Source organism: Amblyomma maculatum, chromosome 1, assembly GCF_055883805.1.
Source record: "Amblyomma maculatum isolate TAMU_Amacu chromosome 1, ASM5588380v1, whole genome shotgun sequence".
NCBI lineage: Eukaryota > Metazoa > Arthropoda > Arachnida > Ixodida > Ixodidae > Amblyomma > Amblyomma maculatum.
The window spans coordinates 419702208-419814981 of NC_139344.1; the positions used below are offsets into that span (position 1 = coordinate 419702208).

At 45.6% G+C, this 112774-nt stretch overlaps 1 protein-coding gene across 1 annotated transcript; it reads right to left on the minus strand.

Moving 5' to 3' along the window:
- Nucleotides 1–10436: 10436 nt before the first annotated feature.
- Nucleotides 10437–71790, minus strand: LOC146209221 (sodium-coupled monocarboxylate transporter 2-like). The gene is made up of 16 exons (XM_084579818.1): nucleotides 71452–71790; nucleotides 70916–70984; nucleotides 69248–69299; nucleotides 66212–66279; nucleotides 57031–57111; nucleotides 54419–54492; nucleotides 50460–50600; nucleotides 46500–46629; nucleotides 42275–42363; nucleotides 30441–30550; nucleotides 30295–30362; nucleotides 25553–25639; nucleotides 21122–21288; nucleotides 16726–16823; nucleotides 13873–13994; nucleotides 10437–10475 (listed from the first exon to the last, which is right to left on the minus strand). The coding sequence occupies exons 1-16, from the start codon at nucleotides 71788–71790 to the stop codon at nucleotides 10437–10439; spliced, it is 1734 nt and encodes a 577-aa protein (XP_084435944.1).
- Nucleotides 71791–112774: the final 40984 nt, after the last annotated feature.

Genomic DNA, 112774 nt, shown 5'->3' on the forward strand with positions numbered 1-112774 from the left:
GCCAGTCAATAGCAGGATAGTTAAAATCTCCTCCTAATGTTGGGATGCAGTTCGGGAATTTATTAAAGATACACTCAACGGCCCAGCGAAAAGAATCAGTAAAACTGGGCCCACAGTCTGGCGGCCGATAGCAAGCACCGATTACGTAAGTAATACCACTAAACAGTAAAGTCACAAACAGTAGTACAAAGGACCTGTGAAGAGAAAACAGAGACGGCTGATAGTCGCTTCTTACCGCGATCATGACGCCACCTCCACGCGAAGTGAGTCTATCTTTACGAAATATTGATAAGCGGCTCAGTATACAATAGTTAACTATTTGGTACGTCTCCTGTCAGCCAGGTTTCCGTTCCTAGGACAATATCAGCTGCACATGTGTGCATCATTGTTTTTGTCGAGTCAAGTTTGGGAAGTAGGCTACGGAAATTGACCAAAAGGATGCATACATTGAGTGCAGATTTTGTCTGTTTTCATTTAGACTTGATTGTCACATCAACGAGCTGTTATCATACGTAGAAACAAGCGCAGAAACAAGTATAACTTGGCCAGTTGCAACGCCGTAATGTCATAAATTGCTACGAAAGTTAGTCTTATTGAAGTAAACAGCCTAGCGCTCATTTTCAGTTTTGTTACTTTTGGCGAAGTCTCGCAGATTTTACGCGCCAGCTTAACTTGCGGGGAATAATCTTCCTCCAGCCATACTTTGGCCGACCCATGCTTCAACTTCAACTTATGGGGACTGCGCAGGACTTTAGTGTTTGGCTTAAAGTTTAAAAATTTTATTATATTTGGTCGGTGGGTGTCAGCTTGTCATTTGTACGCGTTCAATTTCGCCTTCTAGGTGAGGTGGGGGAACACTCGAGAAACTCGCTTTGTTTCCGTATAGACTTTTTTATCAAGTTCCGGTATACCTTTGACGACCCCGTTGTTCTGCCTCTTTTGATTGTTTAATTTATCAGCGACATTAGTCAGTTTACTCTGCGCTCGCGATAATTAGCACTTAACATATTCAACAGTACCGCTGTCAATGCAAACATCGTCAATAATGTTTGGTACAATAATGACACCTTTTTTATTACACCAACCCTGTCCCTCAAGCTATTAATGTCCTGCTTTGTTTAATCGAGTACTCTTTTGGTGCTGCTAAAGTACTCATCATTTTCAGTTTGGAATATTTGTTCATCAATTCCTGAACATGATCCATCTTCGGTGCAGGTTTGGCCTCAACATCGCCAGCACCGAGCAGAAGAACAGCATGCACATCAGTGCCAACATTGTTGAACGTTCCGGGAAAACACCACTTATGAAGTTACATTCTGCCCTGAAGCGCTTAGGTTGTTTTCGCATACGTCGTCGCAACGCGATAAAGGCGCCAATACGGGCCCTATAATTGCTTACTTTACTACCGGTAGCCTTACTCAACTACAGCAAGGCGAACCACATTGGGGTGGCACGTATAGTAGTTCAATTGAAGAAGATATTAGTGCAATATAACAGCAATGTGGTAAAAATGAGGTCTCTTATGTGGAAAACGCGAATGCCTGGTCATTGCGCAGTTTATGAAGTTACGTCCTGCACTGCGCCGAGATTGCCTTCGCATTCATCGTCGAAAAGGTATAAACGTGTCAACACGGACCCTATAATTGGTGACATTACTACCTATAGCGTTACTCATGTACAGAAAGGCGAACCACAATGGGGTTCAGCGTATAGACCTTCAATTAAGGAATATATTAGTGCTATATATGAGCACTGTGGTAAAAATGGGGTCCCTTAAGCGGAAAACGGCGATTGCCTTATCATTGTAAGCTTAGTTTTCTATTCATGATGAGTCATGCCTATTCATTGCAAACATTATCACCCACAGCTAAATAGTTCTACTAATTTCCAATCAGGGCGGTCATTTGAAATCATTGTTTTACATATTGGTAGTTTCGCAGTCATGATAGCCATGCCTATTCATTGTAGTCATCACCTCTCACTGCCAAGCCTTTTTACTATGTCCAATCAGTTGCGGTCATTACTACTCCTAGTTTGAGATATTGGTCAAAACGTCATTTTCAGTCATTATTAATCTTCATAATTAGTCATTAAAATATGTTTATAACCTTTATTCGTTACCTCTCCGCATCAATCGTTTTCCTTCTGAATCTCCCTTCTCACGCGTCCATTATTTGCGAGTGACACATCAGCCCACAGATTCGACACACAGATGCGACGCACAGATCACGTCCTGAGCTCCTGCGCAACCTTTTAGCGTTGGCGGCCTAGTACAGGTGTATTGTAAATAGGATTGCCATACTTACAGCACAGTATCGTTATTTTACAAATCATTGAGCACAACGCTTTTCATTTCAATATTGGTATCGCGTTGATTCAAATTTTTCAGCGAGAAGTACGCACGTGATACGCAAAAAGCCTAGCCATGACGCCGTTACAACAGTGGAATCTACTCTGCAGCCGAACTGTGGCACGTTGGACGTCAGAAACAGGCTTTGTCAGAAGCAGGAAAGCCTTGACCCCTTTGAGTGGCGTAATGCAGTGCTCAATGTCCGTGTCTGTCTGTCCGCAAGGGTCTGAATTACTTTGTACGGACACACACTGACTGGTGAGAAAGCCGCTATGTCCCACTTCATGAGAGATTTTGCTTACGATTCAGTCCACCCCGAAGGTTGGAGCCGCTGCGTAGAATTGAGAAACTTTTTGCGCCATGCATAAACTGAAGGAAAAAATATAAAGATGAAAATATTTCCTGTCTTCTAGTATTTCTCTATGTAAATTATTGACGAGCATATTCATACTAGACCACCCTCCGTTATCTCACAAAAACAATTCACAGGAATGGCATGAACTTACTGTCTCGTGAAGCAGGCACACTTCTCCATGGTGCAGGTTGATATATTAAGTTTTGTGACGAGGGCAAATTCGGAGTTTTTCTTTTTGACATTCAAACCAAAGTGATTTGGCTCGGATAATACTGTCGCAAACAAATAATCTTCTGTAAAGAAGATGACCTGGTACCAGCGCGCCGGCAAGAGACGCGAGCACTAGGTGATCAAGCCAGGACCTGCGAGCGGCCACCTTGACGTAGCCCTAGTAAGCGAGCTCGTCCCACACTAAAGCTGCTTATAATTTTGGTGCAGTGTGCGAGGACTGCTCCAGAAGCTACGCAGTCGTACCCTTGGTAACATGATGCCATCTAAGGCTGTCCAACCAACCGCTTCTTCGCCGCCACCCGCAACCTGCCCCTGCGCGCTTCGTCAACGGGACCCTGCCATTTCAGTGGCACGGACGACCATGATGTGGAGGACCGGCTGTCCTCCTCCGACCAGGAAAGCGCTCCGAACCGGGGGGGACCACAGCATGAAGCTGACAAGTGTAGTCTTCTACTTGACAAATGGTGCGAACCTCAGGTTCGAAAACCATGGATTGGACTTCGCAACCTGGTCCGCTTTCAAGACCGTCTTTATTGACATCTGGCATCCGGCCGTGGGAAAACTTCGCACTGAGCAGCGTCTTTGTTCTCGCTCTCAGCAGGTTAGTGAAAGCTTCACCAGTCATATCGAAAACGTCCTCGACCTTTGCAAGCGCGCCAGTACATCGATGACGAAGGCTGACCACATCAAGCATGTGCTCAAGGGCATTGAGGACGAGACTTTCACATGCTTTTGGCCAAGAGCCCCACCGCTGTAAGCGAGATCGTCAACCTGTGCCCGAGTTATGACGAGTTGCGCCGAGGGCGAGCCTTCTCTCGGTTGACCTCTGCACCGACTGGCACTCTCAACGTCCACGTGACAGCAGCAGTCAACAGTTCTCTCAAGATCCAGATTCAGCACTTTCTTCGTGAGGAGATCACTCGACAGCTGTCGCTGCTTCCCTCTGTTCTGAGTTTACCATCAAATCTGTCTCCGACATTTCAAAGCAAGATCCGGGAGCAAGTTCCCGAGGCCATGCCATCAGTTTGTCACCCGCCTCTCATTGCAGTGCCTCCCGTTGCTGTGCCAATGTTACAGCGCCTCCTGTTGCTGCGCATCCTGTCGCAGCGCCGCTTACGTAGGCTGAAATAGACCGACATCCACCGCCAGTGTTTTGACACAGCTTTCGTGATGCCAGACGGATTGTACGAATTCAGTGTCTTATCTTTCGGACTGTGTAATGCACCTGCCCCTTTCGAGCGCATCCTGGAAACCATATTGAGCGGCCTCAAGTGGCAATTCTGCTTGTGCTACTTGGACGACATTGTAGTTTTCTCGCCAAAGTTAACGATGCATCTCGCTCGATTGAAGCATGTGTTGGAATGCATAACTACAGCTGACCTACAACTAAATTTAAAAAATGTCCCTTTGCCGCATGCCAATTGTCAATTTCGGGCCATGTCGGTACTAAAGACGGTGTGCTCCCCGACCCAGCTAAACTTCGTTCTTTCACTGCGTTCTCGAAACCCTCCACGATGGAGGAACTCCGAAGTTTCATAGGCCTCTGCTCTTCTGACGCTTTATCCGCTATTTTCCTTCCATCGTCGCACCATTTACAACCCTCCTTCGTGGAAGCAACGGCCTCTCCGGCTGGTGTTCCGCATGTGACCAAGCTTTCAGACTCTCCGCTGACTGCTTACCTCACCGCTCTTATTGCGGCATTTCGACGCTGATACTTCCACTGAGATCCGCACTGATGCCAGCGGCAAAAGGTATGGCTACTATGCTAGTGCAATGTAAATCCGGGTGTGTTGACTACGCTTTTGCCTATGCGAGCTGCAACTTGACGAAGTCGGAGCTAAACTACTCAGTTAATGAGAAGCAGTGTCTAGCCACAGTTTCGGCGATAGTGAAATTCCGCGCTTAAGTGCACGGCCGACCCATCGAAGTCGTTACGGACCACCATTCCCTGTGCTGGCTGTCCTCCCTTAAAGATCCCACTGGCCGCCTCACTCGCTGGACCTTACGGCTGCAAGAATATAATATTCTCGTTGCGTATCGATCTGGAAGGAAGCATAACGACGCTGATGCATTGTCTCACTCCCCTCTACCCCTAAAAGTATTTGCAATTCCCCGTCGAGTGCAGTTCTTGTCATTGGCCAACATGGCAGTTGAGCAGCACAGAGATCGCTGGAGCGCTTCTCTTCTCACCTTTCTTTCGCACACTTCGCCCATTTCGACGCCTCATGCAATTCGCAGCCAGGATGCTCACTTCACAGTTCGCGATGGCCTCTTATATCACCGAAATTATCTTTCTTCTGGCCGCAAATGGCTGCTTGTCATTCCTCGACACTTACGATTAGAAACCTGCGCTTCATTTCACACTGACCCGCAAGCCACTCACGCTGGGTTATTCAAAACTTATACTTAGCTTCGCCTAAGTTAGCATTGGCGCGGAATGGGCCCCTACCTTTGCGAGTTCGTCCGCTCAAGCCTTTATTGTCAACGCCACAAGCTCGCCCATCGCCATTCACCGGCTGCAAGCAGCCTCTCTCCCATCCAGGCCTTCGACCGAGTAAGCATTGACCTCTACGGCTCGCTACATTGCAGCCAGAAACCGCTGGGTCATTGAAGTGTTAGGACATCTGACCCACTACGCCGAAACTGCCGCTATACCTGCTTGTACGTCGAACAATCTCATCACCACTCATCTTACACCACTTCTTCCTTCGTCACGGAGAGCCGCGGCAAATGTCGAGCGACCGTGGTCGTGTATTTTTATCTGAAGTGGCGTTGTCCCACCTGCAGCAATGTAACATCGCTCATCGCACTACTATGGCCTATCACAGCAGACCGAAAGATTCCACCAAACACTAGGCGAGATGTTATCAATGCACGTGGCTGTCGACTATTCCAACTGAGACACATTGCTACCCTTCATGAAAGAGCATTTAAAAATGGCACAAGGGGGGGGGGGGAGAACCTCAGGTCGCAGGTCGAGCAACGTTTCGACAAATCGACTTGTCTTCGTTGGCATTGTCAACGCCGCAAGCTCGACGCCTCGTGCAATTCGCCGCTCAGACGAAGACAAGTCCACTTGTCGAAACGTTTGCTCGACCTACGAACTGAGGCTTCCCGCCCCCCCCCCCCCCCCCTGTGCCATTTTTCAATGCTCTTTCAGAACATTGCGGGGTTCTCGCCAGTTTTCACCATATACTACTGGAAGTGAGGCATTTTCACCACTCGAAACCATACTTACTTACCCATTCAATTCTGAAGCCACCCCCATATCTGAAGCCTCTCGCTACGCTGAGAAGGACAGGAAACCCGCCCGTTCGTTCATGTCTTCCGACCAGGGCCGACAGAAAAATCGTTTTGGCGCTGCTCACGCCGCTGAGAGCTTTTTTCTGCAAGTCCGTGTTTGGCTACCTGGCCTCTCCTCCAAGCTGATGCTGAAATATCAAGAACCCTACTGCGTCCTTTAGCGTACCTAGCCCGTCAACTACATTGTTGAGGCCGCTAGGCCTTCTCCAGACCTTCGACGACATGGGCGTGAGACTGTCGGTGTCTCTTGGTTAAAACCCTACTACGATCCAGACGTTTTCTTGTTCCCTTATGTCGCCAGGATCGCTCCCTCTTTTCCTGGGGAGTGATTGCAAAGAAAATGGCCTAGCACTAGCGCGACGGCAAGAGACGCGAGCACCAGATGATCGAGCCAGGATTTGCAAGCGGCTGCCTTGACCTAGCCCTAGTAATCGAGCTCGCCCTACAATAAAGCTCGTTATACTTTCATTACTATCCTCCCGTTTATACTGTACCGATAAAAACAAATCGTCACTAACGTGCACTATAGATTTCCTAGATAATGCGAGGTAAGCGATGGATATGGACAGAAGTCCGTGTGTGGCGGCTGCAAATTTAATAATAATAATAATTATAATTATATTAATTGGTTCACAGGAAGGGAAAGGCACAGAATCTATCACACTTGCTATGTGGACACCTGAACCGCGCCGTAAGGGAAGGGATGAGGGTGGGAGTGAAAGTGGAAAGAGTGAAAGAGGAGCCGGTAGTGAACGGGAGTAATTTTAATGTTGCTTTCATTTTCACCAGGTAATTTAAATGTATGTTTTGGGTCTGTGACTGAACGATGACTTAGCGAGTCGCAGAGCAGAAGCTTCTGTGAGGCTCATGCGGGATCGAACCAATTCATCCCATGTCACATCAGTCAGAGCGTTGTACCGACAGAAAAGAGTGCCAAGGCGTAAGTGGAGATACTTATTTTGCAGTCTCTAGAAACCCCCGAGGCTGGGAAAAGTTTAATAGTAACTGCGAGAACGCATTGGTAATCAGATATAGCCTTTTTTGTTAAGGATTATCTTTCCTGGGCAGTCCTTGTTTTTTTATTTATCCGGTTCTTTGCTAAGCTCATTGCCTTCTGTTTATCGCATTTTTTTTTTGCGTAGTACAGAGGCAGCACGCTCCTTTACCGGCACAGGAGACAACAGGGAGCCCATGTTTGATCTCTACTTTCTAGTAATTACGCAATTGTTTTAGCAGAGATGTGATTTATTGGCTCCCATGCCGTGTGAACTCTTCGAGTGACTTTAGAACCACTTGTAAACTTTCGTGAACTCTCGATCCTTTAAGGGAAGGGTAAAATAAACCTGAAAAGAAACGTTGCACTAAAGTGGATGGTATTGCATAAAAAAGCAGAAAACGAAAGAATGTGCGTCAGGCACACAAAAACAAAATTTGTAAAAAAAGTCATCGTATGACTAATAACGTCCAGGTAAAGTTTGGCTCGCTTATTTGGGCTGGACATCATAGACTGGTCAGCTGATCCGAATTTAACCTAATCTTTTTCAGCAGGTAGCCCAACACTATGACGTTAATCCAGGGCACAGAGTGAGAGAGGGGCTGGTAAGTTTTCTCGACAAATTACATTTGATATTTAGGTTCACTGTCCAAGGCTCGACAGGTGGGAAAACCACTTGGTAAGAAACCAGGTGAGTATGGGTGATAGTGGCAGTGAACATGAGCACTGCGTCAGAGAATGCAAATATGCCTATTTTCCTATCGAATTTCTGACAACTTCGATTTGAGACGAATGTGCTGCGGATAAAAGTTTGAAATTTGGGATGGATGGCACATGAGGAACAAAAAAAGGAGTGCCTACGTTGCGTGACAAAAGGGTCATGTAGCTTTTTATATGAGGCCGCCACCGGTCGTTGAACGAAACGCCACTGATGTTAAAACGTGGTTATTCAGTGACGTTAACTCCGTGACACCCTGTCTGTATATTATTATAATAGGAGTTTGGTAAACTCTACTGCATCACGCGAAGACTCCTTTGCTGGACAGCTGTGGAGAAAGCTCGCATACTAGGTCCCCTTTGTCTCTTACCTGACACTCAAGCGCTTCGGCAGGGCATAGTACAAACCCAGAGTAGTCTGCGACGACAGGAGCTTCCACCAAAAGGTTGTCAGGATGCCATCTCGCTGTGCTACGGGAAACCGGTAAGTTCGCCTCGGTGCTTCATGTGACGTGGCACTTCCCTCTAACTCTGCCCTAGAACGGCGCTACTGCCTCTTGGTGGAAACTGTGCATTAAAAGAGTTTTACTCCTTCTCTTTCGCATCATGCGTAGATGAACTAAGTAGGTATTGTTGACAGGCTTGTTATGAGATAAATGAGTGAGCAGTAAGCAAGTTTTGTGCGCGGTTTCTCCGCAACACAACCGTCACACAATTATAGGATAATGACAGTATAAACACTGTTCTTTAAGCAGTTCTCATGAAAACATGTAGTTAACTGGCACAATAAGGCATGTGCAAAAAAACTATTGTGGCCTATCCAAGACACCCTGCGCACCTATACCTGACACTTCAATCCACAGGCAATTGGAGCGGAACGGTTAGGATTCAAAGTTGGTTTAGCGTAGGCAGGTGGCAAATTGTCAGATCCTTATTGCACACACTCAGTGGCAGGTGTTTAACCAGGTGGTGTGTTAGATATACTACTGCGCAACGGCAACAGAGCTGGCAACCTCACTCATGACAACGTAATTGTACGCCTAGCTTATGACAAACTCCTTTACTACTGACAATGCCGATAGAACGGTGTCCAGTGAGTGATAGTGAGATTGGTATTTTGCTAATGCTTCGTTCATGTCTCGACTGTTCATTCAGGCTTAACAACTTACTGAGCTGCTTTTGGGGATGGGACACGGAAATTTCAAGAGCGGACTATGTCTGTTAAAAGCGTCCCAAGTTGGTTTTGAACGTGCTTCCCCTGATGTTTCTAATTCCCCAAAAGCAATTTTGGGGATAAACCACCGAAATGTTGGAACTATCTTAATTTTAACGCATCAGTGAAGTCGTAACGATGGTAATGGGTGGTGATGAAAAAAGGAGGCAGGAGTCTGTTCGGGATGGAAATCAAAGGCTGTATACAAGTATTTAAATAACCTAATGAAAACTCAAAGAACGACCGGCCTAGCCCAATGGCTAAAGTTGAAGATAGGGACTCAGTGTCCCAATAACGCAGCAGCTTCGCGTACGCTGCACCAGCGATGCTCCAAGCTACCCATGTGCATTTTATTGATTTCACAATACTGCAGGCCAGAGTTGGCCCGAGCAGGTGGGGCATGGAAAACAAATCACAACACTACGGGAAATCATTTCATGTGAAACACAGCAAAAATGAATCTCAAAAGATTATGCAGCAAAGACAAATAGAAATGCATGCTGAAAAATTAAATATAGGATAGTCACTTCCTTTTCAGCGAAACAAAAATGATTTTAGTACCTGTTACACGTTAGGAGAGTAAAAAATCAATTCAGGGTGTACGTTTCATTTTGCTTTGTTTGAGGAAATAAATTGTGCTTAAATGCGTTTGTTTTAGCAAAAAGAGGCTGTAAGGTGTGCTCCCTACTATGGCGAGTGGTTAGATCTGTGGAGTGCCTGAGGAATGAAGGGGGAGAAATGTTAAGCTTACCTGCGATAGTTTTCTGCGCGTATGAAGTAACGGAATGTTATTGTATTTCATGAGCTGTCTTGGGGGAGTCAAACATCCTATATTTATAAAAGATGAAACTTACCGCCTTCCTTTCGATAAGCTCTAGTTGATAGATATCTTTCTTGGTGTGTGGGTCCCACATTTCAGAAGCATATTCAAGTTTGGAGCTGACAAAAGTTTTGTAAGCCAAAAGCTTAATATTGCTAGGAGTATGTTTTAATTTGCGCCTAAAAAAAACAAAGCTTTGAGAAAGCTTTTAGTCAAAGCTTTTAGGCTACATAAGCCTAGTCGGGGTTCCCCTGACTAACTCTTTTCATGGCCTATTAAGACCTTTAGAAATAAGCAAGTTGTAGCGGTCATTCCCTTATTCCCACGCCGGGCTGTGCTGGCCGTAGGAATGACGCCGTCATATTTTGGTTGACAAGCCGAGAAGAAAGGAGTGGCTTTATTGTGGCACTACATATATCGCTGTCTAACTGCCAGACGCTCATTGCTAGAAACTCAGCTGAGGACTTCGCTGAAGTAAGCATTCCTTTTGTCCTGTGAAGTCAGGAACAATTGCGCTCATGACGATGCAAAGAGAATAGAGAGCGGACAACCGCTCTTCCCATTTCGTTTTTGTCTGTCATACTTAAGTGCAATTTATCGCGAGTTTAAAATATATGCTTTAGAGGGCCAGGAAAAGCTATTAGCTAGAATTATATAACTCACGCACTAGCAATAGGGGCTCAATCAATCCTCTCTCTATGCAAACGAAAAAAAATGTTCAGCAGTTTCATTAGCTCTGAACATATTGGTGATCTAAAATGATGCTCCTCTTTTCCCCCCTCAGCTCAACCCACGCTGGCGCGCCAGAAGAAAAGAAGAAAACGAGCCGCGACAGTTCCCTACCGCAGCTTGTCCTGTTCGCCTAACTTGGGAGCGTCGAATGAGCGAGCCCGCCAGGCAACCACACTGACGTCAGTGGGGAGTGTTGTGCGCGGCGATTGGTCACCCATATTGGCTACGAGCGGTCACCAGGACCACTTTTTAAATATTACCTGCCAATTATCGTCTCCACGCAAACCTTTCACATCGGACTCGAATACTCTCAAAGACCACCTTCATGAGTTGCTCGCATTAGAGGTTCACCCCAAGTAGCATCGTAAGGACCCTTTATTACTACAAAACTCAGTTTCTATTCGCATTGGTCCTCTTGCCGGTCATTTTGTTCTCATTCAAAAAAAAAATATTTATGGAGATGTTTTCATGATCTCCGAAGCAGGTTTTTGTTGTGATCATTAACTAATAGTGTATAATTGGAGACCATTACGGTGGGCCTATCTCAATGGATGGCTTTGGTGCAGATGCACCGCCGATGCAAATAACTGTGCCTTGCACTGCTTAAACGGATTGGCGGAGCTCCCTTAGATCGTTAAGTTCTGCCACGCATCCTTGATGTCCATCCTGCAGAACAAGGTGAAAGAGTAAACAATAACGTTACAAGGATGCCCTTAAGCCTGCTTGCGTACTGAAATTAGAAAGCATTGAGAGTTCTAATTCTGCAGTTTCGTTACGAATTCTGCACTTCGGGGATCAGTACTTTGCTGTTCCTACAGTGAACTTCCGACACAGTAAAATTACGGTTGTTAAGGGACGAAATATTGGGGCTGGTCCGCCCAAATTTGGAAGTCACATTTAAGTTGGCCATACGTAAACTAGATTAGACGGCAATTTCGGTTATTTCGAATTAATTCAAATTTCAGCGCTCCGTGGAAGCCAAATTTTGAGGGCTGCCCACTTTAGTTTGCAAGTCGTTGTTGAATTGGGCCTACTCTAACTAGGGTATAGATTAATTTGGTGCAAATCTGGCGAGTTGGAATTTCGGGGTTTGAGGTCTCTAAATGTTGGACCTGGCACAGTTCAATTTGGAGCCAACGACAGAATTGGCCATGCTCGAATTACGTTAGACATCGGTTATGGTAAAATTCTGACTAGGTCAAAATTCGGGGGTGCGGCGCATTCTAATTTAGATGTCGCCACTGAATTGTCCATACTCCACTTAGATTATTCTGTTTTGGCCAAGTTGACACGAGGTTGAAAATTGGAGTGGGGGGCCCAGAAACCAAACTTTCGGGGTGGTCCATCCGAATGTAGAAGCCAGCACTGAATCGGCCATAGCCGAAATATGTTAGACATCAGTTCAAGCACAGTTCTGACGAGGTAAAATTTTTGGGGGCCTATCCAGATTTATAGGTCCCCATCGAGGTGGGCATAATCTAATTAGATTGTACAGCACACTTGGATTTGTTATATTTATTGCCCATGCAATACATGACCAGCAATACCTGCGGACACGCTCTAATAACAGTCTGTACACACACTCTGCCACACAGTCTCCCGACGCGCTCAGACCACACGACTACTGAGCCAAGAAAGGCGTTCGCCTTAAAAATAATACTTAGCATTATGCCGCTTTATATTAGCCCTTCACTGTGGTCCTTCTGTAGAGATGGGCAATAAGGCTGGATACAAGTTCTTCAGAAGTAATTTGGTATAATTGAATACATATTTTTCTCAGTGCTCAGGAAAATAAATTAGGATTTAAAAATAATCAGTCATTGGTGCAATTAACGTTGCATGTATGAAACCTTTCATATTGCAGATCACTGCATCTGTTATTCGGGAATCCTAAGCCTGGCGCACTGTCCTCCAACAAGATCTCTCTCCTCTATATAACTACATGTAGATCATGAGGAGAGAAGTAGTATGTGCTCCCTGTTGCTGGTTTTATCTTTGCAAAATATATCGTATTTTGCGCGCTCTCTCTGAGCAGGCCTTTTGCCGACTTGTTTTTGGATGTCCGATGAAGGTCATTACTTCCTTAAGTCGCAGAAATCGTCCCAAATGGCTTGTTTTTGCAATGTGAATGGCAGGTTGTTTGCGGCGTAAATTACTAAAGAGATGCTAATAAATAAAAAAAAAACCACTTTGGCATCTAAAGGTTATAGAGTTGTCCAGAAGCACCAGAGTGGTTATATCTTGAGAAGAGAGCAACTACAGGCTACTTTGTAAATGTTAGGCATATTCACGGCATCACTGCTGCAACAAACCAGGAAGCTTGCACCTTTCTCGAATTAATACACTAATTCTTTTAATGCGACAGTGTTAAGAGGTTCGTTGAACGGTTAACTCGCCGTGGTAGCAAATGGCGTCGTGTCTAAAAATTTAGGACGTTAGATTGGTCGTGAAGATCGCGACATCGCACAGAACTTGAAGTAACTACAAGGTGAAATAAATTCGTTTTAATTACGCAAAGTGCTTCAAACGTCATTATGACTTGTAAGAATTTAAATTAAGTTGTTTGGATTGAAGAAAACTGGGGTTCATAAATAGGAATTTAATTGGTCTCCTTGGGGAGCATCCAACAAAAATATAAAATACACAGTGCGAAGAAGTAAAAGAACGGCTTCATTGTCAGGCAAGTGATATGCGGACTGCCCTCGAGCCTCTCAAGCGGCTCATTATCGCTGTAGGGCCTTAGCACTAAGGAATTTATATAACGAATGAAAAGCAGCGCTATAGCATGCACTACTGTATCCATCATTCTTCAATAAGCAAGTGATCTCCTATAATCAAAATTAGCAACTGACGTATATGCCCTTGTTGAGCGAAATCTAAATGCAATAAAAACATGCCGCACGTTGTCTCCTATTTTTGTTGTTGGTACAAACAATGTCAGGCAGTGTTCCTTTGTAGTAAACTAGAAACATTATTCCGCCTGGTATGAGATTCTCATATATTTCTGTCTAATGATTTTGTCTTCGCACCTGGGCGTTTATATTGTTTATCGGTCTTTCCCAACGCCCTCCTCAAAATCGACATGGAGTTCCGTGCTACGGCCATACATTGCGCTACCCACCACTTGCATTTCTGCAAGCAGTCTCATCATACACACCTTCGACAGGGGTTCTTGGAGCTCATTGTTCGCATGATTGTTTCTGTGGCGGCTGGCCCTCATGTACTTCCGGACGAACGGACAAATGTACTTGGGATCCACTCGGTCAGTCTCGCTCCGCTCTGGAAACGAGAACATTTTTGGTTAGTGTGCGAGTAGTAATTCCTAACGTATTATACTTTTTCTACGCAACAGTATGGTTGCCTCGAGCACAACGCGATACTATAAAGTGTTATGTACTGCGTCAAATCCTTAGTTTAACTGAGGGGTAGCAAGACACGCGCTTTCAAACTTCGTTTGGCCTACTACTCCGGAATAGCGGCAGGTTTTCTCTCAAGTCAACACCATGCCTTCTTCTATTCTCTCCCCGACACGACAGATTACCACTGAAATGTTTACGTTCCTAAAGAGTGGCGAAGCGAAGCGAAAATTAATTACAGCGACTCACATGAACGCATAGAGATGTGGGCAAACATTGTGTTCAAGGTTAAATAAACACAATTTGCAGACACAGCTTTCACCGGCACTTTCGCTTGGCTGCCATATGTTTCAGTTGTTGAACGTGCTACCTTTTTCAGTTTTTTTTCTTGTTTCAGCGCGTGCCCATAATCAATTTTTGAATGTGCTGAGGCAGTGTAATTAGCGGATGCAGACAGCTAAAAAAATGCTGAAAACACGCTCTCAAGATCCTTCTGCGAAGCCTGAATAATTCTCAGTTACAGAGCTCGCAATAAAATTGTTTTTCGCCTAAATCTGCCGCGAAAGCTTTTCATGAAACGACGCTATTTTATAAAACGGACTCTCGACGCTTCAGGATCTCTGGAGGCAACATTGCTAGGCCTGCGCACGACTTAGCAGATGTGCTAGTCCTAAGTGATAGTAGATCGAAACAGGCGTATCTCTAGTTTTACTCTATTAGAATGTGACATGACAATAAGTTGAGAGCTGAGAAAGTCTGATCAGTGGATTCAGGATTCAGACTTCACCTGAACCCCTTTTATCAGAAATTTTGAGTTGAAGTGCGCGATTGAACTGTGAGACTAGAAGAAACAAAACTAAACATTCGGAAAAACGCCAATCACCCCCAAATTAAAAGACATAGAGGTTTGAACATCAAATTGCTATTTTTTTTCATGTTCGAAAGCAAAAGACGGAGAGACTAAGCGTCGCATAATATTGCTGGCAGATACATGCCAAAAGAGCCTGTTAACAGTCAACAAGAGTCATAGATCAATGAAATTCACTTCACTACATAAGCAACATGGAGACCTTAAGGTAGCTACAGATATAAAACCGTCGTAGGTTCAGTTTGGCTGAGAAAGCTAAAGATTTTAATGCGGCATCGAGTAGGATGAACGCCATAAAGGATGATTCCAGAAAACTCAACCACACGGGCTTCTTTAACGCGCACGAATGTACCAAATTACGAGTAAATAGACTCTGTCTTTTTGCCTGCATCAAAGCGCGGCCGTCTCTGCCCAGCACCGAACCGGCATCTTCGGGATAATAGGTCGCCCACCATACCCATTGAGCCATGACAGTGGTACGGACGTCTGTGATATTAGGCAAAAGGACGAGAGGCTTTTCGTATTACATTTCACCGTCTTTGGCGGCCCGCATAGGCTAAACCCTAATGTGAAGAGCGCGGTAACTGCTCAGTCCACAGGCTGCCCCTGTTCAATAGTAATATCCAAACCTAATAATATTATTAATTTGTTCACAGGAAGGGAAGGGCGCAGTATCTGTCACATTTGCCCTGTGGACACCTGAACAGTGCCGGAAGGGAAGGGTGGAAGGTGGGAATGAAAGTAGAAAGAGAAAAATAGCAGCCATAGTAGAGGGCTACGGAGTAATTTCGACCACCTGGGGATCTTTAACGTGGGCTGACATAGCACAGCACACGGACGCCACTTCGTTTCGCCTCCATCGAAACGCAACAGCCGCAGTCGGGTTCGAACCCGCGAACTCAGGCACAGTAGTCGGGCCTCTTACCACTAGCTGCACCACCCCGGCGAGGCATTATAACGTCGACTTTGAGAAAGAAATTTCAATGACAGTCAATTGGAGATAATATAAACAATCTATGCATATATCAGTGCCTACGAAATTGTTTCACGGCCCCTGCCTGGACGAAGGAGTTAAAAGGCTTATATATCCTAAACGCACATGTAGATATGGTTATATTAATCAAGAATATCCTTATCTTCTTGCCTACTTCAGGCCCTATACTACGTTTCATTGCATTATCAGTATATCTGCATAAGTTCGGCCCGACTGTGTCTTGCAGAAACGAACACTGCGAAAAGATGTACTACTGTCCTTTATAATCAACCACTACAAATACGGCCATATTCCTGAGATGAAAGCAGCTCAGCGTGCATGCACAATTAAACACTTCTGGGAGAAACAAAAGCGCAGAGAACTTCGACACAAAGCAGCTAGAAAGTAAAAGCACAAATAACCACAAAGGTAAGTTCACAAGAGCGAGATTTTTTATCATTGGTGTTTTGTTTCCTGTGTCTAGTTTCTAGCGCCGTTTTCCTCTTTAGAGAGGCGAGAAATGAAGAGAAACAAAGACGTCAGAAGCATGACTACCATCTTGACCGACTCCGGTTCACGCAATTACCCCCCCCCCCCCCCCCCAATCACACAGCCGTAGAACATAGTGATTTAAGTCTAAGGAAAGTAGAAAAAGTATAAAACAATTACTGCCTAGAACAAGGGAAAAAAATTTACTTTTTGCATACTAAGTACGACAATTAGCAGATTTCTGCAAAGTGCGATAATAATTTTAGCAACCGTCTCTTCAAGCCAGCGCTTGAGAGCAAATGGATCACTTCGTCACCATCTTACCGAAGATAAGGCAGACGGCCAGTGAGACCATCATGTGCACGAGGAAGCCAACCAAGACGAACCAGATGAAGGAGATGTGGTAGAATCTGTAGATTCCACTGCTCACAGAAGAGGAAAAGATGTCGGTTTCCTCAAGCACTCCAAATTCACAGATGTGTTTATCCCGACATTGCAAAGCATTCTTTTTCTCACATTCTAATTACATCAATAAAGTGTGTCGAATATAATAGTTCTTCTTGCCTTTTCTCTGCAGTGCGTGTTGATAAATCCACTGGATTTTGAAGTACTTAACCACGGCCGCTCAATGGAGGCGAACTTGGGTGCGGCCCGTCGCGTCGCCCAGAAGAGCCGTATTGCGCCTAGTTCTCATCGCCACCGCTGCGGCGCCACCGCTCCGGGACGAGTCCGGGCGGAGAGCTGCGCGCAGCGGCCGTGGCTGTGCTTTCTTTTCGACGTCCCCGTGGTCGGCGCTTGCTCAATTTAGGATTATGAGCGGCGTTTCACACAGTATGTGATGGTATGTGCAGGTTTGCTATTGATAAGGTGATATCGGCAAGTCATCATCACTATAGGCCTTTCCAAGTCATTCGTGGTCTTCCGTTTAAAACGAGAACGAGGCAGTCGTGTGCTTCGCTGAGTGCGCACCCATTTAGTTGCGTTTCAACCACTGTAATAACGTATTAGATATTGCAATCTTGAAATCGGGACATGGTTTGGGGCCATTTATTCAGCGTGCACTTTTCTGGAAACTTACAATTCAGGACGTAGCGTTCAACATTATTGTTCAGCCTGTTCCTCCGTTTTCACTGGAAATAATATTCAAGTGGGTACCACCACCAAAACATACTAGCTAACACAAACTGTTGCAAAAGAAACAACACAAGACAGCCCGTTCAACGACACGCCCGCAGGCTCAGGCAATTTTTTTCTCGTTTGATTATGAAGCCGCGTGATGCACAAAAGACACGCAAGCTTATTTTACATGCGAAGAACTTTTCTCGAAAAAGGTTTATGTGCAAGCGTGATTTTTTCCACTGTCTGATTGATGTTGCCTGTCCAGTTGGTCAACAGTGGTCGCATTAGTTTGGTTAGGTCCTTAGTGTGACGGCGGTCTTCTCTCTCGCAAATCAACTCCGGAAATTGCACAAAATAGGGAAGACGGGATGAAATTAACATGTTGCATAGCTTGCTGCTTCTTATGACCTGCGGGCACTTCATCACCTTGCTAACAAAGGTGCATGGGGATTTTCAGATACCTTAGTTGCCCATCATCAAGAATTTTCATAAGTCCAGGGTTTTGCAGGAATCACAAGGCACAAAGTTAATAAATGGATGGGGACTAATAAAATAAAATTATTGACACTCTAAAGTAAGCACTAGAAGTTATTTAAATTTTGGTAATATATAAATAATGAAAACACGAGCAGGCACTGAAAACAGAATAAATAAAAACGTTTCATGAGATTCTGTAAAACTATTCATACTTTCTCTTCAAATGCACGTGCAAGGTAACCAGCCAAGAATGCAATCGGTGCTAACTCTATGTCAGCTGCTGGTTCACACCACACATGAATGAATACAAGCTGACTCGAAAACTCTCTCGCAGCAGACGTGATATGGCAGTTGGCAAAGTACGACTTTCATAATCACGAATGCCAAGTTTTATAGCTGCCTATTGTTTATAGGTGCATTTGCAGACTGATGCTTGCAAGTTGCCAACCTGCGCAAAGCATGGCAAAATGTGTATACTCTCAGTCCATATATTTTTTTTTTCGCTAGTGGTACCTTCAGTTTTTTCTCCGAGGTGAAAACGGCAGCCCTTGCGTCAACTTTGTCGTTCCTGCCTTTGCATGAATTGCCTTAGGCTGCTAAAAAGCGATTCTATAGACCAGCTTTCAGAGCCTGCTTTAGGGCGTATCGGAAGCTGAAAATAAGATTCGGTTAAATGCAATGCACTAGTAAGGCACACAGAAGACATTGTTGTAAGATACTTGATGTGATCAAGAAGGTACTTAATTTGCGCCACTGTGGATCTGGTTGTCATGATTGTTGCTTCGTACGTTTGTTTGGTTATCCTTTGCTTCGACGTGCCTCCTTGGACCTGAATGTTTTCGATATGGCAAAATCCAACTCTAACCAAGAGAGTCGCTCGTCATCTGACAAATAGAGCGGCTCCTCTTGGTGTCTCCATGGCTTCACTTATGCGATGTTGGGCAAGGCATACCATTTTGATATCATCGTCATAAAAGTGATCGTGGCGCAGCTATCTTGAAACAAACATACTTCAGGATGACACGGGGGGTTGTCCAGGAGAAAATGAAGTGCAGCTATAACAAGTGGGGAAAATAAAGCCATTGACCTGCGCACATTAATTTTTTCAAGTTGTTTGGCTCAACATGAGCCCGCGTGAGTAACTTAACTTGTAATGTGGGCAGTTCGGGAACACGGAGAGGACAACTGAAGGAAGCAGGATCTTCAGTTTTATGTTCTTCCTGTAATCGTCATCTGTGAAGTGCAGTGAGTATACCAGTGACTTTTCACTCGGCTCCCACCGGCTTCCTTTTCCGTCCGAGCCCTCCCGAGATATGTTTTTCAGTCATGCTGCTCGACGTTGTGAATCGCACGGGAACTCATGGTAACCGATCTTGCTTTCGTGGTGCGCAGCGGCACACAGCAGTTGCCTGGCATGGTGCTGCACACGCTTAGGACGCTGTTGACACAGGCATCGATGACACGCATGCAGAACTATCAGAACCACGCGGTTATGCTGAGTAGTCAAAACGATAACACGCGCCAACCCAGCCAGCGCGCTCCTTCCGCGTCGTCTGCTCGTCCGTGTCGGCGGCGCATTGTCCTGGAGTGGTGGCGCCCCCGCGGAGAATGACGGCGGAAACTGTAACTTCTCCCAATACGCGCTTCCCCAGCCATTGAGGCGCGACGCGACGGGCCGCACCAAGTGCGCCTCCATTTAGCGGCCGTGACTTAACACTGGCTATGCTATCTTGGTCTGGTCTGATGTCAACGCTAGCAGATGGCTGTCTACCTGCTCCCTCAGAAAAGATGGAGGACCTGAAATACTGCAATACTATTTCCAATCAGATCGTGTTATCAGATACGCCTTAGATGCGCAATATGACCGCGGACAATTGTTAAAAGAAATAAAAGAAACTGCCCATTTTACAGAGTCTGTGAACGGAAATAAGCATTTTCCCTAAGAAAGATTATTTTCCTACTCCAGCGCTCTTTAAAGTTTTCGCAAACAATTAAAATTTAGTTTATTAAAAAATATTCAAATCAAGTGTAGAACAAAATGTCATGAGGAGCGGTATTGGAAATATTTCACGTGTGGTGTTCTTTTTACGAAAGATCATTCACACAATGGCCAACACAGTTTTTTTTCTTCAAAAAATATTGTGACCACTTTTCTTGTTTGGTAAGCTTCGCGTGAAATAGCGAAGAAGCTGCTATATGACTGCGAATATTACTGCGATATCAGTCAATGCACTTCCCCAGAATATCTAGCATCCGCGTTGGGCACAAAACATCACGATGTGCGTCCGACAGACACTAGTTGGCAGGTGTCCGACACTGATTGGCCATTGGGTTGTATGACGTCATGAGTTGACATGATATGGCAGAGCCGAGCTGGCAGACGCTGATTAGTGGGGATTATTTTAGATGAGATGATAAGTTTGAATTAGAAAACTTATTCCCAGTCAGACACTCCACCCCTAAGCCATGAAGGCAAATTCGTATGGTCAGGTTAAAGATGAATTTATATCTATGTTGGGCGGTGTTTCAAATAACGTACAAGCTTACCACTCTATGCTCACGAACGCGTGTAAACATTACTGAGCAAATTAAAGAACAAATAATTAACCGAACATAAATACGATTGCACGCGAGCGCGGAATTGCGATGGCAGGCGGCAGACGCGTGGCCTTGTACGTTTTCCGACCATACTCGAAGACGGAGCATAAGTTCCCCGATAGGATATCGTTAATGATTTTACTCCTTATGTATAGTGTAGTGTACGGAAAGTAGTACCCAAATCGAAAGCCCCCCCATCTTATAATCTTACAAAAAACTAAAAATGTGAAGCTGATACATGTGATTACATCTGTACGCCCCATCACGTCTTAAGAAAGATTTCAACTGCTTCGCTACGCTAACACAAGACAGTGGGGCATTCAGATATAGTGCGACACCCTACATAAGGGAAAGAAATTAAACCTGCTTCGGTTTGAACTTAATTTACAAGCCAGCGCTTCTGAAACGCGGAAACTAAGCTGCTTCGAGTCAGTACTGAATAGTGCACACAGCTGTTGCTCTAGAGTTTCTTGTTGTATATTGGAATGAAGCTGCAGACTGCGCTAAGAGAGCTCCAGCGACCTACGTTGGTGTTGCCGCTGGTTCATAGGATCCGGCGGTAATTGTTTGGTTGAAGTCCGTGCAGCCAGCGGTGGAAGTGGGCAGGACGTTTGGCTTGCGCGGGTACACAACGGAGCCGATCGCCAGCCACGAAGTGAAGACTATTGCCGACAGGAGTCCCGCCATTGCGGCCTGAATTTCGAGTGCGTGAGGGAAACCAAGTGGCGAAAAGCAAGATAGGCACGTACCGCACTCTTCTAGCCTGAAAAGATCAAGGCTGCGGTAGAAAAAAAAAAATATATCTTCAAAAGTAAATTCTCCGGACATGGAAACGATTCATTTTCAAGGCTATATACGTGCATGTCCAGTCGTCATGACATGTACGAAACTTAATAAAACTAATGTGCAATGCCATGATTAAGAGCTGATCTTAAGTGCCTTCTTAATTTATTAAGACGAAAACGTTCGGATTGTAATTCAGGCAGCAAGTGACTCTGGTATGCCTATGATTCCGGCTTTACAAACTGAGGGATATCATTAGGAATTCGATGCAGGCATCGCTTGGTGAGCATTTCGGTAAAAGTTTACATTGAATAACTTTCTTGCACCTGGAGAAGCCTGAACTAGATAGTACGTTGCCTACTTTGGAATTGTAAGCAATTGTCACAAGCAAAACCTGTGTCATGAAATTGTGGCCACTGGCACAATGCTCAAAGAGATTACTATTGATAATAGTGATATAGATGATGAGGCTTCAGAGTGAAATCGAACCAGCCAATCTGTATTTATCATCACGATGATAGTAAGGCCCAGCCACGTCACCAGTTATCTCCGGAACTCAAAGTGCATTTATTGTTACCGTAAACATTTACTGCAGGAAGGATTCGAGCAAATACCAGACCGGGCTTTGGATCCTTAGCAACAATATAGTCAAAACTCGATTTACCGAAACCCTATTTAACGAACATCCCAATTTGACGAAGGTCCCGAATTAACGAATATATCATAATTCCCCCTCAGACTACCATAGGATCCAATGCTTTGACTAACTCGAAATAACGAAATCAATTCCGTGATCTGTCCCGATTTAACGAATCTTTTTTCTAAAAATGAAGCTGGAACGTCGCCATGTTTAATCTATTTTGTACAGAGCACGTCAAAAACTATCGATCGTGAGCCCGCGGTTACAGCGCGGGGCATCTTCGTCCCGCTTCTTTCAAACTGCGCGGCGCAAAACGAGAGTTGAGAGGGCTCAATTGAATTTACCAGATGGTGCCAGCCGTAACAAAAAAAGACTTTTCATGTAGCATTCCAAGGGTCGGTGTTGCACTTCAGTGCTTTTTTTTGGGGCGTACTTCTTGTGGTTCGTTCGCCATTGTGCTTTTTCGAATATGTACCCGTGCCTTTTAGTGCATGCTTCTCACAGGCTCAGCTTGTTATGCCTACAGTGCTAAGTAGCTCGTCAGACCTACGAGAAATCAGTGCTGTAGTTGCGCACAAAGCGCACGCAGGCAGCGATCACCAACTTCTTTAGTGGAAAACAAATTTTCAGTCCTATCGGGCTCGTCTTGGTGAGTAACAATTTTCGTTTCGTGTGTGCAACCAGTGCCGATCATTTTTGCTGGCCGCATTTCATTTTGGGAGATTTAAGGATTGGCTAGTATGATGTCGCAGTGGCTTTATAAGTACCGCCACATCTTATAATCGAATGCACCAAATTATAGGATCAAGAAATGCCTCTCTCGATTTAATGAAGTTCCCGATTTACCAAAATAATTTGACGGCTCCCGTCAACTGCGGTAAATTGAGTTTCAACTGCATAATATTATTGGCTCACCCAGAATAGAAAATAAAACGTTTAGAAAACGGCACTATTTGTTAGCCGCAGAAGAGGGCCACGTCAAGTTTTTTTTTTTTTTTCGTAATTCTAAGTGCCTTTAAGAAGCTTGATAAACTCTACGTGGTTTGCTTAGGTGCTTTTGTAAGTCGCTTTGAAGCAGGTACACTCTTCACAATTTTTATTCACCTGAAATATTGCATCGCTGATTGTAACGTGTATAATGCTTCTCGGCTACACCACTTGTGAATTTGTGCTGTAATTTAACGCACGAAGCGGTACCTAAAGGTCCCTGTTTTTTTTTTTTTTCAATAGCATGCTACTTGCCTGATTCAGTCAGAAATAACCTAAAATCCACATCGTCTGGTACGATCTAAAGCCAGATGAGCAGCATACATCACAAGGGTTTTTGCGGCGCATTTACGCTTAAATAACGGACAAAAATAAATTCGCGGGCACCTACAGTTTTAGACCGATCTTTGCCCAAATAAAGCGAAATGAATAACAACCACTGTTGCACATGCTGCTTGAGTTGGCTCGTTGTCGCAGCAAAAGATTATTATTTTTAGTTAATTGTGATGGGGTAATGAAGCAAACCTCCCGTCTTAACAGGTTATTACAGTAAAAATACCATTCAATATTACGCCATGTGTTAACCCTTGGTGCGAATGAGCCTGTTTCAAGATAATGACTACATAGGGAAAATTATTAAGAGGATTAAGCGACATATCTCGCAAACAGCTAGCCTCGTTCGCCGAGTTTCGAGCAATGACAGAGGAGTTAAGAAATTGTTGCTTCGACGCATTATTCAGACATTTGTCATTAGTCAAATCAGCTATCAGCGAATCAGGTGCAGTGGTGGCGTAGAGATAGAACAGCGCCAGCCCCTACCCTAAATTGCAGGCAGGCCGTTGCGTGGTGTAATCTTCAGACTGGGATATTCCCCGCTCCTGGTGAGCCATATGCTCCCAGGAGAAAGACCAGATTTCCGTGTAAACTGTGTACTCGAGAGAGACCCTCGAACACGTCATCTGGGACTGCTTCTTTTTTTTTTCTGGGAGGGGCCTAAATCTGACGCCGCAAATCTGAAAGCCTGCGCGGGGCTGCTCGGATCCTGGGTTCCAGCTAGCCGCCATCCAGCTGGCCTAGGACGCTGCCGGCGAACCACGTCTGTTGGCCTGCCTCTTGAGTGGGGCCCCTCGCCATCCGCCCACAAGCGACGGATATTTGGAACTCCTTCACCCGCTGGTGCAAATAAAAAGTGCTACTCTCTCTCTCTCTCTCTCTCTATATATATATATATATATATATATATATATATATATAGAGAGAGAGAGAGAGACGAATATATATATATATATATAGAGGCGTATATATATATATATATATATATATATATATATATATATATATATATATATATATATATATATATATATATATATATATATATATATATATATATATATATATATATATATAGAGAGAGAGAGAGAGACGAATATATATATATATATATATATATGAAGGAAAGAAGCCAACAGTCGGCGAGGCCAAGGAAAGCGTTGGGGATAGTACTTTGTCTTTTTCATTTTTTTATTTTTTTTTTATATTTGCTTGTATAATCACAGAAATTAGTATTGTAATCTGTTTAGGGGAAAGATAATTAAACACAAAGTAGAAGAAAAAACAACGTGCCGATGGTGGGGACCGAACCCACGACCTCCGAATATCGCGTCCGGTGCTATATATATATATATATATATATATATATATATATATATATATATATATATATATATATATATATATATATATATATATATATATATATATATATATATATATATATAGATGTCACATAACTTTCCCGATTATCTATTTTATTCCAGCAGATCTATTTTATTACGCCATTGTTAAGATGAATATCCATTCAGTAATGTTTGTTTCTCCAAAGACGGAGAGCGAGAATTTCTTCTCCCTCTCTTAACACTGGCGTAATGTGCGGAGTTATTCTCCATTCTCAATTCTACCTTGAAGAAGGACGGTCCACCGTCCGAAACTGTTGGAATAAAATGGATAATCGGGAAAGTTATGTGACATCCTGTTTGAATCTAACTCTGGCCCATTAGTAACAAGCGAACCATGTATATATATATATATATATATATATATTAGCAGTTTCGTTCTAATTTCATTCCAACTCGACGCTGATAGTTGTTGGCTTCCGTCTAATCACGCCTTGGTTACTGGATGAAATCCCAGACATGCTGGCAGCAAGATAAATTACCCTTATGCTGTGCGACTGCAGCATTTTTGAAGTACCTGCGGGGTCCTTCAGACACTATATGTTGAAGAGGATAAAATCTGCAATTGTATTTACATTTTTGTGTACCATGAACTTCAGGAAAAATGTCATCGTGTATTGCAAGCACTAAATCGATATTTGCCTTTACGGTGAAGCAATGCCGCGGCCTGAGTAACAAGTTTAATTTACGTGCCAAATTCTCTGCAGTGAGTTCTTTAAATTTGAAATTCATCTGGGCCGGCATTCATATCGTATAGGCTGTATAGTGTTACTTTCCCTCGATGGCACAGTGTTTGATCTAATTTTCTCACCTTTTTCTTGCAGCAGGGAAAAAAGACGCCGAGAACAAAGACGGCCAGGAGGGGACCAGACATTGCGCCGACGAACGATCCTGTAGCCTGCATTAGCAACAAATTTACGCAAAGAAGATGGAGGAACTCTGTCAGCAATACCTCTAATGTAATAAAGTTTCTCCTATCATATCCTATCCATCACATGAGGCATCTTTGAACTGTTGAATGCTGAAGCACTATGCAAGATGATGCGAGTTTGGCTAAGCCTGGGACCTCCCCGAGCTCTGTCGACGCCTTCAGATGATAAACTAATGGTTTTAAGACATGAAATTCAACAATTGGAGCCTTTTTAAATTCCATTTGTGTATCTAGAGTCAGTCAGAGGTTATCTCCACTTGGACGTCGTCTCATGGGCTTCGTTGACAGTCAAGAAAAGAAAGTACTACTCACGCGATGATGTTTTATGGCATTTTCTCACTTCTTTATTGTTTTACCGTGTGCGTTACGAGTTCAAGTTGTAGATGAAATATTTCTAGCACGGTGTTTCTAAGCGCTTTAAGATGCTTTAGAAGCGTTTTATGCTGATCAACCTGTCCTGTGTTGCACCGACACAGAACAGCGCCCGTCCCGTGTATCTCTTCTTGTGTCCTGCTCATTTATGTATAGAGGCAGCACATTTACTAGGAGATTTTTCTATCTCACGTTTCGCAGGCGTTTCTAAGGTGCGGCTCGCACTGGCACTTTATTTCGATGCGTATATGATGCTTGTGCACTTGAAATCATTCTTTTTGGTTGGAGAAACGTTCCTTTATAGACTGTCGCTCAGAATTCGGTCTTTAGAAGCGACAAAGAGTATCAGCAGTGTCCGTATACAGAAAACATAAAAAGCGCTTCTTTCCAATGAGCAGAGTGGGCTGTTCTTGCATGCCCGAATGCACAGAATATTCGAGACAGCAGATCAAGGTGCCAGTCTGGAGTGCAGTCAAAGGGAATGCGTGAGGTGGTCCCTTAACGTCGCCATTCAGCTGTCAGCTGAGCTGCCGATAAAACCGGGAATCGGTGTTGGCGACAAAATGTTATTAAAAGGTTCTTTGTTAGACGAGGCTACGAACCACAGGATGTTCCTGCAGCATCATCCCCACAGCTGCTCGAGTAGACGATGCGTGTCTCTGCGTTTGAAAATTATGGATTTGGGCAGTAAGCGAAATGAAAGTTCCTACCTGCTTGTGCCAATGTCCTGCAGGACGCCAGCATAATCGGTGGGAAGCATGGAACTCTAAAATGTGTGCGGTAACTAGCGGCGTAAACTAGTGGCCGCTATCTTGCCCCTGCGCGGGCACGCCGAAGGGTTGCTTTTTATTTTCGTCCACCGTGGTCTTGGACGCGACAGATGGCATCTTCGGACCTTCATGGCCATGACCGAGCATGGATAATATAAATGAGGCTATGGCTAAAGGGAACCTGCACTGCCTAGGCGGCACTACAGTTGTTCTACAGCACGCCTAAAACTGCCGCTGTTAGCCGCTTGGTTCGCGATAAACGACCGACCATATTATGCAGCATTATAGATACACGTGTGGCAAATAACGTCCTTGCCCGGACGCTTCAGACGTAGCGCAGTTATCTGAGGCACACCATGAAGGGGTTCAGCAGTACGTGCAATCTGATCCCTGTAAGCGCATGCAGGGGACGTGAAAACGCCCTACGGGAGCGCCTAAAAAGTATTTGCACTTCTCGCTAGGCTATGTCTCACGGCGCGGTAATCGATACAGCAAACTTCATTGCAGGTTACTTATAACTTACATTTTAACCGTATAACTCATAGCAAAGAGCAAACTAAGTTCCACCAGATGTTTCAAAGGCGTAAGCGCACAGTACAGCGGTGACGAAGCGGTGCACTCGAGCACGCACAAATCTCCAACAGAAAGATGCCGCCAATGTCAGTGTCCATAGTCGCCGTATGCAGTCGCCGCCTTATTAATGCCTATTACCCTGCAACACCGATCGATGGCGCTAGCGCTTTATTACCACGGATATTGAACGGGTTCTTTGGTGTGGTCACTGAGAGAGCAAATTCGCTTTGTCGTAAAAACTTTTGACATGGTATATATTGATCGTTAAGGCACTCATAAACAATTCTGCCATCGTGACTCCTGTTCTGAGCGCAGTTTTGACCGTAGATCGTGGTTTATTTATGAGGTGCTTTTTCGTAGGAGCTTGTTTCGGGTAAAATTGATTTCAGTCCAAATCGTCCGAGATCAAATTTCGCGGGTACTCAGGGCTACGTCTGGAGGTCCCCATTGTGGCCGCCATATTAGAAATAGGCCGGATCTCCATTTTGGTCTAAATCGGCAGGTCAAATTGTAGAGTTGACCGAGCCAAATATCGGGATGACCCAGGCGAGATTTGGACATTATCATTATATTCACCATAGTCTAATTAGGCTTGGCAATAATTTTGGTTTAAATCATCCGGAGTCACATTTGGAGGTGGCTCGGGGCACATTTGGTGGTGGTTCGGGCTAAATTCGGGTTTGAACATCGGGTTCGCTAAGTCGAATTAGACTGAACATTTGTTTTGGTCCAAATCGGCTCAAGTCAAATTTTGGGTGTGACCAGGCTATATTTGAGGCCCAGGCCAATTTTGTGGAGGTCACCATCGTATTTGCCATAGCCGATTAGATTCGACGTCGATATTTTGTACACTTGGTGACGTGGTCGGGCAGACACCTCTCCCACGGCAATGATGTATATGTGATAGCGATTAAATTCCTACGCTAGAGGTCAAATTCCGGGGTCATTTGATATTCAGGGGTGGTAGCCGTAGATCCAACGCTCTAAGCCCATCTCTTGTTTTGTTCTATTCGTTCTAGAATATTTTTGCCTCGCGAGGACTGTGATTCGCTAAAAAACAATGCTTTGGTTTAACTTCAGTTAAACCAGACTCACGAAAAATTTTACGCACGGTTACGTGTAGTAAAGCGCTATCGTTCATCTGAAGAGCGAAGGCTTCTCCTCCTCTTTTTATAAGTGGCTGAGTACTGACTTTATCTGTGCCTGTAGAGTCAGCTGCCACTTCTGGTTCAGCGCAGTGAGGCTGATGAGTCATCGGTGGCGCACATGTTGCTCGGCACATGCGCCGTAGCGGCTCCAACTCCGCACGGCTACCTTGGCTTTACTTGGAGTAGGGAAGCTTTCCCTTCAAAATGAACCGAGCAAAGCATGTGGTAGATGCCCAGTGCTCCATCGCTCGAAAGCACAAAACAGGAATGGCACAGCAGTGGCGTCGGCATACTTTCACCATGCAAGATTCCTCGTGCGTTCGACAGGTTTGACTTGGCCGCCTGCAAACTTGTGCTGACTGGCACGAAACGTGACAGAAAGCGCCAGTGTTTTGTATTTGCCTCACACTTCGCTTGTCATCGAATCTCGCTTAGCTAAAACCAAATATACTTCGGGGCCAAATCAATTTTTCACAATATTGTTGTGATTCTTTCGCTCATTAAAAGAAGGAAAGGTTTGGCACGAGAATACACAGCATGTGCACTGCTTGCCTTCTAGTGTGGATGCACAGATGATGATCGGAAAAGGTGGCACGCTCTCGACCCGCCTGCTGGTTCCAGTGAGTGTGTACACAGATAGTGGGTAAGTAATGATACTCTGTTTCTACCCTAAGTCGATAACAATATGCGACGCTGGCACGTATAGCTCGGTCTGCTTAGTTTGAAGCGACGAAGCAGCCTTGCGCATTGTGCGCGCGTGCTGCTTAATCTCGGCATTTTACTGTTTGCTGCTTTTGCTCTTTCTACGCTATATAGTTCACTGAGTGCAAATTCACCGTGCAAACTCACCGTGCAAACTCGCGCAAAACTCGAGCGAACCCAGGACTTGGATCCCCCTGTATAGCGCGGCTGGTGCATTTGCCTAAATTATTTAGCCTTCTTATAATCAGTGCAGTTGTTTCTGCTGAAGGTGTAAAAAAAGCAAACCTAAATTCGTCTTCCTATGGAACGAGGGCATGATACAGGAAACGTGGCATACTTTTCCCTTTAAGAGGCGATGAACGCAGATGCAAAACAAAGAACAGAAGGTGAGGAGGCTAACTTTATCACAATAGTTTCCTTTACTATCCGTTCTGAGCCATTTAACACTATACTGCAGGATGAGACTGAGGTTTCAATGAAGAAGACAGGGCTGGCATTTTGTGATAATCACAGTGGCAGTTAGATGACATACTAAACCTGGCCATGCGGGAACCACTCGACCAACCTGCCTTCTTTTTACTTGACTGCTTCCGTAAGCGCTCGGAAACCTTTCTAGCTGTCACTGCTTATATTTACGTTATTTACGTAACTAGAAAGCGACGCCACCGTGTTTGGCGGCGCTGTGTGTGCTGGGAGAACATTTCTTCGCTACGCATGAACTAAAAAGGAAAAGCAAGAAGAGGATATCCCCCCTCTCCTCACCTCGGTATTTTTCAATAGAAAGAACTCACAACTGTAGTTGTACTGCATTGTTATCGGCTCTCTCAGAATAAAGCTCATGGGAGCGGCACCAAATTACACTTCCGGGAAGCAGGTATTGCTTCCAAAGCACTAGGCTGGTACTGTTATTTTGCGATTGCGAAAAACGGAATTTTTCGCTGTGACATTCAAGCCCGCTGAGGTTGCTCACACGTACTGTCATATAACAAATAATCTTCGATGACCGCTATCTTCTAGTTTTCCGGTACCACACAAAACATAATAAATCGCCACTTACGTGTACGATGGATTCCATGACTGATGCAAGGAAAGCGATGGATATAGACAGTAGACCGTATGTTGCGGCTGAAATATTTGGAACTTTAGTTTTGCTTTCAGTCTCACGAAGTAATGTGCAACCAAAGTTTTGTGCCTGTGACTGACCGATGCACTTGGTGAGTCGCAGAGCAGAAGCTTCTGTCAGGTTCACGTGCGGTCGAACAAAGTCGCCCCAAGTCACAGCGGCCAGAGCGTTGTAACCCGACGACAGCGTACTAAGAAGCAAGAACAAAAACTATTTTGCAGACATTTTCAAGCATATGCAAGTGTACAAATTTTACCGTAAACTGCGTGTACGCATTGCTCAACTTCAGTGATCTTCGTAAAACGTGGCCTCTCTTGGGAGGTTCTTTGTGTTGGGAGAGGCAGAGCACTTGCTTTGTGACACAAGGGACGACAAGGGAACCGGGGTTAGATCATCAGTTTACACTAATTGGGCAATAATAATTGTTGAAATTAATTTGATTTATAAAATTGCATGTCATTACAACTTTTCTAGGGATTTTATAATACGTTATTAATAAACTCTCGATCTTAAAGTTTAAAGAAAAGTAAACTAAATATGAAAAAAGAAAAACCCGCCCCGAAACCGATATTATTGCAGGCAAAAACTAATAGAAAATGAAAAAGTGATGCCTGGCACCCAAACGAAAATTTAATAACGAGTCAACACGTTAATGTTCACTTCAAAGTGAAATCTGACACTCTGTGTAGGCCTTGATATTTTCACGTAGTTGTAACGAGGTCGACGACATAAATCAAGGGTCGATGATTGCACTAAAGAAACTCTTTATTTGGTTAAACCTGGAAAGCGCATAAAAACAACGGACAACAGCAAGAGACAGACACACGAGCGCTTACTTCCAACTGATTTTTATTTTCATGCGAGAAGCAGAATATATGTACACTTCAGATCACATGCGCATGCGAAGAAAACTCAAACAAGAAAAAATATTATCTGGCTGCACATGCAAAAGATGAAAGATATGCAATCTCTTTCTCAGACAGCAAAATCGACGCACCACTTACACAATCATCGCCAGTTCGTGCTATCTCACTTGCCTCAACAATTTCACGCGTTGTTTTACACTTGCTTTTATACAGAACTTCACATTGATGAAAGAGAGGACGACAATTCTTCTTGCGTTTGCACTTGAGGCAATGAATGCTCAAATGCCCACCTTTTCTGTTTTCGACAGCGTAATTGTGTTCACTTAATCTCTCATTTAGGCATCTACCAGTTTGGCCTATGTAATATTTACCGCAAGTCAATGGCATCTTGTACACAACCCCTTCTGTGCATTTTACAAATGGTTTTTGGTGCTTTATCATGCAACCTGACTTCAGCCTGTTTTTTGACGTGCCCTGCTTACTTAGCGCACTCAGCTTACTTGGGGCAGAGAACAACACATTTACATTCACTCGGTTACCAATTTTTCTTAGGTTGTGTGACAACCTGTGCTTATAGGGGATGACTGCAAACTGTCTTTTATCTTTTGTCTTATCCGGCTCTTGCTTTGAGTTAGCATTCCTTTTGTTTGTTTTAACAAGTCCTTCTGCAACAGGCAGATTTTCTCAGACAGATTTTGCTGTCTGAGAAAGAGATTGCATATCTTTCATCTTTTGCATGTGCAGCCAGATAATATTTTTTCTTGTTTGAGTTTTCTTCGCATGCGCATGTGATCTGAAGTGTACATATATTCTGCTTCTCGCATGAAAATAAAAATCAGTTGGAAGTAAGCGCTCGTGTGTCTGTCTCTTGCTGTTGTCCGTTGTTTTTATGCGCTTTCCAGGTTTAACATGTCTAACCAACTCGCCCAAACGCTGCCGTTATTGAACTGTATTTCTTGTACAATGGGCTCTTTTTCCTGTGTGAATGTGGATCCGTGTTTTCTGGTTTCCCTCACCGCAAACGCCATCTGCCAAGCTCGTGCTCTTTCATTTTGCATTCGATGCAACGTGCTGCCCCCGGCTGTCTTATCCTTGTTTGGATCACTTCAACCCTCGGTTAGTCATGGAAAAAGGATATTGAAGATACTTCGAGCGGAATGGAGAAGACAAGCAAGACTGTACAAGGACTGTCTGCAAGCAAGGCTTTCATAAGGTGAGAGCCCGCCGAGTGCTAAGAAAAAATGGCAGCAATTCGCACGAGTTCTTAACCAGTCCGCCGAGTTTTTATGGAGTACTGTCCTGCCTGGGCTTCGACAACTGGTCCCTAAACGGAATTCTAGGTTGCACAACCACGTCCATACGTTTGGGGAGATAACGCTTCCCGAAGATGTGCGCCGTACGCTTCAGTTGGGACCAAAGTTCGCCGTGGTACAAAAGAAATCTAAACCAGAACTCTTGGCCATGGTCCGTACGGTTTCGAAGCATGCCCCAACAAGTGAGCAAGGGAGCTGTGTGTCGCAGGGCATCGACGTTTTAAAGAAGTGTTCGAAGACAAGGCCAATGGTATCCCTTTCAAACGTATTGAAAGTCCTCAAGGAAGACAACTTATGTGTTCTTCCATCTGATAAGGAAGGCGGTTTTGCTGTGATGCCAAGATGCCTTTTTGATGAAAAAGTTGACAAAGCGATTGAGAATGTATTTCACAAGCAGCAAGGCATTAAGCTTTCAAAAATTAGGCTGAAGGCAAAAAAGTTGTGTACTTCGCATAATCTCACCCGTTTAGCTCAGTCCATCGAAAATTCCAGAGGTCTAAATCTTGACATGTTTTTTTCTGCTAAAACCAATAAATTGGATTGTCCTTTAAGAATAATCGTTTCAGAAGCGGGAACGTGGCAAAAATCAGTCTCAGACTTCCTGCAAAAGAGCCTAAAACAGCTAGTTGTTGACGACCCCTTCTTAATAAAAAATTCCGATTGTGTGACTACTTTTCTTAAGCAAAGTGAAAGAAGTCTCAGTGCTTTCTCTGTAGATATAAAGGACCTCTACTACTCTTTGTCCCAAAATGGTTTGCTGCAGTGCGTTGAAAGATGTATCGAGAACTCTGGTGTAATTGATTTTCAGAATTCAGTGGGTGTGAGTGTCGGCGCTTTTCTAGAACTTTTAGGAACATATCTCGATTCTACATTTGTTAGGTGGGGCGATGACCTGTTTTTACAGAAGCAAGGAATTTGTATAGGGTCCAGTGTGGCTCCCATTTTAAGTGACGTGTTTTTATCTGAATGTGACAGAAGGCTCTTTGCTCGCCTGAAAGACGTAGGGGTGTTAAATGTATTTCGTTACGTTGACGACTTTTTAATTTTGTTAGACACAACTGTAATCACCCTCGATGAGGCCGTTGGAAGTGTTTTAGATTGTTTTTCGAACTGTTTATCTCCACTTGTTGTCACACATGAGCTCCCTGATAACAATAGCATACGGTTCCTTGACATCATGTTAACATTTTTTGCAGATCATACTTGCTGGACTTATCATCCCAGAGATGGAAAATTGCCTTTACCTTTCAGCTCCGCGCATTCTAAACTCATTAAACGTAACATAGCTCGTTTAGGTTTCATAAACTGTTTGAAAAAGTCATGCCCACATTCTGTTGAAGAAAGCATCTTTTTACAGTCAAGAAAGTTGCAAGATGCTGGCTACCCATTGCACATGCTGGTGTCTGTTGCAGAAAGACTTGTTAAAACAAACAAAAGGAATGCTAAATCAAAGCAAGAGCCGGATAAGACAAAAGATAAAAGACAGTTTGCAGTCATCCCCTATAAGCACAGGTTGTCACACAACCTAAGTAAAATTGGTAACCGAGTGAATGTAAATGTGTTGTTCTCTGCCCCAAGTAAGCTGAGTGCGCTAAGTAAGCAGGGCACGTCAAAAAACAGGCTGAAGTCAGGTTGCATGATAAAGCACCAAAAACCATTTGTAAAATGCACAGAAGGGGTTGTGTACAAGATTCCATTGACTTGCGGTAAATATTACATAGGCCTAATTGGTAGATGCCTAAATGAGAGATTAGGTGAACACAATTACGCTGTCGAAAACAGAAAAGGTGGGCATTTGAGCATTCATTGCCTCAAGTGCAAAAGCAAGAAGAATTGTCGTCCTCTCTTTCATCAATGTGAAGTTCTGTATAAAAGCAAGTGTAAAACAACGCGTGAAATTGTTGAGGCAAGTGAGATAGCACGAACTGGCGATGATTGTGTAAGTGGTGCGTCGATTTTGCTGTCTGAGAAAGAGATTGCATATCTTTAATCTTTTACATGTGCAGCCAGATAATATTTTTTCTTTTTTCTTGTTTGAGTTTTCTTCGCATGCGCATGTGATCTGAAGTGTACATATATTCTGCTTCTCGCATGAAAATAAAAATCAGTTGGAAGTAAGCGCTCGTGTGTCTGTCTCTTGCTGTTGTCCGTTGTTTTTATGCGCTTTCCAGGTTTAACATGTCTAACCAACTCGCCCAAACGCTGCCATTATTCTTTATTTGGGCTGACTTGCGCCCGCAAAAGAACTAAGCAACTCGGCGGCGGCGATAGAAACAAACGTGCTCTTCGATCGTCGAACAAAGAATGCCCGTCACACTCGTCAACGCTCAATTTAAAGGCTACACAGAACAATCTAGATAACGTCGCAAACAGCTACCAGCACGAGCTGGAACATTATGGAAAGACACCCAAGTGGCCGGAACCTTCGAGACAGATCTCGGTGCATCTTGCGCTACAACAAAACTGATAAAGGTGTGACTCGCGACATCGAGCATTAGCAAACAAAGATTACAGAACTGATACGCGGTCCAGAATCAGAGTGATAAGACTGTATGCCGGCGGCTATTAAAAAAAAAACAAATACTGTTTTGAAGGTTTCGCGGCATTACTCCCCCGTTAAAAAAACATCGTCTCGATGTTCCAAAACAAAGCAACTTGAACATAAACACTGCAAAGTTTAAATGCCACAGATTCTTTAACGCGCGTAATATGGCTTCAGTCGTACAACATGTACAATTTCTGGGCGTGCGCTTCGCCGTTGTGATGCTGACGTTCCGTCGGGAATGACTTCATAGTCCAGCGGGCCGACGCGGCGAAGGATTTTGTATGGCCCAAAGTATCGACGCAACAACTTTTCACTTAATCCGCGACGGCGAATTGGTGTCCAAACCCACACTTGGTCTCCTGGATTGTACTCTGCGTGGCGTCGTCGTAAATTGTATCGTCGGCTGTCGGTGCGCTGTTCATCTTTAATACGCAGCCGTGCGAGTCGTCGGGCTTCCTCTGCACGCTGCAGGTAGGCGGCGACGTCAAGATTGTCTTCTTTGGTTACGTACGGCAGCATTGCGTCGAGCGTCGTCGTGGGCTCCCTGCCGTACACAAGCTTAAACGGGGTCGCTCTGGTCGTCTCCTGGACTACCGTGTTATACGCGAAGATCACGTACGGCAAGAGGGCGTCCCAGGTCTTGTGTTCAGCGTCGACGTACATAGCGATCATGTCCGCGATCGTTTTGTTCAGGCGCTCCGTAAGGCCATTGGTCTGGGGATGGTACGCAGTTGTTCGTCGATGGCTTGTGTGACTGTATTCCAGAATGGCTTGCGTCAACTCTGCCGTAAACGCCGTTCCCCTGTCCGTGATGAGCACTTCTGGGGCGCCGTGTCGCAAGAGAATTTGTTCGACAAAAAATTTGGCGACTTCTGCCGCGGTACCATTTGGTAGTGCTCTTGCTTCGGCGTAACGGGTAAGGTAGTCAGTGGCCACGATGATCCACTTGTTACCCATAGACGAAGATGGAAAGGGGCCGAGGAGATCCATCCCAATTTGTTGAAAGGGCAGGATTGGGGGCGGAATCGGGTTTAGCAGTCCTGCTGGTCTGATCGGCGGCGTCTTGCGTCGTTGGCACTCACGACACGTCTTCACGTAGTGAGAAACCTCGGCAGGCAGTCGCGGCCAGTAATACTTCTCCTGGATTCGACGCAACGTGCGCGCAAATCCGAGGTGGCCTGCTGTGGGCTCATCGTGCAACGCCTGCAGAATTTCTTGCCGAAGGGTTTTAGGCACTACGAGAAGCTGCGCGGTCTTTTTGGGTGCAAAGTTCTTCTTCACGAGGAGGCCATTGCTTAACGTGAAGGATAAATGTCGCCTGAACACACCAGGAGAAGACGCGGTCTTTCCTTCCAAGTAATCGGCTAGCGCTTTCAGCTCAGGGTCTGATCGCTGTTTTGCGAACCTGCTGGCGCTTACCTGCCCTAAAAAGGCGTCGTTGTCATCGTCCTTCGGGGTAGCGTCGACGGGAGCGCGTGATAAGCAGTCTGCGTCGGAATGCTTCCGGCCCGACTTATAGACTATAGTCATGTCAAACTATTGAAGTCGTAGGCTCCATCTGGCAAGGCGGCCGGAGGGATCTTTCAAATTAGCTAGCCAGCAGAGCGCATGATGGTCGCTTACCACCTTGAATGGTCGGCCGTATAGATATGGACGAAACTTAGAAGTGGCCCAGATGATCGCGAGACACTCCTTCTCGGTCGTCGAGTAGTTGACTTCGGCTTTTGTGAGAGATCTGCTCGCGTAGGCGATTACTTTCTCCTGTCCGGCACTCTTCTGGACGAGAACGGCTCCTAGGCCCACACTGCTCGCGTCGGTGTGAATTTCGGTCTCGGCGTTTTCATCAAAGTGGACAAGTACAGGGGGGCATTGCAGGCGGCGCTTAAGTTCGTCGAAGGCTTCTCCTTGCGGCGCTTCCCATTTGAAAGGTACGTCAGCCTTTGTAAGCTGCGTCAACGGTTCGGCGATCCGCCAAAAGTTTCTGAAAAATCGTCTATAATAAGCGCACAGCCCAAGGAATCGGCGCACAACTTTCTTGTCGGCAGGCGGTGGGAATTGTGCGATTGCAGCTGTTTTCTCCGGGTCTGGGCGAATACCGTCCTTGCTAACGATGTGACCTAGGAATCGTAGTTCTTTCGTAGGTGAAGTGACACTTCTCGGCTTTTAGCGTTAGTCCCGATGACTTGATGGCTTCCAGCACTGCCTATAGTCATTTTAGGTGGTCTTGAAAGTTTGACGATAAGAAAACAACGTCGTCCAAATACACCAAACAAACTTGCCACTTCAAGCATGCCAGGACTGTGTCCATTACTCGTTGAAATGTGGCTGGTGCGGAGCAGAGGCCAAATGGCATCACCTTGAACTCAAAAAGACCGTACGGTGTGATGAATGCGGTCTTCTCGCGATCTCTTTCGTCGACCTCAATTTGCCAATATCCGCTTTTCAGGTCCATCGATGAGAAGTACCTTGCATTGCAGAGCCGGTCGAGAGTGTCGTCAATGCGGGGAAGCGGGTAGACATCCTTTTTCGTTATTCTATTCAAGCGGCGGTAATCAACGCAGAAGCGAAGTGTGCCGTCTTCTTCTTCACGACTGGTGCCGCCCAGGGGCTGTTCGATGGCTGGATTACGTCATCACGCAGCATTTCCTCAACTTGATCGCGAATGGCCTGGCGTTCTCGCTGCGATACACGATAAGGGCTTTGGCGCAGAGGTTGGGCGTGTTCGTCCGTTGATATGCGGTGCTTGGCCAGTGGTGTTTGTCGTACCTTCGATGATGACGAGAAGCACTCCCTGTAGTTTCGAAGAAGACTGCGAATCTTGTTTTTCCTGCTATGGGTCAATACTGGGTTGATGTCAAATGTGGGCTCACGGAATTGGTCCGGTGCGTCTTCCAGTGGTTGGCCGTGGAGGGCGAATACGTCTTTGAGGCCCGCTAATTCGTCGCGAAAAGCGATGGTCGTGCCCTTGTTGAGATGCCGGTATTCTTCAGTGAAGTTTGTTACCAGCACCTGAGCTTGTCCTCTCCGGAATTTCGCGATGCCTCTTGCGATGCCGATACCTCGTTCCAAGAGCAATTGGATATTTCCTTCGACGATGCCTTCAGCGGTTTCTATGTCTGTGCTACCGACGCTGACGGCGACGCTTCATCGGGGCGGCACGGTCAATTCTCCGTCGAGGACGTTTAGAGCGACGTGTTGCGTCGACGTCGTCGTAGTAGGTATGGCTTTGTCTGCAGAGAGCTTGATGAGCTTGGATCGGAGGTCGATGATAGCCCTCTTTTCATTTAGGAAGTCCATGCCTAATATCACGTCTCGCGAGCACTGCTGCAAGACCACAAAGTTGGTGGGGTAAGTACGCCCATTTACGGTTATTCTTGCAGTGCATCGTCCCGATGGAGTAATCAGGTTGCCACCTGCGGTGCGAATCAACGGGCCATCCCAAGCGGTGGTAACTTTCCTATGCTGAGAGGCTAACGGTCCACTGATGACGGAATAGTCAGCTCCGGTGTCTACTAAGGCAGTGACTCTGCGACCGTCGATATCAACTTCAAGGTCAATTGTTCGCGTCCTCGCATTGCACGTGGGCATTAGTGTCCGATCTCGGCTCCGTCGTTTCTTTAGGTCGTGACCGGGGCATACCGTTGTTACTTCGCTAGGCGGTGGTGTCTGCTTGCACTCTGGTCGCGTTGTCAATGTCGTCGTGTGGAGCGGCGGTGAAATGGCTGCGTCTTCGTTAGTGGTCGTCATCGGCGGGGGATCTTCGTCTTTTCGCTGTTGAGAAACCTCACTACCAAAGGTTGCTCTGTTTAGTTTCCCCTGCGCGGGCTTGGGGACCTTCCGCGCATACTCTCATCATAGGTACGGCCTGGCGACGCATAGCGGGCCCTGTACGGCGATGGAGATCTGAACCGACGGCTTGGTGGCGCAATCTCACCGCTACGCAGATAGTTGTCAATTTCTTGTGGTCGTTCACCTGGGCGTGGTCGTGGAGCGTCGACAGCAAATCCGCGGAGACCGATTCGTCGGTACGGGCAGTGGCGCAGAATGTGGCCGGCCTCACCGCAGTGGAAGCATAATGGCCGGTTGTTTGCAGTCCTCCAGGCGTCGCACTTCCTGGGGTTTGGGGGTCGTTGGTATGCTTGGCGGGCGGGGGCTAGGAGACGATTTTCAGAAACAGGACGGTAGCGGCGAGGGTTCGGAAAGTCATCACGTCGGGGCGCAGGGCGACGTAATGCACCAGCGTAGTTCATTGCTGTTGCCTCTTGTGCTGGAACAGTCGCAGCCGTCGCTTGAGGAACGCCCAGCGCATGCTGGACTTCTTCACGGACGACGTCCGCGAGCGTCGCCACCTGGGGTTGTTGCGATGATGGCATCAATCGGCGGAGCTCCTCTCGCACGATCTCCCGGATGAGGTCCCGAAGGTTCTCTCCACTCGCAGACGCGCTCGGGTAGTGGCTTGAGTAGTCTGGCTGAAGTGGTCGCACGCAGTGGCGCATCCGGGCGTACAACGTCTTCTCGATGACAGACGCTTCCGTTTCAAATTCCGCCACCGTTTTTGGCGGATTTGGAGAAGATTTGCAAAAAGCGATTCTTTGACGCCTCGCATTAAAAATTTGACTCTCTCACCTTCAGTCATGTTAGGGTCGGCGCGGCGAAAGAGGCGCTTCATCTCTTCAACGTACGCCAGGACAGGCTCATTAGGATGTTGAAATTCTGACTGAAGGAGGGCCTGGGCTCTTTCCTTTCGGACGACGCTTGAAAAGGCTGTCAAAAACGCTTCCTTGAAAATGTCCCAATCCGTTATAGCTGCCTCATGATTTTCGAACCAAACTCGGGCATGTCCTTGAAGAACAAAGTAGAGCTGCCTGAATTTCGCAGCGTCGTTCCAGCCGTTGAATTCTGCCACACGGTCGAAAAGGTCCATCCAATCTCCAGCATCTTCATCCGGTCGTCCATGGAAGCAAGGGGGCTCACGGGGTTGGACGAAACCAACCGGTGCTGTAGGCTGGGCCATTGCCAGCGTCGATGCCTTCCGAGATCGAATGGGGTCAGGCTGCAGACCGTGTTCGGGTTGCAGGCCTTGAAGTCGGCGGCTGGTTCGGTGACCTGTAGGCTGGTCTTCCAGGGCGACAGGAACACGGCTTGGGTCTTCGCTTGAAGGATCAAAGGCAGCACCTTCACCAGATGTCACGTAGTTGTGACGAGGTCGACGACGCAAATCAAGGGTCGATGATTGCACTAAAGAAACTCTTTATTTGGGCTGACTTGCGCCCGCAAAAGAACTAAGCAACTCGGCGGCGGCGATAGAAACAAACGTGCTCGTCGATCGTCGAACAAAGAATGCCCGTCACACTCGTCAACGCTCAATTTAAAGGCTGCACAGAACGATCTAGATAACGTCGCAAACAGCTACCAGCACGGGCTGGAACATTGTGGAAAGACATCCAAGTGGCCGGAACCTTCGAGACAGATCTCGGTGCATCTTGCGCTACAACAAAACTGATAAAGGTGTGACTCGCGACATCGAGCATTAGCAAACAAAGATTATGGAACTGATACGCGGTCCAGAATCAGAGTGATAAGCCTGTATGCCGACGGATGTTAAAAAAACAACAAATACTGTTTTGAAGGTTTCGCGGCAATATAGCTAACCTGTCAGCCGATCTATACTTAACGTGACACCGTTGGCTTTCTCGGCGGACTGAACGTCTAACACTGTGGCCTTAAAAGAGTACACGAAGTAGAGTAGAGTTTGGATGTTTTTCGAGACAAGCGACATATTATGCTGTGGCTCCCCGCTTGAGAAGCTACAAGGATACAAAGCACTTGTGAAGAAACGAAGCAAAACGGCTTCAACATGAGGTCAACGTGCTGTAGATTGAAAGTTTAAATTTAGACCGGATGCTGCTCGAGAAACACGAGAGCGTGCATGCATTAAAAGACATCTAAGATAAGAACAGGGCGATGTACGTTGCTTCTTTTGCATGTCTGAGCGAGCGCCTTGTATTTGCAATGCCCTCATGTAATCGCTCTAAATCGCATACACAACATGACAAAGTCGTAATGTTGCGTTTAATGAAGTCGCAATCGACCACTGAAGCAAACCCCGCTCCAGGAAAAACCTCTAAATTGTGTAATAGTAAATCTATAATGATGTGTTCTGCATATTTCCCCTAGCAGGTCTGGCGAATTGTTCCACCCAAGGAGGCTTTTTTGTGAAACTACGTATAAAGCTCTCGTACCGATGTTCCCTCTGTCTCGTACAAAGTTTAACAACGCACCTTACGTGCTTCGGCTAGGCATATATCAAACCAGAGTCGTCTGCGACGAGATCTAGGTTACAAAATATGCTAAAGTTTCCATCAAAAGATTGCAGAGGCGTCATTTGGAAGCGCTGGAAACGCACGAAGTTCGCCTCGGCATTTCATGAGATGAGACATTTTCATGAGACGAGACTACACGCACGTATGCACCTAATGATTACAAGCGTTCAGCCAATCAAAAACGAAGCCTAAATCTTCGTGGTTGCCATATAGCGCATTTACTAGGCATGCTCGAATATGTATGGCGTTTGACAAATCTACTTGAATTAAATACGTTCGATTTTCACTAAACGTACTCCGTTTATAAGAACTACAGGGCAGATATTTTGTTTATAATTGGCTTCAAAAGTATTTGCCCACCATTGTTTTCCTTACTCGCAGTTTCACAAGCTCACATTTCGTTTATTAGGTGGAGTATTTTTGACGGTATTACGAGCCTTTACACAAGAGGCTTGTTAAAATATGTAAAATTCATTTTATGCAACCTGCAGTACTTGGTGAATTCTACGCAAGTTTTTCAGGCGAAAGCCTTTAATGGCTCATGCTGTCGTGGACAGAGTGAATCCCGCTTTCGCGGCCTTCTGATTGGATGTGGCGGGATACCTCCCTGCCATCTGCAATGCCACACTTGAACGCGCGCCAAGGAACACCACGCAACAGGAGCGATGGTGTACCGTCCAAACTCCCACTTGACGGAGAAAGTGCGATACAGCGCCTTTCCTGTAAAAAATTATAATTATATATTGCACTGCAACGAATGCCGGCAAAGGGCTGACGATGGGAGGCAAAATAGAGGATAGGAAGGGTAGGCTTTCGCCATTCTCCTCGTAAGAGTAATCTAAGAGACCCTATGATTTTAGGGCTTACCTGAGAGAGCTGCTGAAGACAGCTGCTACGAATATGCCGCTCAGTCCGGGGTAATCGCGTAGTAGATCTCGAACTATGTACGGCATCAGCTGAAATCAAATTTAAAGTGACAGTTTAACATGTCACAAATACTACTGGCGAAACCTAAAAGCAGAAGCATGGAAGGAGCGAAGAAAAAATACACAACGCATTTGTTTACGACATATCTTTTTATGTGCCGGCAATGATGTAGATCGCGCGCGTCGATTACTTAATGACACTTTCATCTTTGGGGGGGGGGGGGGGGGGGGGGAGGGCGGTGCAGACATACTGCATCTCAAAGCTTTTTCCCAGTGCCATCGTAGCGGGAAGGCAAGCGTAACGCGACGGCTTTTATCCCCAGTGCAGTAGACTAACCAGAGGGTTAGAACAGCAAACTTGTGGAAGGAATCTTGCACGCGTCCCTCCCACTCCTTTCCAAGAATTAAAAAGGAGCAATATGTGCAGAAACATATTGTTACGGTGATGGAATGTCATGCACAGCCACGAAAAGCAAGAAGCAAGAGGCTGAGAGACTGAGGAAAGACTGAAACCTTGACATCGTCATCGCAACGACTGACTTGCCCGGGGGGCTTTGTCTTCAGCGGGGGAAGTTTTACGGAGATGAAAGCATGTTAAGCAGAACAAGGAAAAGGAAGAAAGAGGAAATCGAAGTGTGCGCATTCCATTGGACCTTCTATTATGGTGCCTGTGTCGCTGTCCGCTGGCTGGGTGTACCTGGCATGTCGAACTTGCCAGAAGGCCACCTTGGTGATGTTACGGGAGTGGCAATTCACAGTGATTTAACCATAGCTGAGCGTATGTTTCGCGGGTGATAAATAGAAGTACTTTCTCAATAAATAGAATATTTAGACCTATTAGGATCAACTAAGCGTAGTTAAGCCTAATAAGTTCAGGAAAGTTGATTATGGCCAGTGTGTGTTCAAATGGCGTGGTACTACTGTATTGTGACCCTACAGACCTATAGGCATACCTAGGCCTATAAGACTTAATTCAACATACCACGCTCAAGGGTCCACGGATTTTAAGCGGCAGTTCGCAAACTGGTCAAAATTCCACAAGGAGAGCGTGTGTTCCCTCGAAAGTGCGCGAAGCCTGCCCGCTGCGTCTGCCCTGTAAAATGGAATCAACACACAATCGCCGTCTTGGACCCTGACTTGAAGCTCCGGCTTCCACCTGGCCTACCCCGATGTGAAGAAACTTTGCTGCGCCGCCTGTGGGTTGGTGTAGCATTTACAAACTCTTATTTTTTTGTGATAGGTATGACAAATAGCCCTGCATTCACAAGCTGCGAGTGCAACGAGACTATAGGCCACATTTTTCGTGAGTGCCCCATATACAGCGAGGAAAGACAGTACCTATGCCGTGCGCTGGAGCGTCTAGATGGACGCCCACTAACTGAAATTAAGATCCTAGGTCCCAGGCCACGGCGATCGTCTGCGGTGAAGGCCTACCAGGCCCTGCTCCGCTTTATGAAACGCACAAGACTGATCTAAAGGCTATGATTTTTTATGTTACGTGATATGAGATATGACTGTGACGTTATGTGATGTGAGGTGTCTGTGATATGACTGTACTGTCATCACCCATCCCTCTCTCACCCACAACTTTTATACCCACCTACCCCTCTCTCCCAGTGCAGGGTAGCAAACCAGTTCCTTTACCGGTTAACCTCCGTGCCTTTCCTTCTCATCTTCCTCCTCCTCCCACGCTCAATTAGCCTAGAAAAGACATAATTATCACAATTTGTGCTGATACACGTTGTCTTTATTTCCAAACTTCGGCTTCACACAGTATTTCTTAATGATATTGGACCTGATCAGCTTTGATCTTGGGCATGGTCATAGTACCCATGACTGTCATAGTCAGTCATAGCAAGACATGGCGTAATTAGCCTATCAATGGCTAAGCTAGGTTGAGCAAGATTCAGTTAGATGAATGAAATCTGGAAATCAGCAATATCCATCGCGCTATGTCACAAATGGTTTCCCAACAAAACAGGAAAACGTGCCTATTTTACGCTCATCGCACCTCCGAAATCCTCGGACACAAATCTGGTGGGCATACCTTTGCTGTTATAATGCCGAACACCAGAAACTGAATTCGCTGGTGTGAAGCATATTCGGAATCTTGTGAGTTAAGACTGCTTAATGCCGTTGAATGGGAGAGCTGACTGGAAATTAGCGAGTATCACAAATGGCTAATCATTTTATTTTTCATTTGTTTACCGTTGTAACTAATTTCGCATTGCGCAAGAATCATATTGCCAGCTAGAATGGTCGGTAGGAATCTATTTCTGCCAATTGTTACGATTTCAAAAGAAAACTGCCATTTTTTCTTCTTAACTGAACTTTTTTTCTTGAGGTCAAGATCAATTTTTAATGTTTTCGATGATAGAGCTAAACTCGCTGTATTCATTTTAGGTTTCAAAATTCCAGTCACAAAATACGGTGCTGGTGCGCATGCACATGACAGCATGCACAAGCTTCTCACCGCAAATGCATCAGATAGCGATATGTTGCACTGCAACGAACTAAATAGGAAGCGGGAAGCAAATGTTCCTTTTTGATAATGATAGTTGTATTTAATAACCTGACGAATCGAGAAATGAGTGCATTTGAATCAAAAGGATGGTGCCTTCTCGATGCATGGCTTGTGATAACAGCAGAGAGAAAAGCTGGGAAGCTAAAGAAAAGGCCAGAAATCAAGTAAGGACAGTGAAGCCAGCTATAAAAAGACAAATAGCAGGCGTAGTGTTGACAAGCGAAAGGAGAGCAGAATGTGTTCAGGAACAAAGGGATGTCCACGATCAAAATAGCAAAATAAATGGAAAGCAATGGTCGAGGGCCGGGCACAGCCAAGGGCCGAGAAGCGGTGATGACCGACGGTTCTTTATTGTAAGAACACAGATTCGGGTCTTATAGGTTCTCTGCGAATGTGAGGCGTGTGGATAAGATAAAAAGCTTGTGGAGATAAGGGTGATCTCTGTTGGCAGATCACAAGGTTAAATTAATTTAATCCAGCCCAAGGCAGCAATAATGTCAATTTTAAAGATGGTGACGATAATCAGTTTAAGAGAGGGATTTTGAAACTTAATCTTGCGGAACGCAGGGGCTCTGTGAGCTACTTTTGTGGCTTTTATAACATCCCCTATACTGCCAGCACCACTTCTTGCTGCGCGCGCATACCAAACACAGTGCCCTTTTTGTTACTACTCATTTCAGAGCATCTGCTTCTTTTAGCTCGTTACACACAATCGCGCCGTCGGCCTATATGCACCATCCACAGCACAGACTTTAGCATCATGCAAAAACTTTTAGCACGCCGCCTACTCGCCGGTCACATACGGCGACTGGCAATTTATTCCGTCATTTCAATTAGGTCTCAAACGCTGGTAAAAATGTTTCAATGAGGCATGCGTACGATGGGACTCATCTGAGTGGACTAAAGGTGCTGACATAACCTCACGAAGTTAATGAAGTCAGAAAGGGAATGCTGAGCGTCACTGGGCGCTTTCTCTGGCGTTTAAATAGTGCTAGCGGCGCCGAAGAGATTTTCAGCCACCGATCCCCCCTTTTGCTCCGGAAGAACCATTATCTGCCTTAGTAGAAACATTCGCCCAATCCACGTCGCCGCCAAAGCAGGCAGCTACAGACAAACGCTGAATGCCAGCGGGCCTTCACTTGACAAATACCTCCAGATTATGACGACGGTGGCTGGTCACCTGCTCGGGATCCTGAGGCAAAACAGGTTCGAGAACCTCTCATATGAAATATACTTCAAGGAGATTTTGCAACGGTTTGAACACAGCTAATGCCATTTCAGAGCGACAATGTGTTTAGTCTATACTGTGCATCAAAATTTCGGCTTCCGTCCTCCACAATCATCCATATATCAAATTTGTACTAAATACGTAACGCTACAAGAGAACTTAAACTTAAAAAGGTATTTAGGAGTCCCCTTCCACAAAGTGAGTGCTCTCAACACATATATGCTTTAAACGATGCATAAAACAACGTTGCAAATCTGTTTATCGGTATGTAAGTTTGGGTGCTGCAGCATTCACTTAAGGAACAATAGACCCTACGATGCCACAAGGGCCCCATAGCGGCTGCGTTTATGTACAGTACGCTATAGCTAAGTGGTTTAGTAGTTCATTCTTTGTTAATGATGGACCATGCCTCACCTGATCAACCTTGTCGATATCACCCGTGAGCCTGGGGTCACAGTCCCCGTACACGGCGTAGAGAACCAGCTCCGAGAGTACAGACAGCAGCATGGTTAGTACGGTGCCAGGAATGTTCAGGAGAACAGCCCTGCATCCTCAGAAATCCCAGTGCCCGAATGAGATTTTTCATTCGCTTATCGTTGCCATACTATCTTGTTTAACTCTAAAATAAAATTTTCTTCATTCTTTCTTCATTCAAAGTCTTCATTCTATCATCAATTGCTACCGTGCTGGTCGTTAGAATAAACGTGAATAGTAACTTCGCAATAAATTTATTCAACAAGTCTTTACATCAGTAATCAAAGGAATAAATATCTGACATTTTTTTATAGGGAATAAATGTTTTTGTTACTCTCAATTACGGCAGCAATTTTGACAGCACATAAATCAGCCAGAGAACCAAAATGAAGTGAATACTTTTGTTCATTTTTAGATGCAAGAGAAGGTTGCGAAACATTATGTCAACTGTAATTTTCATCTACTTGAAATTTTCATGAAGCAAAAGCTGGCGCCTTGGCTTCCATCATACATTGTCTAATTCCTGCAATAGTTAAAAATGCGTCATGTACGCATGCTAAAACAGGACTTGTTGGTAACTGACCTAGCCCGTGATAAAAGGTACGATTTACCGTGAATTACTGAGGAAGCGCCTAAATCTACATGAGATATCTTAAGAAAAAGATGCAGCAAGGGGTGAGGGGGGGGGGGGCAGGTTTGGTCTGAGAGCAGTATTAAGTTCGCAAATCAGAACAGCAACCACTAAAGTCTGAAATCCCTTGTTCAACGATTTCCGTGTAATATTCAGGTGAGATCATTTTTTTTTAATCACTGTCAAAGTCAACGAGGTATTCCTTGCCAGAGTGGTGCAGTAGTAGGACGCTCGACTACTGTGCCCAAGGATGCGGGATCCAGGCGTCTCCTTCGGATCTTCGAGGGGAACGGACACGCGTTTTTCGCTCCCCTTCGACTAGGCGCGTTTCGCTTCTGTCGCCTCTCAGAGCTCGGCGAGGGCGGGTGCATGCGTCGCTCGCTCCGGCGAGCTCGTGCGTTCCCGCTCTCGCCGCGCTCTCGTCAGCCTTGACCGTCCCTCACGTATTCGTGCGTCTTGCTCGCCCCCTTCGGCGGTTCAGTCCTCCCTGCTCCAACCTGCTGGTGCATATTCCCTGGGCCATCGCCCCATCCCGCTGGCTTCTTCCACCCCTGCTGCTGCCGTGGTGCCCTGCACCCGTGACTTCCTTCGCGCACCTCGTAGCTGCTGCGTGCGAGGTGCGACCCAGTGCTGCAACCGACTCCAGGATCACCGGACCCTCACAGTGCGCCCCTTCCGCCCTCGAGGCGTCGACCCAGTGCTGTGCCGGTGACCTGGATTTCCCCGCGGCACCCCCCCCCCTCGTGGCCTCCACGTTTGCGGCGCGCCCCTGCGTTGGACCGGGCTCATGGCTACTGCGGCGGCCCACTGCAGCTCCTCCGTGGGCGCAGCCCTACTGGTCACTGCCAGTCTCCCGCGGACTTCACGGTCCGCGGGCCCTGACGCACCCGCGACCCCTGCCGCTGCCGTGGGCCTTGTGCTCACGGCCCTCGACGCGCCGCCTTGCCAGCGGCTTCTCCAGCGTCACCCGCCGCACCTCTGCCACGGCAGAGGTATATCAGCGGTCCTCCCTGCTGCCGCCTGGATTCTCCAGCGACACAGCTTCCCGTGGGCTCCCTGCTCGCGGGCCTCGGCGCGCTGTCTACTGACGGTCTCCTCAGCGCCACCTGCCGCGCTGCTGCCTTGACAGCAGTCTGTCGCGGTCCCCTCCTGCTGCGGCGGTTGTCCCAATCACCGTGGCGTCCTGCTGTCACAAGCAGTCCTTCCTGAGCCTCGCAGAGGCGCAGTACCAGGCTTCGCCTGGAACACTCATAAGCGCTGCTGCACCGGAGGCTCCACACCGGATTACCGACCTGCCGACGTTCACCGGGCTGTTTGCTTGGTGCGGGCCAAGACGATCTCCCCCTCACCCCTCCCCACGTCCCACTTCCCCATCCCCGGGACACCAAGAGTACCGCCGCGACATTAGGCCGGCATAACCCGTGTCCGGTATCCCCCCCCCCCCCCGTGAATATTCCGAAGTCCCAAGTAGTAGTAGTAGTAGTAGATGCGGGATCGAATTCCGGCCTCGGCGTCCGCTTTTCGATGGAGGCGAAAAGCTAGGCGCCCGTGTGCTGTGCGATGTCAGTGCATGTTAAAGAACTCAGGTCGTCGAAATATCCGGAGCCCTCCAGTACGGCGTCTCTCATAGCCAAGTCGCTTTGGGACGTTTAACTCCGCAAAACAAACCAAGCAAAATCAAGCCAAACCAACGAAGTATTTCCTGAAATCAAACCCAGAAACGGGGTCAACTCATCTGTCCCTCAGACCACCGCCATCTCCGGTACCACTACGCAAATCTGCGTGGACTGATCATGCAGCATGTTATCTTTATCCTGCCGAGCACGAGTGGCTTTGCACTTGTCGCGGTCGTGGGCCACCTTGCCACCGTGCTGGAACTGGCAGGAGGTTTGGTACGCGTACTTGCCGTTGGCCAAAGCCACTGGACGATCTGTATCTTCGTTTGCACAGGGATCTATACCACATGCAAAATAGCATCTGTCCTTGATGTTCTCGATCAAAAGAATAGGAAGCGTGCAGAGTGGGTGAGCACGCCTATACACTGGCTTGTAATTTCTTCTAAGGAAAATAAAACCGCAGCAGACGCAGGACGGTTTTATTTTCCTTATGTCTCACCAACTGGCCTACACATCTACCCTGCTAAATTTCTTGTATCCGTGTCAACAAACACAAAAAAAAAATTCGAGAACGAAACATTCTAAGACAAAAGCCATATATCTATATTTTTAAAGGTCGTGTTGTGAACTACAGAAAACGGGAGGGTGCCGAGAGAGGAAACAGCAACTCCAGAGGTGGCATCTGAAGAAGGGTGAAGGGGCGAAGTCGGAGTGTTTCTGCAAATGTCTGTGGCCCCGTTGGAGCACCTTGAAGGAAGGGAAAACATTGGCGCTTGAAAGAGGAGGAAAACGTCAGCGGCGGTGTGGCAGTGCCATCCGCACCACCGCTGTAGAGAAATGTCCTCCGCGGCGCCGTTAGGACATTCATGAAAATGTGCTAGCACGCCTGCAGCCTGGTCGTCCGTCTTGTATACGTCGTCGCCGTGTGCTAAGATGGAGCTTCATTCCCAATGGGTACGGGGCAAGACGCATTCACTGAACCCCTAGTCGCGAGTGGCCATGGCCTTGAAAGCAGCCCTCGGCAGAGAAAGCTCAAGCAGCTCAAAACGCCGATTTTTGTAACCTCCGTCCGGAATTGGATGTGAAAGCTATCTGCCTTGGTGACTGAACTGTGCAATGGGTGTGTTTGATCCTAAAAAAATGTGCAAGATGGTTAACGACACGCTGTACTAGACTTTCGCCTTCACATTCTTGTGCGGGGCCGCTCACACGAGAGGAGGCTGGTCAGTATTATTTTACGGTACTCACTTTACTGGCAATCTAGATTTCAGCTTTTGCTTTTTCTGCTTCATACGACCTTGTTGCGCTGTTTCCGGCAAAAAAAAAAAGACCGCTACCCCTGTTGCTCAAGAACTCGACATTCCTATTTCGAAGAAGCCATGCTGAATTGTTCACAGATATTCTATAGCTTGTCTGGGGGATTCAAAAACAGCCCAAAAGTATGTGCACTGATTGTTTGGAATGCTGCTCTGCTCACATTAAAATCCACGGCCATTTCATGTAAACCTGAATTATGCTTACCCTTTAGACGGACATGAAACGTAGCAATTACGTACAAGAAAATACTACGGATATCGATGTATTTGCAAGCTGAACGTATAAAAGGTAACAAACATGAAGAAAAGCACAATAAGTGTAGAAACAGAGGCTTACCTTCGAGACTCTTTCAGAGATCCGATGCTCAGATAACGCTGCACCTGTGTCTGGCTGGCGCAGTAGGTTCCCATCCAGCTGAGTGTTGACGAGAACAGCGTGTTCCATGTGGTATAAGTCTCGTAAAGGGTTAGGTTGAAGCTGCAAGGCAATAAAGAAGAGACCAAACCTTGGCGCTCGACTGAAGCAAACTTTCAGAGTGAATGCGGCCTCTAAATTACGCTCCACAAATTTTATTATTTTTATGGACCAATAAGAAAAACCAGGTATGTAAAATTATATCTGCGTTTTCAACAAATCAGATAGTACAATCGGAAATCGGAAGCTTTTTAACTCCGATTCAGAACATCAATGGTGTGTAGCCACATATTTAGGTCGTTTCAACCAATCATGGGAGAGAGCAACTGGGCCCTGGTTCTCGGGCCTACCACCATGCAGGCAAAAAACGATTCTAGAGCTAATTTACAATATACCAGTGCCCCAAAAATACAACGAGCACGGGCCTGTGGAAAATTGCTCTCATTCTTCCGGGCTACTGATGAGGCGAGCACCAATAGTGTCAATCTGAACTTGCGGACGTCAATACACAACAAAGCTATACACATGCGCACCGCGATACGAATATTTGTTAATTCGTGTGTTCCGTTTTTCTTTTTCAGAGGGGGATGAAAAGGGGGGGGGGGCGCATTAGTAAAGCTAATGTGCTCACGGTACAAAAAAAAAACAGTAAACAAATCATGCATGTTTAAATACACTACACCTACTCACATACGCTGTGAAGGAGCATAAATAGATTATTATTGTTTGCTTTGTATTTCCACATGTAAAAAGCGGCCCTTACATGTAAAGGCATCAAACGTACTCATTATATTTTATACGTAATGTGTGAATCTTTTTACGGCTAATGTATGCGTCATAAGGCTTGTGCCGCTACTACACATACATTTTCTTTGAAGCTTCCCGGTGCCTAAGACCACGGCCGCTCAATAGAGGCGCCTCCATTGAGCGGCCGGGCTAAGACTATCCTTTATCTTTCAGCCCGATAAGCATTGTTACCGATGTGGCCTACCATAATTTATCCGCGGATACAGGCACACAGAATTTGAGATATGCAGTTAAAGAAAAAAAGTTCATAGAACCACTTAAGAACACCATGTGTAGAAGTGCTTAAGATCACTCGCGCACACAACCGCTGCGCTGCTGCGACGATCGCTTTCCACTATTCATTCTATGATACGCGCCACCTCATGGTCACTGGTTCGATGCCATCTGTTCTGTTCCTGCTTGTCTGGTGGCGCATGTATGCTCAAAATAGGGTCGGCTTCGATAATGACTTGTTTGATTCGCCACTATCCCCACTCGCTTAGGCGGGATGACAAATTGGCCTTGTATTACTGCAGCATTTTTCTCTCATGGTGATGTTTGTATGGCCTCGACCGAGTAGAAAGGTTTCTTTGAGTTATCTTCTAGCGAATCGAATCGGCTCCGTTTTTCAATGCCTCATTCAATGACCGTATGATGCAGACCCTTACAAAAATGGATATTGAATTTCTGTTACCCACGTAATGTGTTTTTGATGAGTCATCAACCACTCAAAGGAGATTCAAGATTAGATGTGTTTTAACATCATATCCGCAGCAGACTTTCCTTTGAGATCACACATGAAGTTTTGTGCTTGGAAAACGCAACAGTATTTTTGGGTAGGATCTAATGTGGAAATACATTGACTTTCTCAAATGAGGAAATGTATACATCACTAAGTGAATATATATTATTTCTTTGTTAACTGCACACTTTCAGAGCCCTATGTTTTCATTTCTGATTAGCATATGTAGGATGTAGCCTAAGAAACAATTTTTATGTGTTTTAACATGAGATCCGCAACAGACTTTCATTTGAGATTACGCAAGAAGTTTTGTACTTGGAAAACAAAACAGTATTTTTGTATAGGAGCTAATGTGGAAATACATTGACTTTCTCAAATGAGGGAAATTATACATCACTAAGCGAATGTATATTCTTTACTATGTTTTCATTTCTGTTTAGCATGCACTGTAAAAACAAAAACAACTTTTTGGACATTTGTTTCATTCAAAACACGCTTACGCCCTGCGTCTTGGGTGTTTGTGCCATTGCAAATCACTTCTTGCCAAGCGAATGGGTGCTGTGGTTGGACAATATGCTTGAGGGTGTTACGGGCAAGGATATTGTGTACGCGAACCGACGCACTGCCACACCGCCTCCAAGCTAACGGACGCAAGGCCGCTCCATTTCCAATGCCTCCTTGCACCTGCGAGCAGGCCGTTTTGGAGAGACCAGCAGGGGTACCCCGGCCTGCGCCGACGACGACGCGCGGACGTAACCCGAGCCGTGCGTTGACTCGGAACTGGACCGTCCTGGGAGCATGTGCGCGACCAGGGCACGAGAAGCAATGCCTTCTTTATAATGCATGATATTTTGCGTGTTTCTTAAGCTTTCGAGCTCCTTGCTCAGTCATCGCAACGCTTCCCGAAATGTTTAGATACAAATAAGATTTAGTTACCAGTAAAATAGTGCTGGCGCTGCTGCGCTTGCCGGCATTGAAGCTTGGTCGCACTTTTTTCCTCAAAGGTTCGTGCTACAGCTCCGTGTTCAGCGAAAATTACGCCCAAGGTAGCAACCACCGAAGAGCCAGCGCTGATAAATTTGCCAGCGATGCCAAACTCGACATCTTAAAATGACTGCAGTGGACAAAATAGTGCGCATAGGTATCTAGAACATTAGATGCAAGTTCTAAAGGTCAAGAAGTTGTAATTGTTAGAGCAGCCGCAATGGCCTGTACACTTCAAAACATGCTTCGAAACATTATGTCCCAATCTTATGAATGCAGTCCAGACATAAGAAGCAAATACGTTACCGACATTACCAGTTCCGCGAGTGGTTAGCGTAGAAGGCTACGGAGTAAGAGGTACGGAGTTCGAATCCTGTCAGAGGTGCAGTTTTTTTTTTCGCTTAGTTTTAATTTTTTTTTATTTTTTAGCTTTTTTTAATGTAGTTGAGGTGCTTCGCTACGTTTTAGCTTTTACTTTTTATCCAAAAGTGCTCATCGGTCAACACTCATGAACAACACACAAGAAATGCACACATTAGGTACCAACCAGAAACACGGTGGCCAACTTTCTTGTGAAACTCATCAAAAATGCATCAAGAAAATGTATAGAAATGTTAATGTGCATGATGAGGAATGTAATTACCATTTAATCAGAAACTCATTAAGCTTTTTTGTAAGGGGATGTAAAAATCTGCATATGTGGGTAGTAATAAATGCTGAAATTTAATTTCTGATATAATACATAAACACGCAACAACATATTTATCATGACGAGCAGTGAAGTAAAAACAAGATAATTGTGCGGTAGGCAATATTCTTTTTAAGGATGGAGTCAAGCATACTTCCATCATTATGGCAAAACCCATTTGTCGTAGTACTCGTTCGATGGTAATCATAAAGATGGCTTTGCAAAGAGGTCTAGCCATCCGGCTGGGATTACGTACCTTCACATGCGTGCTTCCAAGCCAAGGTTTCGGTGATTACTGTCCGAGATTTTACGTGAAGCACGGCAATCTATACGTCCAGCAAACAAACATGCACACACCGAATACAATACCGAGCGAAAAAAAATTTACTACTTGTCCAAAACATCAGTCGATGATATTTCACCCACGTATCTACAAGGTTTTCGCATATCTGCACTTAAGCAGCATTTAGTGCCTCAACTGAATCTTTAGATATTCGGGCTGTTACAGAGAAATTGCGACAGTGAATTTGGTAAACAGCAAGAAATGAAAGAAAAGTTTAAGAGAACCCTCAGTCCCCGTACTACATGACAGTGTCCTGAATGAAATTATTGTTCTGTAGTGCACACCAGAGAAAAGGTGCTCGGCAGTGGCCTGCTTTCGCATCGTAAGCAAGCTCTTACTTGACGAATATGACCCGGCCTCCGTCGCTAGCTTTCTGCCACATGGTGCTGAATCCACCGAGATGGTGCACACCCTACGTCGTGGAAATAAAATTCATGAAATAATGGCATGTCTTTTACCTATTCTTTATGATTTAATATCACTAGAAGAAACGAGCTGCTTGGTAGCTTTGAAATCTTCATTTATTACAAGAATATTTTGATAACGTTAAAATGGCATGATTGTGGGGCATTACACAAAAATTTGCATGTAGCAAGGCAGCTACACGCAAATTTTGGGGTTGGGATGGGGGCGAAGGAACGGGGAGGTGAAACACACTTCAGCTCCATACTTGTGTATAGACATAAAAGTGTAAGTGGATCCAGTTTTTCAGCTTTCCTTGCAGGTCCTTATTCTCGCCCACGGACATTACTACTAGGCCAGTTCGAAGCACTTATTTTGTCCACTAATATCTCCTACACATTTCTTACTATACAGTCTTAGGTAAAAGGGCACTCGACACTGATATAAAGTCACCGCTTATATCAGCCAAGCCATACGAATGTGGCTCCATGACCTATGTGTAGAGCAGGGATACTATTAAAAGGATTATGACCGCACTCTCAAATTTGAGAGTGGACCCCGGATTGGCTAACCTTGCCACATCAGCCATGTAATATGGTCACCATACGACCGACGGCCATGCCACTATGCCCCTACAACCGCCTGCCACAGCCATGACCGTTTCTTTTCACCCAAAAATCCGATGCTTTTTTCGTTATTGTCTGTTTTAGCATAGATGCAGTACGACTAAAGAAAGAACCCATAAACAGGCCAAACATGTGCTTTCACACCACGCTAAGTACTTCACAAATGAGGTCAAATTCGAGTAGCGAGTCCGCGTTCTTTGATGACTCCAGAAAACCCGACGTTGGCTTACAGCTCTGACGCCGGAATTTTTAGAGAATAGAGCATTCAAAGTTCAAGCTTTAAATTGACGTAGATTTTTTTCTGATAATAAATTGAAATAATTAAGTGTAAGGCTTCCGCCAGCAGATTGTTCCAGTTCTGGGGGAGGGTAGACAACACAGACTATTAAAATGGCTGGGCAGACGATGCACTGATGTTATCAACTCTCCTAAAGATGAATAATAAAACTTTTAGAAGCATAGCAGGGAAATTTGAAAGCGACGCCACTAAGGCCTTATTTTAAGTCTTCCCTTCATTCCTCAGAATGCCGCATGAACTGCAATCTATTTTTTTGTATTGCAGTCTGCTAACAGGTGACACCTTACTAAGTCTTTCTACTCTATCTCGCCGCAAATGTATCGTACATAGAACGCCGATCGCGTCGTGTGAGCCCTTTTCTTAAACCTACGCAGGGTGGCACGAGTGCATTCGAGGAGTTTACGATGAGGGGCTAGTGCCACCAACACTCAGTGGTTGCCGAAAATCAGGTCATTGCTGTATAAACTCATCTGCGTTGTTGCCTTCGATGCTTTTTTTTTCTAAATGTGCATAAGCATCACGAGAGCTCCAGCGTAATGGTCATCTGGTCCCACCTCAAACATTGCTGGACACTTTATCCGTACCATCCGGATTAAAGCGGCTATTTTCCAAGGATTGCTGACAAGAGCCCTACGAAAAATGTTTTCAAGCGAAAGCTTCACTACGCCAGGTAGATCTAACCATCGGTATGCACTGTTTTCACCTCGAGAGAGATGTCGAAGTACAATCTCTGTATTAGGCCTGGTGGTCACCATGTGTATTTTGGGCATAGTCACGTAGGCCACCAAGCAACCTGCGATCAGTGTCAAGGTCACGGTCAAGGTCGCGAGATGTAGAGGTCAAACGTGTGTGTTAAGCCTGATGGTCGCCATGGGGCATTGGGCCATAGTCATTAGGCCATGAAGTGGCCCGTAACCACTGTCAAGGTAACGTGAAGTGATGTTAGTGTGACGTAGAGGTGCGACACGTGTTAAGCACCTCCTAGGTTACAACACTACGCGAGATGGAGGAGGACGAACAGCTTGCTACAGTGGCGTGTCGGAATGAGGCCCTGAAAAATCGGCATGCCGAAGAGACCAATGATGAACGAGCTTTAGGTTTGGAGAAAAGCACAATGGGTTTGATCCAAGCTTGGCAATGAGCGTAACCATCTACATGAAGATTTTGCGTTCCTCCAGGGTTAACCAAATATAAACCACCAGCTAACTTTTTTTCTCACTACCAGCGTGAACTTTTTGTAAGAAGCATGTTATAAAGCGCACCCCGCACAGAAAATGGTATTAAACACCCTCGATACTGAATATTTTCGTGAGCAATATTCATTCCAGTACGATCTAGAGCAGCAGCGAATGTTGTCGCCATCTCCTGCTTAGAATTCTTACGAGCGGAATTATGAAAACCTGCGTGATGGCGATGTTTTTTCGGTGCTAAGACGTGCTGTGAGAATGAAAGGGAGGTGACTGGGTTACTTTAGTGAAGCAGCACCAACCATCTGCCCAGCATTGGCAGCATGTCGGAAGTTTTTGGCAGTATACCAAACACCAATACATTGTCAACACACACCGATATTGGACTGACGGATTGTGCTACCTGGGATATCACCCGTGTAAAGCTTTACACTTACCGAGGTGATGACCATGGAGTATCCCACGTAGATCAGGATCATTTGAACCACGTCTGTCCAAACCACCGCTTTGATGCCACCCTACAGAGGAAGTGGTAGAGCGAATGATCAGGAGGAAAAGTGCAGGGCGAGAGAAAAATGAACAAAGGAGAACATGCAGTGTGATAGCTCATTTCTTCTTAGGATATATTTTGGAAAGCAATACGACATACCTTGTAAAATAACTCAGCATGCTGGAACGCGCAGCAGTACGAACAACTGATTGCTTATATTTTTAATGACGTAGAATTGTTATCAGGTCATTTGAAAGCGATTCTCGCAGCACATCCGGAGCAAAGGGAGGGCTTATTTCAAAATTCGTCATTTCACAAGGGCTCTTGGAAGCAAGTGGCGCGTGTTTTAGCACATCCTACTCTCTGAGCTACGGTCACGGTATAAATCACTCAAGGTGGCTGCGCTAAACCAGATATTGTCTCTCTGATGTAGATGATTTGCTTTTTTTTCTTCTACTGAAACGAAAAAAGAATTAGGCTTAACTGTGTCAGTAACATACCAGCACCTAATCACGAAAATACCACTCTTACTGAAGACAAAGCTCTTATAAGGTATAAAAGAGTGAGAACAGAAGTACAGCTATCGTCGCCACAGCCCATTCTCGAAAGTACAAGTTTCATGACGCACAAAAGATCCCGGGGGCTTTCTAATGCGCATTACTCTTGCATGTCTGAATTGTTAGGTATGTTTTGTTTGGTAGCTATATGCCCTCTTTTATCAGGCAAAGAAGACGCCGGAGAGAAACCCTAATGGTTAGAAGATAAAAAAAACCTGCGCGTGGCAGTGCGCCACAGGCGGCTAGTTTCGATGTTTTTCAGTTTCGGCTCTTCGCAGTCACAACTAAGCAATTTGCATGCACACGTGGTTTTGTTCTTGACGTGCTTTTGTTTAAAAACGCGGAACATCAGGGGAAGCCGCCGTACAAGCTGACTCTGCATTGCCCATCAGCCTTGGTGGCTCGGAGACAGGGTGTAAGAACAGAAAGGTGTATCAGCGGCGCCGCTTGTCCAGTGCTTCGAAAGTTGCACCATAAGTCTCGCCGTTCCGCTGCCTGCCAACAGGCAGCAATGCAGGCAAGTGTTGGCTCCCGCCGCTTCGCCGCTGTCGTCTGCTTGCAGTGAACGCGCTGTTAAATGTAAGTTTTGTTCGGAACGGCGTTCTAATTCGGTCTGTAAATTTGTTTTTTTTTTACTCAATCATTACTGCACATTTATTGTGGGTGTGTATGATACGGTTGCCTGTGCTTCAGGGCCTCGAAGGTGAACGGAAGTGATTTGCCCTACGAAGCACGACAGGCAACAAGTCGTTCAATGATGAGTTGATTTTTTTTTTTTTTGCACCAAAGGACGAAGACCGCTTGAAGGCGTGGAGAAATGCCATCCCACGTAAAGATCATTTACTCCAACCTTCAGCCTTTGTATGCGAAACGCATTTCGAGCCGCATCTCGTGTCAAAATCTTAGAAAGCTGCGTACAAGGGCCATGTACTCAGGTGCACCGCGGCGACCGTGTCTTGTAAAAGAAGCCGTGCCAACAAGGCCTTTTGTTGTGCGTGAGATACTTTGCCAGTGATTATTCTACGAAGTTCATTTTAATATTTGAATTGCCGTAATAAATAAAATGGACGCTACCAGATTTGGTAACCGCATGGGGCGATAATCCCTGGCGATGCGTCGCGAGACGCCGCTGCCTGTCGTTGCCGCTGGTGAGTATATCACACGAAGCGATGGGACTCGGCCACAAATGCGCGTTTTCATCGTTGCTTTCTTACCGCGAAATCGTAGTTCGGTCAAGAGGAGTAAATTTACGCTATATCCCGTTTTTAACACTTAACAGCATGAAGTGCAATAAAACACTGGTGAAAGTTCCTGTAACGCATCGCGTTTCAAAAAAAAAAAAGAAAAAGTCACAGCGCAGAAGTGCGCTACTACACTGCGATGTAGACTTGCATTGCAAGCACTGACTTTATCCTGCTCCTTTCGGAAATTAACAATATCTTTCCACATTAGCCGTCCTTTTTTTCTTTGCTACCCAACCAAGCTTTCACTGAACTGTATGCGCTCATACATGCACGGCTCAGACGAAGTGGGCGTCTGCAGGTTCTTCGCTCAAACCAGAGTAGAAAAAAGAACTTCGCTCGAAAAAAAAAAAGGCCAGAACAGAAGTTGAGTACCCCAAAGCCTTCTGCGATGTGGCCGCATGGCGAGCATGCTTCCGGGCGATAAGCGAATTTAAAAAAAAAAAAAAAAAAAAAAAACGGGACCTGAACGACAGTGATGAGCAGCAATGTTGGCGGCCTAGCACACCACACGGCGTGCACGATCGTTGATCGCAGTCCGCATCACCGCTCAGACAAGCTGCACGTCGGGGACTAAACCGCCTGAGTGTTTTTCGTTCCGACAAGTTGATAAATTACAGGCATCCGCTTTTTATCGGCCTGGTATCAAGTGAACTGTTGCAATCTCTACGATTCTCCCAGACTAAAGAACCTGAAAGTCACGAGAACGACTGGTAAACACTGAAGATTATAAATGTTATTTTATTGGTATTTACTCATTTCGTCGAAGGTTTATACTAATTGTTTTCATTGCCTCTCAATGTATACTTACCCAATATTTCAGCGTTTTCATGCTAATATCTTATTGGTGCCCAATTTACTTCGCCATTTCTAGCTGCCGAGATGGCCCGCAGTCGTGTGGCGTCATCTGTAGGAGCGCTGGGAACAGCGAGGGATTTGTGTAATGTGCGGAGCGCCCGTTGAGACACCTCCCTGTTCTTACATGGTAACCGGGGATAAAAGGAAGGCTACAAAGAAGAGTTATAAGATTGAAAACTGCATGTATGCTTCATAACAGAATCTAAAACAAAAGAAAGAGATGTGCTTCGGCCAGGATCTGAAACCCGCACCTTCGAATTGACATTTCAATACTTTAAGCATCACGCTACGCTAACATTTAATTTTCTTTACTGCCTTCTCAAACAATAATTTAAACAATGCATGTATTCAGCGCGCTTAGGGGCCCATCGTTAAACGGCGATGATAATTTCATTTGCAACTGTCATTTTTATCAAGTTAGGTGACGGTTTCCTATGAAAAATACCTGCAATGAAGTGTACTTAAGATGCACAAGAATAATAAGACACATCTTTCCTGCTGTTAGCGTAGCGTGACAATTTTTTTAAAATTGACTACATGGAGCACAACAGCTACGTTGGTAATAAATGTTAAAAGAACAAAAGCGGTACTTTTTCATAAACGCCAGAACATCGTTACATCAGGTATGAGATTAAGCATAGATAACTCTACCATAGAAGTAGTGAACATAGTAAAAGCATTAGGAGTTTTCTTTTATATGAATATGACCTGGGACATCAGCTTCACTTTCAAAAATTTATCAAAATGCGTCAGAATTCTTGCAATGTTTCCTTCGATTTATCCATATCATTCAATTAAGTTAGTAATATACAATATACGTTATTCATGTCGCATGTAAAATACTGCTTCCTTGTCTGGGGCAGAACCACTCAGAACAACCTAAACAAGATATGCATTCTTCAAAAGAAACACGTACGCTATATAGATAATGTGGACTACATTGCACACGCGGAGGGACTGTTTAAGCGACTCAAAATTATGTCATACTTATAACAAATTTTCCTTATCCACGAGGTATAAAACATCTGTTGCTCATTGTGACATCTTTCTACGATTGTCATCCCTAAACCCAAACTTAGCACCACATCCATATCGAAAACAAGAACATTGGTACATCCTCTTTTGCTACACAAAACACGGTCGAGAGATGACGATTCATGCCCAAGATTTTAAATAAACTTCTTTCGGGCAATTTCTGCGTTGAAACATCTAGTTCACGGGCTTTAAGAAGTTATTTTTCCTAAGTTTCTGTAATCATTTTTTTAATAATTTGACATCTGGGGCATAATGCACCGCAGTTATTACGTGGATAGCGTATTATTGAACCTGTAAATACAGTTTCTACTGAGTGTTCTGTGCTTCTTCTTTTACTCCTCTTTTGTTATGTAATCTGTAAGCCTACCCTTTTAGTATACCTTGTAAAGAGAAGGGGGGGGGGGGGGGGGAGGCTCTGTGTCTTTCAAGTGCAAATTGGTCGCTTTTTGCCCGAGCCTGCCCACAACATAGATATGTAAATAAATCTGACTTGACTATAATAAGCCTTCTGGCAAATAAGGCAAGTGGCAAATAAGGCAAGAAATGTCGTACCATCAGATTTCGCTAAAGGATAGAGCTCTCGTCTGTATCCTTTAAAATAGAAACCACCAGCAAAGGTTCGTCACTAAATTATTTGGCATAACGCTAGAACCTATTTCAATTGGGATTCTTTATGAAACCGTTTTCTCATCCACCAAACTACTAGCCTACACCATTTTCTTACCACTTGTTTGAGAATATGCGAATACTGTTTATTTCTGCTGTAAAACTCTAACATCGCAAAGCAACTGAAAGTTCATAAGAAAACGTTGCAATCACTTCAGAGCGAATAGAGGTGCATCGAGTTGCGACTTAGTCATCCAGCATTGCCATTGAGAATGAAACAACTTCGCCTAAAATTTCCTCAAAATAGTGCATGATGCATGAGAACGCATAACAATATGGAACTCGGCACCGCCGTGGTAGCACAAACACTCATGCATACAGACCTGGAAGTATTTATTCCATCATGTCATCAGCAGCCAATGAGATCGTATGAAGCTTAAACTAGTAATTGCAAGCCTCCGACAAGTGCTTATATCTAATGATTGATGTTATTCTCAACTGGTCGACAACTTTTGCCTGGTGGCTCTTCACTTGACAACTAACTTTTCCTGTAAAAAAATAGAGGTTGTGCAGTGAGGCCCCCTAGCTGAGCGCTCCTTATCGCCCTATATATTGCATCAGATAACAGGCATTGTTAATTTACCTCCCCTACATTTCCCGATTTGTTTAATCATAGCATAGACGAGATTTCACAAGTAACAATTATAACGGAGTAAGGGGCATGAGTGGGTATATCAAATACAGATCATCTGTTCAAAATTCTCGGCACGTCGACCTCATACTTTTTATGTAGGAAATGCAGAATCGCTCTACCGGTGGATTAAAAATTGCCAGCGACATTTAGCATTAGCTTCCGGTAAAACGAAAGAAGTTCTACTGAAGCTGAGGACAACGCTGACAGCTATGGAAGGAAAAATGGTTGGTGTAACGTTTAGGGATAGGAAACATGCACAATAGGTCAGAGATATAACTGGAGTTAATGACATCCAAATTGAAATCAGGAAGAAAAAATGGCCGTGGGCCGGGCATGTAGTTCGAAGAGAGGATAACCTATGGTAGCTGAGGGTAACAAGTTGCATTCCGAGGGAATAAAAGCGTAGCAGGGGGCGGCAGAAATTTAGGTGTGTGCATGAGGTTAATGAGTTCAGCTGGGTTAAGTGCATGCAACTAGCACAGGAAAGGGTTAATTTGGGTAACATTGGAGAGGCCTTCGCCCTGCGCCCTGGCCTGGATATAGTCCGGCTGATGATGATGACTATTTAGCGTTAACCAAAGAAAGTGCCCGTACAGCTACCTCTCTTTCGTTTTTAATTTTTCGAAGGCTTCTCATGGTGGTATTGATGGGGCTGTGTTTAAATTAAAGTAAGTCGCGTGGACTACTGTCTTGAGATACCAGAGCTAGCTCCGGCATTTAAAGTTGTCATTCAGCCACAAGTACATGTCTTCCACGTTTGTTGCTGATAGTCAAACCTCTTTCAGTCGACTTGTTCTTCACGTCTGCATCCCTGGTATGTTCATAAAAGCTGCAAAGCACATTAGATGCGTAAGGCGGAGAGTCGATTAAAAGGAAGGCTCGTGGACGATAAACTCTTGTTAGGGGCCTAATGAGTAACGCGTTTGGTTTCGTCTGATGAATATTCTGAGCGTTTTCTTGTATCCAATGCGTCTGAATGCATTTTATTATTTTCATAAACACAGCATGGTATATTCGGACCATTTCCTAAGATAGGAAGCGCGCAGAATAGGTCACGGAAATGACTCGAGTTCTAGTCGAAATCAAGAAACCGAAATGAGCACTGGCAGGACATGTAATGCGCAGAGGATACATGATGCACGTTAAGTGTAACCAATTGGATTTCCAGAGAACGAAATCGTAGCAGAGGCGGCAGGAAATTAGGGGCACTGATGAGGTTAACAGGTTTGCAGGGAACGAGTGGATGAAATTATCAGAGGACTGGGTCACGTGGGGGAATACAGTAGAGGTGTTCGCCCTGCAATTGATAGTCCGCCTGATTGTGATAACCTCTTGCGTAATGCTTAGTGTTTCTCAAATTACTTGAGTTGTTCAATAGCCGCTAGACAATCGGTATAAATATGATCGTTTCTTTTTAGGCGGTCCGGTATTTGACCGGCTCCGCCGCTTCATGGATAGCGGTAAGTTTCCTTACAAGTGAATCCGGGTGGTCCATTATGTACTCTCGATGTGTGAATAACTCCGAATGTGTTTGGATTGTAGAATCCGTTCTTCCACCGCTTTCAAAGACCGATGCGCTTTTATGAACTTATGTCAATCTTATGTCAACCACTGGACGTTTTGTTGGCTGTGAGTTACCAAAACGTCTAGTAATTTTATTAGTAATTTTTGTAATGTAGGCCCAGGCGCGGGATCTGTTTTCGGTTCTGTGCTGTCACATCACTGTATACCGGTGCAACATGCAGCCGTCTACTTTCTCTCAAATGTTTTTGTTGTCTCTTGCTATTGAAAAATTTCCGTCAGAGTGATGAAGTACCCATATTCCTGAAGTATAAGCATGAGTGTAAATTATAGCAAACCCGTGATGTTTAGCATTGTGTTTCTATCATAATTCAAGCTCCACCCACTGTCGTGCCTTCAGTCTGTAGAACTGAGCCTGGAGCTTTATCCTAGAATGAAGAAATGAATGTGCAAGAGATTCAGTTATATCGGGTCTGCCCCCTATTCCCCTATGTGAGGTTTCGCTAAGTGTCACGTAGCCACTGCTGCCTTGTTCGTCCTATGGAGCTACTGTGTTCCTTTCGCTGACTTATATATGCCTAGCTGGAACACCCTCGGCTCATCCGCTTCTTGTAAAGGGTGGTTACCAATCTTCAAAGTGAAGTTATCTTGCAATTTCTTTCCTCCGTTCTTACCTTCCCGTCTAAAACTCTTTTGCCTTTATTTTCCCCTAATATATGGTGCCAGGACTGCACTTAAGCCTGGGTTAAACTGTAATCCGACATTTCGGTTCACCATAAACAGAGCGCAATGGTGAATATAACCTTACGCATTGCAGCGTTGTTATCTCCTTGTTTTAGTTTCTTACCGCAATTGCAAAGACTGAGAATTTTTTGCCTCTCTGGCAATCATAATTTCTAACTACAGGTTTGAAACTGAATCACGAACTCTATTTGATAATTTACTGCTTTAATTTTCAGTATATGTGACACAGTTATTCTTATTGTGCATGTTTCTTTTAAATATTGACACAAACTACCTCACGCTTTGTGGGCAATTAATACTCGAATTCATACCTGTAGTGCGTCTTCCTTTGAAATTTCTTGAATTTTCTCAATGCATAAGTTCTATATTTTTGCACCTTATTTATTTTGCACGTTGCGTACGCTCTGCAACTATCATGAGTGTTATTCTTCTATGTCGCAAATCACTGATAAATAAACTTTCCTGAATCACCTAAGCGCAATTTCAAAATAGATCTGAGCTTTGAGTGAGCCTCCACTCTCGTTAACATCATGATTTCAGTTGTGAGTGCGTCAGTCATAAATCGCATTCAATAAGGATATGAGTGATGCGTCCGGACTCGCATTCACAACATGATCCGAGTCGCAAACCAGGGAACAGCATTATTTCATGATCTACTTTTAAGTGATGCTGCAATGTGCTTTTTTTTCTGATTATTTGAGAGCAGAGAGTAACAGATATCTATTGCCACGACCGACGATGCTTTGAAGAGCTGCCTTGAGGCCACGGCGGCTTGGTGTTGTTTATGGTCTAGTTAAGAAAAACAGCTGTGCGGAACTAATGTCCCCCTGTTGCACGCAACGCTTGCGGCTCGGCCGATGTTCAACGTACGCTATCATGGCGATGAAAAGCCGAGAATAGCGCTTTTAGGACTCTAACATTGTACCCCGCACAAAATTCTCTTGAAGCCTAAAAAAGAGCACAAAACCCTTTATTTCTCATTTTTCCCTGCACTGCATGCGAAATTTCACGGTTCTAAGGTTCGGTCTCTAGTTGCAGCATATTTCAGGTTCTTAGCTCAGGTTGAGGGCAGAATGCAAGGCGAGGCGTTAGAAAGCTTGACGAGTAACGGTAGCCCCACTTTATGGAAAAATAAATCTCTCTACGTGCTTCTCGAGGACCCGAATCTTCGCAATGGCCAGTGTCGCACATTGTTGTTGCACATTGTTTGGTGTGGCCCATTGAACCCCTTCTCCAACGACGTTAAGGAAGTGTTTATTCAAAACCTCATGCTCTTATTTGTTGCTTTTAATTCTTTTCTAATATTTTATCGGAATTAGCTAGTTGCCTATCCAGATTTCTATAAAGCAGAATAATAACTAAAATCCTGACGTAACCATCACCTGCCTGGCAAACCGCTGAAAGGCACAACGCGTTATTATTGTGCGTATTAAAACCCACAGCATCTTTTACGACGTCTGGGTCGTCATTAAAGACGTTATGGTGGGTGACATCTATTTGGAGAAGTGACATAACGTTTTTCTGGTTGCTTAGTAAATTTCAGAAAAATCAAGTCATCTAGCACGTTTGAGTGAGCAAGTTGAGGTCAAAGGAATATTTTAATCGCAACAAGTGCTAGCAAAAACTGGGTTATCGCGACTGCTAGAATGAAGGGATGACATCATCACCTGGCTGCGCTGAGAACGTTCAAGATGCAAATAACTCAGTGGATGCCCATTTATAAAAAATAAAGTGGGTCTAAACTCTTACAAACTGTAAGATGCAGGTACTGGTACCAATGATTGAATTTTACTTCAGCAAACCTAAACATGTGATACTGAGTGGTTTTAAACGCTGGAGTATAGCGGGCCCATGTTTTCAACTGCTACTTACTATTGCGGTGTAGAAGGTGCATACAACACCATTCAAGACTATGGACGACCACACTGGCATTCCGGTCACTGCAGAAAATTGGAGAAACACAATTTTTGTACAATTAAACATGCCAATTATGCTTAAAACAATAAATTATCATTGCATTTCCGGAAATAAGTTGTTGGCATGACAAACTCGCGGTTAAAATACAACCTATTGATGCTAATGTACCAATTGCTTCCAGTTTTTTGTTTTTTATTTTTCTTTGCACTATTTATAATTTACTTATACTCAGGTTTCAAAAGGATTGTACGACGCGCGCTATTAAAAGGGCGGACTGAAAAATGTCATGTTGTTTTCTCAAAAAGTCGTTTCTTTCGTGCCTCCATCATTACGCCGTGCTACATTGTATGTTTTCTCTTTTCATTTGTCCTGTGTCCTGTTTTGGTAACATTGGTTTGCTTAAAGTCGTCTTTCTTTTACATTTAGGATGGTCAAGGGAGTAGAAACAGGGTCTGCATCGGATAACGCCTCATTTTATTCTGGTTACAGCGTAAGGGTCAGTAACCAGCAGAATGATCGTTTCCTTGCTTTCACTGCATGAAGCAGGATTAGAAATATTGCACTGCTTTTGATGTCCGTCAGGCATTCCTAGGTAATAAATAGAGCGCCAGGGGAAAGCTAGGACAGAAATATGGACAAGAAATGTACAATGATTTTTCCTAGAAAATTAGAAACTAATGTCTACGATGCGCACAGAGGTAATCTGGCGCTATGACATTGTGTGACTATTAAAGTTCTCCGCAGCCTGGCCGCGTGACAGTTTTCTTTCATTACCGTGTTAAGCACGCAGTATAAGTTGCGCATATTTTGCAATTCTATGCACCGACCGATTCTCAGCAGCCAGGCTAATTTTGCAGAAAAAATGCATTAAAAAGTTTTCATATGAATGTAAGCCCCCCCCCCCCCTTTTTTTTTTTTTTTTGCGAGGAAGTGCACGCAGACAAGTGTCTGCCAGACCCTTGCTCACTCATTCGCCAAGCAGTGGCAGTCGCAGTTCCGAGGTTTCGCGGAGTCCGCAGCGCCATCTCCAAAAGCTTGTGCTGCTGCGTACCGACACCATAGACGGGCTGACGGCACGCAACCCCGAAAGCCTTCCGAAGCGAACCCGGTAACTCGATCACCATGTTGTCACGTGAACCTGAAACCGGCGGTCATTCGGCGCGCCTCGGCACGTTTCCGCAGGTATCGCGGGATCGCGTGGATGTGTTTGGTGTCAGCGGTTCGACAGCCGTAACTGTAAACCAAATGAGCCTAAAGGTGTCTACCACAGCTTAGAGTTAAAGCAAATGCACTTCTGCTTGCGAAAGATGCGTGCTAAGTTTGTTAAGTGTGCTTGCCAAATGAAATGTTACTTTTTGTGCCCTTCTAGTTAAAATATTGCCGCAAAAATAGGAGAATAGGAGAGGGGGGGGGGGGGAGGAGGGGGGAGTATTTTTTGTTTTTTAAATTTAAGTGGCGCTCTCACTTTTAGTATCACGATAGTGAAAAAAAAAGTGGGCGCTGAGAATCAAGTAAAAACGGAAGCTAAGGCTTAAGCTGATTGCTGCGGCTGAAAAATCCCGGCTTTATAATGACTTCGTCAGTAGCCTTTCCTTGCCATTAGCCAGAGCCGAAGTGCGGCTTCGGATGATGCAGATCTGCACGTGCAAGAGTTACATTGCACATTTTACGCTTCGGCCCTGAAGCTGACCGCGGAGGTCACGGTTAAAGCTCCGCCACTTGATACGGCAGCTCCCAGATGGCACCACTTGTATAGCTGAAACAGCTGCTCGCCATGCACACAGCCACGGAACGTTTGCATAAATTAAATATTAAATTAAAACAGCAGTTTACACGAGTTAAAATAAGTGAGCAAAGAAAACATTTTTTGCACTTAAATTGTTATCAAAGAGGTAGCCCCAGATCAATGGCTTCAACAACTGTGCGATGTCACGGCTCACTCTTCACTGCTTCTTTTTTTCCTGTTCACCTGTGCTTTTCTTGTTAATTTCACTTAATCAGCCCCGCTGCTTCTAAAGAGAAAGACTAAGGGTCCACGACATAGTAGTGTCACGAGAATGCGAGATCGAGGATCCAAGACGAAAACGTTGTTTTATCAAGCATCAGTGAGCGCCACAAGGCACGTTTCAGTGTAAGTGCTGTAAAATAGGATACAATGCCAGTGATGTGCTTTCATTACTGGTGTTGCACTAGCTACGCCGAGACGAATGACACCTACGAGGTGAGTTTCTTTTTAGGTGCTCCTCTAAACGCAGCAGGCACAAATTACACTCGATCTATGCTTTCAAGTAGGCAACAGGGCCGTCCTATGAGTAACAGCCACAATGAGTAGCAGACAAATGCACGTCTTGATGTCATATATTGAACCTAAGAGAATGGGAGAGAAAAGATGCATAGCATTCTGCGGCTACATGTACCCATTACCTTAAATGGCCCACCTTCTTTACCTTAAATTTTGCTGCTATTTAAGAAAAGAGGGGCGAGTAGAACGAAATGTAATACAGGTTGGTTCCAGTGTTTTCTCGGTAAGGGCGTTCATGTTCCTCCCGTTAGGCCGAGATACGATCTGCCACTGCCTGTAAACTCGCGGTCCTTTCATGATCCGCTCGTACGGAACGCTAGTGATTGTGACTGAACGTAGCAGATGAAGCGGAATATTTAAAAATGCTGATATGGCATGATCATTTCATGATGAAGCTTACTCTGATTCCTGCCATCAGTGGGACATATGGGAAGGCAGCAAGGGATGTGAGGAAGGCATATCGGTAAAATTCTTAGTATCACCTGATTAATCAAAATGGCGATTGACAAAGATGCAGTTTTGAAGAACGTTTCTAGGAGTTTTATGCAAAGGCGTGGAAAAAAAAACAGTAATTTCGTTCCCCAATGCTTTTCTTAGGTTCGTTGTAAAAGCGACCGGAGTGAGGAATGTTTGAGAGCTTTTTAACACCCAAACAAAATTGCAGGCAATATGCCCAATTGTTACCTCACCTGACCCCAAAGCGAGGGAAGGTCCGTACAGCACAACTCCCATGTACAGGAGCTGCAAGATGAAAATGCAGTTCGGTTAGAGCTTATTATTAAACGTGCATTTTCGTGAAAAAATGACGGTAATCTGTTTATATCGCTCGTAGTACCATCAGTTATACCTCGGGGCTTCTTTATTGTTTCCAGGTACTGTTTATAAGCTCAATCTATGAAGGCGAAAAACATATGGCGGAAAACTATAAGCAGGTAAAAGATGGAAATGAGCTCTGCATTAAATCTGGTGATATTCAAAAACAATTGAACTGCCACAAGCGCCAGAGCGAGACAACCCACGTAACGACCCATGCCTGACACCTGCCGATCTGCAGTAAATTGAGAAACTAAACGTCAGTCTACTCTTATTTGGCATTTCGGGCTTAAAAACAGTTAAACAACTTAAATATCTTAATATTGGATAGAAACAGCTTAAAGAAAATTCTTCCGCTCATTTAGGGAGCATAACGTGCATTTCTAAACTTACTTATTAGAGGGCACGCTACAGCTCAGGTGGTCTGCCTCTAAGCATTGTACATGCGCTTCTTTAGCATTCATTAAAGTACGAAAAATGGTAGGGGTAACATTAAGAGATAGAAAGCGTGCGGAGTGGGTCAGAGAAATAACTCGTTACAGACATTCTAGTAGAAATTAAGAAGAAGAAATGGACATGGGCAGGACATGTAGTGCGAAGAGAGGATAACCGATGGTCGCTGAGGGTAACAAACTGGATTCCAAGGGAAGGAAAGCGTAGCAGGGGGCGGCAGAAAGTTAGGTGGGCGGATGAGATAAAGAAGTTCGCAGGGGTCAAGTGGATGCAGCTAGCACAGAACCGGGTTAAGTGGAGAAATATGGGAGAGGCCTTTGCCCTTCAGTGGGTATAATCAGGCTGATGATGATGATGATGATGATGGTGGTGGTGGTGGTGGTGGTGATGATGATGATGATGATGATTATGATGATGATGATGAAAGTACTTCCCTCAAAATTGGTAGAACAAAACATCTCACTTTCAGGGGGATTTGAACATTTCGAATACATTATGAGCAACAGAAGCAAACCCATCGGACTCTAAAAGTTTTACATAGACTAAACCTTTGTAGGTTTTAGCAGTCCATTTTTTATTCAGCGCGAAAATTTTATTTCCATGTGTACTCTTGTGCAGCTTTTGTGATGAACGACAATCATGTATTCTTTCGTTGCTTGAAACTTCTGTCATCTTTAGACGGAAACAAAGGAGGAGACAACATACTAGGTAATTTCCACTCTTCTGTGCGCTGAAAATGAACCCTGTAAAGACTTTTGGCTTATTCGCAATGAATAAACACTGTAGATAATGAACAAAGGTATATCTAGGGGTTGACGAAGACGACTTGCGGCCTCCCTGTCCTCGAGAACGGAACTGCAGCTCCTACGCTTTCACTGGTTCCTGATGTGAAGAAATGTTCCCGTTTAAAGCGTTTTGTATGAATTAATCGCGGTGTCTTTTGTATACGCTGTCTGGATTATACATCGTTTTTGTTTTGGCGCACTCTTTACTCCCTACTCATTTACTAAATGTCAATGTGCCCTGTAATAACCGCATCACGTCTTGAATATAATGTGCAAAAAAAGCCAATACTTAAAGCCAGTACTCACCGTTTGTACTATAAAAACGGCAGACGCGATTTTCCTTACAGCGGTTGAGTTGAACCTCTTCTCCAAGTACTAGAAAGAAGGAAATTTTGAACACTTTGCAAATCTGTTCATAATTCCTTTTTCTTTAGCTGGGCGAGTCTGCAAACGGCAGAAAACGGCAAAAGTATGCAAACGGCAGAAAATTTATCTGATGTTATTATTCGCCATGTTAGCGATATAGTTTATTGATGGCTGAGTTAAAGCCCACTAAAAAAATCTAGTTTGTGGGTTCGACAAAGGGTGCCAGTCAAAGATCTTATGATTGCGCAAAAGAGCTAGTAGCGTTTACATTCTCGTGCACGTTCAAAAAAGTAGGATTGGTTAGAATGTTTTAGATCCAGTTATAATATGAATGAAGGCAAGGAACTAGTAACCCAGTAGTAAGTAATTTCGCACAAGAGGGATAGTCATGAGGAAATACTGAATACACTGAAAGTAAATAATAAACAGAGGAAGTAAATCTCCTTTATGAAGAACATTCACATACATATACATGCCTCATTAATACTGGTGATGTCCATGTTGTAGTACATGGGAAGAAACACGTACGCAGCCATAAGCACAGCCAGCGAAGAAGATATCGCTCCCGTGCACAGGGTCGAACCACGCATGAACACTTCCGCAGGAAGTCCAAGGACGGAAGTAGTTGAAAGGAAGCTGACCACCAAGGACATCGCCACCGGCAGCCATGCCAGTTCCTTGTTGGCCGTCAGGAACTGCTTTGTGGACTTCTTTCGGCGGTCTCGCCAGGCGAAGAAGACGCCGATGCCAACACAAAGTGCCAGCAGTCCAATCAGTACCACGTAGTCTAACGCAGTGAAAGTGGATACAGCCATCTGTTCTTCATTGCGTTCGCCGCGCTATAGCGGGCACCTCTCTGCGTCGCTCTTGGCTGGCGCGTCTTCAAGAATCACCCCTTTCCTTGTCAAGCCGTTTTTCTTTTAACCTTGTGACCTGTTTTAGCAGTTGCAGGGGCGCATGTTCCGTGTAGGGGAAGCCCTGCATCAGGTAAAGCTGACTATACGCTTGTACAAAAATTCAATTTCTGCGGCGAATACATAAAACAGCTGGTTTGCCGTTTCTTTTTATTTTTATTTTTTTCGAGCTCCATCTGTTTCATGCACCTTCAGTGCAGTAATGTTGAGTATGGATACCGAAATTTCCCCCAGTTACTCTCAGAAAATTGCTTTTTCTGTCGGTATATTTTTTTTCTGCGGCATCGTGAATCTTCAGGCGTATCCGAAATGTGAAACTGTTTCTGCTCTTCCATTGCTTGACGGGCCTTAAAAAAATTATTTCGCCAAAAATTACCCTTCGAGTTCCTTGAAAAAATTAAAACTCGCCGATTTGAACTTCACTACTTCAGACTTTTTTACATCAACTGCCATGAGTTACCAGGCGCCTATGACTTCTCTGCAGCCAAGCGCTCTAAAGTTGGAAGTCACTGTGTAACATATCGAAACATCATTTTACCAGAAAACTTTTTGCTGATTCATTATATTTAAGTAATGCAGAGCTCTTCGGTGCCTTTTGTTCTTCTCCTCATTTAATATCTGCTGAACGAGAAGCCATGGCGCAGCCTACTTCGCACCAATTGCTGGCGTTTCCTATTTGTTTGGCAGAGTACATGCGGCGTTATAAGAACCGGACGTGCCAGGTGCTCCGTGACCTGAACTGTCGTCACCTTCAGCGCAGAATTTTGAAAATATAATTTTTTGCGCAGGCCTCTCCTTTCTTTCAGCACTGACTCACTCTCATTATGCAGCCATTGTTGCTATCTGCATCCATGTCTTCATGTAGATGCACGGAATTCTGAGCTGCAAGGAGACAGTATGTAGATGACTCTGATGGATGAATTCTCCCCTCTCAGCCTACTGCGGCGAGATAGAAACAAAAAAGAAAGAACAAAAGGAAAACAAAGAAAAAAGAAAGAATTGGACATAAATAAAATGAGTTGACTTAGTTGCAAGAAAGATAAAGAACTAAAAATATGAAATGAAGAGTGAGAGAAGTATCTTGGTCAACTATGAAAAGTGTTTGAAGCCAGGAGAAGGGCCCAACATTCATCAGCATATATGCAACCTTTGTTATTTTTTTTCTTTCTTCTACACACTTCTTTCTTATATTCTAGCGCTTTTCAAGATTTTTGTTCTGCTTTTTGCTCTATACTGCATCCTTCACATGTCATTGTCATTTTTTCTGAACGTTGTCAGATCATTTGTCAAAGTGTTCTATTTGATTAGTAGTATGTGATTTAGGCTCCATCTGTTTCACGCGCCCTTCTCAGGCTATGAGACGCCATAGTTTCAGGACTCGGGAAATTCAGACAACCCGCTGTCCTTTAAAGTGCATTGACCTCACACGTTTGTTAACCCCAGAAGGACGAATTTTTCGGAGTGCTTCACTATGGCGTCTCTTATGCCCTGAGTCGCCTTGGGACGTTAATTAAACCCTACGAGCCAAACCAAGCACTGTGAAAAACTAACTGGGAACATGCACTATAGGGAAGACAGTGGAAGGCTCCGAAAAACTGTTTGTCGCGCTAGTCTACACATGCAAGAAGCAGAACAATCCTGTGTAGGGGACAGCAGCACACGCTCGAAGTGCTTGTCAAAATATACAATATTGGCCTTCGCGGTCATTTTTATAGCGGACTGTACAAAGTGACTATTTAGTTTATAGTGAACAGTATTCTAGTTCCCCATATTATTCTAGTTCACTATAGTCACGTGCAACGTGAAATTAAAGAAGGTTGTTCCGCATAGGTCATGGAAAGCCATCAAGGCAACCTCGAAGAGGACAGGAGTACCGACGCGTAACTACAGCATTGCTTGAGAAATCCGGTTTTCTGCTCCATTCCGAAAGGGTAAGGCTACGTATAGTGACATGCTGGCGGCCTCAAGCATATATATGTTTCTAGTCTGACGCCTTTTATTTTTTCGCTCTTCAGTCAACAACTGATAAAGACTATTTAGGTAACTTATAAATATTTGACTTGAATAATAATCTACCAATACCAATTTGTAGATAGTGTTGAAAAGCCGCTGAATGAAATATTTTCTGCCAGCTATCATTAGCGCAATGTAGCTTTCTTGCGGCATTAAAAAATAATTATTGCAAAAGAATGCTTCCACGCGACCACAGCGCGAGTTGAGCGTATCAAAATGCGTGTCAAAGAATAGAATTCCCTATTCTCCGAAGTATGCTTCCGATTAATTTTCATGCGCACACTAGGCAAGCGATTTAGAGAACTTCATGACCACTTGACAGGTTTTGGATGCGTACAATTAAAGCTACGTAAACCCTAACTTGATGGAACCATCACACCTACTTGTTCGGGAAAATCTGCAACTCATCTATTGACATTTTCTTCCTCAAACCAATAATTATTACGTTCGCTAATTATAAGAAATAATTAATTACGCTTGGAAAAAGAAAAATACTGCACGCTAGGTCAGGAGTCGCTTGACATCACTACGTTGATTCCACCTGACTAAGACAATAAATAAAGCTACGTAGATTATACTTTGATGGAAATATCACACCTATAGTCTTTGTTCGAGGCTACCATATTGACACCTTTTATTTCCAAAGGAATATTTAAGGAGTTGGCTAAATACGTTTACTAATTAACTACGTTTTGAAGAAGAGAAATACTGTTGACTAAGTCAGGTGGCTCTCGACAACACTCAGTTGGTTTCACTTGGCTAGGACACTGTATTTTGGAAGAGCTTTGTTACCTACACCTGCGCACCTATTATATGTTCCTTGGTTTTCTTATCAATATATCAAGATTCCACCTCTGATAAGCGACTTCGCATTGGGGAATGTTATCATGTCCGCATTTTTCTTTTTAACATGCAGCAACCACATAGGCATCGCGCATCCATATTTGGGCTAGCTCTGAAAGTGGCTTCTTGATTACGGCTTTGATACGGCTAAATGATGCATTTTTGCTTGAAACGGCAGTGAATCCATGATCCAGTGAATTCCTGAAAGGCTCCTTGCCTGATCGAGCAGTTATACGCAGAGAAATACGCGACTTCGCGCCGTATTATAGAGCCTGTCGTGTTACCTGTCCGCTGTCCACTCCACTTCATCTACTAAAGGCATTCCAACAGCTGGGATCAGATGTGGCTTATTGCACACACTTGCGTCGCTCCAAAACGTTCGGTTAGAATTTCCGCAAGCGCTATTAACCCAGAACAGGAAACATACATTGGTATACGACAAATGTGTCTGACATACGATTCTCTGCATGCGGCCTCCCACACAACAAAATGACACCGGCCTTCCTTTTCCATCAATGCACTAACGGGTAGAACTATTGTACAATTTTCACGGTGGACCAGTGCTCTGGTCGAGAATTTAAGGGAACCTGAAAAGTAAAATCCATTCATAACAATACAATACAATACAAGTATGTAACTTAAGTGGAAACGTTCAGATTTCTAATCAGTTAAGGTTTGCAACTTAGATATAAGCAGCTATTGAAACCATGACGGTGTCAGATCGTTCGCGCGCAGCACACCTCGGGGGAAGGGTAAAGGTGGGGGAGTGGGGCGTGGCGATGTGATCTATGTTAACGGGGCAGTTCCAAACGAAATGAATCTTCTAAATGATCAAAATATTCATAAACGACTTTTTCCGGCAAAACATAATAGTAAATACAGTTATTTTATGATGATGCGCCGCATATCTCCTGTAATGCGTTTCGAGACGTCTTACAGCCTAAAATGTTCACTATAACCACAGCGGAATACTCAAGGCGAAAGAAATCAGTAACATTCCATTATGATCATATTATTATAACTGAGCAAATGATGTTTTCTTAAAAGCTGGCTAATGCTTCCTAACGATGAACGATTGAAGAAACTGTAATATATTTACACCATGTAAGATTTTCAAAATGAAGCTCCAAGCCTGTTTCCTGCCTCACCATTCGAAACATTTAGAGTTCCAGGCATTCAGTGCGTTATTCCCTTTTATACTTACAGCAAAGGGGCAAGTCGTACAGGAACCTGTACACAATAAGAGTAGCCTATTAAAATACGCACAGGCGCTTCTGTTTTCTGTAGTAGTAGGTGCAGTAATAAGGGTAGTTGAAGGGAATAAAGCATTATCGATATACTGCTACTGGAAATGATAAAATGGTTGAAGATTACGATTAAGGGCTTACTCTTTTCGAAACACATCGTTGTGAGTAGTGCTGAAACGGAATAACCGCGTCTGATGATTTAATCAGCAAAACGATTTCCCGAAAGCGCATTGTGTAATATTGTCCCGCCGCGACGGCTCAATAGGGCGCTTGACTACTGAACCAAGGGACACAGTGTGATCGGGTCGCCACAATGGAAAATTCTTGAGTGCAACGCAAAACGAAACAACGTGGGCACCGGCTGGCTGCCTGTATCGGAGGTGCCTATTCTGCGCCGACGTCGAGTGGGTGCCATTGACATGCGGTTGCGGCGGCGAACATTCTTCAGAGCCGCAAGGCCATCTCATGTCAGTATTCCGTTATGAGACTACGACTCCTGCGAGGGGCTCATCCCTTGACAACGAGCCTCAACCAGCCGCCTTCCCGGTGTGAGCCGGGAGCGAAAGCCTCTTCCGAGAACTAGATGTAGGCTGCTTACCCCTGAGCCGTGGTATACCCGGTCAAGTGTGTTGACATTCCCGACAGCATGTAGCCTGATTCCTCAGCCGACGGACTGTTTCACACTGGTACCTAAATTCGGCCGTTAACCAGGCACAAGATCGCCATCGCCACCAACCGAACCGACCCTCGACACCATAGAAAGGTTTGCAAGGATGATCCAGAGACACCTCTGGCTAAAGGCTGGACCTCTGTTCAGTACACAACCCGCTGATTAGACAGGGACAACCTAACCAGCTTTTCCCAGTTGGGGAACTGGGGGTCGTGGGCGCTATTTAAGACGCATCCACGAGCAGGTCTCATCTCGACTGAATTACTCTTCCTGACTCAAAATGCTGGGTGTATGTACTTATTCTTTGCCAATTAACTCCCCCCTGCTGCTCCCCACCCGATGTCCCGTTCTCCTGCATGGTCACGCTGCTAGGATGTCTTGGTCCCGAACCCGATCGTATCAGCGGGGTCGAATCGTGGCCGCAATGGCTGCTTTTAGGCGGCCACGAAGAGCAAGGCTCCCGTGTGCTGTGCGATGTCAGTGCACGTTAAAGAACTACAGGTGATCGATATTTCTGAAGTCCTCAAGTATGGTGGCCTTGTAGCGTGTGTCACTTTGGGATGTCAAAATACATAAACCTAACTATGTAATAAAGCTTATGTTCATTTTAAATAAGAATACGTCGCTGCGTTTTGTTTCACACGTATTTGTAGCACATGAACATAATTCTTGGAATGTGGTCGAAGGTCGGTAGTGAAATCACTCTGTCTGGTCCGTTAGCCCAAATACTTGCATTAAATATTTTCAAAATATTGCCCATTGGACTGATGCTCCCCGTGCATCTGAGTTCATGTATTACGAAGTTCCACCTATCTGCCCTTTCTCTATACCGGCGACCTATACAATGAGATTACAGAAAAACACTCTGGTGTAGCAATAGTTTCTTCCATCGCTTAATGGGAGCACAGTGATCAAGACAAGCGCCCATGAATGAAGCAACAGTCACTCGGTTTGTCAGTAAGTAGCTTCCAGAGTTTTAAGCTAACACAGCCCTACTGAAAAACCAAAAGTTCTACGGGGCAATAACCTCATAAAATCTCATCTATTTGCATAGACTCTCATACGGAGCACATCATTGTCATAAAATATCGTACATAATTTACGATAATTTACAAGAAACTATGAGACCTTATGCAATTATATGCGACTTGTATGTGATTTCGTATGTGAATTGAGCGAGATTGTGTCAGAAAATATGAGGTTATTGCCTCATTTTTTCAGTAGGGAGGGGCGTGATCTTTTCGGCAAGAAGCTTCAAGCATCGTTGCAATGTAGCACGCGGCACTGACAGAACGCAAGAAAAACCAAATTAACCGCTGCGAAGCTGAGGGAAATCAGTATCTCAGCTGCAGAACACAGCCCACGAAAACGTTTTCACCAAACAGCTTCACGGGCCTCATCTATGCAAAGCACGCTGCTTTGATCAGGTAGGAAGAGGACTTTACAACAGAATGCTGGGCCCCGGAGCCACAAATACGTTTTCGACCCATCATCATCCATACGACACCTCCGGTAGCTACCCCCCCCCCCCCTTCCGCGACCAATGCTCAATTGGTCGCAGAATTGGTTTTTAGAGTGACAGAATTACAATAACGGCGATATGCAGTGCTTGCCCAGCAATGATATGCCGTAGACATCACTAGAATGAAAACCTGCAGACACTCTGGAATTTAGGAGCCCCTACAGCTGCTCACTGTATCCGCCGATCAATGTCAGAAGGTCACGTGACACTTTGATGCAGATCATTCTCTTATGAGCGGCGCACGGCTTTCGAGCTATGCAAGCGAGGGCCGAAATTTGCTAAACCATGGTGCCTTCAAAATCTACAAACTAATTGACTATTACTAACGCGCAGCTGCAAATCTGTAAATAAAACTTACTGCCTTCGTGTCTGTCTGTAATATTTAAAACGTTAACTGTTGCAAACTTGAAATTTAGTTCGCTGCCTTATCAGTTAACTTTACTCGCACGTTTTCTAACACCCGCGAGTACTGGCTAACTTTGTCTTTGAAGACGTTTTTACTTAAAAAGTCAGCTGAATTTCTCCTTGAAGCGAATAATATGTGCGCAAAATGTATTTAAATGTTTCATATCGTCTTACATGGACATTTATTTTTAAAACATATTGGCGCAGTTCTGCCAAATGTTAAACGTCTTCATTGAACGGCTTACAATTTGTAGTTCATATCCAGTCGGCTCGAATTCCAGTCTCAAATCAGTTTTCGTCAAGACTAGCAGAAGGCGGCTATATGGAAAGCGAAATTGTAAGACACCCCTGAATTGTACATCAATAACAGTTGTAGCGCAATTTGGGCACCAAATAGAGAAATCTGGGGACACATGGAAATTCGTTAGTTATGCCGTGACGCGCCACACGAGATAGCGTATAGGGGCCCTCGCAAAAGGGCATCTGTTGTGCATGCCGTCTTCTCACTCACCGCTTCGAGAACGGTTGGCGTCACAGTTCCTATTCTAACCAGCTAGGCTGCAGTAAAACGTTTTTCGCATATGAAATCGTGTGACAGCATTCGGACTACAAATTCACCACTATACGATTATTGAGTTCTTCGATGAAGCACCCGCCTGACTTCCATACATAAGGGCACTGCATGGGGCACAGTCTGATAATATAGCATGTCCGCGCCTGCGTGCACATATGAAGATGACCGATTACTCTTAAGTGCAAGTGTCTTTAAATGTACTTCAGATGCGACGCATTCAAACCCCACACAAGCGCACTGAGCTCTTATGACGCATCAGACAGTGGGCTGGTTGGCGTTTCATACGCAAACAAAATTCACAAAGCTCGGTGTCATACGCATTTCAAAAAGCTGTTTCCGGTGCAGAAAAAAAAATATAATAAATGCATGTTTTAGTACGAACATGTGCCTTGCACCTGTAGGCCAGGTGGAAGCTGCTGAGAGGGAAGGCTTCTGCACCACCATTGGAGCGTTTCGGCATCTGAACCCCTGATTCCATACTTTGCTTCAGAGAGAAAACAAGTTTATTATGAGAATACGATAGTGCTAAGCATGGAGCAAGCTGCTTGAAGCTAATCAGTGTTATATTTCGTAAAGCACCACATTATTCCTTTTCGAGGAATTCTTCAGTCACTTCGTTCCATTTTAGCTGGATAGTGGAATCACCTGGTGCTTCGAATTTCTTGGTGTCAGAACTGCAGTTAGAACAGACAGATATCTCACACCCACGCAAGAGACGAAATTAGGCCTCAGGTTACCTCAGGCTGAGTCCCACTTAATATTGAAAGCGCGATTGCCTTTCCAAACTAACGCCAGCGGAACGCTGAAGTCTTTCGATTCAAGTAAAGTAAAACCAGCGAACCATCTACATATTCTGAAAAGGGAAGCAGTGTCGAAGCCGACAAAAACGTTAATAGAACAGGCAAAATGAAGCATATAAGTGCAGCAGTAAGACAGAAGTGTTCCTTCTCCTTGTAAATGTTGACCATTTTGTTCGAGTAGACACTTATCTGCAATGCACGAGGAAAAATAAAGAGGTGCATAGTACTGCACCGCCTTGATTTAAGCAAAAGGAAGAGAGGCGGCTGTTTTTAAGCCGAGCAGGCGGTATCGCAACTGCGCTTTTAATAGACGTAGATAAACGCCATGGACGTAATCGCTTACCAAGAAGTTACCACTCAAGACCGTTTGTAGCGAAGTTAACAATGAAAGGTTCATCCAAAGAGCATGTAAATGAGTACTTGCGGCATTTAGGTGTTTGGCCCACCAAACTGAACAAGGACCACCTCGAAATACTTTTTCAGGGCGCATTCAGGGAGTGTCAGTTTCAAAACCTTAGATGTATGGCTAGAGCGACGTACGAGCTTCTACACTAAGATCACCTTCAGCAAGTTGACACGACGTGGACGGTGAACCTACTCCGCAGAGGGCAACGTAATATTTGGTCAGTTTCCGGAGTCCGCCGGCTATGGCGTTTAGCCTCGCGCAGCTGCTTGCGTTTCACGTCACCATAGGGCTAGGCTCTCCCACATCGTTTTAGCATAGAGTTCTCCAGCTGCGAACATTATATCGTGGACGTCGCCTTATCCCAGGCTGGCTTGCACAGGGCACTTCCTGCACACCGCAGTGGGACATCATTCCGCGTCATTAGGTGTTCTGAAATTTTAATGAAGTGTTCTGAGCCCGAGGAGATCCTACACATCGCAGTCACCATCGTTAATGACTCTTGTAAGGTGTTTTATAGAGTTGAACCCCACGAATGTGACTGTGTTGACTTAGTCTCACTCAACTATTACACGTCAACACGCCCGGACAGTGCCATGCGAGTAATGCTTCTGGTCAGACCAAGGTCGCTTTGAAAGACAACGCTATGCGATGGTCTGCCGCTGACAGTAGTGTAGTAAACCAAACCATGCTTGGTTTGGTTTACTACAATTTCAACATATTGGAGTTGTTGAAATGCGAGTTTGGTTCACTTTTGAAAGCCGCGCATTAGACCACACTATTCTGCATTCGTTTGGGGGCCTTTTGGACAACCACAGACCGACTGATAATCTGTCAACAGACACCTTTAGCAGTCCGTGTAACGTGTTGCCGTCTGAGTTACTGGAGTTGCGGGTTCCCTCCCACCGGCAATGAGCAGGCGCTTCATTGGTACATTGGTCCCGACGCTTGGCAGCTCGCCTTGAGGGTGCCAGATGGCGCATGTCGGCTTAGCTCATGTCCATCGCGTCGGGACCAGGCACTGCGGGAGCACTACCGCTGGGAGAAATTCTGCAACTATAGTAATGTAGACAGCAACACGCTAACTGCTAAAGGCATGCTCTTAGGGACCGAAGACGTTAAGCTAGACTTCTTGACGCTATATTTGTTTTGTAACGCACATGACAATGTTTTAACAAATGGCCCTGTAATTTTGAGGCACGAAAAGACATGATACCATGCAAACAACATCACAGTTACCACTTAAGATAGGCATTATCGGTACAATGCCCGCAAGTTCCCTCACCTGCACGTGTTAGCGTTTCTTTCTTCCTGTATATATTTTTTGTAGTTTTTTTATAAGCAAAAGCAGTGAGATTGTCGATTAAACATTCGAAACTATTGATATTGTATGCTAACGTCCTCTCTGTACGTGTATATTCTAATGTTGATACATTCCATGCCATTTTGTAACGCATGCCATGGCTCACCCATGCAGCCGTAGTACCCTTCGGCCAGTCATTCCCTTGTAAATAAATAATAACCAACTTAAAATTAAAAAGGAGAAAGCAAAAAAAAAATATAACCACATCACTATAATGTTTGCGTTGTCAAACAGCTGTTGGCATCCGCCCTATAAGACCTCAGCTATTCGTATTCTTCACCCAAGGGTAAACAGAAAAATTCTGTGAGTTTAAGCGCTGCCTAAATCAAGTGATACGAGCGCAAGCTCCGACAGTAGATGCGGTAATCCCTCTAATGCTGCATTTTCAATCCGCGAGGTTTTTCATATTTCTTATTTTAGTGTGGTTTTAGGACAATGAAGGCACAGTATACATTTTGGTGGACACCACGGAAGAGTGGACGCCTACAATTCGAAACTTTATTCCTAGCCCACAGTGACATTTTATATTGCTGTATAGGAAACGAAAGTTATATCAGCTGTCCCATTTTCTCTGTGCACACCTGAGCCACATAATACCCCCCCCCCCCCCCCCCCCCCCTGCTCTCCGCTTGAAGATCAAATCTTGTCCACCGATGAGCATGGCTCCTGCTCCGCCTATAAACCTTTCGCTTTTAAGTAAGTGTACGTCAAGGTGAAATAGCGGACCCGCTGCTGCCGCAGTAGTCACAAGTAGTCGCTATTCCAACATGTCACTATACTCCTGGACAGCCTTTTTTTTGTATGCTGTAAAAGCAACGGGGCGGCATTTTCGTCACAGTAATATTACACCAAGTAGTTCTGGCATCTCTGGCCTCAATTACAATTTCTGTTTCAGTTACTTGAAATAATAGTGTTCATAAGATTCCTATTGGGACCTGTTTCGATCCACCTGTTTTCGTGAATTACGCACTTGAAGTATTTTTTTAAGCACCAGTTATGAATGCAGCGGACCTCTCTATTGGTAAACTCCGCTGGCGTAAAATGTATTCTGCTCTGTTATCAGGTTAGCAAAAATAACCCACCATTAATACACTTGGCCCGCAGAAGACTATTTGCCACTTCTCTCGTTACAACACAGACCATCCATGTACGCCATGTGCAGGTCAGTTTAACTAGGAACGGGAGGGATCTCGAGATTCAGTTAATGTTTTATTTCGTGACTATGTATGATTATCGAACGTTTATGCTTCTTATAAATTTTTATTCTAACAGACAATATACGAACTTCATATCTAGCTTTTGCATAAAAATAACAAATGAACCTTTTTTGCGAAGTTTACCTTGGCTTTATTTTTAGAGGAACTATTGCCTGGCATGACCTTTAAAAACATTGAACGACTTACAAAGTCTAAGACCTCTCGGGCAGATGCGCAAATTTCCAAATTACCCATAAGACACGCTTACACGAAAAAGAAAAAAAAACTATACTGACTTTCCAGACGTGTAGCCTCATCAGACCGCCAATACTTAAATGTGTTAGCTTCTCTACTGCAGTGCGAGTGAAAGTCTCACAAGACAACTGGTGAGCAAAGACACATAAAGTATAGGCACTTACGAGAGCGATGATGAATGCTCAGGCGGATAGATGCAGCTTGTCTATACAAGAGTGGAAGCGAAGCGTTTCAGGGCATCGGATCTAAGCCAGGTGAATTGGAGTGCAATTATCGTACCCCTAATAATGCACCAGTTGGCAGGCGACGAATCGGGTCACCGTGACCTGTGCAGTCAAATGCGTCGGTTATTTTTTTCGGTAACAGTGTCGCTGCCGGCTGTCGTCACATCGTTGCTTGTTACCTTCCTGCTGCAATACAGCTGTGAGCAGTGGAGCTCGGTGTTTGATAGAACATTTTTTCTATGTGACTCTCAACGTCCGCTTGGCCCGACAAGCGCTGATACTGCAAGCAGTTTCGTAAACGGGTGCGCGTGTACTATTACAGATGTTCGCACAGGTGCTTGCATTTTTCTTTCCCCAGTGTTCCCCAGGTAAACTCATACCGGGCTTGGCGAGTTTGCGAAATAAGAATATATGACAAGCCGTTAGTTTCATCAGCATCACGGTATATTTTAGGCAGTGCACCAAGTTGAGGAGAATGATGATAACTGGAAGGTGTTCTTGCACCCAGGTTTCGCCTCGCCAAGGATTGTTTGCGGCAGGTCTGATGAATTAAACGTGAGTTTTTATATACGGTAATGTACAAAAACTATAAAAGTAGGCACCTCGAAAACTGTTAAGAAATAGAGATAAAACAAAAGAAAACCGACATGAAATTGGCTAAGTACCATGAAAAGACAAAGTACCATCCCCAACGCTTTCCTTGGCCTCGCCGACTGTTGGCTTCTTTCCTTCATGTATTATAACGAGCACCCTCATTTCCCCGTAATTGACCCTCTTCCAAAGTGTTACAGACAGAGAACAGCACATTCGCTCCGAAAATGCGAGCTTCTATAGTAGTAATCTCCACTCGATTGGCCATTAGGCTGCGTGCCCAGCCTAGTAGCCATCACTGTGAAGCAGAAAACTCCGCGTGCAGCAGAGACAAGACAAAACACCTGTAGACCAACCTAACCATTCCAACGGTTGCCAGAGTTTCCTCGACATTGGGGCCTTCCGGGATTGAGGCACTTATCGCACCGAGACAGACAAGTCGTCGCCGCCGGACAATGGCCTATCCCTTCTGTCCGACAGTGTTCGCTTCCCTATGCCTCGCGTTCCCAAGGTGGGCTGCCGCTCACGACGTTAAAGCCGCTACCGCTCAGCCACTTGGCGCCTTCGTCCATTGTCGCCTGTCTCGTGAGAAATCTCCAAGATACACGTTCTCAATGTCTTGTCGGCGCGTAACCGTAGTTCGACGGTCGATGAACGCTCTGAACGTTGGTTCCGACCCTCCGCCGAGGGCGCTTGCCCGATTCGCTACGTCTCGCGGTAGTTTCTCCTGCTAGGCCTTTTTAAAGGAGTACCCCCCTATGCGGTCTCAAAGCATCTGGTAGCGATTAACCTTTCTTAACGCAGCTCCATGTTGGCTTCTCGTGTGCTACACCAACCGCGTCCTTTTTTAAAAGGGCCCTTCAACATTTCCAGAGCATTGCTCACAAACAATCTCAGTCGCTAGATTATGCTGCGATACACATTTGAACGTATAACACACGTATACGCGCAGTACAGGTACCACAATCCTATTCAAAAGTTGGCGCTCTCTTTCCTTCGAATTTTGTGATCCTCCTCCTCTGTGCAACGCTACTACGTATTAGCGTTTTCGAATGGCTATTGTTCTGCCTCTTTGCAACGTGATGCATTCATTAAACTACCACTTATGCCAAGATAATTGAAATACGCCTAATATTTAGTTCTCAGGATAGAAAATTAGGATGTTTTGTACACAGAAACATTTTTTGAAAGCTTTTTTATTTGCACTTCCGGTCTCACACGCACACCTTTGCCCTTCGCGCGGGCACCACGGCAACCACGTAGCGATCGCGCGCGGCGACCTCGTCTCAGTTCCCCGCGGGGCACTTTCCGCCTGTGTATGTTCTCGTTTCGTGTGTCTCCCATGCGAAAGAGGCTTCGAATCGGCTTACCGGTCTCCAGCATTAGGTCGTTGCCTTAAATGTTGCGCCCCAGTACACCGCGCCGTACGTAGTGCAGCAAAATTTCGGAGGAAACCCCTCCGTTCTTTATATCCACTAAACCAAAATACCCACCTCAGATTGAGTCAGGGCGGCAGAATTCACTTGCAAGTAACTTGTTTACTAGCCTGAACACAGCGCACAGATAAGCGACGGTTTCACAGGTGCAATGAGTTAGTCATTGTTGTGATGCATCATCACTGTGGCGGCTTTCAGAAACCTGCCGTTTCAACTATTAACTTGACTGCGTCAAACTATTCATGAAGGTTGCATTTTGTCTCGTAGTCAGTCAGTTCCACTCATAGCCCAGCCACACTCTTGTGTTCAGAATAGCTGTAGTAAACCTTCCACACAAGTCACTTTAAGGCCAGCAATATGTGAAAAGGTACCTTCAACCGCATACAATTATAAGCCAAGCCATGTGCCTGCAACTTACCCTGCCAGCCTACACTGCCTTCACAGTCGATCTGCCACATGGTGAAAAGAAAGCTGGCTCTTCACCGCGTTATTATGATGTTGCTGCCTTTCTTCCACGCCAGTTATTAAGTACAGCTGTTTGATTAAAGGTTCGTTGAATGGTCCCCCGAGCTTCCAATTGTCGAATTAACAAGACTGATGCCCCACAGCATGCAGACGCAAGTTCCATGCCGGTTGCACCTAGTGGCCCCTGCAATGTACACTAGGCGTCCACAAGTTCTTCTTGGACCCAGCTAGCGTTCATTCTTCACTTCCAAACTTACACTTCTGGGTTTCTGTAACATTTTCCAGGCATAGTATTCAACAAACCTATATTTACGAAGTCTGCAACCGAAGATCTTCATCTTATTCCGTGGAGTTATGCCCCCTTACTTGTTGCAGGTTGTGGGATTCGGGCTTGCTGCGGCTGCCCTTTGCGCGGCCGCCGCCCGCTTCCCAGTTGTTCTCCTCGTTCCCTTTCTCCCGCCTGAGGCGGCGGAGAGGGGCTCGGACCACTTGTCACTGCCGTTATGGCCACAGCTCCGCCCTGGCGTCGAAGTGGCTGTTCTCATTGGCGCCTTTTGGCGGGAACACGGCACCGCTTCGACAGCCGCGCTCGCGCGACTGTCCGAGCGGAGCTCAGAGAGAGACCCCTCCGAGACATCGCAAGGTGCGTACGCTACTGCTCTTTTCTGCTGGCCTTTGTCCGCGAAGACCAGTGTGTACTCGAGTTCGTCCACTCCGGGTCGTACCTGAGAGCGCAACTCGAGCCTGTCGATCGTGATCCAACGATCCGCGACAGGCGTACCTTGCGGTGGTTGCCCACTCTCTCTCAAAGGAACCCTTTGGTCACTGCGAGAGAGAGATCACAGCACGCCCTTGCGTGCTTGCGGCGCGCACTCAGTGTCACTTCGTGCGCGCAGGGGAGCCTTACTCCTCGCGCTCTCCTGGGACACGGTGACTGAGTATGTGTGTGTATGTGCGTTTGTATATATGTGTATGTGTGCGCGCGCGCGCGCGTGTGTGTGTGTGTGTGTGTGTGTGTGTGTGTGTGTGTGTGTGTGTGTGTGTGTGTGTGTGTGTGTGTGTGTGTGTGTGTGTGTGTGTGTGTGTGTGTGTGTGTGTGTGTGTGTGTGTGTGTGTGTGTGTGTGTGTGTGTGTGTGTGTGTGTGTGTGTGTGTGTGTGCGCGCGCGCGTGTGTGTGTGTGTGTGTGTGTGTGTTTGTTTCAGTGTGCGCGTGGTGACGGCTGATCGGGGCTTCGGCTCGCGCGACGCTCGAACCCGCGGTGGTTGGTGGCCTATGACCAAGTAGAAACCACAAGGTGGATCACGTATTCTCGCAGAGGACACAGACTACTTGAATGTTATATAGTAGACCTCATCACAACTCTTCTAGAAGCTGCTGTAATCAGAAATGATGGAATATTTGTGACCATGACTGAAGAATGGTTTTTCGCCAGTGGCACATAGCAGTGTTAGAGCTACACATGCTGCTTCTGGAACTGTCGTATAGACGTAAAAGAAGCTGCATCCGCGTGCGCCATACACAGAAACTTTCCATCAGCTTTCGCTGCATAAATGTACTCACCAGAAAGAAAGCCTGCCAGGAATGAAGCCTTCTTAGGCCTTCTTAGGGGCTTTATGCAAAATCATGCCTTTATAAGCCGCTGCGGCACCGAATGCTGTGATACGTGTAGCAATTCATCGCAACGTACTTGCCCTGCTTCTACAAAGTGACATGCACCGCTCTGGGTTTAAGAGAGTTCTTCTGGGGAAAGCAGTAAATCCCTCACGCAGTCATCATCATCAGCAGCAGCAGCCTGACTATACCCACTGCAGGGCGAAGGCCTCTCCCATATTTCTCCAATTAATCCGATTCTGTGCTAGCTGCATCCACTTGACCCCTGCGAACTGCTTAACCTCATCCGCCCACCTAACTTTCTGCCGCCCCCTGCTACGCTTTCCTTCCCTTGGAATCCAGTTTGTTACCCTAAGCGACCATCGGGTATCCTTTCTTCGCACTAATGTCCTGCCCATCTCTTAGTGATACTCCTACCATTTTTCGTTCCATAGCCCTCTGGGTTATCCTCAACTTAAGTAGAACCCTCATGGTTAGCCTCGATGTTTCAGCCCCATAGGTGAGTACAGGTAACATGCAACTGTTGTATACTTTCCTCTTGAGCGATACCGTAAGCTGCTAGTCATAATCTGCGAGTGCTTGCCAAATGCGCTCCACCCCAATCTAATTCTGCTTGTTATTTCCTTTTCAGGGTCCGGATCTGCGGTTACTACCTGTCCTAAGTAGACTTATTCTCCTACTACTTCCAGTACTTCGCTACCTAATGTAAAATACTGTTCCTTCCCGACGCTGTTGAACATTACTTTAGTCTTCTGCATATTGATTTTCAAGCCTACCTTTCTACTTTTCCTGACTAGGTCATCAGTCATTACTTGCAGTTCATCCCCCGAGTTGCTTAGCAAGGGCTCCTCACGCAGTGGAGCCCTTCAAAACACTCGCCGGAGAATGATGTGGTCTGCGCATGCGCGAAGGTAGCCGCAATTGCCAAAGCAATGGCACCGATGGCGCCATCTCGTTTTGCAATGGGATAATGCATTTCTTATGTCTTAAGGGGGTCTTCTGGGACAAACGGGGGAAGCCGCACAATGAAGCCATTGAACAAGTAGAAACTTATCCTCGGCTGCCGAAATAGAGTAAGAGGTTGGAAGTTTATTTCTTCCGCTTGACACAGTAATGCGTCCTTGTGGACACTTACATTTATGCCTTATGATAATGGGCACTTCGGGTCCCACACGAAATCCAGCATAAAAATTCTAGGGGACCCATAAGAGCGATAAGGCGAAAGCCTTTTAGGCTATTCGACTGTTGGGCTTGTTTCACAGAGGACAGCCGATGACACTGTGTAGGAGGGCGGCTTCTTCGATGCCGGATTCGGAATTGGTAGCTCTACTCGGCGGCAATGGCGCGAGCTCGTTGCGCCACTTGCTCATCAGAGGAGCCGGCAGAAGGCGCGCGACGATGTTCAGCATGGTGGGAACTGCCACTACGCAGTTTCAAAGGGGACACTCTTACAATCGATCTATTAATCATGCGGTTCCGGTCGGCCAGGCCACGTTCCTTCCTCGAGACAGGGTGAAGCCGTCGCTGTCGCGCCCCCTGCGTTGCCATGGAGACGGAAGGAATGCTAGAGAAGGAGAACTAATGTGTGTCTGTCACCTTCTCAAAGTGGTAAATGCTAGGCTGCGGAAAACATTACCTGACTTTGTTATGTCTGCACATACGACGCAAGAAGTACAGGTGTTCTTGATTGCTTAATTGAGGTCGTTTCAGCTTTCCAGCTATTGAAAGCTCTATATTCTTCGTAATGCCCGACTACGGCTAGAAGAACAAAATTTACAAAGATGTATTTGACGTGCTGTTACCAGAGCCCCTATACTGTGCAGTTGCGGGAGGTTATGTTTAAGAGGGTTAAGAAAAGGACAATGCAGTCTTCAGCGAAAACCTTCTTCCAGCTTCACACTAGTACGTTGCCGGTTAATCCCTGGCTTGAAGAAACGGGCATTTTTGTTCCTTGGTCTGTAAATTGTCGTTTTACAAAACCAGAGACCCTTCAACACAACTTAATTAAGTGCTGTGATGCGATTTTACTACGGGACGTCCTCCAAACAACTTTACAAAAAGATTTACTATTGTCTCGTGGCATCCGGTTCCTACTTTGTTTGAAAAAAGACAGCGTATACGTGCCTTTGGATATGTTTATGCTATTGGGACTGCACAATATATTGAAGGTGCGAATGGCAGTTTGCAAAGTGAACGTGGATGTTCCCCCTGCGAGGCAGTCTTTAATTGAGAGTATTGTTTATATCAGAGATGCTCTCAGTAGCAAAAGTGAACCCTCCTAGTGGGTTTTATATGGATGATCTTGAAAAATTGAAATGGTATTAATCAGCGCTCCACCATTGGGTTGTTTGTAAGTGGGTTTTTTAAAATATGTTGTACATTTCTTGCCAAGCTGTGCCTGAATATGCTCCTTGCTGGAAACAGCGCATCGGCCGTTGGCCGAGGTCTTTCGAGTTCTCAGGGTACTATAGACACGCACAAAGTTATCCTTCCTCGCCTGCCCACAGGTAATGTTGTCCTTAATACCGTTTTCCTGCATGATGACCTTAAGGGTCGCCCGTACTGAGCACCTGACTTTCGAGACGCACTCGCACAAATTTTGTATTTCCGGGATATTTTGTGCATTTGTCAATACCAAATGAGCCACGTGTGGATGTTTACCTGCAAGAGTATTTCTTCAGAGCAGAAGCTAGTTAACAAAGCAAAGTTCCCTGTGAAAGGCCTTGGGCATGGCGGCACCGCAATAAACATGTCAAGTAATCCCTTCCTCTTCTTGATCCAGGCGCTTGGTCTCCTGCTTTTTTGCAACCATTTCGTGGACGGAACTAGGACACCTAACCATACCGCGACAGTACTACCTACTCCTCCGTGTGGCAAGTACTGCAGAGCCCCGCTTGGCGAGCTGGGCTGCAGCGCGTTGCATGAAAAACCTGACCTACTAGTATCCACCCGCCTCGATGGAACATGAGCCACTCCACCGTTATCGACATCGTGCTCTTATAAACAGATCGACGCGCCCGGCAAAGGCATTGGGCATGGCGGCACCAAAATGAACATGTCAAGTAATCCCTAACCTCTTCTTGATCCAGGCGCTTGGTCTCCTGCTTTTTTGCAACCATTTCGTGGACGGAACCAGGACACCTAACCATACCGCAACAGTACTACCTACTCCTCCGTGTGGCAAGTACTGCAGAGCCCCGCTTGGCGAGCTGGGCTGCAGCGCGTTGCATGAAAAACCTGACCTACTAGTATCCGCCCGCCTCGATGGAACATGAGCCACTCCACCGTTATCGACATCGTGCTCTTATAAACAGATCGACGCGCCCGGCAAAGGCATTGGGCATGGCGGAACCAAAATGAACATGTCAAGTAATCCCTAACCTCTTCTTGATCCAGGCGCTTGGTCTCCTGCTTTTTTGCAACGATTTCGTGGACGGAACCAGGACACCTAACCATACCGCAACAGTACTACCTACTCCTCCGTGTGGCAAGTACTGCAGAGCCCCGCTTGGCGAGCTGGGCTGCAGCGCGTTGCATGAATAACCTGACCTACTAGTATCCGCCCGCCTCGATGGAACATGAGCGACTCCACCGTTATCGACATCGTGCTCTTATAAACAGAGCGACGCGACCGGCAAAGGCATTGGGCATGGCGGAACCAAAATGAACATGTCAAGTAATCCCTAACCTCTTCTTGATCCAGGCGCTTGGTCTCCTGCTTTTTTGCAACGATTTCGTGGACGGAACCAGGACACCTAACCATACCGCAACAGTACTACCTTCTTTTTTTTTTTTTTTTTTTTTGGTACGCAAACTTGCCATAAGACATATTATATAAACTCATGTAAATGGTTTTCCGTGAGGAACCGGAGCAGGCTCCCGCTCTTAGCGTTGTCGGTGAGCCATTTAGAAAAGTCATCTTCCCTTGTTGTGGTTAGACCCACTTCGCGCAGAATCTTTGTCCTTGATTCCCTTGTCCCTGCACAAGTCCATAGCAGGTGACGAACATCCACTTCTGCAGCTGGTGTGGAACACTTTGGGCATGTTGTTGGTCCGATTTCAGCTTGCGATTCCCATCGGCATTTTACCGACGGGGTAAGGGCCGCCCCAGCTCTTATCCTTCTAAGGGAAACCTCCTCCAATCTCGTTAAGTTACGAGGGAGTGGGAATGTACACGGGGGAATGAGGGCACGTGTACTTTTCCTTAAAGAGGATGCTAAAATGGAAACAGCGGAGCGGGCATCGAAAGGGAGCCTGGTGGGGGGCGCATTAGTGTGTGGAACTTCGTGTGTGAGGTGGTCAACTTTTCTCTGCTCAGCGTTCTCAGCATTGTCTTGTGTCCAATGTATCTGGATGCTTATCTTTGTTTTTTTATTGAGTGCGTGGATTTCCTGGGTAACAAATAGCGTCTTCGTCACTTTCTTTAGTTGTTTTATGGCGGCTAAGGAGTCTGTATAGATGTGGGCTTCTGTTATCGAATCTATTTTATTTATGGCCTCCATAGCATCGCGGATTGCATAGAGTTCCATCACAAGCGGGTCCGGGTATTCTAAAAGATATTCTTTATGTACCTTTAGTTCGCTGTGTGTTGGACTAGTAGCTGCTGTTCTACCGCCATTTTCTATAATTGATGCGTCCGTATATGCAATTAAGGTACCTGGAAGTGCATCAACCAGAGGTCGAGATGCCAGCTTTTCTTTGCGACGAAGCCGAGTGGTCTTGTTTGTCGTGATAGTAGTGAATTCCCAAGGGGGGGGGTCAGCCATTGGTGGTGTTCGCACTGCCACTTCGTTGTACAAGGATGCTATGGGCGTAACGTACTTTCGCTTCATATCCCTTGTTGCCTCTCGTTGCTCAATTAATTCTGTCAACGTATTTATCTGTGCAAACTCTTGGAGAATAGGGATAGGGGTAAGTTTTGGTAAGGCCGTGATAGTGCGCATTGCGTTTCTATTTATTGTTTCCAATTTTGCCCATTGCCGCCTCGTGAGTCTTTGGAATTGGGCCTGGTATAGTATCCTCGGCTGTAACACTGATTGTACAAGACGTCTTGCCATGTCCGCTCGAGCTCCTCCTCCCCTAGACGAAATGCGTTTTATCAAGTTTAAGGAAGTCGCAGCTACTTTTTTCACTTTATGAAGCCATTGTGTTCCTTTGCCGGATTTGTGAATTTCTAGGCCAAGAACTCTCAACTCGTCCACCTCTTCCAGTGCCTGATTTCCAATCTTTAGGGATACTCTTTGCGTTGCCAATTGTTTTCTTCCATTCTTGTTGGCAACATGAATGTAACTGGACTTTTGAGGTGATAATTCCAGGCCTGCACTTTGCACGTACTCATCTATGGTATTTAAAGCCTCTTGCAGATGCCGAATCTGTCTGTCAATTTGTTTATGAACAGACCAAATCGTGACATCATCTGCGTATATCATGAACCCCACTTCTGGTATTTTAGCTAATTTCCACGCCAATGGGATCAGTGCGATATTAAATAATAAAGGTGCTAACACTGACCCTTGTGGCACGCCTCTGTTCGAGGTGTAATTGCCAATTTGTTTTCCGTTTATCCGGATAGAAAACGTCCTGTCCTTAAGCAGATTATGTACTGCTTTTATGACCTGCAAGGGAATGCCCATACATTCCATGTTGCTAAGAATCTTTGCATGTAACACGTTGTCGTATGCCTTCGTCATGTCGGTAGCCACTACAGTGCGCACTAGGTGGCTATAAGGCGACACGTGTATGACCTCTTCAGCGAGCACAGCCAGTCCATTTTCTGTCCCAAGGTTTGTTCGGAACCCAATCTGTCGAGCATGGTATTTTTTATTACTTTCCAACCACCATGACAGGCGGGTGGCTATCATCTTTTCATAGATTTTACAAATTGTGGGTGTTAGCGAGATAGGCCGCAAAGATTCTAGACTTGTGGGAGGTTTCCCAGCCTTTGGTATTGTTACCACCACCGAGTGTTTCCAGCCGAGTGGAATGTCTCCTCCTTGCCATACCTCATTTACCACATCCAACAAGCCGTCAACTGCGGCTCCTTCTAAATTCTTGAATACTTCATAAGGAATATCGTCATGTCCAGGCGCAGTTTTACCATTCGCTTCTTCTATAGCAGCCAATAACTCCAATTTTGTAAATGGTAATGTTATTCCTGTTTTATCAACCGCATCCACTGTCGGTGAAGGCGCGGATAATGTGCGTGGTTCGGGAAGAAAAGGGCAGCAGCCTGATCTGCAAACTCTCCTGGTGTAAGCTGTAATGCGAGTCTAATACTTTCTGCATGATCTTTAACCTGCCGCCTCTTTTCCATGCCATGGAAAGTCCTCCAGAGGGCCTTGTTATTCGTTCCTGAGCCCAAACGACTGCACCACTCATCCCATCTCCTATGAGCCAGCTGTTTTTCATATCGGCGTGCCTGTGCCGTCACTCTGTTTACCTCAATTCTTCTTTGCACGTCTTCAGGATGGCGACCAGCCTGTATCTCGGCCCGCTTTCGGCGTGCCCAAAGTTTTAGTAGGTGCAGGTCGGGAGTTGGCTGATCTTCGTTCACTGTAGTTGTAATGGTGTGATCCTTGAGTACCTTTTGAAGGGTAGTAACGAGAGTATTCGGGCTAACTGAATGCGTTCGAGTATCCTGCCGTACACCATCCCAATGTGTAACAGACGCTTTCTTTCGAATTTTCTTCATATGTCCCAAATTAAGACCAATACCAATGGGGACATGATCACTACCCCACGCATCTAATTCCGCCTGCCATAGTGGTGCACCAGGGCCCTTCCACCACGTCAAGTCTGGTGAGTGTGTTTGTGTTGCAGGTAGTGTTGCGACTCCTGGATGATTTAGCAGTGTAAACTCCATTTCTGTGAAGGCAGTATGAACTTGATCACCCCTTTTAGAATCATAATCATATCCCCATACGGTGTGCGGAGCGTTAAAATCTCCACCGATTAGTATCGCAATTCCAGGGTATGAATGGCGAATATGCTTAACCCATCCAAGATTAAGCACTGTGTTTCTTGGCCTAGCGTACATGGACACTAATATAAGGGGCGTTTTGTTCGGACGCGTGAGTACAGCAACTACTTCCTGCTGAGTGTTGCACCACTTGCTCAAGTCAAGTGGCGTTTGGGGAATGTTGGCCCTAATGTAAACGGCAGCTTTTCCTGGTGTTTCGGCCTCTGCTCTTGCTCGTTTATCAGGGATAGAAGGACAATGGTACCCTATATATCCTGTTATTGAATATAACCTATTGTGCTCCTGTATCAAGAACGCCCATGATTGTAGCTTACCGTACAATAATTTTGTATTTATTTCCCCAACTTTATTACAGAGCCCTCTGCAGTTCCATTGTGTAATCTGTTGCCACTTGTTTCGGCTACTTCTATCCATGATGTAAGCTGCTCTGAATGAGGTGTGTCAGTTGCGTAAGCGTGTCCAGTACCGCCTTCCAAATAGGTATGTTATCGGCAGGTTTACAATTCGGAGCATCCACTAACCTTGCTGTCGTACTGCCTGCAAGCGTTTCTTTCTGTTTTTCTGAGCTCTCCTTTCGTCGTTGCGCTATATGTGCTTTCTTTTGTCGCAGCTGTGCAATTTGTGCTGAAAGCATCGCAATTTCTTTTTCTATTGCATCCTGCTGGCTTGTGCAGTCTTTAAGGTCCGGAAAATCATCAGTAGTGAATGCCACTGTGCTCCGTTTTGTGCGTCGTCCATGTTTTAGCGTAGAAGCAAAAGATGCACTGTTCTGTGCAACCACCTCAACAGGCTCTTCTTCTTCTAGCGGGTCATCAAACAGCTCTTCGGCCAGAGTTGCAAATCTGTTTTTAACCATTAACGGTGCATATTGTTTATGTCGTCCAGCCCTTGCTAACTCGAGCTTTCGCTTTTTTGTCGGACACTGAGATGAAGTGATATCGTGATCATCAGATTTGCATAGGCCGCATTTGAATTTCGCTTCTCCAGATTCAGTTATGTATTCGGGGTTAACTCCATATGGACAAAATTTCTGCATATGACCTTCTCTGTAGCACCTGTAACAGTGAACCGGTCTAGGTTTGTACGTTTTGGGTCGCACTATGCGGCCATTGTAGTAGAATCTGTCCGGAAGAGTATCTGGTCCCTGTAATGTGATGAGAAAAGTGCCTCTGTTCCCCATACGACGTGCGGCTAACACAGTATGTGTTCTTGATATTAGGTCTCTGGCCACCGTCTCCGGGGAATCTTGTAGGTCTAGGTCATAGAGGACACATCGCTGAGTATTTGGACCTGACGCAAAATACGTCTGGACAGGAAGATACTCCTCTGTCGTGATTGGAATCTGTGTTACTGTGGTCATTTTGCGTGCATCCTCAATGGTGGCTAAATGTACTGTGACAGTATTAGATGCCCTGTGGCTTACAAACCCCTGGTAACCTGTGGTACCAAGCGCTGCGTCTATTACTCTCTGCATTGTTCTGGTGGGTATCTTAGTGATATCAAACTGCACTGTAGGTCTGATATGCACTCTGAAGGATTTCTGCAAGGCTGGTGTTGGATAAGCGGATGCTAGCTTATCAGGGGCGGCCCTTACCTTCTTCGCCGGTGGTGTGTTGACTGGTGGCCCAGGTAGTTTGACCAGCCGGGGTGTCCGTTGAGAAGCGTTAGTGACGACTTCCTGTTGCACATCCATAGCCTGATGTGTATCGTTTAGCTCGGGTAGCGGCCCGAGCGTTGTCCTCGTATTCGAAGTAATGTCTACGTTGCTCTGTGGCCAAGTGCTAGCTCCAGGTAAAGGCTCGTTACCGCAGCCTGCCGTTGTGCTTGCAGAAGTCACAGCGACTACCGGAGGGTCCATTGGCGTCCCCATTCTTGCCATATTATCAGAGCTGCGGCTCCGCCGAGTCCCAGTAGGCCTAGCAGCATGGCCGCGTCGGCATTCTGCAGCGTCTACCCGGAGGGCTGTGTCCTTGATGCTCTTCTTGCCACGCACCGGTTGTTTGGCCTTTATGCTCTTCTTCAAGAGTTTGATTGCCGCTGTGTGGGCGCGGACTGCAGACGTAGTTCGAAATCTTACTGGACACGATGTAGCCACGGTGCTCAGCGACACGTCTTCTTCTTTCTACTACTACCTTTCTACTACTAGTACTTTCTACAGTACTACCTACTCCTCCGTGTGGCAAGTACTGCAGAGCCCCGCTTGGCGAGCTGGGCTGCAGCGCGTTGCATGAATAACCTGACCTACTAGTATCCGCCCGCCTCGATGGAACATGAGCCACTCCACCGTTATCGACATCGTGCTCTTATAAACAGAGCGACGCGACCGGCAAAGGCATTGGGCATGGCGGCACCGCAATGAACATGTCAAGTAATTCCTTCCTCTTCTTGATACATGTTAGAAGGCGTTTTGGCAAATGTTACAAAAGTAACGACATTTTTCTTGTAGTGCTGTCGTGCCCAGGTGGATTGTACTCAATTATGTGCAATAGCATCGCATTCTTGAGATACTGTTGCTCGCGGGGGACGTGGAAAAGTAACACCGGCCCTAGCAGTCAGGAGCTCTTGACCGCAATTCGTAAATTGGCGGCTGACATTACTGCTTTAAAAATAAATATAAGACTATAAGTGAATCTTTGGCAGCCATCCATGGGAAGTTGGACAGTTTGACGCAACTTGAAGGCAGACTTGCAGGCGTTGAGGATAAAATAGCAACATTTGAAAGCATATCATTAGTAGACTTGCACTTCAGGTTGATGACCTCAAAAATAGAGGCAGAAGATCAAACTTACTTATTTACGGCATACCTGAAGCAGAAAACGAGAAAACTGATGAACTCGAATTAAAAATCACAGAAGAAATCATTAAAGATATCCTTGGTGTCACGATCTCGGGGAATCGAGAGATTGCACCGTCTAGGTGCTAAAGCAGAAAACAAAACGCGACCTGTTATTCTGAAGTTGCAAAATTCCAACGACAAGGCGAACATAATGAAGAACTGCTTCACGTTTAAGCATTCCCAATTCTCAGTGAGCGAAGACTTCTCTTTCCGAGTACGTCATATTCGAAAAAATCTCTGGGACATCAGCAAGGTCAACAGAGATAAGGGTGACAAAGTTGCAGATCTATTCGACAAGATCAAGATCAAAGAACACGTTTATGGCTGGGGTGATGATAAAGGAAACAGAGTACCCGTAGAAAAGAAACCGGTCATCCAAATGGAAAAAAACTAACTAAATATGAAAACCCTCCCACCTTGGTCATGGTTAGCATAAACGCTAAAAGTGCTGTAAACAAAACCACTGAGCTTGAAGCATTCTTTCTCGAACATCGTCCTGATATTGTAACAATCACTGAAACATGGCTGTCTCCTGATATTTCAAGTAGCGATATCTTTCCCTCGGGTTATACTATCATGAGCAAAGATATGTGCTCTTGCGGTGGTGGAGTAGCAATTTTGATAAGGGAATACATTTACGTCACACCTATGCCGGAAATTGCTGGTGCTGAATTACTTTGGTGCAAAATCAAGGCCGACAAATCCTTCTTATATTTGGGCAACATGAATGTATCGGCCCCCAAATTCTTCCCTCCATATCTTACACACACTATCAAATTATATGGAATGCCACTTCACCCAAACTACCAATATAATCCTTACGGAGGATTTAAACCTCGCTAGCGTAGCATGAGGCTCCCTTAATAATGAAAATGATGAAATAACTGATGTCGAAGCATTGCTTGATATAAGTTTTAATTTCGGTCTTAGGCAACTCATTCGGGAACCAACACGTGGGACTGCAAAGACCAGGAATATACTCGATCTGACCTTTGTGAGTGATGATATTGCAGATAGCAATGTTTCATGGAAAGTGATCGATGGCATATCAGACCACCGAGCGACTTAATGCTCCTTGATGTTGGGCACACCCTCGCCTTCTAAAAAAGAACTACTCAAATTTTAGACTGGGGAAATGCGGACGACGTTAGCGTTCTTGATTACCTAGATTCATCTTACTCCACTTCCTTCTCTAATGATCGTACAGTTTCAGTAGATAGATTGTGGTTGGACTTTGAAAGAATCGTCCAGCACCGCTTATCCAAATATATTCCCACAAAGGTCAAACCAGTGCGAAAGACAAACCCTTGGATAACTAGAAAAATTACGCAAGGACCATCAGACTGTCTTGCTCCCCAGATAAATCCGAACTGCTGCTCATCCACCCCAAGAACCGCCATTCCCCCACTCCCCTATTACTATCGAACTGAATGGGAGCCCAGTACCAGAGGTTGAAACCCTCCGCGTATTGGGCCTACACATCCAGAGCGATAGTAAAAACACCACCACCCTAAAAAAACTCAGCCAGGCTGCAAGTGCGATATCGCAGCTCATCCGCAGAGTTTCGGGCCACCATAGGGGCATGAAGGAGCGCGACTTTTGTTGCCTCATCCATGTCTTCGTCCTCAGCCGTGTGCTTTACACAACTTCTTAACTACAACTGCCCAAACATGACATAAACGCTTTGGATGCCTTAATCCGCAAGGCATACAAGGTCGCACTTCACCTTCCCCTCAACACACCCACAGACAGATTGCTAGGCCTGGGTCTACACAACACGATTGGGGAGCTCGTGGAAGCTCATCGAGAGGCCCAATGCATCCGACTCACGCAAACATCCACTGGACGGTATATCCTAGACTCCCTTGTAATCAGGATACCGACTAACGACCCAACCCTTCTCTCCATTCCTCGACACTCCCACCAAGGGCTACGTATCAAGTCACTCCCAAAAAATATGCAACCATCCTACCATGATCAACGCCGCAGAGACCGTGCAAAGGCGCTCCACCGATAATATGGCGGGGAATCGGACGCCGTATGGGTGGACGCTGCTTGCACGGGTGATGAAGCGACTGCAGCCGTAGTGGATTCCTCCTCATCAACTCTCATCACATTACCTCTCCCCCCAGACACCTCCCCAGAAGCTGCAGAGGAAGCTGCCATTGCATTAGCGATAACCCGCGCGGAAGCACAGTACATTTTTAGTGCTTCAGAAACAGCAATCTAAATTTTGCATGAGGCCTAGTCCATGTCCCTGCTTTTAGCACACTGGACTCGCCCGATGCACCCCCGCCCCGCGATGTAGAGCTGATATGGGTGCCTGCACACTCCAAAAATCCCGAAAACGAGGCTGCCAACCTTTTAGCTTGAGGTTCTTTAAACCGAGCTCTGGTGGCCTCTAATCCGGGATTTACGAAGAAGCGCATGCACTCGTTCAGCGAGCTGACGCAGGCCTACAGAGCCTCGCGCCAGCTCTACCACCCCTTCACCCCTCCCTAACGCAACACTATGGCGCAGACTGCAAAAACACACTCTTCCTTCACTTCTTACCCTTTCCCACTACCATCCCTCCTTCCACAATCCTGCTTGTACCCTTTGCCCAAAACCCTTTGCCTCTTCCCTCCACATCATGTCCATTTGCCCGGCGGACCCTCCTCCGCCGCTAGACCCCCCTCCTCCGGTAGCTAGAGCATCTGAAGACGTGGGAAGACTGGGAGACCCTGCTGCGTTTGGAGGACCCGGCCGTGCAGACCATCGCCACCGGCCGGGCTGCCAGTGTTATGATCCTGAGGGGCATAAACACTTGAATTTCAGTGGGGTCGTGCGGGGCTCCAGAGGCCTGCGCGCCCTGAATTCCTACGTGAAATAAAGGTTTCCTCTCTACCTCTCTCTCTTCGACTCCAACAGCTGAGTTAAGAGTAATTAAAATACACGATATCGTACATAGGGCTATGCTAGCCGAATAAAATATTCTGATTTAAAAAAGCTGAGGAAATGATGAAACAGTCACACACTGAAGCAAACTCAAGGTATTTTTCGAAAAACAATATTGACGAATTGTTTGCTAGTGTCTGGATCTTCAGCGAATAGAGGAAGCAGTGGACACCGGTCCCTCATATCTATTCCAACCTTCACCCCCACCCATGAAGCAACTTAGTTCTGCCGCAAGGTAAACGCCTACCGCAAGCAGAAATAAAGACGTAAAAGAAAAAAAAAGAACGGAACATGCAGCGTCGTGCTGATAAATATAAAGGTAGCATCGTATGGCCTTTCCCCTGAAATATTTTAACAATAGGCTTACATTTCTCCTCGCGATTCAACCGAACCTCCATAAACTAATATTAATTGGTTCCCAAGCAGGGGTTGATTGAGTTGATTGATTTATAGAAAGGGAAAGGCGCGGTAACTGTCTCACTTGTTTTCTGTGGGCACCTCAGCCGCACCGTAAGGGAAGGGAGGAAGGTGAGAGTGAAAGTGGAGAGAAAGAGGAGCCGTAGTGGAGGGCTATGGAGTAATTTCGACCACCTGGGGATCTTTAACATGCGCTGACATTCCCAAACAGGGAAAGACACAGTGTCACATTTGTTTCTGTGGACACCTGAACCGCGCCGTAAGGGAAGGAAGGTAGGAGTGAAGGTGGACAAAGAGAAAGCGGAGCCGTAGTGGAGGGCTGCGGACTATTTTCGACCACCTGGGGATCTTTAACGTGCACCGACATCGCACAGGACATGGACGCCTGTTCGTTTCGAAATGCAGTTGCTGGACCGCTGGAGGTCGGGATCGAAACCGGATACTCCGGCATAGTAGTCGGGCGTCTTACCACTGCACCACCGCGGTGGGACCATGAAAATTGCCGAATGCAGTATTTATTTACATTCTTCGAGTAATTCCGGTACTTGAATCTCTTTTCAGTTTGGCCGAGGCGACTGGTTAAACACTATAGCATGTTCTCTTGTATTGTCGCACCGCTTTCACTGCGTCTCCTAGAAGACATGTTCCCCCTTGGGACCTCTAGCGCAGAGGGTCCTTTATTAATCGTCATCGCTCTTCTAGATTCTTGGAAAGCTGCGGCCGTCACGCAGGTTTGCATCGCTTTGCAAACAGTTGGGAATGGGCGAGAGAAATTCAGATCTCCCGTTCGACGGCAGCGCTCTTTTTCCCAGCACGTCTTTTCTCTGCTTCTAATACAAACAATGTCGCCAGCTAGAGGTGTTTTGCGGCATGTGGGGCCTGGACGGACACACAACCTCACACAGCGGTTCTTCTGATCCTACTGGGGTATGTTCACACCCACACAGCAGCCACCGTGTTTGTGGCCTACATGTCCAGAATGCTGATCTTTTTCTGGTTAAAGACTGGTTTCGAAATATGATTTCGCCGTAATTGTCGTTTCTTTTAGTCGAGAAGTTCAATCCCTAAATAGAATCCGTCTCCAGGCCTTGCCGCTTATGTGCCGATAGCCTAGTTGAGCAATTTGGGAGCGAATTCACTGTGTAGCCTAAATGACGATGAGGCGCTGACACAGAAAAACAATACTACATTCATTCTGCTGTTTTTTTCAGCTGTTCTAGATGCGAGATCTACCAAGGTCAGAAAGGAGGCGTGTTGAACACCTGCGGTGCAATCCTTCACACAAATATGTGTTGCTGAATGTGTTCTAAATCTATTCAATAAAGCGGAGATCAAGCGCACGGGCAGCCACTGCTAAAGTTCCGAAACAAAATATAAACGCCAAAGCATGGCTTCAAATAAAACTTTGGGGCGCGCGCATGGTAAGGGTGGCAAAATATGAGTGTACAGCTTCATTGTTCTATTCACACGTGTGCACCACAAGGTATTTCTGGATCTGTTGTCAGAAGCGTTGATTTACCGTGTAAATGTCCTGAGTCAGAACATTACGCAAGATAGAAGCATCGCGCTTATGGTTTGCAAGTTGAAGAGTGAAGGTTGATAGTGAAAGTGAAAGTTGAAGAGGGTTTGTTCGACCACAAACTGGTTTTATTGCGAAAGCAATACTAGTTTCACTTTTCAGCCCTTCACGTAGCGAGGCGGTAGCTACCATTAAGCTTTAGCGTCACCTTTGGCGTGCCGCCAAGCAGAGCTGTGCAAAAACAGGGGCTCCAACTCTCGAGGCGGTGGCTACCAACCGCGGCCTAACTCTCGCTTTCTCCGTGAGGGAGCGCTACAGCCGGAGTGACGTCATCCCATCTGCCGCAAAAACAGGGGCCCCAACTCGCGCCGTCGGCTCGCGAGGCGGTAGCTACCAGCCGCGGCCTAACTCCCGCTCCCTCCGTGAGAGAGCGCTACAGCCGCAGTAGCATCATCCCATCTGCCGCAAAAACAGGGGCCCCAACTCGTGCCGCCGGCGCGCGAGGCGGTCTAACTCCCGCTCCTTCCATGAGGGGCGCTACAGCCGGAGTGACGTCATCCCATCTGCGGCAAAAACACGGCCCCAACTCGCACCGTCGGCTCGCGAGGCGGTAGCTACCAACCGGGGAGCTGCAGTTGTGCCACATGCTCCTAAAGCTAAGAATAATTACGGGGGCTGCAGCCGCAGCTGCCGCCGGGGGTGCAACGTTGGATACTATACGAGGTGGCCTGCGGCAGGTGGAACCAACGCACTCTTCAGGGATGCTTTCATTTCTGTTGGCGTAAAGAATGCCGTTGCAGCCGGTGCCGGAGCGGCAGTTGTACATTCTGCCTTAACCTCAGCCACAACCAAGTATATCGTTGCAACCACGGCACTCCTTGCCTCGCTACTTGTTATACATAGAATAACCAGGTAGCACCCCGAAATAAACAATAGTTGAACCATATGCCATGGCCAGAGTGAATCACTGCATAACCATGAGCATAACCACAAGCACCACAACCCGCTACACCAGGCTTAACCAAGCTAAGCTAAGCCACTGCCAATTTTTTTGTTCCGATAGCGGGACAGCTTGGATTGCAAACATTATAAGAGAACATCATCCATGTACCTAATTTTAATAAAGCGGACTACACAATTATTATGGACTCCTTATCTTTTTCTTTGCACAGATTTGAAAAGGATGATGACGTCAATATCATGGTTAAAGTTTATAGGTATCATCTTCCACTGCATCAACACATATATTCCAACAAGGCGAAAGACAGGAAGCAATGTTAATCTATGGATTACTATGGATATAGTATTCACTTAAAACGAAGAATTACCCCGCCAGGGTATCGCAGTGGTTAGCCGCTCGACTACTGTTTCCAATGGTGCGGGATCGAATCCCGGCCTCGGCGGCCTCTTTTCGATGGAGGCGAAAAGCAAGGCGTCCGTGTTCTGTGCGATGTCAGCGCACGTTAAAAAACCCCAGGTGGTCGAAATTTTCGGTGTCCTCCACTACGGCGTCTCTCATAGCCTTAGTCGCTTTGACACGTTAAACCCCACAAACCAAACCAAACCAAAACGGAGAATTAGTTGGCAAAGAAAGAAAGTGCCAAGAAACTATGGTTTAATATCTCATTTATCAAGGCTCTTGCGAGAAACGCTCAAAAACGCAATAGCTAAATATTACGACGAGACGTTAAGTACTTGAAATATTCTCCTCATCGATTTTTGCGTCATCTGTCACAAACAGATGATAACTCTTTTAACATAGTCATTAACGACCAGGTGAATACAAATGCTTCTGTAATAGCGATCGCAGTGGTTACGGCGCTCGAATACTGTTCCCAAGGACGAGGGATCGAATCCCGGCCTCGGCGCCCGCTTTTCAATGAAGGCGAAAAGCAATGCGCCCGTGTGCTGTGCGATGTCAGTGCACGTTAAGGAACCTCAGGCGGTTGAAATTTTCGGAGTCCTCCACTACGGCGTCTCATATTCTGAGTTGCTTTGAGACGTTAAACCCCACAAACCAAACCAACCACTTAAAATAGGTTTGTTTTTCAGTCTGTGTTTACTGCCCAATGAACAGCCCCTCTGCAATTGGACCTGTGATCTCAGAAACAAGCAACAAAAATGCCCCACATTGAAATAATCTGAAGGGTTAACGGTTGTTTTAAATATCAGTGAAAAATAAAGTCTGTCGGGCCGGACAACATACCAAACGCCTTTTTGCGCAGGTATGTGGAATAGGTCATTATACTTAAAAACCTTACTTAAACAGAAAAGGGTACCTAATGGCTGGCACATAGCTAAAGTGGTACCTGTGCACAAAACTGGTGACCGGAGAGGAGTTGAAAATTACAGGCTAATCTCTAACTTGCGTGTGTTGCAACCTTTTTTAGCATATAATATCAAAGACAATCTATACAGATCTTCAAGCAAAAATAATAATAATAATAATAATAATAATAATAATAATAATAATAATAATTATTATTATTATTATTATTATTATTATTATTATTATTATTATTATTATTATTATTATTATTATTATTAAACAATAATTATTGGTTCACAGGAATGGAAAGGTGCAGCATCTGTCACAATTATTTATGTGGACACCTCAACCACGTCGTAAGGGAAGGGAGGAAGGTGGGAGTGAAAGTTCAAAGAGAGGAAGGGGAGTCGTAGTGGAGGGATACGGAGTAATTTAGACCATTGGGGATCTTTCACGTGTGCTAATAATTGATGACCTAGACAGAGGGCTATGGAAAGAAAACTGGTAAGGATCACGTTAAGTGATAGGAAACGTGCAGAGTGGGTCAGAGAAATAACTCACATTCTAATGGAAATCAATGAGAAGAAATGGGCAGGAGCAGGACATGTAGCTTACCGGTTTCACTCAAGAGGAAAGTGTACAACAGTTGCGCATATTACCTGTACTTACCTATGGGGCTGAAACGTGGAAGCTAACAAAGAGGGTTCTACTTAAGTTGAGGACAACTCAGAAGAGGGCTATGGAAAGAAAACTGCCAGGGATCACGTTAAGAGGTAGGAAACGTGCACAGTGGGTCAGAGAAATAACTCTAGTTACTGACGTTCTATTGGAAATCAAGAAGAAGAAATTGGCATGGGCAGGACATGTAGTGCGAAGAGAAGATTACCGATGGTCGCTTAGGGTAACAAACTGGATTCCAAGGGAAGGAAAGCTTAGCAGTGGGCGGCAGAAAGTTAGGTGGGCGGATGAGGTTAAGAAGTTCGCAGGGGTCAAAAGATGCAGCTAGCTCAGAACCTTGTTGATTGTATAAATATGGGAGAGGCCTTCTCCCTGCTGTGGTGCTGTGGTCAGGCTGATGATGCTGATGCGGCCATTCCCCTTTGTATCGGGGGATCACAAAGTTCTGGATCAGGCCAGGATGATGATGATGATGATGACAGTGGTAATGACGATAGTAGCGATGACAATGATGGTACATTTAGTTGACAATTGTGATGGTATCTATAGTGATGACAATAATGACGATGGTAGTAGGGATGGGAATTACGATTAGTTGGGAACAACAGGCCTCTATAGTGACTCTCGTCACTCCCACCCTTAAGCAAACTTCAATGCAATCCTGTAGTTTTTCCTTTTCTGCAGACCCATTGATGTTGCCTGCTGAACGTCGTAACTAAATCAACGCTTTGTAATACGTATTGCTCTTGTGGATTGCTTCCTTTCAATCAGTACGAGCGGGCTGTGAATGCACTCTTAGAAACATTTAGCTTTTTTTTCGCTTCTGCTATATGACAATATGTTTTCCTAATATGCAAACGCACAACGCACATTTGTACATTTCTTACACAGTACATCCTTAGATGGCAGCACAAAACTACTTCGCGTGCTTGATCTACAAATTTCATATATTCGTGATATCCTGCATCTCGCGGAATTCACAAAAACGTGCTTCAGCTCTAATTTCAGCGCTATTACTGGTGAGTTTAAAAATACCCTTTATTACTACAAATCTGAGTTTCCATTTGCACTGGTCCTCCTCGCTACTCATTTTCATTCAAGTCGAAGAAATATTTATAATTGGTTTTTTCACATCCCTGAACATGTGCCTTTGCTCTTATCAGGACCCCTTTACGTGAAGACCAGAGGAGTGTGCCTTTCCATAGCGATGACTTTAGCACAGAGACATCGCCTAGGCAAGAAAATATTTTTCCCAGTAGCTTAAAGGCACTGATGGCGTTCCATTAGTTCGGTATTTTCAGCCAGGCGTCCTTGATGTCCAGGAAAATCAGCGTCTCCGGGAGATGATAACTAAGGACAAGATAACAATGGACACCCGAACTCGTTCCCAGACTCCGCAACGCAGCCGCTCACAGAAGGGCCGCAAAAGCCGTTCGCCTACCCGCCGGCCGCAACCGGTCACAGCGTCTGACTCCGCCTATACCCACATGCTCGGGCTAATCCGACAGGAACGCGCCCAAGAGACACAGAAGCTGGAAGAAACTCTGCGAAAGGAAGTTAATGCAACTCTTACTGCTGCCCTCACTTCCATGCAGAGCCATCTGCAGACTATGTTTGAGGAGTTCCAACGTACCACACTCACAGACGATAGTAAGCGCCGTAAATCTGTGCCCCTTTCATGAGCACTATGGCTCATGGGATTCAATGGAACTGCAGAAGCTTCAATCAGAATGGTCCTACCCTTCGTACAATTGTGCCTCAGCGCCGTCCTCTTTTCATACTTCTTCAAGAAACGCGTGGTCCTTGTAAAATTCCTGGTTACTGCACTTACCAGACACCTACTATCCAACATAAAAACGGCCGTTCAGAGGGGCAGGCGGCCGTCTTAATCCGAAACGATTGTCCTTCCACTCAGCTCTCGCTTCAATCCCTTTGCTCTTCCACTCGTGAGATTGTTGCAGTAAAAATCTTCCCCCCTGGCCAAAAACCTTTCGTCGTAGCATCGGCCTATTTCCGGCCAGGTAACGTCATGGCAGAACCCTGTTCCTGGCTCCCTGACCTTGAAAACGCAGCACACCCTTATCCTATTCTTATTGGCGGAGATTTCAACGCACATCACGCAGCCTGGAGCTCATCTCAGCCTAACCAACGTGGTAAACACCTATATGACGCCCTTGATCAAACTCTTCTTAGCCTGTGCAACGAACCTAACGTGCCGACCCGTATCGGTCTACATCCCTCTTAAGCAGACACTACACTGGACCTCACATTCTCATCACCGCGTCTTCTTCGGCGCTGGGAAGTCCTTACTAATTCTTGGGGTAGTGATCACTTGCCTATCTTGCTCAATCTCAATCGTAAATGTCTTCGCGTTCGGACAACACGTTCGTTTTTCAACTGGGACAAGTTTCGTGCTAATACTACGACCCCCTTCTCGGATATTGACACCTTCCTGTCTGTGCTCCGAGATGCCCGCACTCAAGCTCTCGAATATATCCCCTGTGACGATTCCACAGTTGGCATGGATGCTCACCTGGCTAACCTTTGGCGTCGCGCAGATCACCTCACGCAACGTTTTCGGACACGCGGAAAACGTCACAAAGATCTCGTGCTTCTTCGACGACAATTCAAGCTTATCCGGGCATACCAGCTTCACCTGCAAAGTGAGGCTTGGCACTCTACATGCGACCGACTTGGACAAGTACCGGGCCAGTCACAACTTTGGCGCATCTTTCGTGGCCTAAATGGCAAGGCACGCGGGGCACCACCTCTCGCCGATCTCCTTCTCAATGGCAACCCGGCTGATGTAGAAGATGAAGTTATACGCACCTTTTTCCCACACGCCAGCCTAACGCCTCCACCAGCAGTTTCCATTTTCCCAGTCGGAAACCCTGATCCAGACCTGGATCGCCCATTCTCAAAGGGAGAACTGCAAGCAGCCCTCGGAAGAGGCCGAGCTCGCGCCACACCCGGGCATGACCGAGTTAGTTGGCAGGAGCTTCGCAATCTCGACTCGGCAGCCCAGGATGCCCTTCTCGACATCATTAATTCTTACTGGGAGACCGGAACGGTACCGGATAACCTCAAGCTTTCTCTTATTCTTCCTATCCCTAAACCTGGCAAAAACCCTCGACTTCCTAGTAATTTGCGTCCAATTGCACTGACTTCACATCTCTGTAAACTCATCGAGCGCCTGCTGCATACCCGGATTAGTCACTACATTGAATACGTCAGTCCTGGATTTCATCCAGCTCAAGCCGGCTTCCGCCCTAACCTTGGAACGCATGACTGCCTTTGGCTTTTGCGAAGAGTTCTGAATAGAGCTCATCGTAAAACGCTACCTGACTATCTCCTGGCTGTCGATATACACAAAGCTTTTGACAATGTTCGCCATGAGGTTATCCTGGAGGAACTCGCCAAACGCTTTCCTAGTAATCGTGCCCAAATCTGGATCCGCAATTTTTTGACATCTAGACCCATTTAGCTACATGGCAAAGCTCCGGGATGGGTGCCCAAAACCTATTACTTGGATAGGGGTGTACCTCAGGGCTCCATTCTCGGACCCATATTGTTCAACTTGGCCATGACACGCGTCGCCGAGAATCTGGAAATCAGCACAAGCGCAAGATTCGCTATATATGCCGATGATATTACCGTCTGGACTGAGGCAGCGGATTACGTAGACAAATATTCTATGGAGACTGAACTTCAGGCGGCCCTTCTTTGTCTTGAAGATACACTAACCAAAATTGGCCTCGAACTCGCACCACATAAAACAGAATTGATTAGTATCGACGGAAAACATAAAACCAACCCCAGTATGCAGATCCATCTTCACATCGGAGGCAACACCATCACCTCCTCAAATGGGCAAATCCGCATTCTTGGCCTGCCCATATCAAGCTGCAACAGCCCCCAGAAATGGGTTCATCAGTTACAACGCCTTTGGCCAGCACTGCTACATACTATTCGTCGCCTGTCCAACCGGCACGGCGGTGCGCGGCAGCATGCCTGCCGTGCGATGGCCAGAGCAGCGGCGGTCGGAAAAATCCTCTATGGCACACCGGTCCTCCAACTGTCGAAGACTGACTTCGCTAAGGTCGAACGCCTTCATCGCGCAACACTACGCACTATTACCGGTCTACCTAAGCACACTCCTATAGCCGAACTTGAGCGTTTGGCCGCTCTTCCACCGCTCACTACTATCGTTACCGAGTCACAGACGCCTCATCGAATACATCTAGAGAACACTGTCCAGGGGCGTCGCCTGCTGGCCTGGGATGAACAGCGTAACGACAAAACACCAGCCCTATATGCATCACTTCCCCCTTGGGAGATGCCAGTAGTCACACGCGTCCATCGCTGACCTATAAACTGCGATTTTGTCATTCCCCGGGAGCTCCTAGCTGCCCATCACCGACAAGAGCGAATCCCCGATACGACTGACATATACACCGACGCATCCATTACAAGCGAATTCGCATCTATGGCCTGGGTATGCGATGACAACCCTTCCCTTTCAGGCGCTTATGCCTGCCATCTACCTCAGGGTACCCCTCTTCACGCTGAACTCCTCGCGATTTGGGGAGCCTTGTCAGGAGTGCCTTGCACCGGAACTGGGTCACTACGTATTCTTACTGATTCCTTTGAAGCTTACAAGGAAATCGCTACTCCGGGTTCACAAGATGCAACAGCTACGGCTATACAGCGCCTCCTTAAACGCCACCAACTCGCGACCAGAACTGTCGCTATTCACTGGACCCCAGGTCACTCGGACGAATCAGGGGGCAATGCGGCGGCACACGCCGCGGCTGCCTTGGCAGGTGGGATGTCCACATTTACTTCCCCACCCCCCTTGCTTCATCCTTATTCGACCTTGGGCGGGCAACTCACCCCTTCTCTTGCCCTTATGCACTATACTCGGACCAGTCTTCGTAGCCTCAGTCAGCATCGCATGCGGGTGGCCACACCAGACCCACCTTTTACGAGAAGAACCCACCTCACCCGAAGTCAAGAAGTCTTTTTGAATAAGCTCATCGCCCATGCGGCTTACACGCCACGTATTATGGCCCGCTGGCGTCAGTATAAGGAGAAAATGATTACGTGCCCCCACTGTACGACTCTAACCTGCGGCGGCATATCTCATTTACTTTGGGAATGCCCTGCTTTTTCTACTGGACGCCCCGAGATCGAACCCTACCGCCTGAACTACCGTTCCCTTCTAGAAACTGATGCAAACACACAGATGATATTTGCCAAGTATGGCTCGCTTAGTGGCCTGGTTAGAGCAATGTGATTCGAGTGACGACCTAAACAATGAAGATTGTCTGCTCCCCTTTATCCCCATCCATGGCCATGAGCCTTCCCGTTCAATAAAGGACATTCAATCAATCAATCAATATATTCCTGATATCCTGCATCTCGCGGAATTCACAAAAACGTGCTTCAGCTCTAATTTCAGCGCTATTACTGGTGAGTTTAAAAATACCCTTTATTACTACAAATCTGAGTTTCCATTTGCACTGGTCCTCCTCGCTACTCATTTTCATTCAAGTCGAAGAAATATTTATAATTGGTTTTTTCACATCCCTGAACATGTGCCTTTGCTCTTATCAGGACCCCTTTACATGAAGACCAGAGGAGTGTGCCTTTCCTTAGCGATGACTTTAGCACAGAGACATCGCCTAGGCAAGAAAATATTTTTCCCAGTAGCTTAAAGGCACTGATGGCGTTCCATTAGTTCGGTATTTTCAGCCAGGCGTCCTTGATGTCCATCCTGCATATCGAGGTGAAAGAGGAAACAAAACATTCGTGGTGTTTTTACGTACTTAAACCGACTGAACATGAGAAAGCATGCGTTCAGCCTGTAGGCTCCTGGTTTTGCATTGTGTTTAGAAGCTGATGAAAACGAGTTCATACAATTCACACCAAGAGAGAGTCAGGAAAGCACGCGAGGTGATCAGCTGCGTTGGTAGAAAGGACAAGTCTAACTATCAAAGTGTACGCGCTGGATGTCTTGAATTATCCCGCTTATTTGTACGGCAGTTATCCCATCGTTTAGTTTTTTTTTGTTTTGGGATGCTAGGGTTCGTATTCTACGCATTCTACGCGCTGTTGTTCAGTTTAAACTTTTGTCGCATCCCACTGTACTCAAGGAACTATTCGTGGCTACTTGAAAGAAGTTGTACAACCTAGTCGTTTTGTTCATAGACAATTTTCATGTGATTATCCTGGCCACGTGTAACGGAAAAATTTTAGCAGCTATATATGTGCCTCGCTCTTCTCTTCAACATTGTATAGGATCATCTGCAGTGCAGACCCTGCTCAAGACGTTCTTAAACGAGTTAAAAAACTTACATTACTCCTGCAACCAAAACATTCCTTGATAGATTACTGAGTGGGGCCTCGCCGCTTAAAGCGTGATCGCAAGGGAAGATAATTGTTCTGCTTTGGGAAGCCCATTGTCTGCCATGAAAAACAAAAAAGAAGAAGAAACCGTTAAGCACGTTTTTTGCACAGCTGGGACGCAGTGTTCTTCTGGGACGTGCTCCAGAGGACCCCCAAGAAGGATTTTTGACTTAACCCTCACAGGATCAGGCATCTGCTGATTCAAAACGAGGAAGGTATACCATATTTTGTATTCACCTTGGGCCTGCATAATATTGCAGAAATAGATAGCGGTACGTTCAAGCAAGACGTGACACATGGTGCGAGGGGTGACACACGGTGCGAGGGGTGACACACATGAGGATCCATCATTTCCCTGGCTCCCGCACGATGAAACATTAAAATAATTGAAAGAATTTTGTGATTTTAAGACATTCAAATACGGCTGAGACCTGTTCTGTAAATATTGTACAGTTTGAGTGCAATAAGCAAAACACCTTTGGTAGCGCGACGTTCCGTATTGGCTTCCCACTAAGGAAAAACTGCATGGGCTAAAATCCGATCCGCTCCTGCGTGTTTTGGTTTTATTTTTTTCATTTTTACAATCTGTTTCAACGTTATAGGCTGACACGGTCACGTCAGTTACATGGATCACGCAGACCTTATACTTAGGGCTTCGAACCTCGAGCAGTAGAACTTTCACACTAAAAATTAATTAAGTATACAACGAACGCTATGGCGCTGCATATCGGCAATTCACTATCACCCACCTCCAAAACCTTGATTATGATTTGGAAGCAATCTACTAATTGTATTCTGTAATACGAGCTGGCATACTGCTCCACAAAATGATATGCTGATAAATTAGGCATTTGAAGTAAATTAAGCATTTCATGCTGTAGGCATTATTTCAGACAAGAAACCTTAAAAACTGCAGCTGAATGCCTCTGTATTTCGAGTGCCTTAAGCCTTTCAAGTGCAGCTCCCCATGACGTACCCACTCTCATAAAATGGAAGTGTATCATAGGGCTAGTGGTGGCACGTGCATCTCGGTACTATTTTTACCTCTGCATATAATTGGCTCTCAGCCTTGTCGCTCTGAGCAGATCTGCAACTAAAATCACTTTTTGATGACCTTGGTGCATTATATTAAATTATTTCGCTAAACGCATTAGCAACAACTTGCATATGGAATATGAGGGATGCATTATAGCCCTAACTATAGGCACCTAAATCATAGATCT

Bases quoted from the DNA above. Each gene is read 5' to 3' on its own strand.
- LOC146209221 (XM_084579818.1), bottom strand. From the start codon at position 71,790: ATGGCTGTATCCACTTTCACTGCGTTAGACTACGTGGTACTGATTGGA. The intron at 69,300-70,915 runs GTGAGTACTGGC...TTCATCTTGCAG, and splicing joins CCGTTTTTATAGTACAAACG to CTCCTGTACATGGGAGTTGT. The intron at 57,112-66,211 runs GTAAGTAGCAGT...CTTCCTCTGTAG, and splicing joins GCACCTTCTACACCGCAATA to GGTGGCATCAAAGCGGTGGT.